Source organism: Physella acuta, unplaced genomic scaffold, assembly GCF_028476545.2.
Source record: "Physella acuta isolate Inbredline_101_S28 unplaced genomic scaffold, ASM2847654v3 ptg000206l, whole genome shotgun sequence".
In the NCBI taxonomy this organism is placed as follows: Eukaryota; Metazoa; Mollusca; class Gastropoda; family Physidae; genus Physella; species Physella acuta.
In genome coordinates this window covers 668,875-813,053 of record NW_026731725.1, presented here as the reverse complement: position 1 = coordinate 813,053, position 144,179 = coordinate 668,875, and the positions used below count along the sequence as shown (strand labels likewise).

Sequence of the window (144,179 nt, the reverse complement as noted above, 5' to 3'; positions counted from 1 at the left end):
ATGCATTTTGTTTAGTGTTTAAATTAGTTTGATATGCAAAAAGCAATAGGCCTACAGGTTGAATAAATGTTGTAATACTAAAATGAAAACTAGTGTTTGGAAGCAAAAGTTTTGAAGCTGATGGTATGGATTCAATTAAAATTAAGGTTAATTTGGCAGATGAAGTTCATAAGCTTCTTGACCTTGGCATATGAAGGGAATGTGTAGTCAGCATTTTACCCAGCCACTTTTACTTTCCCTAACATGAGTTAGGTACACATCAGAGTTGTGTTGACTCAGATGTATGTTCTAGCGATGGATACAACTTGTGTAATTTTTTTTTAGTACAGCATTTTATGGCCGTTCTACGTGGACCCTGCTCTGATTTTACACAGTCACCTGAATAAATATTTTGTAAATACATCTAGAAGAAGGTGATTATATATAATAAAAATTAATTAACTTAAACAAACAGCATAAATGCATATGGAATATAAACTTTAAGCTGAGTTTTGAAATATACCTTGACATTAGATACTTACAATGAAGCTTAAGAAAATGTATACATACACTAACAAATTAGTTTTTTATAATTTGAGAAGTAATTATTAACGGGGAATTATACCACAGCAGATGATACAATATAGTCCCATATATAAATAGTAATTTTTGTTTACAAACGAGTATTCCCAATCCGCCGAAATATGTAGATTTATTTATGCAAAAATAAAATAGCGTTTTTTACATATAACAGTATGAAAAAACGGAATGATAATAATATAGTAGTTGTAATTATGATATCAGTAATGCAAAAATATACGCTCGATTAAGTTAAGTTTATTATGATACTTGTAATACCATCGCCACAGTTTAACGTAAAAACGATAGTTTTTTTTTTCAAAAATAGTAAGAGCTAGGCCATTATTAAGTTGGCCTAGTCCTTTATAAATTCATTTGTATTGCAATTTACAAAAATAATGTCTTTCCCAAAATGCGAAATAACTGCTAAACTTAAGTTGTGAACGATTTTTTAACCCTCACTATCCCCCCTTCCCTAAGACAAAACAAATAGTTACAGATGGAGTTTTTTGTAAGTTTCATTGAAATTTGACAGCATAACGCTTCGATTTCCTATAAATATTTGCATAAAAAATTAATGTCACCAAGATTTAGATCTTAGGTTAAATAGCAAACGTAAGGTATAAAATTTTCGATTGACTGGGTTTGCATTTCCATTCACTATACACTTATCTTTCAAGTAAGGGGTCATCCATAAATGACGTCACGCTTTTTTGACGATATTTACCTCCAACCCCCCCCCTCCCCTCCGTCACACGTCGTCACAAAAAGCCAGAACCCCCTCCCTAAAATGACGTCACACCTCAACCTCTAACCTCCCTCAAAATAGCAGTTGAATTTTTTTTAAACATATTTTTCCAAAATCTTGTCTAAACTATTACAATTTATTAAAACAGTTATCTTAAACGCGAAATAACGTCTAAAATTCATTTTCTAATATTGCTTTTTTATAATGCAAAAATGTGACGTCGCAACAGCTGAACTCCCCGCCTCTCCCCCTCATCACACATCGTCACAAAATTACGGACCTCCCTCCCCCCTACGAGTGTGACGTCATTTATGGATGACCCCTAACTTAAGAATAGCATTAAGTTCGAGGTAATGCAGTTCAAAAAAGAGGCGGTTGGTGTTTATTTCAGTGATTTTTTTAAATAGACGTTTCTTGCTTTTAGTCTAACGCACAATGAAACGTGATACGGAATATGAAATAGACATTTAATTTTAGATACATTGTCTTCCTACAAATCACAGAAACTACTTGCAGCAAAACACTTTTTTATAAGATTTAGAAAATTTTGGACTCATTGTAACATAAATAATAAAATTTATGGAGGCATTAAGTTGATAGATAAATCCAACAACAATATCTATAACAATTAAAAAATTATTAGAAAATATGCTGCTGCTTAATTGAAGATAATATGTGATGACGTTGGTTGGGATTAAAACTAATACTATCACACATAAACATATTATCAGTGTTATTTTTATGTTTTTTACGTCCTTAATTCGTTTGGATTGTGCAGACATGTGCTTAATACTCCCGTGTGAAGCTGTAAGTTTAACGATGATTGAAACTGTGGAGATCAGTATTGCTCCGGTGGGAATAATGACTGCAAACGTCGCGATGATACCAGTGTTGTACATGTTGTACTCGTAACGACGATACTTCAGGAAGTCTCCATAGTCTAGTACTGGAATCGTTCTGTTAAATGTTTCGTCAAACACCCAGACGACGGTATACATAAACGATCTGGGCACATACATTAGACCTGAGAAAATGTACACACCGACAACGATACACTTAATACGAAACGTTGTAAGTAATCTCGAGGCTGAAAAAGGAAACACCACAGCTATCATCCTCTCTACAGCTATTACAGTAGCCATTTGTACACTCATACACACAGCGTATTGGTTCCATCCCAAGAAGTAAGAAAAAAAATATGAGTTCACATAGGTAAATACAATTATATCAATCCTGCGCACTATATCAACTAGTTGATACCATAACTGTGTTATAGAAAAGAGAAGATCTGCAACAGCCAATGCTGTTAAAATAACGTTGGTCGTGTCTTTTATGCCGTTGTAAACAAGAATGATAATTGTAAGGCTGTTTCCCACAATGCCTATCACACAAACAAATGGAATAATTAAACAATTAAATACAAATACAATGTCTTTGAAAAATGCATCAGAAACATCAAAACGTTTTGCTTCAGTATAAGAACTGTTGAGGTTTTGCATTTTTGAAATTTTTATTTCTTAAAAAAATATGTAAGTTGAACAATAAAGTTATTTGGAAATGTGTCTGTTTAAATAGTCAAACGGCATTTGATACGAGACGCTGATATGGCTTTAGGTTTATAAACAGTTAATTATAAAACACATTTAAAATCCTAAATGAATGAGATTTTATCAGTTATTTCTTCTCATATTGAATACCAAATACTGCCGTTATTAGTACGCAATAAGAAATTTGTGACGGTTTATATACCGTTTTGTCATACGTTAAGTTTATAGCGATTATTAATTTAGGGACAAATTGTGTGATTAAACATCAATAAATCTAGTTGTTGAGTGGAAAATAAGATTATTATTAAAAATTACATATTATTAGAATGTTATAAATAATTGCATAATAAGAAATTAAGTCGAGATAATGTCAAGCAAGGAAACACTAAAAGAGTACGGTAATTAAAATGACGGTCCTTTTATTTAATCAAGGGAAACTCTAAAAGATTAAATTCCAAAGATCGAATAAAGACGGAATCTAGCAAAGGTGAAGACTGTTCGTTCGTACCACTATGAAGCCGTCGATGAGCATATAAAGAAATGTCTTTAAATGGAACGCCCTAGACTAAGCAAAATGGAGTTCTCGAAATAGACTGAACGCTATAAGATGGGTAATAAAGAAGACTGGAAAAGAAAAAGCTTAGGACCGACTTGACAGTAAAGATTTTATGTTGTCGTTGGCCTGATAGGAAGCAATGCTTATTATTATAGAGAACGTGGATAATTCATACCTTTTAAAAATATTAAACTGTTATAATGCTGTATATTACTAATAATTGACATGTTTAGTTAGCACAATTTACACAGTGTTGTAAGTCTGGGTAAATACAAAAAAAGTTTAATAAATATGATTTAAAAGCAATGAAGCAATGATAGTAACAGAAATGCTTTAAAAAATGATAATATAGAACATATTATCCATATCTCAATAAAATTGTAGACATTAAGTTAAATATTAAATGTGATATAAAGTTTGTGATCTAATCGACGAAGTCTATACAGTTTTAATTATTTTGTTGGCTCGCTATTCATCCTTTTTTTTGAAGGAGAGAAAAAACAGCTTAGACTTAAATTAACAAACATTCCACATAACAACTAATCACCAATTAAAAAAACGTTCTTATTTGTAATAAACATACATTAAAAAATTAAAAGTGTATTAGTTCTAGTATTATGTCAGTAGCTGATATTAAGTGGGAATTTTTTTTTTTTTTACAGCTCAAGAAAGATTTTCACACTCGGTAAGTTTTTAGCACTCGGCTAGCACAGAGAGTCTAAATAACAGATATTCTATATGTCGGAATCAGTTACCTAGGTGCATGCACAAAATTAGCAAGATGCTAAAATATAAACCGTCATTTCGTAAATATAATCTGTATTGCTTTTGTTTATAGATGTAGATTGATTTATGTTTCTTAAGATAATTTTTATTAATGGAATAAATATAACTAAATGGCTAACTAAACGTATACACTATCATTTTGTATGGTGTAATTTTGAGGGAAATTATAATTATGTATGGCAAAATGATTATCTTTTGCATTTTGAAAAGCAGAAATACGTTAATTAATATCTAAAGATTGTTAGGACAAAATTATGTTAAATTAAAAGGAAAAATTAAAAATATAGAAAACAATCTCGTTTACTAAGAGGAAGTAGATTTTCAGTAAGTTATACGTTTCTATTTACCACCCATTTATGTTTTAACAATGGATTTTGCTAACAGTGAGTCATGTAATCAATAAACACACTATTATTAACAAAATACGTGCAACACTTAATTACTCTGAGGCATCTACAAAGAAAAACGTAGGAACATCGGTAGGTAATTTATAAGTAATACCCAATTCATAATATTACGCGTAGCTTGCAATCTGCTTAGAAAATTACTTCAATTAAATCGGAATCCACTGACACAAGTATTTTGCCATAAACAATAAAGTGATAATTTTAAAAAAAATAATGTTTACCATAATTGTGTAAAAGAATTGTTTTTTTTTTAAATTATAAGTATTAAACCGCATTAAAAACTAGTTCTTTTTTTTGTTGCTAAATATGAAAGCTAATAGTGTATAACCTAAAGTATATATCAATGGCTTATGACACTTATGAAGAGTATTGTATTATGTTGGATGGTAGTTGTATCACAAGCTAGCAAACATTGGAAAAAGTAATGAGAAAACTAGATTCATGGAGTTTAAGTGTGACAAGTAGTCCCAATTGTTCTTAATGCCTTGTACTGTTTTGAAATCATGATCTACATAACTCTAATTTTGATATATGGTGTCATAAAAAATAGCTACTTTTATGATAATATTTCTGAAGACATATATATTGTAATACCTTTAATTTGTTTTTTGTTTCTTGCTTCAATAATTATTTGTGTTTGAAATATTTGGAAATACTGTCACAATTTTTATGTCTTTTTAATAATGGGTTTCAATCATCAACAATTATTGCATTATTTTTTTTCCTATTTTGAATCGTCTGATTTGTTAGTTTTAATGACATAGCATTTGTATCAGCTCCCATATACAAATGTGTTAACTTCAATCTTGAGACCACTGTGTATTCATACTTATTTAGCTTAAATGTGTACACAGAATATGTTTTCAACCCAGTTTTGTATTGATCATTTCATTGTGATAACATTATGATTTCTTTAATACGATTTAACGATGTATGTCTCCAATAGGTATATTACTTAGCTTCACTTAGGTTTGCAAACATATTTGAGAATTTGAATATAATCTATAAAGCTCTGTACGTATGTGACAGAGGACGGCAAAAAAAGACATAAAGTAAAAAAAAAAAAAACTCGACTCGAACGCCATAGCGTAATACACCTGAAGTGTTTATTATCTAAATTAATAAATAATAATGTTTAATAAAATACTTAAAAAAAACTTTTTAAAAAACCACGTTTTTCTTGTGGACTAAAAAGTAGAAAATAAATTTTTCTTTTGTGCTTCCTCGAGCTGTGCAGATTCTTGTGATGACTGACAAAAAACGTGGGTACGTTCACCATCAAATTTCCCGACCCATCTGCCCGACCCACGTTTTTTGTCAGTCATCACAAGAATCTGCACAGCTCGAGGAAGCACAAAAGAAAAATTTATTTTCTACTTTTTAGTCCACAAGAAAAACGTGTTTTTTTTTTTAAGTTTTTTTTAAGTATTTTATTTTCTCCTTTTTAGTCCGTTGCTACACATGAAAAACGTGGTTTTTAAAAAAGTTTTTTATATATATTTTATTTTCTACTTTATCTAATGACTTGATTAAGTATGACTTGACTAAATGTTTATAAATACACGGACTAAAAATCTTGAGCGACCAGGATTCGAACCTGGGTTGTCGCGGCCACAACGCGAAGTACTAACCACTATACGATCACGGCCAACGCGCTCACATCGATTGGGGCCGAAGTAACTGTGTCAATAGGCCTCCAGTCTTGTCGGTATCTTTAGAAATCATGTCCTCAATTTTATGGTCCTTGGGGCGTAATTAAATTAAGCTAATTACGGTCTCTAATTGCTAGGTTTTATGATTGCATCTGAAATTGTTAGGCGAAAGTAGCCTGCATGCCAAATTTCAGATCTATAGAGCAATCAGAAGTGGGCTAATTTTCGATGTCAATTTTAACAACAAACATCCAAACAAACAAACGCGAAGCTGAGTTAAGAAAAACGTGTTAAAAAAGTATTATAAAAGGTTTTATAAAACACATTTCATTTCCCAAAGGAATATATATCATCCTCCATAAAAATTTCAAAAATGTATAAATTACTTTTCTTTGTTCCTTTATTGTCAATTACATCCCTAGATACATCAAAAAAATATTACTTCCCTTAAAACACAATCCATCGGGCGGAAAAAATAATTTTTATAAATTTGCTTTAGCATGCATTTAGAAAGTGCAATATGGTAGGTAAAATACAAATATTCATATACTGTCTAAAAGTTATGTTTGCTAATTATTGTTTTTTTATCAATAACAGTTTAGAACCCTCACCTAAATGTGCTCGAGATTAAACTATATCTGTCGGTTTGCGGACAACCTGTGGGTATAAGAGTCGTTCACTAAATGGAATCATGTCCGCCGGCGCCCGGACATTGTACGATTTTGCGCCCTTGGCTATCCTATGAGTGCATTGGTATAAATTTTGGATAAAAAGGGTTAGTAAAGTCCTTAACTTAATCGAATCTATGCGTTCTCTGGCGCCCTGACAGGGTGCTATTTGGTACACAGGGCCTACCTGTGTGCTCTATGGCGCCGACGATCGTTTCCAGGGCGTCATTTGGCGCCCCCACATGGTGATTTTATGGCAACTACGTTGGTTCTAAACAGTGCGATGGCTATTAATAAGATTGGTTATTTAAGTAGTTTACTAAGTTTAATCATGTGGGTCCGCCGGCGCCCTGGCGGGAAGCGATTCGACGCCACAGGTTATACTTTTAGTACTTATGTTTTTATGTTTGCATTTAAGTTTGTGTTTATGTTCTGCGTTATTGTTTGGCACTTGTGTTTGTGTTTGTGTTTACGTTGTGTTTTTTTTGTTTGCATTCGTGTTTGCGTTTGTGTTAGTTTTATTTTATAATTGCATTAATGTTTGCATTCTTGTTTGTATTCGTGTTTTGTTACGTTTTGTATTTGGAGGTTATGTTTGCGTTTATGTATTAGCTAGCGCTTTTGTTTGCGTTTGCACACAATTTTAAAATAATAAAAAATGTATTATTTATTAGTGATAAATTCCTTATCTTCTATATATTTAATTCCCTTCATGGGGACCATAGAAGACACCACGCACACCCCCACCTGTCAGGTGAGCTGTGGTTCACCCCGCATATTTTCAATAGTAGAGCCGGTTCGGTTCAAATAAGTGACGGGTTGGTGGGGGAGGCAGGACAGTGGAGTAGAGTCAAATTCATAAATTATGAATAGTTGATAAGTAGAAAATAAAACAACTAGATAGCTGCTTATGCTACGTCGCGGGTCAGCTCGAATTGATTATTTACTTAATAGAATATAAGTCAAAATTACAATTTTATAATACAAATTTACATATTTTTAGATGTCGATTACTTACTTTTTCCAGCAACTTACAACTATATTTTAATACTTTTTTAAAACAAAAATAAATTGTAAAAACACATTTCATTACAATATTTTTTATAAAAATATGTGTAGAATAACTATAAGTAAGAGTTTAATGTTTTCAATAACAAATTAATTTACTGTAAACGCTCAGCATTATGTATCTAATTTCTTATATATATATAACTATGATGCAAAAAAATTAAGCTTCATTTCTTTGAAAGAAAGCTTTGATTTTTTGAAATTATAGATGCAACCGTTCTTAATTAAAGCTGTATGTTCAGTGGTACGAACAATGGTTATTAACATAATTACACTGCAGCGACATTTTGCTTTAATAACTTTAAAGATACATTATTCGCAAACTAAATCACACGAATTATTTAAAGATGTTTATACAGCTGAATGTTTACAAAATCGTATATTAAGCTTGATGTAAAGATTTAAAAACAGGGGATACATCAATTTTGTTTTCGAAATGTATATCTTTGTTACCTTAAAATTAGCCTTTTCATTGTAAATAAAGAAAGTGTATAAGTTTACAGCCGTTTTCAACGAGTGTTTTGAGATATATCTACTTAGTAGCATAAAGCTATTGTCAAAATTGATACATTTTGGAATATTATACATAGTGTTATTTACAAAACAAAGAGTTATTCTAAACACTTTTTAAACGTATTCGTAAATATTGAAATGTTTACAGAATGTATTACATTTATAACACAACTAATCTTTAATGTCAATATATTTCTAGAGAGAGAGAGAGAAAGTATGCTCTTTTTTAAATTTTAATCTTACAACTGATTGCTTTTTTACTCACTCAATTATCGTCTTATTCGACTACAGCAGAGCTCAACTTTCTGTAGATGATCCCAGACTTTTTATGCATCTTTCCTTAGGCTTGGATAAAAAGAAAATTGCACTTTTAATTCACTTTAACATTTTAGTCAGGAAGAGACCGCTTATTTTATATCAAGGGCCGCTTTTACATGTCGAATAAAAGGAAATATATCAGTATGATGTGAGTTTTAATTCCTTATACATAATCGTCTGTTTCTTAAATTTTTTCAGTAGCGAGCTTCATGAGAAAGTCACAAATTAAGCAAAGAAAATGAATTTTAAGCCAGAAAACAGAAGCCTTCTATTAAATGAGACTTTGTTTGGAAGGAATGGACAAATAAAACATGCACTGTACACTGTTTCTGACGATGTGGTTTATATCATAGACTTGATCATGATGGTATTTCTTCTTGAAGTTTTTATTTTGCTTGGAATTCTGGGGAACAGCGCCACAATAATAATTTTAGTCTACAACGGCTTTGATTCATCAACAAATGTTGCGCTAACAGCTTTAGCAGCATCCGATTTGTTCTATTCAACAACAAACTTGCTGCTTTTTATATACAGATACGTAGAACTGTTTAGTATTTACTTGGCTCAAACTGTAAATGTTATAAATTACATTTCTTTTTATTATTTAAATCAGAGTTTTATAACAGTCAGCATCCATCTTGTTTCAATTATAGCCTTTGAGCGAATGATTGCTGTGTGGTTTCCTTTCAGTGTAACTCGCATCATTACACCTTTTAGAATGACCTGTATTGTCATCACTGTTTATATTGTTACATTACTTGTTTACTTACCGTTTCAATTCAAGTATAGAATAATATGGATTACAATAGAAGGAACCAATATAACAGTCGCTGATGCATTGATAACTGATTATTACATGCATAATCGCTATATCACTGAACCTTATCGTAAATATTTTTTCTCAACCATAAACGTCATTTTTCCTGCTGCTATAATTGTGTTGAGTTCAGTGTTAATAATATTAAAACTAACCATATCAAAAAGAAATGTTAAAAGCTTGTCCTCTTCAAAAGCATCAGAAAAGAGACAAAATGATATGAGATCTATCAAAATAACTTTAACGGTATGTATCAGTTTAGTCGTCTTGGTGTTAATTCCATCAAATGCTTTTGATCTTTTCTTTTCCTACGCCAATGATTATGTGTTCGATCTAAATATTGGAAGGATAATTCGGTGTATTCTCTTCAATATATATCAGTTGAATGCATCACTTAATTTTATAATATACGTGACACTCAATACCAAATTTTCGAGAACATATAAAAAACTATTTTGTTGCAGAAAGTAGAAAAAATTGAACAAAACGTTGTCAATATAAACCAGTTATGCCGTAACAGTAACACATATTTAAAGAGTGTCAGAGTGTAATTGAATAAATGACACTAAGTTCCACATACATTTTTAACCATAAATATCCACATGACATATTTTTTAGTGTTGTGAAAGAATGATGTTTAGACACATTATTTAAACGTTTTTTTTAAATGTTTTTTTAAATATTTTTTTTCATTAAATATAAAATAAAAATGTAAACATAATGTTAAATAAAATGTTCTTTGTTTAGCTAAACGAAAATCATTTCTGTTCATTTTAAAAAAGTAGGTGTTTATTGTACATGTATCATGATATACAAATAAGTCATTTAAACTAAAATCTTTGTTTTTAATTGTAATGGACCTTACCCTTCATTTTTATTATCTGTCTATATCTAAATCCCCAAATCATCATACAATTAGGCATGTTTACAAGTTCAGTTAATTATTATAAATTTAAAAAGAAATTGAAAAATGCACAGAAATTAATTCAAATGTATTTTTATATGTTTGGATTGGTACTGTGTTGATAAACACATTAATTAACCCACCTTAAAGCATAATTTTAGAAAATTTACATGTGCTGGGAACAAATTGGGCTAAAATCACCCAAAACGTAACTGTAAATAATGTCAAGATAATTTAGCTCTACTTAAGATATTAAAAAGGAAATTATTAAGCCTTAAATTTTTACTTAAAATACACAGTGTTCTTCTTCTTCTTCGTTTTAGTGTTGGAGGGATCCAATACAATTTATCATTCATGTCAACTAACTCTCTCTCTCTCTCTCTCTCTCTACATATATATATATATATATATATATATATATATATATATATATATATATATATATATATATATATATATATATATATGGTTTATATGTTAATAGCAAAAGAAACAATACAAATAAGAAATGGCATGTCTTTCATATTCAAGAAAACATCACTTAAATTGTTAATACAAGTAAAAAAAACAAAAATAATCAAATTTACATTTCACTACGGAATTACTCACCCTGACTACTAATATTAACTCATAAAAAACATATTTAAGTGTGAGTAGCAATTCTATACTTACACAACTCAGAACTCACACAGGTAAATGTCATTTCCTCTAGTCCAAATTTAACTACTTGCAATGCTTATGTAATTTCAGAATCACACGTGTAAATGTTGTTCTTCCTAGTCTTATTTTCATTTGTACTGCTAAGTAATCTCAAAATCAAAAACGTAAAGTTCATCGTCTCTAGTTCACTGCTATATAATCTCAGATTTACACGTGTAAATGTTATCATCACTAAGTCTGATTCCACTAATCAAACACGGTTTAAATCATTCGATGAATACTCATCAGTACTCACAACAGTCTACCTCGACACTCAAGCGGCGGGAAGATTTCCAGCCACTGGAATAAAACATTTGGCCACTGGTACAAACATCGGGTCACACAGATAATGGCCACCGGAACGCAGAACATATCTACACGGTAAGAAGTTTGGCCACTGGTACAACATTGGCCACATGTATACACATCTGGAACGAAGCACATATGTACAGGAACACCACACCACAGAAACAAAACATCGGCTGGGCCTATAAGCCAGCCTTCGCGGTCAGCATTAAGGCTGCCACCATCCGAGGACTAGACCATAGTATGTAGCCCCAGATATGTGTGAGTGAGAGAAGCCTCACCATGGCCACACTTCCTCATATATAGGCTAGCGAATTTCACTAACAGGTGAGGACCTATACTTATTACCTAACAATTTCTTACCTTGCACATAATGGCAACCTATTGAGTACATTTATAACTGAAATCTTAAGTCAATATTCTCATTAGAACTATTTAAAATAAATGTTTCCTTACATTTTATACAAGAACATTTCATTTTGCCCGATAGAGCACTTCCCGATGCCTTAGGCGACTTATATTTGGCAGCTTTCTGAATTCGGATGACAGAACACGGCGACCGGTACCAGTTGACCGTAAAGTCCACAATGAGGGGGTCAAAACTGACCTCGACTGTCCGGCCTCTTATATGAGCTATACATAGAAAAAAATTCCCACATAGGAACCTCTTCATAACTCCTGAGGTCGTAGACTGACTCTCGGGGGTGGCAAAAAAAATGATATATTCGGGGAAATTCCGGAAGGGCTTTAGAAGTGACCGGTCCGAATTTTCCATATATAAACATTGTTAATTTTGTGAAAAACGATGACCATTTTAAAAACAATGTTTAGTAGCTTTGGCTCTGTAGCCTACATCTGGCTCATTTTATCCATTAACCTGGGCAAATAAATCGGCCTTATGGATATACTATCAGCCAGCCTCTGCTCGCAAGGTGAGGGCTAAATGTGACCACGGCTGTTTGTTTAAAAAGTAAATAAAGACTACGCCATTCGTTCTATTTACAAGAGAGATCAGTTTTTTAAATAATTAAAAAGTATGTATCCTAATTAAATTTCGAAATTAATTTTAAAATTCAATGTAATATCAATTATTACTTATACTGTTCATGGAACCTCTGTAGTTCTAACTACCTTTTGAGTAATAAATTGCGAACATCCCATCAATTTCTTTGAAAACGGACTATAAACTACAAGCAACAACAATTTCTCTAAAATTAGCATTACTGTTTCAACGTATGCACTCAAGAGATCAGCCAATCGCTAATTAATTAAGCATTAACATTCTAAAATCTTTGTGTCTAGTACAGTTATTTATATTTTGAATCCTAATATTTCAATACTTACACTTGAGTTTAATTTCATAAAAGGTGTATTTGTACTTATCTGTTCAGCAATGCCTGGCTACATTGAACTTTCATTATCAATATACTGGACACCATTTTTAATCGCAGCTACTCTATTTTACAATTATCACAATCAGCATTGAACTTTCTAAAGTACATATTACCGATTACCGTGAACCTTTCTCTTATTTTGACGATCATTACGTTGCTTTGCATTTTTTGCGCAATTTGTTTAATGCTTAGCTAGATTTACAGACTACTACGCGATCTAAACATGAGACGGAGTGGTCTAGCGGTAGAGAGCTAACCCGTAAGTCTCGAGCTCGAATCCGGGTTCAAGTCAGTAGACCGTCCTTGAGTTCGACCAACTCTGATGGGTACCTAACTCACGTTACGGAGAGTAAAGGCGGCTGGGCATAGTGCTGACCACACTTTCTCTCCATATGCCGAGGTCACAGAAATAAGTGCTCTACTTCACTTTTCCCATAGAACGTCCGGTTTGAAAGGGAAACTTTTATTTTACACGATCTAAACAACACACAACTCTCTGCTGACTGTATGAAGATATCCAGGAAAGCACATGTGAAATTTGTAAACAAAATGGCTGCCAAATGATTTTGTAATTAAGATTCTGATTGGTTGAAATTTAAATAATCTAAATATTTAGTCTACAACAACCAATGAAATCCATTTTACTAACACAATTAGTAGTATTAAAAACGTGTAAGATGGTACAGCTAAATATCATAAAACCTATTTTTTTTAAAAATCGGATAATTAGTAAAGTGGGGGTGGCGGACACTGTTACAATTATTTTCTAAATACATTTCATTTCGTTCGGGGGGAAGGGGAGGGGGGCGGTAGACTTTCTTCCGGGACGTGCGCTCTGCTCCCCCATCCCTCGAAGAAACTCTGTGTATCGTTTATTACGTTCAACAATAAACACATCTGCATCAAATTACAAAATCTTCAAGGCTAAGGCATTGATATGTACATTATCGTAATGACTCGGCACATTCAATACTACTGCGCTGTAATAAATTAGAAAAGAAATAATATAGGCTACCAATAGGTAGAAAACTTTGAAAACTAAAGTATTTTTTTAAAATCAATTTAGCTCTAGTTGCTTACGTAATATATATTTTATATTTTCAAGAACATTATATATATTTATATATTATTTATATAGTTTTAGAACATTATAATTAATTCATAAAAATTTTTTTAAACAATAAGGACTTAATAGTCTTTGCTATGTCTAGTGAAAAAAAAACAACTGGTCTATTTTTTTTTTGTTCTCATCGTTATGTAGGCTACTTATTTAAAGATTGTTTGATTATTATTGTGTAATTTATTTGCAACGTGATTTATTAATCAATGTCGTTTCTACAATTATAGTAAAGTAGCACGTAAAAACTGTTCTTATAAGTGTTGACAAATTTAGAACAACGTAAATGATAAAGTTTATAGACGCGTTAATTTGGTAGATTGTTAAAATGAAATAACTTATTACATAAGCACAGTAAGTGGAGAATAAATTTTGATCATCTAAAATATAACCAAATGTGTTGGTTGGAGTAAGAACAAATACAAACACACAAGTACAGACAGTAAGCGTTATTTTAACAGATTTGACATTCTCTACTCTCTTAGATTGTGAATCGACGGAAGCCATTTTCTTCATGTTTCTGTAAGACAATTTAGTTGTAATCATCAAAGTGCACGTAAATATTACAGCTGCTGAAATAATTATTGCAATGGTAGTAAGAACTCCTTGGTTATAAATTGTGTATCCTTTGCTAGCAAAAAAATGCAGTTGTATCTCCAAATGAAACCCTGCTGTTAGTTACGTTAAAATGGTCCATTTTATTTCATACATAAAAGTTAGTGGTATATAAAGAATACCATCTGCTTAATATATAGCAATTACAATGTTTTTTATCATTTCTGGCGTGAGAACGATGAAGCCTTGAATGGAAATCACACAACTATCATACTCTCTAGGGCTACCATTGTCACCATGTGAATACTTACACAAACAGCGTATTGGTTCAATCCATAAATGTAAACTGCAAAATAGTTGGACATGGATATAATAATATGTACATAGAAGCTATACATAATTTGAGGAATATCATAAACTACTTGCTTATCGAATAAACAGATCAAACACAGCCAGTCCTGTTAAAATAATGTTCGTTGATTAGTTTAATCCATGGTATGTTAAAATTATAATAGTCCAATAATTCCAAAAACAGAAACAATTGGAATAACTATAAAATTTACTATCAGATGTATAGTTACTAATACATAGAAAAATACATCATACATAGGCTGATATCCTGTATTAATTAAACTGGTATTTATTGCTGGTGATGTGCTGATTGTCTCTGCCATGGTTTCCTTTACCTTTTGACGAAAAAGAAGTGTCAGCCATATTTTTAAGGCTTAAATTAAAATTTATAAAATAACAGTAATTGTTTCTTATTTGATATAAATGCTGAAAAACATCTCTTGTCAAGAATACCACCATTAATTATAGCTCATTAGATACCACAGAAGTCCTGAATTGATACTGTCTCAATTACAAAATATATGAAAATGTTCAGCTTCTTTTTTTTATTGGTATTGAACAAAATGGGTACATTTCATAACCAAGAGTAAAACACTCAATTTTAAAATAATAACATATGTATTATTTACTAGTGATAAATTTGTTATATTGACTATATGCTTAATAGAATATAAGTCAAAATTATCAATTTATAAACACGTAGGCCTATACAAGCTTTAGATTGTGATCATTTACTTTTTTCCTAAAAACTTAACGCTATATTTCAAAACATATTAAAACAAGAAAACAGTTGAAAAAGTTTTAAAAAATTCGGTTCAATATGTTTATATAAAAAAATTATTTGTAGAATGATTATAAATAAGATTTAATTGTTTCGAAATAAATATGTTTCATTTACTGTAAACGTTCAGACAGCTTGTAAGTTTTATTTATCTGCAAAAAAAATAAACTTAATTTATTTGAAATTAATCTTTAAATTTTCGAAATTATAGCTGCAACCGCTTTAATTAAAGCTGTATTTTCAGTGGTACTAACAATGGTTATTAGAGAAAGAAATTAACATAATTACATTGCAGCGACATTTTTCTTTAATAACCCTTTAAGATAAATTATTTGCTAACTAAATAACACGAATTATTAGACGATGTTTATACAGCTGAATGTTTACATAATCGTATGTTACGCATGATGTAATTAAAGTGCTAAGATTTTAATAGCAAGGATACAGCTATTAACATTATTATTTGTCTAAATGTATAACTTTGTTAAATTAAAATTAGCCTTTGTATTGTCAATAAAGAAAGTGTATAAGGCCATTTTTGTCGAGTGTTTACATATATATATATATATACTTGGTGGAATAAAGCTATTTTAAAAATTGATACATTTTGAATTATAAAACAGTGTTATTCACAAAAAAGGTATTTTAAAATAAATTCATTACCATTTATTTGTGTGTAGATGTTTTCGCGATTGTTTTGAATTAATTAGAGAATGTTTTATATTTGCCGCATAACTAATTTTCTAATGTTACTATATCTCTTTACTTATATTGTAAGAAGCTTTATTCACATATCCATAAGTTTGTATATTTTTTTGTATATTTAAATATCGGAATACGATAAGATATGTTAAAAACTTGAGCCCGGCGTTAAATGATACATTAAACAATTGAAAACTTTTATAGCACCATTTAACTAGAAAGCGATTTCCGGAATTTTTGGGAAATGACATTCACCAATCCCCCTTACGCTTCTGAATAATTTTTGAGCCCAAAACAGTAATTGAGTAGATAAGATCTGACACACTCAATGCAACAGATAGAAGTAAAACATACAAAACGATGTGTGAATTCAGCACTTTATCTTATGGCCCAGAACTCACTAATAAATAGGACAGGGCCTACTTTATAATCAAAATATTTTTAAAATAAGGCCTGGTAAGGTAATGCACGAGCATATATTATAATTATTTTTCACTATGCCTATATTAATAACATATAGAGCGAAATAAACTTAAACAAGTTTCATAACATTATATTATATATAGACTGCTACAGCGAAAGCCTCGAATACTATTCAGTCTTATGTGGAGGTCAAAGAAAATGAAAATTTCTAATTCTGGTTAGATTTGTTTTATCCCCAATCATATTGCCTGCTGCCTCTAATAAGATGTGTTGGCCCTATTCGTTATATTTGTAACAAAGTATTATCTGCAATTGGAATCATTTATATTTTCAAAGAAATGAAAAAAGCTCGCACGGTTTATTTCCAGTGCCAAAAGCAAGACGCGGCGCTGCGTGCTAACAGAAGAAAGTTACTTCGACGGCATGCTATTAAAACCAAGAGACATAATTTATTGTGCAATAGATGATAGAAATACGATTAGAAAATGAAAAATATATGTTCGTTAAGTTTGTTGATACAGAGGTGTAGCGACGCTTCCCGGCGCCCGGGGACAAACTTTTAAATTTGGTGCCCCCCTCGGGATCATTTTCGATTTGCAACCCCCTCTAGAACTTTAAATTTGCACCCTCCCCCTCAAACATTCGATTTGCACCCCCCCCCTCTCATATTTATATATATATATATATATATATATAAAGCAACAATGCAGCTAAAATGAGATTTTAATTTGTTTTTCCAACCCATTTTGGCGCCCCTTAAGGTCGGCGCCCGGGGACATATGTACCCCCCTGCCCCCCCCCCCCTTTCGCTACGCCTCAGTGTTGATAGTGTGTACCAACATTACGGGCACTTCTAATTGACAGAGACGGTTCGCAGTTGGTACGCTGATCAAGACATGAAGACAATGCAACATGAAATTCAATTTGACTTAATGGGTTGTCTGATTATTTTTTATGAATTAATTAAAATTGGGTCCAAATTAGTAGGCTGTCTCATCAAACTATTCCGCGCTATTAGTCACGCGTCATCACGTTCAGTAGGTGCGCAATGGTTTTTAGTCATACAACTCTAGTGTAAATAAAACATGTAAAGTACTACAAAATAATAACAAGCTTGTATGTAATAATGCACTAAAAAGTAGAAAATAAAGTATGCACTACCATTTAAATTACTATACAGAAAAGCGTTGGTCCCTTCCTAAATATTAGTAAAGGTATCCAATAGATACTAAAGTGACCCACGCTTTTTTTGTAGTTATTTAAATAGTAGTGTATCATTTATTTTCTACTTTTTTGTGCACGATTACATAAAAGCTTGATATAAAATTTTTATGCTTGGGTGAAAAAATGTACTTTAGATTTATTTAAAACATTTTAGTCAGAAAGGTGATATATCAGTATAAAGTGTGTTTTAATTTCTTATACATGATCATTTATTGTTTACTTGCTTTCAGTTTTATTGAGCTTCACGAAAAAGTCACGAAAAAAGAAAATAAAATGAATTTCAAGCCCGAAAACAGCAGCCTTTTATTAAATGAGACTTTGTTTGTAAGGGAAGGACAAATAAAACATTCACTGTACACTGTTCCTTACGATATGGTATATATCATAGACATCATCATGATGGTATTTCTTCTTGAAGTTTTTATTTTGCTTGGAATTCTGGGGAACAGCGCCACAATAATAATTTTAGTCTACAATGGCTTTGATTCATCAACAAATGTTTTGCTAACAGTTTTAGCAGCATCGGATTTGTTCTATTCAACAACAAACTTGCTGCTCTTTATATACAGATACGCAGAACTGTTCAGTATTTACTTGGCTCAAACTGTAAATGTTATAATTTACGTTTCTTTTTATTATTTGAATCAGAGTTCTATAACAATCAGCATACATCTGGTTTCAATTATAGCCCTTGAGCGAATGATTGCTGTGTGGTTTCCCTTCAGTGTAACCCGCATCATTACACCTTTTAGAATGACCTGCATTGTCATCACTGTTTATATTGTCATAACTCTTGTTTACTTACCGTATCTATTAAGGTTTAGTTTAATATGGAGTACAATAGAAGGAACTAATATCACAGTCGCTTATGCATTGACAACTGACTACTACATAAATAATCGCTACATTGTTGTACCCTATCGTAAATATTTTTTTTCAATCATAAACGTCATTTTTCCTGCTGTATTAATTGTGGTGAGTTCTGTAATGATAAAAATAAAACTTACCCTTTCCAGAAGAAATGTTAAAAACATGTCCTCAACAAAAGCATCAGAAAAGAGAAAAAATGATATGAAATCTATCAAAATAACTTTAACGTTATGTGTCACTTTAGTCGTCCTGGTATTAATTCCATCAAATGCTTTTGATCTTTTCTTTTCTTACTGCAACGATTACTTGTTTGATCAAAACATTGCATGGTTAATTCAGTGTATTCTCTATAATATTTATCAGCTTAATGCATCACTTAATTTTATAATATACGTGAGCCTAAATTCCAAATTCTCGAGAACATATAAAAAACTATTTTGTTGCTCGAAGTAGAACAAAAGGAACATACATTGTATACATAAACTAGTTATGTTACAATAGTAATATAGATATTTAGAAGGCGTCACGGTGTAATTGAAATTCTAGAAGAAATGACATTTAGTTCCATATAAATGTTTTAACTATAAAAAAATTAATGTGACATTTTTAGAGTGTTGAGAGAATTATGTTTAGATAAATTTTTTAAAACATCTTTAATTTTTTAATTTAAATGGTATTCTATTTTAATATAATACATATCTTGTTCTTTAGAGATGTTCGCTTTCATTTTTCGACTTCTATTTTAAAGAAAGTGAGATTGATCTCCATTAAACGTTATTGAATATACTTATACTAGCAGTCTCGGCCAGGACTTGCACTGGCCTCAGTAAGAAACAAATTTAAAAAAAAACATAACTTTTCTGTTTAGTAAGCAACATATACCCGGAATTTCCCGGTATTAGGAAATATATTCCTTTCGAATTAATTCTAACCACAACCAACCAAAAAGAAACACAAACACAAAAACAAACATAACCATAATTTAAAAACAAACGCAAATGCAAACACAAACGCAAACACAAAGCAAACACAAAGCAAACACAACAGCAAACAAAAACTCAAACACAAACACAAACATAAAGGCAAACAATAACGCAGACCATAAACACACACTTAAACTCAAAGTGCGCATATGCAAAGATAAACGTTAACATAGAGGACATTTAGGAACGGCTTCTAAAGTGTTATTGACTAAACATAATAATTCGTTAACAGTACATTCAGTGTAAAAAATGAATGAAAGTTTGTATTTAAAATACCACTGTTTTACCTACCACATTGCACTTTATCAATCTATGCAGATTATATATATATATTATTTTTACGACATTAAAACAAACTAATCAATATTTTTATTGGAATGTATGTTCGTTTTATTTTGGTGATCTATCGAGGAAAACATTTGGTATGAAGGGAGGAAGGGAAGTAATTCGTGCATTTTTTACCCAGAAATAGTTAGAATTTTTGTGAAAAGGTGATACATTTTGTATGATGCGCTACTTTCCGCATTACGTCAATTAAAATGATAAGTTAGGAAAATCATCAATTTAGATAATACACACTTTTAAAATATTATTCTATGACGATCAAGTCAACTTTTTAACTATACGCAATTGCTCCACGTTGTCTCTATCCGCCCGCCACATATAGAGACAGTCGATTTGAGCTTTATAAATTTTTACCTTTAAAATGTACATTTAATGTGATATTTACTTTCCGGATCATTATTGTGGTTTGGGTTGTGCTGCGTCTCTTGTAAGCAAGACATTTATAAAATGTGAAGTTGCCGTAAGTACTTTCATATACTACTTTTTAAACTGCCGCAGTACTGATGTCAAAGGAGGCCGCATCTCCTACAACGAAATAAATTTTTCAGTAGGTGTAAGATGTGTTGTGTTCCATGTAGCTACACATCCTTCAAAAACCCTAGAAGTGAACATTGTCGACGCCATAATTGTGGCCAGAATACCCCATTCGGTTTTACGTAGACTCTTCGCTACCTTAACAAATATACCAATGAAAGAAATAGTAAGAGTTTACACGTGAGTAGAGACGTAAAACAATGATTTGTCAAACTTGCGTCCAATGACATCTATCAGATAAAGCAAATATTTGAACACGGTCGTCTTCGGATGGTGTTTTCAGCAATGGGAAGATTCCTTATCTTGATGCTGCAAACAATTCACGTAGACAAATAGGTAAGTAAGAGGTATAATAAAGTAAATCCCTCCTGGCTACCATGCAGAAAAAAAATCAGAAATAAACTCATACATTTAGAAAACCAGACACAGAGCCGTACGTACGCATGGTAGATGACGGAAACGCGGCAATGTTCACTATGACCCCAAAGAGCACAATTGATATCTTCCACACTACATAAAACTAAAAAAAAAAGAGAGGCTATACATCTCATGTCAATACATATTGAAGTCAAAAGGTCAATCTGTCGTAACTGCAACACTGACCGACATATGCCCAAACAGCGTGAGATCCTATACTGTAGAATTATATTTGTAGTGAAGATAAAAGACGGAAAGTTTTTAACAGTAGAAGACTGGTCAGGCGAGGAAAGAAAATATATAAGAATGGAAATGATCGCGAAAGGAATCAGGTTCTTCCAAAAAGGGGATAATTGGTCATTCCGTTGAACTGCGTACACAAATTACGTAAGACAAGAAGAAATGACTGGTGATAGAGCGAACTCAACAAGAAATCAAGGAATGGCGGAAGAGGGAGAAGAGAAGGAGGAGAAAAATGATAGAAGATTCAACAGGAAAAAGAACGCGAGATGAAGCATTATGAAGTAGAAGAGGCTACGCTAAGGAGATAAGAATTTAAATTAATCCTCACGGAGCAATATGCGCTGTCGTAAGATCTATCAGATAATGAGAGTCAACTAGGAGAGGGTGAGTGACATCAGCCTAAACACAGCAACAGTGAACTCCCAAAAAAAAGAGGGCATATATATGCAAGGCTATAGTGAAAGAACACAACCTAACCTAAAAACCCACTCTCACACCCCGCTTAACTCATAGAAAGGCTCAACATACTCTGGCAATGACACTAGCTCAGATACAACACTAACAGATATGTCACAGATAGAAGACTCTGAGGAGGAATACTGTGAATAATAAAACACAACTTAGATATTTAATGATGTTAGTGAAGCATTTATTTATGTCAATAAAATAAGTTACTGCGAATCACATAAATACCAAAGTTAATAGCTTATTTGTACATATTTTGCAGTGATCTAGGCATACAAATGGATAGTCTGTCAAGTTCATAGCATAGCTCTCAAAATTTTCTTTAAAGCGAGTCGATTACCAGTCAGAGCTGGTTTGACTCATTGAATTTCTACAGACTTGAGCCAGATAACACTACTTGAGACTCGAGTTACGAGTTGTGCGTTCTATTATTCTTCCACACCCTCTTTTTGTTTTATAAATGTTATAAATTATTTTTGTAAAATATGGAATACATATAATAAATCTTACTATAATAAATGTTTAATATCTGTATATTTTATTTTTACTTTGTTCTTTTGATTCTATATCAGTGGAAGTAGGTTACACAATATAGAATGATGTACAACTGAAGGATATATTTAAGGAAATATTTTTAACGGAACAACTCTGTCATGTTTATCTGGTTTACTTTTGTTGGGGTCAGATACAAAAAATATATCATTTTGTAAATTTAAAGAATAAAGAATAGTTAACTATTTAATCAGATGACAATCAAAATTATGATTGTTTCGTACATAAGAATATTTTCTTATATGTTTTGGAAAATTTGGTATTAGAAGTGACGTAGATAATAAAGTTAATTGTAGCATTTGTTTGATAAATGAGCTGTGAAACATAATTTACTTATAATTTAATCCTGGTACTAAAGGGAACATAAGAATAATAATTTATATAGATATCAAACGTGTTAGCAGGGACTAAAACCACTATAAAGTAACACAATATTAAAGTGATTTTAATAGATTTTAAATCCTCAAATCTCTTCAATAAAACAGCAGATGAAGACATGCCTTTCACTTTTCTAGGCGACAATTTTATCTTGTAAACTATCAACACTGAACATGATACTATAATGACTGTAGGAATTACCGCAGATATAAAAAGATAAATATAAGTACGATATATTTGAAAATAAAATGCATTATCATTTGCAAACTGTGTAGGCTGGACGTAGAGTATTGTTTCGCTATTCACTATAATTGGGAGAAAACTAAAATACATCGCGTATGGTAATTGTAACAGAAACACAAGTATGTCTACGAAAACTAAAATACAGATTATTCGAGAAGGAGACATAAGTCGTGAAACTGTAAATGGAAACGAAACAGCGATCATTCTTTCTACTGCTATCACCATTACAAAATATGCTTAGAGAATTAGCAAATTGATTCCATGATATGGGGTCGGCGTGGTCGAGTAGGTAAAACTCATGGTTGCTAAACCGAAAAGTCTCGAGTTCGAACCCTCGGGCAGATGAGGCTCGTTAGCTGGGGACAGCCACTCTTCTAGGAGAGACAACTCCAAAAATTAAACAACTGCTGCCTTGTAGTTTGTTCTTGGTTGGACAAAGGCTATGGAAGCGAATCCAAAAAGAAAAGCAGGCTGAAATCGGAGTCAATGGCCTCAATGGCGCATAACCAGTTGACACGTAACGCTTAATTGTGTTGGAGGCGTGGTCGAGTCGGCAAAAAGTTCATGGTTGATAAATTCGAACAAGGTCTCGAGTTCAAACCCACTGGCAGATAAATCTCGATCCCCTTCAACACTAATAATTAAGAACGAAGAAGAAGAAGAAGAAGAATAAATGTAGACAATAATATATGATTTCACATCCTTTGCCAAATTGTAGCTAAAATACTGTATTATATGTGGTGTTTTATAAATCGACTCAGTTATAAAATAAAACAAATCTGACACAGCCAAAGCCACCAGTACAATATTTGTTGATGTTTAAAACCACTGTATACTAAAATGATAATAGTAATAATATTCCCAGAAAAGCCGAATTCACACATCGGTTGTATAAAAATACAGTTAATGCAAATAAATAGCACAGTATACGCATCAACGGAAATGTCATATATGTAACCAACATACATGTTGATTGCAGATGTTGAGCTTTGATTTATATACACCATGCTGTACTAAATGAATTATCTGAAAACAAATTAAGAAACGGTATATAACTGTTTCTTATAAATTATATTAAGCACAGTATGTATCTAATTAATGATCGCTCATGTGTCATTGGCATAGCGGAACATACTTGGTAACAACTGGATATACGACTGCATGGGGCGCAGTTATCCCAGATGTAAGGTGCTTTTTAGAAAGAAAGTAGGAGCCATAGTGCTGATGAGACCGAGATACTGCAGTTTAGGTAGCTGAATCTACGGATGGAGGAGGTCGGCGTCGTAAGACCGGTTAAGCTCATGGTTGCTGAGCCAAAAGTCCGGAATTCAAACCCCAGACAGATGAGGCTCAACACCTGAGGACATCCACTCATCTCGGAGAGAAGATTCCAAAACTAGATATTGTTGCCTTTGTCTGTTATTGGATGGACAAAGGCAATGCAAGTAAATCCAAAGACAGAAGCAGGCCGAAATCGAAAAAAACTTCCTATATTCCGCATAACAAGTTGACACGTAATACTTAAAAGTTTTGGAGGGAATCTCTACCAATAATAAAATTAAGAACGAAGAAGAAGAACCCTTTGGAATCCTAGGTGCCTAACGGTACACTACCGCCATTGTTCCGGGTGATGCATCTGGTTCGATTTTGTTATCGCGTATAGTCAGCCAACGTATCCCTAGATAGGGCACTCTTTAATTCCTATGTAGGTGCATACAGCGCAAGGGGGAGCCAAAGTCTTCGAATTGAATCACTCTACAGATATCACCTCTGGTGCAGTTTTTACCTTTGAACCGATTAACGAATTTGATTTGGAAAATATATTATGTGTTATAAGATCACTCAGCAAGCAAATACAAGTAATTAGAAAATGCAAAGCGTGTTTGATCTTTTGTTAACCTGAATTAGAATCTCGAATGTTTAATTAACTTTCCTACCAAATTGGTAAATTACACTACATAGCACACAACTTAAAGGGATATGCTATGTTTTTTTTCTATTTTTTACAGTTTAAGATCTAAAGCCTTTTGTATACTTTTATCATATTTGGCATATAAAAGTAAGTATTAAACAGCAAATAAAAGGGTCGAAAACAATTTTGGTTGTCATGGAAACCCAAAAAACCTCCGCCATTTTGAATTTTTCGGTACTTTTAAAAATACTAAGGCTTTTTTATTTATGCACCTATAGCTATCAAATGTAAACTGCTTATATTTCAGTATATTTTAAAACTTTTGTCACGACAACTTTTTGAAATAATTACTAGATAGAATTTTACAAGGTCTAAAAAATTGTACCCTTTTTAGTATTCACAAGTTTCAAAATGTGCATATTAATTACCAAATACTTTTTTTCTATGAAAGCAATCACAATTCCCTCGTGACAAAAGTTGTATTTTCGCATCAAGAACATGTACTGAAAATATGGTTGGCATTGTTTAATAAATAAAAAAGTAGTAGGCTTTTTAGTGTTAAAAACCTGCGAACTGAGAAAAACAGCCAAAAGTAACGAAAACTAGGCCAGGAAAGTACCATATCTGTGTAAACTGCAAAGCCGATTGTAAGCTTTGGGTGTTTCCGAGATGTAGGAAATTAAGTTTATTAAATACATGAGAAATCCAGCTTTCCAATGATGTCAAATGCAATACAATGACGGATATAAAACTTTTCATAGAGAGCTTGTAAGATTTGGAAAAATTGATTCTTTTCTAATTAATAGGGTCATAAAAATTGTAATTCAAACACATAAAATATTTTTTTCTCTTTAAAGTTATTATTTTCTTTATACAAAAATGGACAAATTATCCAAAAGTGCAAGAAACACATCATGACGAAAAACAAGAAATTTTGTGATTTTTTTCGCGCATATCCCCTTAAATAGTTAAAAAAATTATGTAGGCGTATACTACGAAAACGTGCATAAATGTGAAGTTAAGTATAGCATTTGGATAAACATACGTTATATGCTTTTTCCAGCATTCATTGGTTGTTCGAGTCATTTTTATTTTAAAATTTTCTAATAAATTGAGAATAAGCTATATATTTACATTGTAGCTAACAGTAGGCTCTTTGTTTTATTTATTTTTTCTTTCTAGAACATTGTTACTATTATACTTCTTACGGTATAAATTTATTAATAAAGGCAAATTATGTAATCGATAGCTAACGTAAAAATGAAATGTCTTAGATAGTAACACCTAAAATTACAAGACCGAAAATTTCGTTATTAGCCGGCACTGGATACAAATTTGTTTTGCTACTACCCGCAATAACTAACAAGTAAAGGTAAATTAAAGGACAAATACAAATGAAAGCAAATATATAAACTCTGGCTAAATACAGTATTCGCTTTGGCGTAATAACAGACCATACTTTTTATATTAATTGATGAGGCGTACGATAAAAATATGATATAGTCTAGAATTATAGTTTAGCGAGTGGTAATTCAGATAAACACCAACTGTTCAATCGTAAAGTGGGCTATCAAATTTCAAAACAAATTTTATTACTAATAATATAACTCATCAACTAAATATATAGAAAGTCGTAATTTAAAAAGAAATATGTCATATTAACAAACTGATTTGTAGCTCTTCGTTGTTATGCAAATAGATACTATTGTGAGTTCTTCTTTCTATAAAGACATACGATAAACTGCTGTTTCATTTCACATCGTTTAATTAAATCCACAAAGAATACTTCATTTCAGTAATAAACATCCACTGTTTGATAGTGCACTTATACTTAAAGTGCGTGAATACAGAAGATAAAATCACAGGAATAATACTGGATACATTTCAAATTCTAACAGTCAAAACATATAGCATCTCATTTATCCCGATTATAGCCCTACATTTACTCTCTTCAGTCATTGAGCAATCTCCTTAAAGCTTGCAAAATAAGTGATTAATCGCTCACGTATTCACTTCCGATGGTCAGGTATTCAGCTATCCCACACATTTCAGTCTAAACACAGTTACAGTATTAGTATAAATAGTATAACACATTTTGCACATTTTTTTCTCTCGTGTTTAACCTTTTAATTATTATTTTGTTCCAGATTTACTAAGTTTCACAAGACTTAAGTTCCAAAATAAAATTAAAAAATGAATTTTAACAGAGAAAATTGTAATATAAGCATTCTTTTAAATGATACTCAATTGTATGGAAGTAACGGACAATCAAAACTAACATTGTACAGTATTTCTGACGATGTGTTTTACATCATAGACATGTTCATGATGAGATTTCTTATTGAAGTTCTTATTGTACTTGGAATCCTGGGGAACTGCGCCACAATAAGAATTTTGGTCTACAACGGTTTCTCATCAACAACAAATATAGCTCTTACAGCTTTAGCAGTATCGGATTTGTTCTATTCAATAACAAACTTGTTGATATTCGTGTACAAATACATACAACTGTTCAACTTTTACACAGCTCAAACTGTTGTTGTTATCATGTATAGTTCTATATATCATTGGAACCAATGTTCAGTATCCATCAGCATCCATCTAATTTCAATTATCGCCCTTGAGCGAATGATTGCTGTGTGGTTTCCCTTTAGTGTAACCCGCATCATTACAACTGTAAGAATGACCTGCATTTGTATCACAGTTTATGTTGCCATGTCACTTGCGTATGTGCCTTATCAACTAATGCTAACATATAAATGGACTACAATTACAATAGATGGAACCAATATTACATTTGCTGAGATAATGTATACTCAATTTCACTTTAATAATGGCGACTTCTACGATTATTATCGTTTGTATTTTGGTGTAACCATTACTGTCATTGCTCCTGCAACAATAATAATCGTGAGTTCTTTGATGATAATTATAAGACTAACCATATCAACAAGAAATGTTAGAAGCATGTCTTCAAAAAAGGCTTCGGGTAAAAGAAAAAATGATATGAGATCTATTAAAATAACATTAACATTATGTGTCACTTTAGTTGTCCTGGTTTTAATTCCTTCAAATACTTTTGATTATTTGTTTTCTTACGGGAACCCTGGTGTGTTCGATGAAAATACTGTTAGGACAATTGAGTGGACTCTCTATAATATTTTCCAGCTGAATGCTTCAATTAATTTTGTAATATACGTAACTATAAATTCAAAATTTTCAAAAACTTATAAAAAACTATTTTGTTGCTCAGCATAATTGAACATAGTTATAAATACTTGACACATAGACCCTAGGGTAGTGCTTATTTCGATGAATGATAGAAAAGATACAAATTTGGCTAGATCCTCTCAAATCCCGTAAAAGGATTATTTATCCTCTTAAGATTGAGAGGAAATAAAAGCAGTGTTTATTTCCTCGACAGGATGTGAGGGCTAATAAACACCTTCTGTATATCCACTAAAGTGTGACGAATTTGTGTAAGGTATATACAATTTAAAAACAAACATTCACTTGCGTTAAAAAATGTACACAAAATGTGTATGCCTAAAATTAGAAGCTAAATATAGCGACCATGTGTGTGAGGATCTGATAACGTTGCTTATTTCCTTTATAGTTGGCGGATATTTATCACTTTCGGCCATGGCGGCAATATAGATATTTATTATTTAAAGAGTGGTAAAATGGTATTATTATTGTAATAATTGTAATAATTGTAATAATATTATTGCAATTATGCTGTTAATTTTTTTTCTGCAGATGTTTTTTTACTTTCTAAATTGTTGTTGTAGTATGTATTTTTTTAAATAGTTAAACTATAAACCTATGAATGTGACAGTTCTTTATTAAAAAACTTAAAAAGTTGCTAGCAGATCTTTAGTAGCATCTTTAGAAAAATTTTTTTTAGCTCTAAACAAATTTTAAAAGAACACTTAACGGGTTAAGACCAAAATCATTACTAATTCTATTCAATATCAATATTAGTTATTCATAATGCATATATTATAATTCATAAATTAGTGTTTTACCTACCACATAAGACTACATAACATTTTAATGGACCAATGCCCCCTCATTTTATATAATATAAATACATTGGTACTTCACTTAATAAAACAGCATAACTTTATAAAGTACTAATTATCCGCAACATTTGGGGAAAAAACATGTGTATAGACCGAACGATCTGAAAATGAAACCCTTTTGCTGTTAGTAAAAAAAAAAAACGAGAATGTATTTACGAGACAACTTTTTGTTTTATTTCACTTAATTATTTGAGAAATGGCCAAAGCTTAGTATGATTACTCAAAAAATCCAAAAGACATTTTCCGACATGTATGTTCATAAGTTTCCTATGTTTATAATGCATTTATACAGAAGCGTTAGCATTAATTTTTAGACTTATCTACGAGCCCATTTGAGGTAGGTTTATCGTCACGTGACTTTAACTGAACGACACAATGCTTAACTATACTCCATCAGAATATAAAGACATTTGTTTTAATTAGTAGGAGCCGACCCTCGGTGAATCATACGCCGCTATTTAGTTGTTTTATTTTATACTTTTCAGTAATTCATAATTTGTGAATTCGACAGTACCACTGCTTTAAAACACTATCAGTAAGTCGTGAAGGACGATAACCCCCTCCACCCTCCTTTCCCCCAACCCCTCCCCCCCCCCCGTGAAAGCAGCCTCCTCTTAGCTACCTCCCCTACGTTTAAAATCGTTTCAAACTAAATTATCTGCCCCTAATAGCCGTCACTAAACCCGGATCTACGATTGTAAACATTTAGCGTGAACCACAGCTCAACAGACTTCTTAGAAAGCATGTTTTCTAGGGTCTCCAAGAAGAGAATTATATATATAGTTTCCTTTTAACACATACATTACACGGAATAAAAATAATACGAGCGTGTAATTTATAACTGACTACGCTATAAACTTGGAGAGCATGATATTAATTTACAAAATCAGATTTTTAGAATCTTATATTTTAAGTTGCTACGAAGTGTCATATGTTTCGACAGATTGCAGATTAGATATTTAGATTGTTACATCCGAAAAATAAACAACTGAAGTAAAATTATAAAGTTTAATGAGGAGAAGTATTATAAATGATTATTTATAAAAAAAAATGTTTATCTGAAGTTATTTGATTTAGTATAATTATGTTAAGTAAAATAAGCATTTATTATAACATTAAATATAAATGTTTATACATATTTTTTTAATGTCATTAACATTGTAACTTTGTGTTAGACGTTAAAATTTCTTAGCACGCTGATATAGGGCTCACCAAAGTATTTTTAGATTTATAAATAAATAATGTACTTTAGCCTATCATCTTTTCAAATAAAGTTTAGAGCATGAAAAATGTAAAAAAAAAGCGCGTGCATTTGTTTTATTTCTAGAGTCAGTTTTCAAAGGTATTCTACATTCATCTTGTTTTATTTGTAACACTTGCGCTAATAAATACATATATTTTTCTTCAGTGTCACTCTCATGGTTACATATTTACAAATACCGCGTAGACATATTATCTTAATGATGTATATTGCAATATCTCATGTGTATGTAAAATATAAAGTCATGACTATATTATATGTGCAATATTGTCGTAATATATTCATAATATACTAATCCTATATGAACATAAATTCCTCACTTACAAAATATTTTGTTTGCGAGGTAATCATATGTATGCCATTTAATAGTAATAGTTATCTTGCTTTTGTGACGTTCGTAAACATTTAATTGAGTTCTGAAATTTATTTGTAAAAATATATCTCTCTACATATAATTATCTTCATGTTGACGATGCAGGACAAGACGTAAACGCACGCCATTACTCCCAAGTTCTACAGGCATATCGCTATCACTCCCAACCCCACGAGTATGGTGAGCTGTTTACAATAATAGAGCCCGGTCGAATTAGTGAAGGCTATTATGGGCAGATAATTTAAATTTAAAACGATTTAAAAATAAGGGGAGGTAATTACAAGCTCTGTTTGGTATTTTTATTGTCGCCTGTAAACTGTCGTCAGGGATGGCTGCTTAAACGGGGTGGGATGGGGGGGGGGGGAAGTTGGAAATTGAGGGTGAAATTAGGTTCACGAAGAATGTTTACAATCGTAGAGACGGGTCAAATTTGTGACGGCTATTAGTGTTAGATAACTTAGTATTTAAATGATTTGGAACGAAGGTGAGGTACGAATTTCTGCTGAATTTCTGCTTAATCTTTTCATTGTCGTCTGTAAACGGCTGCTTTCATTGGGAGTGGGTGGGGATAGTGTCAAATTGAAAAAGTATGATTTGCTAATAAGCAGAAAATAAAACAACTAGTTAGCTGCGTATGCTACGTCGCGGATCACCTCGTATTAAATAAAGATATATTTGAAAAAAAACACCTCGAAATACATGTTTTATGATATTTTAAAAGTGTTTTTATAATGTTAATTCGTGTCCTTTATTGTGATGTTCAACAGGATTTCCGACAACCTAATTTGCTACAACTTTAATTTAAGTAATAAATTTAAAAACAAAACAGTGTCATAAAGAAAGAATATTCGTATATTGGCTTCAATAGATATCACTTGGCTTTGAAAGTAACTTCATCTGATAATGATCTTTGAAACAATTGCAAAATAAATAAAAAATGGTTGATAACATTCAAAAGCAATGCCTGCAGATAAAATTCGTCAAATGTCTGTATTAAACCTAGGGACTTTATGTCTCTGTTTTAATAGAAATATTTTTTTTACATTTTGCAACAGAAAAGTTTTTCATATGATCTCGAAAATTTTGAATAAATTGTCACATATATTATAAAATGATGGAAAATAAAAGAAAATCCACTAAATTATTTTTATTATATTTAAATCGAGTATTTAAGCGTCGCTGTATGCAAACCAAAGATAAAAACAAATTGATGGAATTAAACCCGGAACGACTAAAGTGACTTGACTTACTTGACTAAATCCTCTTTGCTCCTTATGGAACATAGGGCCTCCACCATTTCCTTCCATTTCTTCCGATCCCCAGCTATTAATGTTTGCCATCTCTCAAGACATCCGTGTTGGCTTTAGTTCTTCAAGAAGACTCAGCCTCGAGGTCTGTCTTGGGCGCCCTCTCTTCCGCTTTCCCTGGGGGTTCCACTCAAGCGCTTGGCGTGTAACATTTGTGTGAGCCTTTCGCAGTGTGTGACACAACCAGCGCCACTTCTTCCTTCTTATTTGCACACCCATAGGCTCCTGCCTAGTTTTCCTCCATTTAAGTGACAAATACTGTTTAATACATTTTGATCGAATTTATATCATTTTTCTCTTTTCTGATGCGTTTGTTAAAGACAAATCTATTACACTTCTTGCTGATTTCGTTAGTTTTACTATTATCCTCACAGAACACACGACAATTAGAGCATCTGGTTCAACAACAGTAATAACCAAGTAAAAATCACTTGCTACTTCATTAGCTACAGTAATATTGGTTCCAACTATTGTCTACCATATTATTTTGTACGAGATTATGTACGGTAGGTAAACCAGAATTATGACAATATAAACAGTTATGGCAATGCATGTCATTCTAAAAGGTGTAATGATGCGGGTTACACTAAAGGGAAACCACACAACAATCATTCGCTCAAGGGCTATAATTGAAACCAGTTGAATGCTGATTTTGTTTGTAGGGAATATGCTAAAACATGCACTAAAAATATACACTTTCCAAAGTAATGTAGCTGGGGTTGCATTATTGTACAAAAAGTTAGTACTTTTGTCAATTGCTTTTGATTACTGATTTCACAGATTGTTTGAAAAAACGTCACTAGATACCAGATAAAATATTCAGAATTGTTTTTGAAACAACAAATATTTCATTATACATTTACAAATAGTACATTTCATTAAATAAGAAAAACTGCTTAAAATAATTAATATACAAAAAATCTAAGCAGCATAAAATACATAAAAACTTCATAAAAGTATATCCAATCTAAAGGTCATAGATTTTGGTATTGTCTTTATAACTATCTTACAGAATAAACCATACATTTATAAGGCATGCTACACTATCATTTTTTTTAAATGTCATTATTTTTTCTTGATGAAACAAAGAAACAATTTTTTGTAAGTTTTAGCGAACTTAGGGCTTGTTATCACGTAGATAACAAAATTTATAGATGCGTTGAACTGATAAATTAAATATATAAACACAGCTAAAAGAAAATAGCATGTTTGAGAAATCAGAGATTTATCATTTGCAGTATAATTGATTATGTTAGTTGGGGTAAGCACAAATATTATTACACATAAGCTAATTATTAAAGTGATTTTTATAGATCTGACATCTTTAACTCTTTTTAATCGTGCATCAGATGAAGCCATTTTCTTCATGTTTCTGTAAGATAGTCTTAGTTTTATTATAATCATACTGGTGCTGATTATTATTGTAGCGGTTGGCAGAATAATTGCAATTGCCGCAAGTAAACCCTGGTTATAAATAATGTATGCATAACTCATAAAAAATCCACTACTAACATAACTTTCAACGGCAGTATTAAATGGTTCGTAGAAAAAAGTACCCCATCTAAAAAGAAAACAGCAACAACTGCACATTTAATCCTGTATAGGGTTAGAACTGTTGAAGCTGAAAAAGGAAAACACACAGCTATGGCTCTCTCTATAGCTATTAATGTTACCATGTGAACGCTGATACACACATCATATTGGTTCCATCCTAATAAGTACACAGTAAAGAATGTGTCTACACGTATAGTTGTCAAGTTGCGGCTCTTCGGCTCCATGCACAAATATTAATAATTATTTTATGTTATTTTCAAAACTCATCAAAATATTGTTCTGCGACACTTTGTAATGAATTCAATAATAATAAATTAAAACAATAAACACTGGCTATTCTATTAGAATATTTAGGTACACCCTATTTTCAATGTACTTCCTATTGAATTGTTTATCCCGAATTAAAACATTCAACTATATGGTGGATATCATAGCTAAATGTAAAATTGCAAGGAAAGGGAAAACTCAGCCTATGCCTTGCTTGAGAAGTGGATGTTTCGAAAATAAATTACTTTTTTTTTGTTGAAGACACGGTGAGTGGTAAATTACTTAATTTCGAAAAATCTGGAAAAACCTATCATGAAACCAATGCAACTAATAGCATGAATTGCTTCAGCATTACAACAAACAAAACGAAGGATGGATTCACTGAGATATTTGAGCAATTCATAATAAATTCAGGCACTCTGACGTTCATAGTAGGCTCTTTCAACACAAAAACAAATTAGATAAACTATGAGCTATTTGGAATCGATGCTGGTTTGCTTTAAATGCAATTGCTGGATTTGAAAACGACTCATTTGTGGAGAGGAAAATTCACAGAACTCAAGAGTAAGTAAAAATAGTTGGAGGTTCAGTAAAACATGCACGTTACGCTGCACAACTGGACAGCTGTAAAAAAAATATCGCGAGTTGAGGCACTCATATGTGACGCATGGAATAGTTTTGCATGATGGTACAGTAACGTGGAGAAGTTGACATCGGGAGTTCTGATGATCTTTAGGTCAACATATTCGTGCTAGAAAGAGTTCTCTTACATGAATATTATAAAAAGTTAAGTAAGAAGGCAACTAACTAATACTAATAAAAATCTAGAGGCGTGCTTAAAACTTAAAATAAGAAGTTATGAGCCAGATTTATACAATCTTTCACACGGCATGAAATGTCAATGCTCCCATTGATGTAACTAATGTAAATATTCAATGATTATAGCTATATTAATGGATTACTAATTCTATAATTTTATTTTTTAGCAGAACTACTGAAATACTATAATATGTATTGTATATTTTTTTAAAAAATTTGAATAAATATTATTTCATATTTAAAACTATATATTTAAATTTTATATATATATATATATATATATATATATATATATATATATATATATATATATATATAATATACATATATATATATATATATATATATATATATATATATATATATATATATATATATATATATAATTATATACTTGCATATACACCTGATCCTAAATATTGAAAAAAAATCGTTTGTGGCTCTTTAAGAACTGGTAAATTTTGTTAATTGCATATTTTGGCTCTTCCGTCGGAAAAGGTTGCCGACCCCTGATTTAGACCAATGTTTACTAAAATAATAATAGTAACAAAGTTTCCATACATTCCAAATATACACAAGATTGGAGTCAGAATTACATTGAAAATTAACTTAAATTATTGTCCAAGCAATTCTAATGACACATCACACATTGGCCTCGACATAAGGAAAATCATAGAATTATTGCTTGCAGACATCGTTTGCTTTTTCACTTCCTTCCAGATAAATCAATGTGTTAGACAAAATAATTTTTAGAAATGTAAATAGTTTTATGTTTGTGTGTGTTTCTAACCTATATATATATATATATATATATATATATATATATATATATATATATATATATATATATATATATATATACCGCGGTTGGTGGTAGCATCTTTGGGTGTATAAGGCTATTCACGAAAATTATTCTATGTTATAAATAAAATATTGCTCTTTAAGTAAAAAAATAAACCGGGAGTGATATCCCCTAAACTTTTACGAATATTCTTATATAACACTTCAGGGGACGGCAACTCGAGATGTAGACATGATTTTTAATCCATTTTTAATTAAACTTTTTAAAACAGAATAGAATCTCGTAGAAAAAAGAATTGCGCACAGAGTGAACGCCAAAAGATTTGTGTCTAATAGTGCGGAACATTATTAATACCATATAATATCACCAAATGTTTTTTTGAAAAATCGGAAATAGCGCCAATTACTACTTTCGTTCAACGAAATTTACTCAAAATTAAAAAAAAAAGTCAAAGAATAACATCTTTTTCTTATATATGAAATTTCATTATTCTATCTGAAACAGTACTCTTCTTCTTCTACTTCGTTCTTAATTATTAGTGTTAAAGGGGATCGAGATTTATCTGCCAGTGGGTTTGAACTCGAGACTGTTCGAATTTATCAACCATGAGCTTTTTGCCGACTCGACCACGCCTTCAACACAATTAAGCGTTACGTGTCAACTTGTTATGCGCCATATAGGCCGTGGACTCCGATTTCAGCCTGCTTTTCTTTTTGGATTTGCTTCCATAGCCTTTGTCCAACCAAGAACAAACTACAAGGCAGCAGTTGTTTGATTTTGGAGTTGTCTCTCCTAGAAGAGTGGCTGTCCCCAGCTAAGGAGCCTCATCTGCCCGAGGGTTCGAACTCGAGACTTTTCGGTTTAGCAACCATGAGCTTTACCGACTCGACCACGCCGTCCCCAAACAGTACTCAAGTTATGGGCTTTTGAAAAATTAAAAGTAGAATAATTTCCACTTCCAGTTACCGGAAATCGCTGAAAAAAAATAAAAAAATTCAAATCTTATATTTAATTCGCTGTTTCCGTTTGTCCATAAAAAAATGCTTTTGTAAAATAAAATAAAGCCTACAGTTAAAATTATGAGAATTTTACAACGTTGACATTGTAACTACAAAAACTACAAAAAAAATTATCATAGAGCAGAACATAAAATGAAATACTTCATCAAGTGCAATTGTTTTAAAAATGTAATGATATTGCATATAGGCCATTATTATAGAAAATTTGAAATACTACACACGCCCGTATAATCTATTCTCACTTATTTATATATTTAATTTTAAAAATTAACTTGGAAAGATGGAGGGTTTATTGTAATAAAGTAGTCTTAGTAAATAAAAGACTACACTTATGTATGACTAGGAAATCAATTTAATTACTATAAGTATAGACGATGGAGAATTATAGAGTTGAAACTCTATTGTTTAATATACGTCTTTCTTTGTGAAAAACAACTGTTCATCTATCGTTAGTTCAATATTGTTTATAAGACTGTAACAATAGTGATTATAAAAATAATTTGATGTTTATCTTAAAAAGTAATGCAATTTTTGTTAAGTTTGAAGTTTATCTCTAATTTTGTGCCAGTTTTGGTTTAGTAATTTAAAGTTAAATATATAATGTAATATAAAATAATAAATTGTTAAAAATAGATTTGCATCATTCAAAATACCACAAAGACTAACTGATTTTCTGCACTGATAATTGCATTGATAATTCATAACAATTAGTTGTTTTTTTATATATTTTATTTCTGTTCGTTTATTTAAAAAAATATCAACTGTCCATTCCAATCTGTGATTGACTTTTTAAAACGCATTGCTGAGCAAGGAGGATAGTTCTAACTTTTTGACTAATTTAATCTTACATCTCATGAAGTGATAAACAATGTTCATTTTCTGTTTAGTTTATTTTTTTTAATCTTAATTTTATTTTAACTTAATTGTTATATCCGTCCAATGAGAGAATGTGTTGATGTGAAAATACAGTCGTCTGTTTTGTGGTTTGGGTGCCCGGGATCCACTGCAGCACAATCAAGCTGCAGGTAATGTTTAGCATTTCAAGGGCTGTATGGGTGATTGATTATAGGATTCTTGATTTTTTAGAGACTGCAGGACATATTTTACATCTGTAAAGAAAGGCTATCTATTTGTGGATTCGGGGTGATCTGACATGAGGTTTGCAGCGTGTTCTGAAGCTTTTTTCTCTGCTCTAAACTTGCCTGTGGCTATTGACATTTGTAAACTTTCTCCGTTTGGACATTCAATAAGGACTCCAGCCCAGACCATATTTTTCTGTGATGAGCTTACATATTCAGATTTTACAGGTATTTGTTCGTTTTTATTTTGTACACAAAGAGTTTTTTGTTTAAAGCCTAGTTTCAATACTCTATATTAATTGCAAATATAATATTTTAGGATAAATATTTCACACAATCAAAATGTAATATTTATGTCAAAATATTTTTTTTTCAATCACTAAATGAAATTTTCTTGGGTTTTTTTTTGACGTTTTTCAGTTTGCGTGTTGACAAGGGAAAGGTTATACATCTTTAAGAGAAGCAATACAATATAAATTACTCATCGTCAGGTATGTTTATAAGTTATGGCTGTTTTCAGTTTTAACAATATAAATTATAAAAAATGATGCACTAATTAATATGTTTCTGTTTTGAAAATTATATTGCATTTATTTGGTTTTATTGTTTTAAAGATAGTATTTTGTATATAACTCTCTTTGTTTCATTTTTTTTTGCTTATTTAAAATCACTAATTAAAACACACTTATTAATACTTTTTTTTCAGTTCAATAAAAAAATACGATGGCTATTACAAATCAAAGTACAACATCAGAAAATAACTTTTTCATGTATGATATTTCTGAGGACGTTTACAATGCAGTAATGATTTATCTTAATTGTGTTTTGATGCAAATATTGTGTTTCACTGGAGTTGTGGGCAATATTGTCACGATTATTGTCTTGGTAAAGAACGGTTTCAAATCATCTACAAATATTGTGCTGGCAGCTTTAGCAGTATCCGATTTTTTTTACTCAATAACGGAGTCTCTGTATCAATTACCATATATAATACAGTATTTTGATACATATCTTACATACGCAATGTATGCGTATTATCTGCTGTATATTGATACTTGGAATCTGTATTTGACACAACTAAGTATAGATCTTGTCATGGTGATAGCAATAGAAAGGATGATTGCTGTATGGTTTCCTTTTAAAGTTTCACGACTGATGTCGCCATTTAGAATGATCTGTATTGTTTGTACTGTTATCATCACTTTGGTACCATTGTATCTGCCTTTTGCTCTAAGGAGAAGTTTGATTCCAACTGATATAAATAATACAACCCTTTTGTTTGTAGAGGCATCAACACTTTTTAAAGAAAATCCTACCTTTTATGAAATACACCGTAAATATATATTAATTACCACAAATGCTATTATCCCGTCCGTAACAATCATAATCTGTTCCCTGTTGATAGTACTCAAATTAACCCTCTCAACTAAAAATGTTAAAAAAATGTCTTCGGAAAATATTTCAGAGAAAAGAGTTAAAGATTTAAAGTCAATTAAAATTACTTTACTGTTGTGTTTGTTCGTAGTAGCTTTGGTTTTAGTACCATCAAATACTATTGATTTTTACATTTTATATACTCCTAATTTACCTTACGGTAACAGGATCAAGCTGGTGATTTTGTTTGTATTATATTGCATATATCAAATAAATGCATCAATCAACTTTATTATATATGTAACTTTCAACTCAAAATTTCGTAAAACCTACAAGAAACTCTTTACTTTGAAAAGAAAGAAAATTTGAAAAAGGGAGAGATGGGCAATTTATTGTTAAAGAAGTTAGGTATAGATCAAAAGATATATTGTTCTTAAAGTAAGGTGCTGGGTTAATATTTAAACATAGCTAATTCTTTGTTGAATAAACCAATTCAGTTTAACTTTTAATTTAGTGGCAAAATATTATTATTATAAAATGTTAAAATTTAACCACTGATATTAACCTAAGTATGCCAAAAGTCCCTAATATGTATTATATAGTTGGAACGTTGTGACAATGTTGTGACAATGTTCGATAAGAAAATTGGGGAAGGCGGAGGGTGGAAGAAAGAGGGTTAGGAAAGTATGACATTATAGTGTTTAATAATTTTTTTATTGTTTTAAAGTGAAGTCGAAAGGTTTTTTTTTATTAAATTTTTTTTTTTGCACATATTTATAAAAATTGACCAACTAATGTAATATTTATTCAGATATGCTAACGTTATCTGTGTTATTAGCAATTTTATTACTAAGGGAAGCTACTCTAGTAATAGTTTTGGAAACATTACTCTAGCTTGGTTATTTCCCCTATTGAAAATTTAAGTAAACTAAGTAAGTGGTGTGACAACAACGTACAGATTGTGGCTCACAGCTTCTTTTAACCTCAAGAACAACAATATGTCTTTCTAGTTCTGAAGACACTTTGTCGATGTAGTTTTCACTGATTAACTTTGATTGCTCTCCTCGATTTCTGGAAGTTCATGTTTCGACAAGTGTTATGGTTTTCATTTTTTTTTTATTGTTAAATAGATAAAATGCACACTGTTTCTTCTGTGGGCTAATGATATCAGATTATGTTTCCTAATTATAAATTTTTGACTGTCTTTAGAAATCAATATCACACATATATATATATATATATATATATATATATATATATATATATATATATATATATATATATATATATATATATATATATATATATAATCCGTTAGGGAACCCTTTTCGGATCGTTAAGGGATTACATTTGTCCTTAAAATTCTACGCCAACCATCTCAATTTTCTTTCCAACAATTACTTCTGAGATGGTCAGCCTCGTCCAATACGCAATGTCAGTAATATAATTTATATAATTATATAATTTATATATATATATAATGTATATATATACATATTGTAGTAGTCCGAATTTAAATTAAATCCTACATTTTAAATATGCTTTAGCGTAGAAACTTTATGAATACAATTAATTAATCATCAGAAAGGAATATTATTACACTATCTTTATCTCAGAAGTCTCGAAAAAAAAAATTTTGAGTTTATATTTACACTATATCTTGGACAGCACTGCACCTAGTCAAGCAGCATACTTCTAAGATCTTAGATGAGAGATAATCCTTCAGTAGCAATTGAAGACAAAAATAACAATGCAATCGAAATTGCGTGGTTATATAAATTAATACACGGATAGAAATGGAGTGCTTATAAACATTTTTATTAACTCTGGCAAAAAAAGATCACAATTATTTACATCCACGAAATCAATGTAATAACTTTGGAATTATAGAGATGGTGATCTTTTATTTTCTATCGTTGTCTCTTTGTAATAAGTAACTGATTATTCACCATGTACTTATCATTGTTCGACAACTATGATAATAATAATTTGATGTTTTGCGTAAAATATAGAAATACCGTTGTGTTAAATTCAGCATTTATCTCAAATTTCTGGCCATTTTGTTTTATAATTTCTAGTCTTTAAGAATTATTGGTAGACGTAGCTCCAATCATTTTTCGGCAAATAACACATGTTTTCAAAAATAAGAATTGATTAAGTACATTGTTGAATCGCTTTATTTATGGTTTTTTTAAATACATTTTTTGCTGTTTTCCTCAAATCTCGGTTGGAAGTTTTAATACATAATAAGCAAGGAGGAAAACTAACTTTTAAAATATAATCTTATACCTTATAAAGGGAGAAACAATGTTGATTTTCCGCTTTGATCAAACTCTTAGTTCATTTTTTAGATTAGTCATAACCGTATCCAATCCTTTTTATTTTGTTTAAAAAGTTTACTTCATTATATAGCTATATTGCTAAATTTTATGTCGGCCATAGCTTAAACAATATATATTTTAGCACATATTTTTTTTTGAAAATACATCTAGACAAAAATGTAACGTAGTTTAAAGAAAACAACAAATAGTGTTAAAAGCCTAAATATTATTTTTTTTTCATTTTTAAAAAATGTATAATAACATTATTTTAAAGTATGTATACTCATCTTATTAGTAGAAAAATAATTATAAGTACAATGGATGCAGTGTTTCTTCCAGACTTTTTTCTCCGGGGGGGCACTTGAAATCTTCGGGGGGGCGGTAAACTTCTTCGGGGGGGGGGGGGGCGGACACTGTTAAAAGTATATATTTTCTATATAAATTATATAAATTTCATTTCGTTCGGGGGGGGGCGGTAAAAATTTTTCGGGGGGGCTTTGCCCCCCCCCCCCCGAAGAGATGCCTGGAAGAAACTCTGAATGGATGTTTCAATTAATAAAAATCTCTCAGCAGATACCCCTATGTTTTAATTACACAGCTATTTTAAACTGATTCTATTGTTTATATTGATTTTTTTTTATTTGAATAATTTTAGTATATACTTACAATAATAAAATTATGAAGTTTTCCTTTTCTATATAATTGGTTTTATAAATTAAAATATAAAAATACAAATGGAAGTTATTATTATTTGAACATACGATCGATTACCTATGTTTTAAATTTTTATTAAGCACAAAAAGAAACGTACGACATACGCATGGCCGAACGAAACAACGAATCCTATGCTTTAAACAAAACATTGTACAAAACAATACCAATATGCGACATTTCATATGATGTTCTCCTACAAATTAGTTTCGTGTTAAATTGTGTCGTGATTCCATTTCTCAATCTTTTCGGAATAGTGGGAAATGCTGCAACCATTGTAGTACTAACGTACAACGGAGTAAGCGAATCAATAGCCATTGTTTTGACAGCATTGGCTGTCTCTGATCTTTTTTTGTCACTGACGCAAATGTTGGAACAGATCTCACAAGACACCAAGAACCACGCACCGTGTCAAGCAAAACCCTTCACTAACGGTAAACTAGGCCTCAAGAAAATGTACGCAGTTCTTTGACAATTAATGACAAGGTTAAAAAAGATAAATCATTTATATTAAGATAACGTTTTTATAGTATTGCCATTTAGAAAATCGCTTTCTTTGGAGACCATCCCATGAATAATTCTACGGAATCCAACCGCTGCTGGAAATTAAATTGATTTCTTACTGCCATGTGATTATTTCCTTGGCTGTGGAAAAAATATAAAGCACCTTTTCTATATTCGATTTGATATATTTATTGACTGAAATTCTCGGTTTTAAAGGCCAAGATCATTATTTTGGCTATAACGTACTGAAACATACTATATCTCCCTATTAATCATAAATTCAAGGTTTTTGAGCGTGCATTTTATTTTAATCAGCTATACAAACAACAATGCAAAATTCAAACTACACAATTTCAGAAATAATTCCTACACCAATTATTGATGTTTCTGAGTAATTATATTGTGTGTTAAGATCATACATCATTGCAATACACGAAAATATTTTCTCAAAATTGTGATTTTTCTCTTTATAATTTATGCAAATATGCTGTGATTTTTTTCAGGCTAACTTGTGTGTGTGTGTATGTGTGTGTGTGTGTGTGTGTGGTGTGTGTGTGTGTGTGTGTGTGGTAAGCCAAACGTCAAGTCATAGTTGCACAGTAAGTCAAGGCCATACGGTACGTCATAGCCACACGGTATGTTATAACTCTACTGTAAGTCACAACCACACGGTAAGTCATAGTTACACGGTATGTTATAACTCTAATGTAAGTCATAACCACGCGAAAAGTCATAGTCACAAGTTAGGTCATAGCCACACATTCAGTTATGGCCACAAGGAAAGTCTTAGACACAAAGTAATTTATTATAACAAAATGTGAGTATATTAAATAATATCAGGCATAGCACTTACATGAGTCATAGCCACACTATAGATCATAACAACCATGTGAGTCATTGTAAAAAAGTGAATCAGTGCATCCTGGTAAATCATTGCCGACAGGTAGCACTGGCAACTAAGTGAATCATACATTTAAGATGAATCATGGCAACAAGATACTTAATAGAATAATATGTGATTCATTAGAACCGGGTAAATCATTGCAACTAGGTGAGTCATAACAAAATGTGAGGCCATTTAAAAAGATAAATCAAAACATAAGAATAGGGATTTATTTTATTCTTATAGAGCTATTTATATTAAACACCTAGCGTGACTTGTGGTTGGATATTTCCTTTATCCAAGCCTACATACCGCCATTTCTATTTATCGATACATTTCAAGTTTCTCTATTGTCTACTTGTGTGATACACTTCTCAACTAAGTCGGCGTTTACCATGTCGATGTCGGTCTGGCTAATGGCGGGGGGAGGAGGGGGCTGAACCAATATCGACTGTGTCCCTGAAGCAGCTGAAGTTTCTACCCCACCACTTTTTCTCTCACAGAACGAAGTGTTCGGCGCCTTCTCTATAAACGCTGACACGCTTAGCGTTAGCGACTGCAACAACGCAGTGGTCAAGCTCCTGGTGATTCCCACCCAGACCGTTACGTCACTGACTGCCATGCAGGCCACGACCAGGTTCCAGGACATCAAGTGTTTGATACCCTCCTTGGGCGTTAGGGTGGAACATAATTGACAGACCACCGATTCTTCTACGTGATTTTGTGTTTATTAAAAATTTGTAAAAATTAATTAGTCTAAGCAAACTTTTCAAGTGTATTTATTAGCTGACCTTTGAACTAATTTGTGAAACGAAACGAAACATGAATTTAAGAACAAAATTGAACACATTTATCAATAAACCATGCAGTAAATCACAACCACGGTAAGTTATAACAAATTGTGAGTAGATACAAAAATAGCATTTATTACACTAAGATGAGTCTTAGCTACACGATCGATCATAGCAACCTGGTGAGTTATAGTACCAAGGTGAATCATCGCATCCAGGTGAATCATTGCAGACAGGTAGTGATGGCAATTAAGTGGATCATAAAACCAAGATGAATCATGGCAACAAGATTCATAGTAGATTACTAAGTGATTCATTAAAAACGGGTAAATCATTGCAATCACGTGAGTCATAACAAAAGGTGAGTCCATTTAAAAAGATGAATCAACGAATACAAGTATAAGGATTTATGTTTGTCCTTATCAGAGATATTTATATAAAACACATATCGCGACTTTTATTTTTTGGACTTGTGTATACACATATATGTATATGTGAATCCCCCCATCACATGCGTGTTTCCCTTTAAATGTTGCATATGGCTAGATTTGCAATTGTTTTGTCACCTGTGCTCCTAGGCCACGTTTCATTATTTTTCTTTCAATATATTATTCATTTGTTAATCAAATAAAATAACGAAATAAGAACATTTCTTCTTTTTCTTTTTTGTTTGATAAAATATGAAACATACTTTAACTGTTTTTCAAACTTGAAGAATCGCCTATTTAGTGCTAAGGAAGGTACGTTGGCTACATCTATTGGAAATTTGTAATTTTTAAAATGTGTAACTAAATATGTATGTATATTAAAATGTAAGAAATAATGTAATGCATTTTATTTAATATATTTACAGACACATATCAATTGAAAACAACATATATTTAGTTACTCCCCTTTTTAGAAAAAAAAGGGAGGGATAGTCCCTATAAAAATAAGGAAGTAATTTTCACTTTCAAACCTGACGGTCTACGGGCCAAGTGAAGTAGAGTTCACTTGTTTCTGTGACCTCGGCATATGAAGAGATAGTGTGGTCAGCACTATGCCCAGCCGCTTTTACTTTCCCTAACGTGAGTTAGGAACCATCAGAGTTGGATGGGCTCAACGACGTTTTACTGACTTGAACCGGATTCGAGCTGTCCAGCTATCTACCGCTAGGCCACTCCGTCCCATAGGTCTTCCCTATACTTTCTTTCTCGAATATTGTGATATAACTCTAAGGGGAATGGCAACTTCAGTGTCATCGGGAATGGGCATTCTTTAAAAAAAATAATTAAATACTTGAATATTTTAAAAAATTGAATAGAATCGCGTCGTATTGAATTGAGCACCAAATGAACTGCAAACAAAGTGTGTTTAATACTGCAAACATAATACTTAATTAATTATCTAATGAAGCAATATTTTCTGTAATAATTTCATTGTTTGAAATAAATAGGTCCGGCAGAAGAATTCGATAATTTGCTTGCGTGTTTCCAATCATGATTGACGAAATACAGAAGAAACTGTTAAAAATTAATTCGCATGCGTAAATTATTCAAAATTTGACAGAAAAAAAGAGAAATGGATCTTTATTTATATGTGACATTTCGTCTAAGTTACTAAAACAGTATTCACGTTAAAGGTTTTTGAAAAACGGAATGTAGAATAAGCTCAACATCCGGTTACCAAGTTGTTAAGATACTCAAGTTATGGTATTCACAGCAAGACATGTACACACGCAGACATACAAAATTGCTAAGTACAGTTTTTCCGACACGATGACGCGTAAAACGCTGGAAATTTGATACATTAATCTGTATGTACCCCTAAACTCAGTTTATGATAAAATCAGTGGCGTAGCCAGGATCGTCTCAAGGGGCGGGGGGTTCTAATTTATACCCGGGGACAAACTTTCGATTTGCACCCCCCCTAAAACTTTCAATTTGCACTTGTATATACTTTATATATATATATACCGAGGGGTCTGTGGGGGGGGGGTTATTACCCCCCCCAACCCCTCCCCCTGCCTACGCCACTGGATAAAATACTGAGATGGGAAACGGTGAATACCGTCAAGTTTTCATGTGATTTTTTGTGCATGATTATAACACTTCCTCTATAGTCTGAATATAAGAAAGTAAAAAACATTAGATGTAACCACTATTTTATTTTTCCAAAAATAATGTATTATGCGAGAACCTTTATAGGTATAACAATTTATATATATATATATATATATATATATATATATATATATATATATATATATATATATATATATATATATATATATATATATATATGTGTGTTGTAATGTATAGTTTTAAATTTGTTTTCATTTATTCATACATAAAAACAATTTTCTGCACATTCTTGCAAATTTAGGGCTTATTACAACGTAAATAATAAAGTTAATAGAAGCGTTTACTTGGTAGATTAAGTAAGCAAAAATTTTGATAAACAGGGAGCAGTTTCTGGAAAAAAGAGATTGGATTTCAGAAGTGTAATTGTAAAAATTAGTTGGAAATAATACTAATATTATAATCAGTATGCAAATAGTAAGTGTTATTTTTACAGATCTTATGTCTTTAATTCTTTTAGGCGCTGCGTCTGATGAAGATATTTTCTTTATCTTTGTGTGTGAAATGGTAAGTTTTACTGTTATCATGATGGAACAGGTTATTATAGTAATTGTAGGAAAAATAACAGTTAAAATTGCCATAAAATATTGGTTGAAGATGAAAAAACCTTTGCTTAGATTAAAATCCGTCGGATAATAAAACGCCGCAGTGCTGTTAGTCATGGTCGTAAATGACCACGTCATATAGTACATAAAAGCTCGTGGAATATAAATAATTCCGTCAGACAGAAAAATGGCTATAACACAACACTTTATCCTGTAAGGATTGAGAACCGATGAAGTTACGAATGGAAAACATACAGCAATCATTCTTTCTATAGCGATTAGTGTCACCATATGGACACTAATGCACACAGCATATTGGTTCCATCCCAGAATATAAACTACATAGTAAGCACTAAGGTTAAGTGCAGCCTCTAAACTGAAGTATGAAATAATTGTTGGCACTTGGCTCCATATGTTAGCAAGAGAGTAAAACAAATCAGAAACAGCCAACCCTGTTAAAATAACGTTCGTTGAATCGTTTAAACCTTTGTAAGTTAGAATAGTTATTGTTAAGATGTTTCCGACTACTCCAAAAACAGCCAAACAAGGACTCACTATACAGTTTATTTTCAAATTTTCAACAACAAGGACATCGTATGGCAAAACACATGCTGGAGTAATAATTTCCTCTGACAGACTGTGATTATCAGCCATGCTGAAATGTATATATATATACGTAAAGTCAGTAATATAATTCCCTCTTTGCATTCCCTTTATTCTCCCGCCATATTAATATGCAAATACATACACAAACACAAGCACACACACACGCATATATATATATATATATATATATATCTAATATATAAAGCTCAATTCTGTAACGCATATGTTTGTCGTTGGCATTTCTACGGATTTAAGTGTTAGATCAATTATCGTGCGCATTTGTCTAAATTTATGAGTTAAAAAATTACTATTAAAAGTGTTGGGAAATCATTTTCATTTTTCAAATTATAGTAATAATTGTCGGCATGTTCATTAAACACAAGTTTTAAAAAAAATATCATCTTTTACAAAAATTCTAATTATGTCTTTCTTTAGTCCTATAGCGCTTACTTCCCTTTGATAAATTAGGCAAACACAATTACTTCCCTTTATAAAACCATTGCATTAGTTGAAAAGCATTTACTTTTTAATTACTTTGTTTTGGTGTTGGGAAAAAAAATAATTACATAATTAGCGGGGATTGATCAAGTGCAAATGTTGTAGGTATTTTACGGATAAGCTTGGAGTATTATAATTGTTCATTAAATTGAAACAGGCGCGTTCGTTTAAGTGAGTGCAAAAACTATGAATAAGTTGGGGTACTATAGTCGTTTATTAAGCTAAAACAGGCGATTCTGCCCCGGGCGTTTATGTTCGCGTTAGTGTTTTCTTTGTGTTTAGGTGGGTTTGCGTTAGTGGTTGCGTTTTGATTTGGTTCGTTTTTGTTCTTTCTTTTTTCGTTTTTGTTTGTGTTTTTTTTTTGTTTGGGTTTGTATTTGTGTTTTTGGTTGGTTTTGCGTTTGGATTTGGTTTGTTTTCGTTCTTTCTTTTTTCGTTTTTGTTTGTGTTTTTTTGTTTGGGTTTGTATTTGTGTTTTTGGTTGGTTTTGCGTTTGGATTTGGTTTGTTTTCGTTTGCTTTTTCGTTTGTTTTTTTTTTGTTGGTATTGGTGTTTGTGGTTGGGTTTGTTGCTAGGTTTTTGTTTTCGTTTGCTTTTTTGTTTGTTTTTTCTTTGTGTTTGTATTGGTGTTTGTGGTTGTGGTTGGGTTTGTTGCTAGGTTTTTGTTTTCGTTTGTATTTGTAATTGTGTTAGCGTTATGTTTGCGTTTTGTTGTTTTGGTTTTGGTTGGTCGTGGTTTGGGTGAGCAATGCCGGGTTTATGATGATTACTAAACACACAGGTAATGGTCTTTAACAGAAAGGTTTTTCACAGAAGCCAGAGCAGGGCCTGGCCGGGACGGCTAGTATATATATATATATATATATATATATATATATATATATATATATATATATATATATATATATATTAATAAGAATTTGTATTAGTCCTAAATTTTAAAGATGTTTTAGCGTAGACATTTTATGAATTCAATTAATTAACCATCAGAAAGGAATATTATAAGCTAACGTTGTCAAAGAAATTTCGAAAAATAAAAGCCCTGTTGAGTTTATATATTCGGACTATATCTTGGACAGTAATAGACCTAGTCAGGCAGAATACTTCAAGGATCTTATTTAGACATGTATTCCCTCAATAGCAATTGCAGACAAAAAATAACAATTTAGGTTTAGCAATGCAATCAAAATGGCGTGGTTATATAAATAAATAAACGGATAAAAATGGGGTGCTTATAAACATTTTTATTAACTCTGGCAAAAAAAGATCACAATTATTTACATCCACGAAATCAATGTAATAACTTTGGAATTATACAGATGGTGATCTTTTATTTTCTGTCGTTGTCTTTTTGTCTTTTTGTAAAAAGTAACTGATTATCCACCATGTACTTATTATTAATCGTCAACTATAATTATAATAATTTGATGTTTTTGCGTAAAAGATAGAAATACCGTTGTGTTAAATTCAGCATTTATCACAAAGGCTATTTCGATTTAAAATTTCTAGTATTTAAGAATTATTGGTAGACGTAGTTTTAATCATTTTTCGGCAAATAACAAATGTTTTCTAAAATAAGAATTGATTAAGTACATATGAATCGCTTTATTTGTGGGTTTTTTTTAAATAGTGTTTTCCTGTTTCCCTCCAATCTTGGTTGGACGTTTTAAAACATAATAAGCATAGAGGAAATTTTTAACTTTTAAAATATAATCTTATACCGTATAAAGGGATAAACAATGTTGATTTTCCGCTTTGATCAAACTCTTAGTTCATTTTCTTAGATCGGTTTTTATGCTTTTATTTTCTTTAAAAAGTTTAGTGCATTATATAGCTATATTTCTAAATTTTATGTCGGGATAGCTTCAACAATATGTATTTTATCATTTTTTAAATACATCTAGACAAAAATGTATCATAGTTTAAAGAAAATAACAAAACAGTGTTAAAAACCTTTTTTTTTTCATTTTTAAAATGTATAATAAAAGTATTTTAAAATACGTATATCAGACAACCCAGGTTCGAATCCTGGTCGCTCAAGATTTTTTTAGTCCGTGTATTTATAAACACTTAGTCAATTCATACTTAATCAAGTCATTAGATAAAGTAGAAAATAAACTATATAAAAAACTTTTTTAAAAACCACGTTTTTCATGTGTAGCAACGGACTAAAAAGGAGAAAATAAAATACTTAAAAAAAACTTTTTAAAAAACCACGTTTTTCTTGTGGACTAAAAAGTAGAAAATAACTATTTACATACATTTGATGACAAAAAACGTGGGTCGGGCAGATGGGTCGGGATATTTGATGGTGAACGTACCCACGTTTTTTGTCATCAAATGTATGTAAATAGTTATTTTCTACTTTTTAGTCCACAAGAAAAACGTGTTTTTTTAAAAAGTTTTTTTAAAGTATTTTACACATGCTGGAGTAATAATTTCCTCTGACAGACTGTGATTATCAGCCATGCTGAAATGTATATATATATACGTAAAGTCAGTAATATAATTCCCTCTTTGCATTCCCTTTATTCTCCCGCCATATTAATATGCAAATACATACACAAACACAAGCACACACACACGCATATATATATATATATATATATATATATATATATATATATATATATATATATATATATATATATATTAATAAGAATTTGTATTAGTCCTAAATTTTAAAGATGTTTTAGCGTAGACATTTTATGAATTCAATTAATTAACCATCAGAAAGGAATATTATAAGCTAACGTTGTCAAAGAAATTTCGAAATAAAAGCCCTGTTGAGTTTATATATTCGGACTATATCTTGGACAGTAATAGACCTAGTCAGGCAGAATACTTCAAGGATCTTATTTAGACATGTATTCCCTCAATAGCAATTGCAGACAAAAAATAACAATTTAGGTTTAGCAATGCAATCAAAATGGCGTGGTTATATAAATAAATAAACGGATAAAAATGGGGTGCTTATAAACATTTTTATTAACTCTGGCAAAAAAATATCACAATTATTTACATCCACGAAATCAATGTAATAACTTTGGAATTATACAGATGGTGATCTTTTATTTTCTGTCGTTGTCTTTTTGTCTTTTTTAAAAAGTAACTGATTATCCACCATGTACTTATTATTAATCGTCAACTATAATTATAATAATTTGATGTTTTTGCGTAAAAGATAGAAATACCGTTGTGTTAAATTCAGCATTTATCACAAAGGCTATTTCGATTTATAATTTCTAGTATTTAAGAATTATTGGTAGACGTAGTTTTAATCATTTTTCGGCAAATAACAAATGTTTTCTAAAATAAGAATTGATTAAGTACATATGAATCGCTTTATTTGTGGTTTTTTTTAAATAGTGTTTTCCTGTTTCCCTCCAATCTTGGTTGGACGTTTTAAAACATAATAAGCATAGAGGAAATTTTTAACTTTTAAAATATAATCTTATACCGTATAAAGGGATAAACAATGTTGATTTTCCGCTTTGATCAAACCCTTAGTTCATTTTCTTAGATCGGTTTTTATGCTTTTATTTTCTTTAAAAGGTTTAGTGCATTATATAGCTATATTTCTAAATTTTATGTCGGGATAGCTTCAACAATATGTATTTTATCATTTTTTAAATACATCTAGACAAAAATGTATCATAGTTTAAAGAAAATAACAAAACAGTGTTAAAAACCTTTTTTTTTCATTTTTAAAATGTATAATAAAATTATTTTAAAATACGTATATACTTATCTTATTAGTATAAAAAGAATTGTAAGGACACTAGATGTTTCAATTTACAAATATCTCTCCTCTCTGCAGATACCCCTTTGTTTTTATTACTCAGCCATTTTAAACTGCTTCTATTGTTTATATTCATTTTTAAATGTGAATAATGTTAGTATATACTTACAATAATATAATTATGAAGTTTTCCTTTTTCTATGTATTTGCTTTTATAGATTAAAATATAAAATACAAACGGAAGTCAATATCATTTGAACAATCGAACGATTACATATATTTTAAATTGTTATTAAGCACAAAAGGAAACATTCGACATAAGCATGGCCGAACAAAACAACGAATCCTATGCGTCAAACAAAACATTGTCAAAAACAATACCAATAAGCGACATTTCATATGAGGTTCTCCTACAAATTAGTTTTGTGTTAAATTGTGTTGTGATTCCATTTCTCAGTCTTTTTGGAATAGTGGGAAATGCTGCAACCATTGTAGTACTAACGTACAGCGGAGTAAGCGAATCAATAAACATTGTTTTGACAGCATTGGCTGTCTCTGATCTCTTTTTGTCCCTGACGCAAATGTTGGAACAGATCTCGTCATTAATTTATTATATTGATACGAGCCGGCCCGCGGCATAACATACGCCGCTAATTAGTTGTTGTTTTTTCTACTTTTCAGTAATTCATAATGTATGAATTCGACAATACCAACGCTGCCATTGAAAATATTTCTTTATAAAATACTTAAAAAAAAACTTTTTAAAAAACCACGTTTTTCTTGTGGACTAAAAAGTAGAAAATAACTATTTACATACATTTGATGACAAAAAACGTGGGTACGTTCACCATCAAATTTCCCGACCCATCTGCCCGACCCACGTTTTTTGTCATCAAATGTATGTAAATAGTTATTTTCTACTTTTTAGTCCACAAGAAAAACGTGGTTTTTTAAAAAGTTTTTTTTAAGTATTTTATTTTCTCCTTTTTAGTCCGTTGCTACACATGAAAAACGTGGTTTTTAAAAAAGTTTTTTATATAGTTTATTTTCTACTTTATCTAATGACTTGATTAAGTATGAATTGACTAAGTGTTTATAAATACACGGACTAAAAAAATCTTGAGCGACCAGGATTCGAACCTGGGTTGTCGCGGCCACAACGCGAAGTACTAACCACTATACGATCACGGCCAGCGCGCTCACATCGATTGGGGCCGAAGTAACTGTGTCAATAAGCCTCCAGTCTTGTCGGTATCTTTAGAAATCATGTCCTCAATTTTATGGTCCTTTGGGCGTAATTAAATTAAGCTAATTACGGTCTCTAATTGCTAGTTTTTATGATTGCATCTGAAATTGTTAGGCGAAAGTAGCCTGCATGCCAAATTTCAGAACTATAGAACAATCAGAAGTGGGCTAATTTTCGATGTCAATTTTAACAACAAACACACAAACGCGAAGCTGAGTTAATAAAAACGTGTTAAAAACACTATAAGTAGCGCTCGTTAAGGACCATAACCCCCCCCCCCTCCCCCCCCCCCCACCTACGTTTAAAATCGTTGGCTCTGCTTGTAAACATTTAGAGTGAACACAGCTCACTAAAACCATGTAGGGGTGGGGAGGTAGGGAGCGCGTTTGCAGCTTGTTTTCTAGGGCTCCCAGAAGAGAATTATATATATAGATGATATTAGCTTATAATATGATTAATTATATTCTAGCTTACATTCGTGGATGGAACCAATATGCTGTATGCATTAGTGTTCATATGGTTACATTAATTGCTATTGAAAGAATGATAGCTGTTTGTTTTCCTTTTTATGCTACAGGCTTTTTATCGCCCTTCAAAATAAAATGTTGTGTTCTTGCTATTTTTATTTTAGACGGGATAATGTACATCCCACGAGCTTTAATAGCGTACGTAAAATGGGAGATTTACAGCGGATTAAACATCACTTTAGCTGTTATTTACCCTAGCAATTTTTATTTAAGCAGCGCTTACACTATTTACACGATTGCAGTTCTAGGAGTTATGGCTGTATTTATACCAACAGTAACGATAATAATAAGCACCGCCATGATTTTAGTAAAACTTATAGCGACTTACAAAAAAATATCGAAAATGACTTCGTACGACGCACGGACGAAGAGAGCAAATGATGTTAGAACCATAAAAATTACATTAACTATGTGTGTGTGTGTAATTCTTTGTGTACTTATTCCAACAAATATAATTAATTTAACAAGCAACAATCGTAGTTTGTATTCTGAAAATTGTTATTTCTTAGTAACTAGACTTGTGGTTGTAGTCTATCAAATAAACGCATTCGTTAACTTCGTTATTTACGTTGTATTTAGCCCATAAATTTGCCACTGCATACAAAAGAATATTCTTGTGTGTTTTAGTGTAAACGGTTAGTCTAATCTTAAACCTCAATCATACACTGTTTGAAATTTGCAATTAATATTTAACATTAAAATATGTAAATTATTATCAACATGATTGCTTTTGCTACCCAAATTTCAAATTATAATTTCAAGAAATAAGTGTTACATTTAGTAAGGTATTTCCATTTCGATTAGTTATATTTTTTGTTAATTTTAAAGCTATATTGAAAATAATATTTCATCTATTATTCGTACTAATAGTTCTAACGCTAGTACACGCCGCTCCATTTTAGTCGTAAAGCGTTAACAATCATTCGGTGTTTTACAAACCTCTATATTTTGTTTGGCGTATTACATTTTTAAAATGAGATATTTGTAGATTTGTTTGTAACTTTTTAAAAAAAAAATTTACTTATTAACTTGAAATCATGTATAAATAAATTAAATTTAGTACTTAAAATTATTAAAACTCGTATTATGGTTATTCTTACGACAATAATAGGTAGCCTATAGATTTGTTTATTTACAACATTATTATTTTGTCTCATTCAATCAAAACTTGGATTTTAAATTTCCCAAAAAATATCTATATTTTATTCTATATGGCATTAGAAAAGTCGTCGCCTTTAATAAGAAACCTACTCATATTACCATATCTATTGCAATTTAGTGTTACCATGGGATACTGATGCAAAACAATAGTAGTTCTATCCGTGTTCATTGAATCAATTAAGATTGTATAAATTATAATGATATCAGAAGAAAAATAAACGAAAATATGTGGGAGATTCGCCACTTTTTTAATGAATTTTAAAACATCTAGTTCATTAAATAGTCATGACTATTAAAGCGGAGCTCGAAAATTATCTAGGTCATTCAAAACATTTTTTGTAGCGATCAAAAAGCAAAAAAATAAATAAATAAGTAGTAACGTTAGAAAGGAAAATTTTATAATTTTTAGATGCTGAATGAAACATGATATTATTTTTTTTTTGTTGTATTATGTGTAATTTTTCTAGAATCATTACTGACAATACAATATTCCTTCTAAAGTGAGTTAACGCTGGTTTTCTTATTCTTTAGATTTTTGCATTTCAACAATTACCCATTAATAGTATGGAAGCTTATGATAATCACAGTGTGACAAAAACAATACATACTGCAAGCTGTGACATTTCGTACAATTCACTTTTACTTGTGGATTTTATTTTAAACTGTATTTTAGGGCCTTGTTTTTCTGTTTTTGGAATATTTGGAAACCTCGTCACTATAATTATTTTGTCTTACAACGGATTAAACGAGTCAACAAATATTATTTTAACAGGGTTAGCTGTATCTGACATGTTTTTTTCCATAACAACTATTTGGAGCCAGCTGCCTGCGATGGTCGTTCACTACAATCTTGAACTAGCAATTAACATTGACTCTTATTACAAAGTCTATATGCTTGGATGGAACCAATTTGCAGTATGCATCAGCATCCACATGGTGACGCTAATAGCTGTAGAACGAATGATTTCTGTGTGCTTTCCATTTACCATTTCAACTGTTCTAAAGCCATACAGAGTAAAGTGGATTATTATTGCCATATATTTATCCGATGCTGTTATTTATGTTCCAAGAGCTTTTTGCTACTACATTGTTTGGGGCTATTATAGCATAACAAACAGCACAATAGCATACCCAACTCTAACTGATTTTGTGCTTAGCCAAGGATTTATTATTTACAACTACGTTTTCATTGGAACTTTAGCTGTATTTTTTCCATCAATAACTATACTAAGCTGCACAATCACGATAGCAATAAAACTTACCACATCATACAGAAGCTTTATAAACATGTCTACATCTGAAGTAGCGTCTAAAAGATTCAAAGATATCAGATCTGTAAAAATAACCCTCACAGTTTGTTTTTTAGTTTTAATGTGCGTATTGTTTCCAACTAACTTTTATAATTATGCTTCTGACAATACAGATCTTTTTACGGCAAACTGCTCTTATTTGGTAAGATTTATAGTGTTTCTATTATACCAAATAAACGCTTCCATTAATTTCATTATCTACGTCATAATAAGTCCTAAGTTTGCAAACACTTATAGAAAGTTGTTCCTCTGTGTTGTATTAAAGAAAGGTCGTTAATTATAACAATATGAATGGTTAGAAACCATTTGATTAACAAATAAGACGTTACACATAATGTATTCTAAATGTTTTATATCATTTTTAAAATTCTATTCTATATGAAATACGTACATCATCGAAAGAATACAAATACTGTGAGAAAATAATATTCTTCGTAATTTTTTTAGTATTTTACTATTTGAGTAAAACCATGATATTATATAAACAAGATACAAACCACGATGTTAGCATAAATGTACAGTTTTTAAAAAAATCTTTCAACGATAATTAAACAGCACTTTGAGTAGCATACACAAATATCAAGAGATTTCAACCTCATTCACAGAACAACCATCAAGGTTGTTTTTTTTTTTTTAAAAGAAAATATTATCACAGATAACATTTATATAATTGATAAAATAGTTAACTACTTTTTGGCGTGTTTTTTGCTAAATAGTTCTCTTATTATTAATCAACGTAGTATATTAATGTAATAAAAGCATTATTTACAAAACTAAGCAGATGACATCTAAATATTCTTTCACTTAATTTATTTTATAGATTTAGTAACGCCTTTTTACGTTTCTTTAAAAAGCGTCTTCTTCGTATTAGCAATCGTGAAAATGTATACAACACAAACATAATCAATTTTTACCAACTGCAACATCGCACGTTAACAACTGCCTTGTGTTATGCTAATATTGCCTTTGATTATGCGATTTGTAAACATATTTGGAGATTTTTAATGAACATAACAACATAATAACTCTATGTAATGTTTATCTTCAAATGTTTAGTGAATTTAAATCCATCAAATAACACATTTATAGCAACAACAAATGACATATACTACATACAGACCCTGTTTCACGTATACCCATCCCCAGAACAAACGACTGTTACTAATGTTCCTACAAAAAAAAATGTAAAAAAATAGCATCCTATCAGCCTAGCCTCATGTGTGTTATTTAGTATGTGCAAGACCCTTTTCTAATGGTATCATAAAGTCAAATTAGTTTTATTTAAGTTAAGCCATGCGTTACACACCACTATTATTTATTTAATTTCTTTCATGCTAAAAAATGTGTTGTGTTTTTTAATTTGATTTCTCACTTGTTGCATTTTTAGTTGGTATTAATTTAGCATTTGCAATTATATAACTATATTGTTAATATTCCCAATAAGCTGTTGTTGATTTTTTATATAAAATGAAAACTTTTAAACATATTGTTAGTGTTCATCTTCCGCAACTGTCTAGCTCGAGTAATACAAAAACTATTTTTTTTAAACCAGAAGGTCTATTTAACATATTCGATATCTGATAAAAATAAATCAAATATACTTACAAATATTAAGTACAAATGAAACAATGTTGTGACATGCGTTGTAATGAATAAAAAAAAAACTTACTTAAAAAAATAAATTGTTACATAACACAATTTAACGTCATTATATATCATTAACAATTTCTTCACATAATTTTATTTGATTGCACTTGTGTTATTTTGTTTTACACAAATAACCTTTCTGTGTGTTTTAAGGAGAAATACATTTAATTGACAATCACAAACTGGTGAGAGATTCATAACTTTTTTTATAGAGTTTTAACTTTTATAAGAAATAACTCCTTCTTCTTCTTTCTTAACTTTAATGTTGGAAGGGATCCACCTCCAACACAATTAAGGACACGTGTCAACTGGTTATGCGCCATTGAGGCCATTGAGGCCATCGACTCCTATTTCAGCCTGCTTTTCTTTTTGGATTTGAATCCATAGCCTTTGTCCAACCAAGATTGAACTACAAGGCAGGAGGGTTTTTTTTTTTGTAGTTGTACCTTCTAGAAGAGTGGCTGTCTCCAGCTAACGAGCCTCATCTAACCGAGCAACAACAATTTGGAACAATTTGGAACCAGCTTTTCAAGCCTATTTACAAATGAATAGTTTTATCTGAGTAAACATTGCTTCCGAAAACAACTTACTTATATACTATCAAATAAATTACGGCTTTTGGGCTATCAGGAATGCAGTTCAGTTTCGTCTTCTGACTTCTAGTATTACTCATTTCTTTCACATAACATTATTTTTTTGTAAGATTTTAAAAACTTTGGACTAAGTGTGACATATATAAGAAAATTAATTGAAGCATTTGCTTGGTAAACAATATTCATTAGCATCGTTATAATAGCCGCAATGCCTGACGAAAAAATGCTACGGTTGGTTAAATTTATGAAAAGATTGAAAGTGTTTGTAGGTATCAACACTAAAATGATTACACACATACTGATAGCTAAAGTTATCTTTATAGAAACAATATCCTTTGTTCTTTTTCTGTGTATGACTACTTCTGAAGTAGACATTTTTAAAAAATTATTATGGGAATAAGTAAGCTTTAGAATGATTATAATGGTCGTAGATATAATAGTAATAGTTGGTACAAAAACCGAAAATGTCACCATAACAGTCGAGCTGTATAACTCGAAAATTTCGTAATTATTTAAATAGAGATTTGACTGGACAGGGTATGGTAATTTTGTACTATTTTTTCCATAACTAATCCATCCCATTTCTTGAGTAAGGAATTGTGGAACATACATTATTGCAGAGAATAGGTAGGTATATATGACCATGCACTTGATGCGTACAGTTGTCAGTATTTTCGATGCAGCAAAAGGAAAAACCACAGCTATTAATCTTTCAAAAGCAATGATAGTAGCCATCTGGACACTAATGCAAATAGCATATTGATTCAAATAAAATAGATAAATACTGTAATATGCATACATGCAGATAGCTGTTAACTGGTCAAATCTAACAACAATCGTAACGAGCTGACCACATAACTTTGTTAATGAGAACAGAAGGTCTGATACGGCCAAGGCTGCTAAAATAATATTCGTTGTTTCCTTAAATCCGTTTGAAATAAGCATAAGAATCGTCATGGAGTTGCCCACAATTCCAAACACACATATAAGTGGAATTATAATGAAGTTCACAACAAGACTTATTGTCATCACCAAGTCATAAGACACATCAAAGAGTGAAGTTTTTCCTTGAGAGTTTGTGTTGTTTAATGCTTCCATGGTTTTTTTTTAAATCAATCGTTTGTTTAATTATACAAAATTATTTAAAAATATAAATAAACTAAAAAGGGAAATCAGGTAATTTATTTTTAAATTATCCGTTTTACTCTAGTATATGAAAACAAAGGAGGGTAACTTACATCGATTTAATTACATAGCAAACTGTCGATATTCGATGGCAAACACAGTCCTAGCTGTGTGGAATATAATTACACCATTCCGCTGAAATATTGATAAATTTCTGTGTGTAACGCAAGTGGTTTTAAAAGGCCATCATCGTCTATCTAAGCCGATTGATTTTAGCTGTCATTTTAGACTAAAGTGTTTAATATGTTGCTATAAGTAAATATTTTACTTCTCAAAGCCCTTTTATGTTTTCGGTTCTGTTTTCTTCAGAGTTTTTTTTATGAAAATTGTTTTGCATGCTACGACTACACTAAGTTACATGTTGTTTTGTTAAAAACAATTTAATATTTTAAACAAAATGCACGACCAGTTTTTGTATTTGATCGTCGGTGACGAGTCGAACGGGAGATAAAGTGCGAGGACAAAATCCAATATTAGATCAATAGTGCATTAGGAGAGGTAATAGAAAGAGATAGAGAGAGAGATGGAGAAAGAGAGAAGCGAGATTTTATAACATGTTACTAAGATTGAGACCAAAAGGAGAGAACATTCATATTTTACATCTCTCTTCATAAAGCCCTCTTCGTATTTCTTGTGTATTCTAATCAATCACCTGTCTAGTAACATTACTAATTCTTTCCGATATATCACACTATATTCCTTGTATTTCTTTCTCAAATGGGGACTTGGCTGCATATCCCAGAGAGGTGAATGATGAAATGTTTTTGGACAATGCACTTCCAACGTGTAACTTAAAGAAGTGCTTATTAAGCCATGTTGCTAATGTTTTTGCTGCATATGCTAAAGATTATTAGATTAGATATTCTCTATAATGATTTTGAATTCCAAAACTGGGTTTGATAAGTTTAAAGAATTTCTACCAAGCAGTTTACAACTGTTACCTTTTTATCGGTTTTTTGCAGTATATTGGAAAATATTTGAATATGTATTAAACCTACTTCATAATGCCTGTGAATGAGCTGAAGGAGCGCAGAGTAGAAGATCGTGGGTGAATATCATATGTTTTGTCTAATTTGATACATAAATGAATATAAAAAAATAATTACTACCTTCAATACAAAACGGGAGAATTATAGATAAGTAAAATACAAACGAATGCATGATCAGAGGACCGTCGAGTGACACGTTTGGCTGATTTCGTGCCCTATCGTTAACCACGATCTGAACAGAGGCAGATAACTAAATTTTAGCGATCGCAAGCTACTGTACTAATTTTAGCGCAAGTATTTTAATTTTTGCTTATGTTCTCTTAATTTCAAAAGAATTAATAACAGGTGAAAATATGATTTATTTAAATTTTTTTTTATTAGGAAATGTCTATTATTAAATTCAGAATTCACAAAGAAAAAATATAAATTTAAAAATATATATATTTTTTTAAATTTAGTTTTGAATAACCTAACAAATACTATGTGCAGATAGTTTGAAAATAAAAGCCTGATTGCTCTCATATGGAAAATGTTTCCATTCTGTTTTGTTTATATTCTTACCACCTTGAAGCTTTATTAATGTTAGACCAACGAAATAAGGTCTCTAACTTTAACAAGTAGGCTATACATTAAATACTTTTTATGCTCATATATTGTTGCAAAACTAAGAAATGATCATAGAGCAGAACATAAAATGAAATACTTCATCAACTGCAATCATTTCAAATTTAAAAATGTAATGATATTGCACACACGCCATTATTATACAAAAGTACTATACAGTCGCGAATAAGCTTTTCTCAATTGTTCATATATTTAAAAAAATAACTTGGAAAAAATGTGGTGTTTATTGTAATAATGTAGTCTTAGTAAATAAAAGACTACAATTATTTATTAGGAAATCAATTTAATTACTATAAGAATATAATTATAGTAGGAACTCTTTTGTTTTCTATTTATCTCGTAAACACAACTTGTGATTAATATTATTTGACTACTACTACTACAAATAGTAATAATGATATTATGATGTTTATGTAATAAAGTTGTACAATTTATTTTAATTTAGTGATTAATCTCTAATTATGGGCCAATTATGTTTTTATAATATAAAGTTATAATTGCTAAAATCTTACAAAAGTTACAAAAGTTAAGACCGTTTAAAGGTTTGCATCATACACAATAACACAAAAAATAACACAAATTTGTGAATTACTAATTGATTAATTTATTAAAATGAGTTTGTTTTTTATTCACTTTATTTCTGTTTGTTTTACTTTAAAAATGTCAACTGTCTACTCTAATATGTGATCTACTTTTAAAATCAAATTGTTGAGCAAGGAGGAAAGTTCTAACTTTTTAAACTAATTAAACTTACAAATCGTGAAGTGATAAACTGTTAATTTTCCATTTGGTTTCATCTCATTTTTAATCCTAATTTATTATTTTGTCTTGACTGTTATATTCTTTATATAATATAATATTATATATATATATATATATATATATATATATATATATATATATAAGTGTATACGCCTATGTATATAAAATAGAATTGATGCGATAATGAACGTTACAAGTAACAACTCTATAAGGACAATCAATATACCAGTCTCTGAAATTCCACTGAGCTTGTTTTATCCATCGCAGCAGTTTTTTTTATTCCTCTATCTTCTATAATTGGTGGATTACGTGCGTCGACAAATATTATTTTAACAGTACTTGCTATATCTGATTTTTTCTCGATTGCTTTGTTTTTTTTATATTTAACGTACATCAAATATTTTAACATATATTAAGCAATACAAGTATATGTTTATTAAAATGCTTACCTACTGGGATGGAGTCAATATTATGTTTGGATAAGTAGGCCTATCCACATGGTTACATTAATAGCTATAGAAAGAAGAGCTGTCTGTATTCCTTTTATAGCATCAACCATTTGAACGCCGTGCAGAATGAAGCTTAAAGTAATTATTGTTTTCATTTCTGTTAGAATGCTTTATTTTCCAAAAGCCTGTATGTACTTTTTAGCGGAAATTGTCATTCACTTTTATAATAACGCTGTTTCTGATGCTAATGCAACGGAATTTGTAAACAGCAATGGTTATTTTGTATGCAATCAAAGATTTATTCTGACAATAAATGTCATAATTCCAACGAGTACAATTTGTATATGTACTATCATCACTGTTGTTAAATTAACATTGTCTAACAAACATCTACGAAAAAATGGCAATTTTTAAATGGAAGAGCTAAGTGAGATGAGGATGTCAGATCTGTAAAAAAAAAATAGCAGTAACCATTTACTTATGTGAAATTTTATTTGTATTAACTCCAAAAAGCTTTCATTAGCGCAACTTCTTTACTTAAAGTTTCATCCATCTGCTACTTGTTGTTTACATACTTCGTATTTTTACTCTATCAAATAAATGCTTCTGTCAACTTTATCATTTATGTAATAATAAGTCTTAAGCTCGCAAAAACATCTATATATATATAATTCTCTTCTGGGAGACGCTAGAAAACAAGCTGTAAGCGCGCTTCCCACCACCCCCACCCCTACATGGTCTGGTGAGCTGTGGTTCACGCTTAATGTTTACAAACAGAGCCGGGTTTAGTGACGGCTATTAGGGGCAGATAATTTAGTTTGAAACGATTTTAAACGTAGGGGGGAGGGGGGTAACTAAGTGGAGTTTACTTTAACGGAGGGGCGGGGGAAGAAGGGGGCGGGGGGTTATCGTCCTTAACGAGCTACTTATAGTGTTTTAAAGAAATATTTTCAGTGGCAGCGTTGGTAGGTCACAAATTATGAATTACTGAAAAGTAGAAAAAACAACAACTAAATAGAGGCGTATGATATGCCGCGAGTCGGCTCGTACAGATCTATTTTCCATGTTTCAAAGAAAGTAATAGGCCTTAACTTAAACAACATTTCAAGGAAAATGCCATAAAAATACAAAGGGGATCGGCGTGGTCGAGTCGGTAAAGCTCATGGTTGCTAAACCGAAAAGTCGGCGTGGTCGAGTCGGTAAAGCTCATGGTTGCTAAACCGAAAAGTCTCGAGTTCGAACCCTCGGGCAGATGAGGCTGGTTAGCTGGGGACAGCCACTCTTCTAGGAGAGACAACTCCAAAATTAAACAACTGCTGCCTTGTAGTTTGTTCTTGGTTGGACAAAGGCTATGGAAGCAAATCCAAAAAGAAAAGCAGGCTGAAATCGGAGTCAATGGCCTCAATGGCGCATAACTAGTTGACACGTACCGCTTAATTGTGTTGGAGGCGTGGTCGAGTCGGCAAAAAGCGCATGGTTGATAAATTCGAACAAAGTCTCGAGTTCAAACCCACTGGCAGATAAATCTCGATCCCCTTCAACACTAATAATTAAGAACTAAGAAGAAGAAGAAATTCGCAAAGTCTTTTTGTATAAAAATGCATTTTAAAAGTAATCCATTACATTATAATGTGCGATTAATTTTGATTAAACCATTTCGTTCAATTGATAGTGTGTTTGTGTTCCTCATTTGACCAAAGTTAATGTAATGAATGTTTTACTTAAACATTTTTGCTCCACAGTATACTGAAATAGGTTTACGAACTTAAATACATATGAATATGATCTTTTGATTCCCTAAAATTCTAAATATTCTTTTTTCGGTAAACGAAAGTAGCACTATTTCTGGTTTATCAAAAAACAATAAGAATTTGATTACTATTTTTAAATAGCATAAAATGGGGAAATAGTTCCTTTATAAAGGGATATTTCTAAAGTTTGATAATTGCGATGTTCTTATAAAGCATAATATGTAATTGTATAAACTTATTTTAATATTCTTTATTATAAATTTATTGTAACAATATTTCAAAAAGGATATAATATGTATGGGAGAAAGAGAAAGTTACAATATATATTTAATAACAGTCCATTCCGTGTTGCAAGGTAACAGTAAAGTTTTCATTTACTTTTTAATCTGAAATTCATTTTGTTAACAACTTGTACATTTATCATTCATTGTATTATATATATATATATATATATATATATATATATATATATATATATATATATATATATATATATATATATATATATTTATATATTTATATATATATATATATTTAGATATAGATGTGTATATATATATATATATATATATATATATATATATATATATATATATATATATATATATATAAGTATAATGTGTCTGTTTGTGTATATGTGTGTGTGTGTTTAAATATGCAAATAATATTTTACTGTTATGCATGTTAATATACATTTATTTAAAACTAATTTTACTTAAAGTATGATATTCATCTGTAGGAAAAATATCCACATTCTGTAAAATTAAAATCTATTGCATTTCTAGCCAATTAAATTTGTTTTATTACCACAGTTGAACCTGAACTGGTTAAAAAATAAATGCAAAACTGCCTTTTATAGCGAAAGCCAGCAATATTATGCTTAGTTGATCCCGACCATCTTTGGTTTTGATAGCTTTGTAATTCAATTCTTGTAAACTTAGCGTCTAGGTGAACGGCAACATTGCCACTTTGATCCGATGCACATTTAATTGCAAGTTTAAACCTGCAAACAAAGCGATTTTTTAGATGATGCACAATTTTGTTTATATTATGTTGAACTTAATGGCTTTTTGTGGGTTTTTTTTTGTGGATTGTCGTTTTTTAATTACTACACATTTCATTATATCTTTTTTTTAAAAGGTGATACAAATGATTAAAACGGAGGACGGGACCATTTAATTCAGAAGTAAAGTTTCATCAATGCAATAACACCTATATGATATTTACGGAGAAAGCAAATGAAAGGGTTTAAAAATCAATGTGCAGAAAGATAACCACATTTAAACACATGATACCACTGCAACATCTTAGAAAGTCAGCCAGAGCATATTAGGTAAGTAATGGAAGAACTACTTGAAAGGAAGTTACATAAATAATTAGCGTTATTGCATCACAAGACAATGTACACTACTGTAGGCCTACACCTATTCAAATGATTTTAAAAAAATAAGCATTTGTCGCTTGTTTATGTATTAAATACCTGCATTAGAATTCAAGAAGTGACCCACGCTAATAATTGTATTTATTTAAATAGCAGTCACTTATTCTATAATTAAATAAAATCATTCAATGCCCCTTTTAATACATTATTAGACAAAGACTTGCAATTTAACGTTCATATATATTTTTTCAGTACTTTAAAACAATTTAAATACACTACAGTTGCATTTCTAACCAAATGGGGCATTAAAATAACACGAAAAAGTTGCGTTTGATAGCGCATTAAAGTGTAATTAATTCTTTACATTTAATTATTAAGTCAAATGTGATGACATATTACATTGTCATCGGGCCTTGATATACGTGTCCGGTTTCAAACAATTTAGTAGTTTAGAAGAAGTTGAAATTTTTCTCACCGTGTTTTATTCAGACAGACACAGAGGAAGATAGTCAAATGAAAGCTTTTAAAAGTATATAAATAAGAATTGGTTTAAAACTATTTACACTAGGTAATGTTGTCTGTGTTCTGATTTGAAGATTCTTGATGCTTTTGTCATTTATGGGCTCTTCAAGTGGATTAGTCTTAACATCTACGTCATCTACAAATGAGCTTTTCCACTTTTCGTTTGCTCCATCTGCAAGAGTCCAGCAGTTTAAAAACGTTAAATACATAATTAACATAACTTGAAGTTTCAGGTTTATTGTTGGCACTCGCATCCCTAGAATATAATTAACGAACAATAAAAATTACCATTTCAAGTTTAAACTTATTTTAAAAATATGTTGTTAGAAGTTTTAAAATGTTAACCTACCATTCAGTTTTTTTTTTACTGTGGTTACATTAGCACTACTTCGTTTTAAGGAAGACACTACGTGGTATATACGTGGTAAATGTCGTCGATTGTAATTTTTTTTCAGCGATTATTAGATTAACAGATTTCACCACAGCTGTTAAATTCAGTGTACTTGACTAATAAGCATTTTTTTGTACCAAAGAGCATAAGTCTAATCTCTCGGCGCATGTGTTTTTAAAATGCTTTTTAAACGACTGCCCCAAGCAAAAAAAGCAAGCATGTGTTGACACATAATGAAGTTAATTGAATGTATTGCGTCTTCAATTAAATTGTCAGTAAGTTAAAAAAATGGTCTGATTAAAGTAAGCATGTATACATTATATATATATATATATATATATATATATATATATATATATATATATATATATATATATGTATGTATATATATATATATACATGGACTTGTCGTTAGATATCTTTAACTGTTGAAAAAACCCACTAAATGATTCAAACACGTTGAGCCGCAATCTCTTAACGACAACATAATTATTATTTATCAACATACCCGTCTCAAAAAGCAAGCCTCAATATGAATACTTTTACAAAAAACACACATAAATTTAACGGCGAAAATTTTATTTCATTTTTACTTACACATTTAGGTTGTGTGTATTCTTCTTTCTTGTTCTGCGTTTTTAATTTAGTTCGTAGTTGCGGATTTAAACAACCAGTCCAACATCGTGTATGAACTGGACTGTGGTCTCAATTGGGTGTATAGGGGGCAGTATTTGGATCGTGCATGGCTATATAAGTACAGTCCTGAAGGACGTGCGCTGTATTCTTCTGGGATTTTAATTTTTAATATATGTGCTGTTATAATCTGATGTGGTCTGTTCTGAGTCTGAAGATTATATGTTGTTGTTTGCGTGTCAATTTGTAATAAATGTAACAGACTGTATACTTGGGTATGATTTATTATATTGTATTTAACATGAAGTTGTGTGAATGTAGAGTACCTGGCCAACGGAAGGACTGTTGTGTGAGCGACTAGTCATGTTTTTCCATGCTTTTTGTAAGATCGCTAACTGACGTTAGGGGAGAGAATGTAAGGAATAAAAGGAGAGCGAAAGGTGGACTAAGTATTCCTGTATAGAAGAATGTTATAAGCTATGGATTTGTTTTATTAATGCGAATAAATAGTAAGTTGGAAGAACTGTCGTTCGTATTCATTGAGAACTCACAATAACACCGTATTGTCTCATCCACAAATTACGTTTTGTTACAATATACATATCTGTATAATTGCAATAATTATAATACAGATAGACCCTACGTATTTATGCCGTTTAAAAGAACAAAATAATACAAATTCGTTATTTAATATCATACGTAGCTTACAAAATACAATAAACCGGGAGTGATCTCCCCTAAACTTTCTCGAATATTCTTATATAACTTGGAATATAGACATGATTTTTAATTACTTAAACTTTTAAAAATAGAATAGAATCTCATAGAAAAAAGAATTGCGCACCAAGCGAACGCCAAAACAAAATGTGCATAATAGTGCGCAATATTATTAGTACTTTATTAATTTACATGCGTTTTTTTAAAATCGGAAATAGCGTAAATTAGTACTTCCGGTCAACGGAAATTACTCAAAATTTGATAGAAGGTAGAAAATTTGATCTTTTACTTACATGTGAAATTGTATTTATCTATATGAAATATTACTCAAGTTATAGGCTTTTGAAAAATTCAAAGTAGAAAAAGTACCACTTCCGGTAATCGGAAATCGCTCAAAAGTAGATTAGGATCTACGATTTTGATAAAATACTTATATATGAAATTTCGTCAACCTAGCTGTAACGGTTCTCAAGTTATCGTGTTTACACAGAGACAGACACACAGACACACAGACAGACACACAGACATACGGACAAGATTGCAAAATTATGTTTTTCCATATCTGTGAGGTGTAAAACATCGAGATTTGTAAAAATCTCGATTTTTTTTTTGCACGATTACAAGACTTTCTCTATACTTCGTATATACGAGAAAGTAAAAATGCATTACTTGTTTTCTTACTAGGCAGTTTAGTATTTTGTGCATTGTTTAAAAGTTAAGACAAAAAGCAGTGAATACAAATATTGTTCCTTAACACTTTTATTTGATATTTTGGATGAATATACGTATTAACAAAGGAAACTGTCTTATTCGAATTCACAGTAAAACAAAGCGGGAGTGATCTCAACTAAACTCAAATATTCTTATAAAACACTAAAGGAGATGACTACTCGAGATATAGACATGATTTTATAAGCCTTTATTTAACTTGCTCCCTCTGTCTGTCTATTTGTCGTCATTGAACGAAACGCTCTTGTGAAATTTCGGGCACTTCTAACTGACAGATTCGTTTCGAAGTTGTGTCTGGCAGTAAAAACACATGTAAATTTAGAACTGCTTAATTAGCCGATATATGTTTGTAAGTTTCATATTTGTTTGTGTTTACTGTAAACTAGTGTATACATGCAAATGATTAAGTCTGAATCCCTATGCAGGTCGCTTTATAGACTGATCGCTTGTGCTAAGACGTTGAGCACGACAGATTGCACCTACGTATATTTTTGTGTTTTTTTTTTTTGAAGAAACCTCCCCAGTGTATTATCATCATTTTCCCAAATGTCTATTGAAATCGAATGAAACACACAAAAGACGAGCAAGCAAGCAAGTCCACAAACAGACCACCAATCTACAGATATATTTTGATAAATTATAGATAATGATTTTCCAATTAAAGCTAACGTCCAGCTGATGTTTATGTAATTTCTTCATGACATATGTGTGACGACTACCGTGGCTCATACGTTAAGCTCATTACATTTCCACAAATGTGTGACCATAGCTTTCTAAACACTTAAATTAGTTTCTCGTTGATTTTTAAGAGAATATGTTGTAGTAATCTATTAGTAAAGTAAACAATAAAATACTTAAAAAAAACTTTTTAAAAAACCACGTTTTTCTTGTGGACTAAAAAGTAGAAAATAAATTTTTCTTTTGTGCTTCCTCGAGCTGTGCAGATTCTTGTGATGACTGACAAAAAACGTGGGTACGTTCACCATCAAATTTCCTGACCCATCTGCCCGACCCACGTTTTTTGTCAGTCATCACAAGAATCTGCACAGCTCGAGGAAGCACAAAAGAAAAATTTATTTTCTACTTTTTAGTCCACAAGAAAAACGTGGTTTTTTAAAAAGTTTTTTTTAAGTATTTTATTTTCTCCTTTTTAGTCCGTTGCTACACATGAAAAACGTGGTTTTTAAAAAAGTTTTTTATATAGTTTATTTTCTACTTTATCTAATGACTTGATTAAGTATGACTTGACTAAGTGTTTATAAATACACGGACTAAAAATCTTGAGCGACCAGGATTCGAACCTGGGTTGTCGCGGCCACAACGCGAAGTACTAACCACTATACGATCACGGCCAGCGCGCTCATATCGATTGGGGCCGAAGTAACTGTGTCAATAGGCCTCCAGTCTTGTCGGTATCTTTAGAAATCATGTCCTCAATTTTATGGTCCTTGGGGCGTAATTAAATTAAGCTAATTACGGTCTCTAATTGCTAGTTTTTATGATTGCATCTGAAATAGTTAGGCGAAAGTAGCCTGCATGCCAAATTTCAGATCTATAGAGCAATCAGAATTGGGCTAATTTTCGATGTCAATTTTAACAACAAACATCCAAACAAACAAACAAACGCGAAGCTGAGTTAAGAAAAACGTGTTAAAATATAGTTGGCCTCTTAAAGCTATCAAATTCAATTAGTTTACAATAAAACAGCTGTCCCGGTACGTTAAACAACAAAGCATTTTATATTTTAAGAACACACAACGAAAATCAATACCAACGAGGGGGGGGGGGGGGTTTAATCGATACTACAGAATCAATTGAATGGAACAATGAATTCAGCATGTTTTAGACCGGTATTCAATTATAAGTGTATAAATCCTAGCAGCATATACCCGGCGCTATACGGATTTAAAGAAATATATCAAGGAGGTGCTCAAAAAGGGATCTTGACATTACCCCCCACCACACCCCTACTCGTAAATTACCCTTTCCCCCCCCCCCCCCTCCTGTCATTTTACCGTTCAATTACCCACTGTCAATGACCCCACCTCCCCGCATATGATATTTCACAGACCTAGAAACTGCAGTAGGACATTATTTGCAACCTGGTATAAAACAGATTAGGGATAGAGTGAAGAATAACGATAATCGTATGGATTTGGATAGTATATTAAATGTATTGTATAGTGCAGGGGTTCCCAACCCTGTGCCCGCGGGCGTAATGGCGCTCGCCGAACGAATCGTATGTGCCCGTCTCTCACTTTTGGACAGAGACAGAATGTTTTTCATAAACATTATTGAAAGGTTGAAGGGGATGGAAATTGAAAGTGAGGGGGGGGGGGTGCAAATCGAAAGTTTGATGGGGGGTGCAAATCGAAAGTTTGATGGGGGGTGCAAATCGAAAGTTTGATGGGGGGTACAAATCGAAATCGCTACGCCTCTGGAAGGAGTTTGTCGATTTAAAATAGGTGGTGCCCACCACCCTACCGATATTTTAGACTTTTTGGTCACCAGGGGAGGTAAAGTAAGTAACACAAATAGCTTTTTGTATGATGATTTAACTCAGAGGTAAGGCCTTTTATTTGTCTATTATTTTTTAAAATTACGTGCATATGCTGTGTTAAGAGCGTGTAATTATATCATGTTCTTTAATTCTTCATATCTTAGTTTGCCTACGGTATTGCTTGTACTTGACGCTCTTGTACAGGGTTTTAGCGGTGGGGTGGGGCCGCCCAGACGACAGAAGACAGACCAGGAGTAGTTTAACTGTTCACCAAATGTACAAAAAGCCAAGTCTGCGGACCCAGTTCCTATTGTAGCGGCGGCTGAGAATGCATACTTTACAAAGGGGAATAACTAAATTAATATGTTATTAAAATCCGATTAGCTTTGTTATATCCTTTAAGTTCGAGTTTCAATGTATATAGGAGAAGTTTATGATAGAGTGTCCTCATCAGTAGAGTTTCAGGTATCTCTGCCAACCTTCCCCCCTCTACGGCACCCAAAAAAGTCTACCATCCCCCCTCGGATGAATTGGAATAGATATCGAATTTATGTATATATACTTTTACCTGTGTCCACCCGACCCGGAAAATTTAGTATCCATCCCCCCCCCCCCCCCCCCCCCGGAGAAAAACTTCAGAAAGAAACACGGCCATCAGCTTCCAAAATGAATAATTTAGTAACTTTGAAGTATATATATATATATATATATATATATATATATATATATATATATATATATATATATATATTTATATATATATATATATATATATATATATATATATATATATATATATATATATATATATATATATATATATATATATATATATATACTAGCGTACCCGTGCCCGCGCGTTGCAGCGGGGATTGGAAAGTCATTCCAAATATATAAGAAAGGTTTCATCAAAGTGTTACCAATCCTATATTCTTAGAATTCTGACCTTGTTTTCTAAAACTGAGTTATTTTAATGTAAACAATGTCTGTGCTTGAATCATAAATATCGGGACACGGGTTTACATAGTGTACCTCATGAAAACCTCGAGTGTATGTTAATCACTCACCGAAATAATGAGGTAGAACACACTTAGGTGACCGCCCATGTGTTATGGACGTAAAGGGGCGCTCTCTGGAACCCCCGATTACACTCCCGCTGAGGCGTCGCTTACGGCCCCTGGCTCCTTAAAACTAACAAGGGCGTCATAGAGCTCACAGGATAACCCAGAGCGCCACAAAGTAACAATGATGCAGATTGCGTCATTCGCTAAAGTTACACAAATCAGCAGGATTTTTTTTTAACACGTAGAAAAAAAAATTATTCGACGTGTTGTAGACAACAGTGTGACTGATAAAATTTTTAGCATGTCTAATGGTGTATTATTATAAGCTAAATCTTAACTTCTGATTGGATCGTCTAAAAAATAGATGGCATTTTCATCAATCGAAAAGTGACGAAACTGTGTGGATTTTTTTTACCGTCTAAAGGAAACAACCCAGTTAATAATCTAACCTTGGTTAATTCTTCTAATTATTAAAAAAATGTATTGCAGGGCCCTCAGCGGCCCATGTGAGAGTAGTATATTAGGTCACTTTTGATTATTATTTTTGGCGCAGGTGGATGTGGGAAGGCGCAAAGGTTATATAGTAAAATACTCGGAGGCGCAGGCGCAGCCTGCCGCAGCCAGGCGCAAAGTCATATAGCAAAATACTCTCCCGCCTGGCGCTGGCGGATGTGGAGGGTGGTGGAGGTGGATGCGCTGCAGGCGCAAAGACATATAGTAAAATACTACGCCAACTGGCGTTGGCGGAGGTGGTGGGGAAGTAGGTCACCTTTTGGTGACCTTGTGACGTAATCATTGACCTTGTGACGTAATCAGTCACATTGTGACGTCATCACTGACCTAGTTACGTAATTTTAATGAGTTTTTTAATGAGTTTGAATTTAATTAATTTGATTTTTAATTAATTTTTTATTAACGAGTTACTTAATATGATTATTTGTTTGTATTTTGTTTGTTTATTTTTAATTAATTATTATTTTTTAATTAGTTTGAATTTTTTATTTATTTTAATTTGTATTTGTTTGATTTTAATTTTTTAATTATTTTTATTTTGTTTTTAATTACTTTGTTTGTGTTTTGTTTATTTTTAATAAGTTTAATTAATTTGATTTTTATTTATTACATTTTTAAATTTTAATTTTTTATTAATTAGCACGTAATTTGATTATTTGTTTGTATTTTGTTTGTTTATTTGTTTACTTGTTTAATTATTTTTATTGACGAGTTACGTAATTTGATTTTAATTTTTTAAATTTTTAAATTTTTAAATTTTTAAATTTTTTTAAATTATTATTTTTAAATTTTATATTTGTTTATTTGTTTACTTGTTGATTATTTGTTTGGTTTAATTCATTTTAATTAGTTTCATCTTAATTTTTATATTCTCCAACACAACGACCGTGTACAAAAAACAGGTTAAAGTCTCCACCACAACGCTAAAGTATACAAACATAGCCCGTGAACCTCCCCTGCACGGCCCGTGGTTGCTTAATAGCGGGTTCACTGAAGCGATCACTACAGGTAATTAAGCGAAGCCATTAAGCGCTTGTCAGCGTGCCCAACAGGCGACACCTGTTACATATCGATCCGCGAAACTTTCCTTTGTTGACACGCGCTGCGCGTTTTTTAATGGGAATGTATTGATCGCAGCTCCAGGCCCATCACAGCATGATGTCCCACCTAATTAAATTTTTGTTATGCATCACCGAGTTTCCCCCGCTCGGTTTGAAAGGTCATGGTAATTTACGACGTACATTAAGTGGCTTTCCGCGAAGTACATACGTCATTATGCAACAGCTGTTGTGTGACAGCTGGTGGTGTAATTAGACCGTCCAACCGTATAAATGGCGAACACCGTAGGGGTACCGCGTTTAATCGAAAGAGCTAAGTGGTTAACCGCAAAGCCAGCGTTAAGTGTGGGAACACATGTTACCACATTAATTGATTTCCCCCCCCCCCCCCCGGTTGGGTCCCGTGCTTTTCACTAACAGTTATACGGACAGTATCATAGGTTTTTCATCGAGTAAATAAATAGTATTGATCGACCCATGTCTAGTCTATATACCCATTAACCAACGGTGCAACAACTGTTGCGCGACCACAGCATAGGATCTGGTAATTATCGCGAAGTCATTAGGTAACAGCTGGTGCTGTAATTAGACTGACCAACCAGACTTTTTTCATTACTTTGTTGTAACTATTCGCTTATAGCGACGGTCAGCGAAAACAAAATATTTTAAGGGTTGGAATTTTCTTTCAACCACCGTTAAATCAGGTTTTGAGACGAAACGAAGTCTCGGTAGGTTCGTGTTTTTTAATGGGCGACAGGGCGACTTGGTGCGTTGGTACGTGAGGTATGCGGGTAGACAGGTTTTTTTTTTTTTTTTTCAACTCTGGAAAAGTAATTAAGTTTTTTTATGGCCGTTCCGAGTTTCTTTTGATCTGACCACCATTTGACCACCCTGAGCCAGATAAATTTAACAAATGTTCAATACATAGTCGCTTATAGTAACATGGGTGAGGGGTGTAAGCAGGCGGGTGACGGTGTGAACAGGTGATTGAAGGGTGAGCACTTAGGTGAAGGGGTGAGCAGATCGGTGAAGGGGGACAGGAGTAGGATTAAAGGATATATAGTAAAAGATTCCACCACCTAAGTGAGGTGGATTTTAATTTTAATTTTAATTTTTTATTTTATTTTTTTCATCATCTGTTAACTTTAAGGTTCTATAACTCTATATATTTAAATACATTTTTTGATTCAAACGAGTTTACTCCCCCTAACGTAAGCACATGTAAAGAGGGATTTCCTATAGGTCTGTAATGAATTAGGCCTTTTTGACTATGACTTGTTGCCCAGGTGTTGACATGATACACTTTTTTGAGATACATGTACACACACACACACACACACACACACACACATACGCGCGCGCGCGAAATTCATACTAGGTCGGTAAAGGTGGAGAGAACTTATAGGTATACATTATCATAGCGACAACAAAACCGACCCTTATTTTATTTACATGAAAGCGTGTTTTCAAAAAAGTCTCACCAGGCCGTTGTCATTTTCGCAGCGGGGTTTATTTTAAGTGCACCCCGTGCACGATTGTTTACATTTTAAAAGAAGTGTCGCGTGTCTTCCCCATAGGTCTTCCCTAATAGAGAAACGAGAGGAAAGACAACTGTTCTAAAATTAGAACACCCTTGTCTACAGCGACGAGTTTCGCCCCTTGTGAAAAATATTCGCGTCAGAATCCTTAACTAAACAGTCAATTTCTTTAACAAGTTAAAAAATAATTTACGAAGACAAGGGGTTAACAACATTAGACGCTACCGTTTTTGTTTCCTGTGACGACAAGGCACAATACACTTTTGTATGTTATGTCTCAAGTAGAGGGGTGGGATATTTTTTCTTTGTAAGCGTGTTGTAAACAATGGGTAGAGGAGGGGATTACTAACTAAAAGGGGAGAGAACGTGATTTGCATCGCGATATTTGAAAACATGGTGAGGTTTAACCTCAACCAAAAAAGGCAATGAAACTGGAAGGAAGTCGAATATATATCTTAGTCTTGCAGCAGATTACCTTCCCATGTTCGCTTTAGTATTACAGTTTTCATCAAACTTCTTTTTGACTTGAACTTCTTTAATTTTTAAGAAAGTTTACTTATACATATTACATTACGTCTAATGATAATTTTTTATTTTTACCACTCAATGTATTTTGTTTTTTCTATATCTTACATTGCCATCTTAATTTTTGATCACCTTAGTAAAAATTTGCTTAAGATTATAAACTTCAAGTTTTAAAAAAAAAACAACAACGTTATACTACGTCGTGTCAAATGACACACCGTTTAAAATGTCTACATTTAAAGTTCACCAATATTATGACGTAAAAACTAAATATGATATGACATTAGCATACATATCATTCAATCTAATCACTCTAAAGTACAAATCAATAATTTTTATTGATTAAGGGGCTGACAAGCGCTTAATGGCTTCGCTTAATTACCTGTAGTGATCGCTTCAGTGAACCCGCTATTAAGCAACCACGGGCCGTGCAGGGGAGGTTCACGGGCTATGTTTGTATACTTTAGCGTTGTGGTGGAGACTTTAACCTGTTTTTTGTACACGGTCGTTGTGTTGGAGAATATAAAAATTAAAATGAAACTAATTAAAATGAATTAAACCAAACAAATAATCAACAAGTAAACAAATAAACAAATATAAAATTTAAAAATAATAATTTAAAAAAATTTAAAAATTTAAAAATGTAAAAATTTAAAAAATTAAAATCAAATTACGTAACTCGTCAATAAAAATAATTAAACAAGTAAACAAATAAACAAACAAGATACAAACAAATAATCAAATTACGTGCTAATTAATAAAAATTTAAAATTTAAAAATGTAATAAATAAAAATCAAATTAATTAAACTTATTAAAAATAAACAAAACACAAACAAAGTAATTAAAAACAAAATAAAAATAATTAAAAAATTAAAATCAAACAAATACAAATTAAAATAAATAAAAAATTCAAACTAATTAAAAATTAATAATTAATTAAAAATAAACAAACAAAATACAAACAAATAATCATATTAAGTAACTCGTTATTAAAAAAGTAATTAAAAATCAAATTAATTAAATTCAAACTCATTAAAAAACTCATTAAAATTACGTAACTAGGTCAGTGATGACGTCACAATGTGACTGATTACGTCACAAGGTCAATGATTACGTCACAAGGTCACCAAAAGGTGACCTACTTCCCCACCACCTCCGCCAACGCCAGTTGGCGTAGTATTTTACTATATATCTTTGCGCCTGCAGCGCATCCACCTCCACCACCCTCCACATCCGCCAGCGCCAGGCGGGAGAGTATTTTGCTATATGTCTTTGCGCCTGGCTGCGCCTCCGAGTATTTTACTATATAACCTTTGCGCCTTCCCACATCCACCTGCGCCAAAAATAATAATCAAAAGTGACCTAATATACTACTTGTGAGACCTTGGGGGACGAAATTGACGTTTATTTCTTCGCAGCCAAATTGCACCCTACCAGGCCACCGGCGGATACGCTTGATTCGATTTAGTGAGTGTTTGTAACGCCCCATCTTATCCATTGTCTATCACACTGTTTAGAACGAACGTAGTCGCCATGGATATCATGGAAAAGACCAGAAAGCCAAGTCACATCCTGTCGGTGGCCGCCCGTGTGAAATTAAATCCCCCCCCCCTCCCCCCCCCTTCAGAAATCTTCTCGGGAGTATTTATCAACTCATTAAAGTTTTATGGCACTCTGATAAATGTTGTCGAACCGCATCCTATATTTTTTAATATATCATAAATAGAGAAGAATCGCACCCTCCCAGGTCGCTGCCTTTGCGAAATTAAAACTTATTTTTTGGAAAAACCTCACTGTGCTGTTCTTCTCCAATCTTTGACATACACACATACTTACATTGCTTTATATATATATATATATATATATATATATATATATATATATATATATATATATATATATATATATATATATATATATGAATGATACATGTCATATACTACTTATTCTAGCTCACAATATTATAACACAGATATAAAAAATATCAATAATCACAATTACAATTTGTTGAGAGTATCGGGAATATTGCTAAAGATAAAAATATTACCATTATAATCGATAAAATCTTTGTATAAAGGTGTAACATCTAACATCGTATTGCAGAATTATTTTAAACTTTAATTAATAATTCAATACATGACAGAAATAAAATGCAATTAACTGTATTGTTTAGAACCTCTCATGACATCAGCAAACGTTCTACCTTGAAGTCTTTGAGAAACTCCAGGCTGTCATAACAACTCAATCCGTGTTGCCTGGTTTCAATGAAGTTGTTGTTCACTGTTACCTGAATGTAAAAATCATCAACTGTTTTTAATTTCGTAAAGTAAAATTATTACACTAAACAAAGTTCCAATCTATAGACTGATAATTTAACATCAATTGTGTATACAATTTAGAAATTACCGTGGTTGAATTTGTGTATGTTAAAAATTCCAAACAAAACTGCTCATTAGGTTTGTCAAACTTTTCATACGTAGCTGATTTAACCCATTTTCCAGTTTTAAAATGATCGACAAGTACTGTTTTGGCCTTTGTTCCTGTCTTAAAAAAAGCTACTAGGTGTGTGGCTATATCTCCAGTGTTATTTACCAGTGGGCATCGAATGTTTATTCCAAACCTGTGAATATAAAGTTTATTTTAAGAGACATCAATAGTATTTAAATGAGATACTTAAAAATTACGTATATGAATTTAACCGATAGGCTAGACTATAAAAATGGTATAATAACCCAATATACATTTATAGGTATTTTTTTTCATTAAAGTAGCTTTGTCCAAGTTTTTACTTTTATTTTTTATACCATTTTTTTTTAAAATTTAACTTCCAAATTGAACCAACGTGATTCTTTTGAAAACAAAAATAATGGCTTAAACTCTTTCAAAAATGGCGATTTCAAACTTGTTTTTCTCTAACATAATTCGTTACATGCAACGTTGGAAATGTATTTATAAACGACACAGTGTTACAAACTTCAAGGTCTTTATTAGAAAATGTGCGAAAATTCGATAAGGATAGAAATGAACTAAAAGTCATTTACTTGTTAATACCCGTCAATACCTATATATATGTATATATATATATGTATATATATATATATATGTATATATATATATATATATATATATATATATATATATATATATATATATATATATATATATATATATATATATATATAATAACACTTGAAAACCACCCTTATAACTAACCCTAATAGTATGCTTTACATTACGATTGGAGATACGTAAATAATCACAATTTTGAAAAGCGACCATTAAGTGCACTAGATTATCTCTTTAGTGAATATTATAATTCTATACTTATCTTAACTTTAAATATAATATGATATGTAACTACAATGTTGGTCTTGCATGTTCCAATGATAGAGCTTCTTAATAGGGTCAATATATCGCATTTAACATATAGCATATAGATACATATCTATCGTTATATGCACTAAAATTGTGTTTGTTTTAAATCATTTGCGACAACTATATCGTTTTATGTTTTACATACATCAAATCTTACAGTAAACGTAGCAAATTTATATTGTTGAATGCGATTAGAACAAATATACAAAACGACCGTATTATTAAACATCCATTTTGCAAATTTCGTGTTATAAATAATTATTGTGTAGTCCATTAATGAGAATATATATATATATATATATATATATATATATATATATATATATATATATATATATATATATATATATATATATAGATATATATATATATATATATATATATATATATATAGATATATATAGATATATATAGATATATATAGATATATATAGATATATATAATCATATTAAATATTATTAATGATCGGTAGCGATTAACTATTTAAGAAAGTGTTGTACTGTGTGACATTTGCATTTCGGTATCCGTAGATCACAATTTTTTCACCACTCGGTTGTCTTTCAATCTTTACTGGACTTGTCTAAAATGAAGTATAATTAAAAATAAATTTTAATTGATTGTCTTATTTTGTATATATTTTGAAATTTCTTAACTAGAAAAGTTCAATATATTGAAAAAAGAAAACAATAAGTTCATTTAAATAGCGTAACCTTACTTTTTTTAAAAATCAAACAACACATTTTGAACTTAAGTTTCTAAAAAGCATGTAAAAATTAAAGCATGTGTTAATACTTACCGGGTCGTTAATCTGTGATAAAAATTATTAATTATGTATTTTCAATTTTATTTTGAGTAATAGACTATACTTAAAAAGTCAAATATATAGTGAAAATGTACTTTGAACACAGTAAACTGATTCTTAAAGGTTTGTTAAATTTGTGTGTTATATAAAACTTGCGACGTTCTATAAACATCATTGTAATATGTGTGAAAACCCAATTAAACGTATATTTTAATGTGATCATTTAAAAAAAACTCAATTTGTTCCATTTTATATGTATGATTATACGTTAACGTTTTTCCTATTAAATAACCGTGTAGAGAACGTACTGAGTAGAGAATCCAGTTAACTACAACCTGACCAGAGACATGAATGTATTTGATATTGGCGATGGGCATTTTGTTTGGATAAGTAACAAACACTTCTCCGTTCAACACAATCTGAAAAACATATCATTGATCCTCATTTTATGATGTTGAAACAAACTCTTTGATTGTGCACACTACGATTCGCGTACAAATCTAACTTTGGAATTGAATATGTTTTATATATATATATATATATATATATATATATATATATATATATATATATAGCTCAATTAATTAAACCTTGGATAAGTATGCTTTTAAAAATAAAATAAATAATACATCAAGGTTTATAAGTGTCGATCAATTGATAGTGTCACTGCAATAGATACACAAACTTAAAAAGTAGAGTAATCAACAGAAACATAAACAGTTTAAGTAATTAAAAATGGATTTAAAATATTATCTATATCCAGATGTGCAATCCCCCGTAGTGTTATTTTGGAATATTCTAGAAAGCTTAGTGGAGATCGCTCCCGGTTTATTTATTATTTAAATGGTTATCGTATTGAAACATCCTTAATTACTTTATTTGCAGAAGAGAACACATATATTGTCTAACAAATCTTAAAAAAAATATTTCTATATTTTAAAACATCTATCTTTAATAAACTCGATTTTTCCATTTAAACCCCTTGTTTCATCAAATATTAAATAAGCTTTGTACCTTAAATATTGAGTCGGTAATTATGATGTCTAACTTAAACTCCGTTCCAGATTTGATCGGTAGACTTCCATAATTTTCCTCACTATTTAATGCGCTAGCATTATTGGAAGACCTAATCAATTTATTTTCTTTGAATTCAAATCGCAGCCCTAGGGGCACTTCGCTACCACATGAATCTGTTCGGCAGAGGCGAGCGCTGAAGCTGTAAGAAAATACGTAATAATGTACAAATTCAAATTAGAAGCCAATTAAAACAAACACTGCTTCAAAGCTTAAAGCTCCCATGTATATTTTCAAATATGATTTACTTTGTTAATTAGTAATCTAAAACGTAAGCTGAAATCTAGATACGCTTCGCATATTTCATTACAGTTATACTTTAACTAGATACTTATGTCAAGACAATTTTCATATATTCTGTAATCAAGTACGTGTTTCAAAATTAAAATTAAAAAAAATTTAAAATAAAAACGAAAAATAACGCAATTTGAATTCAATATCAATAAGTAGGCTTATAAATGTTAAATGCGAGAAAATACATAAAAATATAAAGAACCCCCAGAAAAACTGTTACAAAACCATTCTTTTAGGCTTCTTGTAAAAAACATGAAGACCTCACACAAACTTAAATGTTAAGTATGATGAAACTAACTCTGTAGCACTTCCTGACGTATTTCCTTCGATAGATATCACTTTTCCTGAATACATCGGAAAACGAATTTCTCTAACATATGGCAGCTTGTACTGTAATACAAATATGTACATTTCTTTACATTTCTTAGACACAAATGTTTTCAGCGTAATTATGTGATTTGTAAAATATGCATTTAAAAAATAATCAGTCTCAAGCAGTATGTGTAAGTGGTCGACCTTTTGACTACTTAAATCAAAGTGCGATAGTAGTATGCTCTCTTATTTGTGTCGATTTCCGCTATTTTGTAATTTCTTTTAATTATATAGTGCATAGAATATATATATATATATATATATATATATATATATATATATATATACAGAGAGAGAGAGAGAGACAGAGAGAGAGAGAAAGAGAGAGAGAGAGAGAGAGAGAGAGTATTTTGTTTAATTACTATGTCGAACAAAATTTAAAATAGGTAAAATAACTTAAAAATTCAAATTTAAAATAATACAAAAAACCACTACTTACTGCTTCAGAAGATCTGCTTTGAAAATTTGTAATGGTCTTGTCATCCACGCCGTCTAAAAATAGTGTTTCATTTGCTCCATCTACACCCGTCCAGCAATGTAAATTTGTCAAATATAAAACAACCAAAATTTGGAGTTTCATAATGTTTACTTCCTCAAGAATGTCCTAAAAAACAAAAAATAACAAATAAAATAAACAGCATAATTACGTTATTTAAAAAGTATAGCCTAAATTTCTACAATTATATTTCATACATCAACTTTACATTTAACTTACTTTTAAGATGATATATAGTTAAATGACTATTCCAAGTGTATGCTTTTCTTCTGTAAAGATGTTGACTGTTGAAGAAAATGGCTGCTTGACTAATGTGTAAATGGGTCGTCTTTCTAAGATTAAATAGCCTCGGTTATATCTACGTGGCAAGTTACGTGGCATCTAGTGATGATATAATGCTTTGGTTTTACAGATGGTGTCCATTAAACGATCTTAAATCAGTGGCGGATTATATCTTTGTTGGGTTCTCTAACATTACTTATGTGTGGTTCATAGCATTGTTATTGTGGATTCATAATATTTACTTAACAGTTCACTTCTTGATGAACGTATAACTTTATTATGTATACGTATTTACACATCTTTGGGGTTTGAAACATTCAACAATGATCTATATTAGAATAATAATAATCCAAGAACAATCCAAAAACAGAGTGACAGAGTGACGGCTTACATTCTTCTATACAGGCCTACACACTGCCCACCTTATACTACCTTTTTTTACCCTTAATTCTCTCCCCTCAAGTCAGTGAGCGATAGAACAAAAAGCATGGGAAAACATAGTCCCGGGACCCAAACTCGCGACGTTTCAGTTAGTCTTTAACTACTTTCCGACCACGCTGTTATGTTACGATACAACTAGTGTCTTAACATCCAATCGTATTTAGAGCAATGTTGGCTGAAAAAAAAGATGAAAAGACCTAATATTAATCGCATTCCTTTTATTACCAATATCATTTCTAAGACGAAAATGTTGTCAATCAAAACACCAACTACCAGACACGAATATTCCTCATCCTCACGCCTGCCAACTATCGCCCACCGTCCGTATCCCTGCGCTTCGTTTCCCAACCCTGAACTACTTCTGTCTCGCCTTTGCCCAATCCAGCCTGCTAAAGAATCGAGCTATTACCCGTATCGTGTTACATGGAATCCCTCATTTTTTATAACATCTTTTACCTTAATACAGATATCAAATAACATGTTGTTGCAGATTAGTTCAGGATTGTTAATTTGTGATTAAAATAGACGTCATGGGGACTAAAATAGTGACAGAGGATTCAGCTTGAACGGGACCCCGAACTGACATTTGTTTGGAATATATATATATATATATATATATATATATATATATATATATATATATATATATATATATATATATATATATATATATATATATATATATATGAAATTGAAGCTTGTGATTCATACAATGAAACATTTGTTTTTGTAATGAAAACCAACAATTAAGCAGTAAATTTAGAGCCCCCAAAACATCAGGGGTCGCCGGCTGCATCCCTCTCAGCACCCCACCCCCTCCTTAATCATTTACTGATAGACATTGAAGTAAATATATCCTGCTAACTGAATCCAATCAGTTTGAATAATTCCCTCCTCACAATGTAATTAAAGATGTTACCTATTGTAAACGTCCCTGTTACTATGTAAGTGTTATAACTGGGTTGTATATGTATACCACAGTTATGCAGTGAAAGGGTAGAAAAACTTGATTCAATACCCTATTTCCATATCACTACCATTTGGTTATGTTTAGCTATGCTATAGTATATCTTGAGACACGACGACATCACGCTTACTAATGATTTGACAGAATGACATTGGTTACTAATTCCATTTATTGCACAATAAGAAATGGACATCGGACAGCTTGAACAAACGATACTAAGACTGGACAACCTAACCCTAACATACCACGAACAAGACTAACTTCAAGATTCTTCCCTGACAACAACGAACTCACACTAAAACGTCACTTTCTTGCGTACCGCGTCACACACTCACTCGTTCAATATACGGCCGCACCATCAATCATGCGCACCCATTGCCCTAGTCAAACATGCATCATAACATTACCCCCCTCCCCTTCAAGCTAATCACTTTAGCTTTTTTTTTATTACTTCAATAATACAACATTCTGTTTTACCTAACAATAGCAACTATGGTAGCTTTCACACATAGACCTTAAAAGCTAAACAATTTTAACTAATTCTTGAAGTTCCAGTTCAGTTCATGTCACCGCGCGCACAAACATATTTTGACGATTCTGCAAAGCATACGTCTCAGATCACCAGTTGAGTATACAATCACACTTCACGTAAAGGCCAGGATTCCATACAATGTCGATCATATTATAGACCTAAAACATCCCATCAGTTCCACTGAAAAGAAATTATTTCTAGGGGAAAACAACATGTCACTACTAATCGGTTATCATTATCTAACATAGTCTCTCTAATCTAATGTATTAAACTTAATCTAATGTAGTACCTCTTCTGTTAATTACGCTACATTATTTATACAATAAATCACATCTCACGTGTTAATCTAGTGCTAAGTAATTAAGGAACCACATCAAATTTCATAAATCACTTTATCACCTGCATATATTCATCTCCTGTTACAATGACATGTACCAATAATAATTCTTAACATTTTCAGTAACCAAATACGATATCACATAGAGGAATATTTTCCCTAGAACCCTTAAATCCATTACCAGGTAATCGGTACATCCTCGAGCTACCCACAAAAAAAATCTGACTGCATCCTCAGTCTTGAAATCAACTAACTACCGATGAAGCAACCGACCAACGAACTATCCCCCTGCTGGCCGGGTGACGACACCAAATTATCATTAAACAACATTATCCTAATCTACTGGGTTCCTTACGCTAAGAAAACAAACCTCATAGGATAACATATCATCAGATATAATAAATTGAAAATCATATTATTATAATAAATCAAATCCAGATCATAGTGACATCATCTTGTCAACAAAATAACACCGCCCTCAAACCGGCGTGTCTACATTAACTATAACAATATCAATTATCACTAATACTTATGTCTTACTTATTATACTACAACCCTCATCAGCATAACACAGCAATGGGCTCATAATACCTACAGCCCCTGCTTAACCACTACAATTTTTTTTCACTAAGACGTAATAGAAAAAAAAATGTACATGCCTACTACTTAAAAAATATATGAAGAGGTACTACTTATCTAATTTGCAGAACTTGGGCATCATCGTCGGCTTCATCACACAACACACACTTCCCACACAGATCCCCTTGTCCTTCACAACACAGGTTCTCTCAGCACGGTCTTCACGTCAAGGTCCTCACAGCACGGTCATCACATGTTCTCCCCACACGGTTCTTCATGGCATGGGTCCTCCCAACACGGTTTCTCACAGCACGGGTCATAACGGCATAGGTCATCAGAGCACGTGTCTTCTTAGAACTGGTCTTCATACATATGTCTTCAAACACGGGTCTTCTTAGCACGGGTCTTCACACACGAGTCTGCAACATGGGTTTTCACGCTGTGATCTTTACACACGGTTTTCACAATAACAGTCAATACATCACTGAGACATAGTCCGTCCGAAAATTATGTCGATGGAACTTGACTGATTAGACACTGATAGCGTTTTCTGACTAGATTCTAGATGTTATTTCCGCCAACTAGCTTCTAAGTGCTTTTAAGTTACTTGGCCTTGCAATACTACTTCATGCTGTTATACTGCTTGAGTTGTCTTCATTCTGTTATAGCTGTTTCACGTTAATACTGCTCCACCATGTTATAACTGGGTTGTATATTGTTACGAACCCAAGTGATCTTTACCTGGGTTTGGTCCCATCGAGGAGGGCCAGGTAATTAAAATGAAATGCTTAGGCATGTTAATGCACTGGCCAGCATAGGCCGTGAGAACCTTTGGGCCGTGACGGCCACACCGGATTGGTTACCACGCTGTGGGCGGTGCATACCTGGTGTCTTGGGGTCCGAGCTATTAACGTGGCCAAGAACTCGTGATTTACGGCTGGGAAAACCTTCCAGATCGCACAGGGCCGAGATGGACGGTCATGTCCTGACCTGACCTGACCTGACCTGGGGGTCAGGCTCGATTAACAAGGTTCCCACACTAGCGAGGGACGACTTGAGTACTTTAGGAGGGTAGACCGGAGACTAGGGGGACACTCACACGGACACTCACAGACACTCGGGACACACACACGGAGACGGACGGACGTCTCGGATAGCTAGGTTTAGGGGAGACAGACATGGGGTCGTCTCTGTGAGCTAGTGGAAAGCCACGACATGTTTTAGACTTAGGCTAGGCTAGACGGTTAGGGACAAGTAGGGTAGTCGTACTAAGTACTTTAGTTGTAGATAGTTGTGTATTCTTCCTATTGTGTTCCATGTGGTGGCGGGTTAATGTTAGATGTTGTATTTTGTGGCGAATAAATAGAGATTACTGAAGTTGGCTTTTATTTATTTTTATTTTTTCTTCTTCTTGTTTACGATCCCCTGACTAGTTCGAAAGGATTAGAGAAGGGGGTACGTAACAATATGTATACCACAGTTATGCAGTGAGAGGGTAGAACTACTTGATTCAATACCCTATTTCCATATCACTACCATTTGGTTATGTTTAGCTATGCTATAGTATATCTTGAGACACGACGACATCAACGCTTACTAATGATTTGACAGAATGACATTGGTTACTAATTCCATTTATTGCACAATAAGAAATGGACATCGGACAGCTTGAACAAACGATACTAAGACTGGACAACCTAACCCTAACATACCACGAACAAGACTAACTTCAAGCTTCTTCCCTGACAACAACGAACTCACACTAAAACGTCACTTTCTTGCGTACCGCGTCACACACTCACTCGTTCAATATACGGCCGCACCATCAATCATGCGCACCCATTTCCCTCGTCAAACATGCATCATAACAGTAAGCCTAAACGAATATACTATATTTTAGAGGGATAAGATTAAATTATTGTTTTTTTTTCTGAAATTAACTCATACTTTCTCACATGAGTTTAGTATTAGTTACATCAAGTTTCGTTCGGCCACATCGATTCGACCATTATCTTTACCAAGCCAAATCTGTATTAACTGATTTCCTTTTATTGTTTTTCGTTTTAAGCGCTGTATGACTTTGTTACCATATAGGGTTGTTATGTGTCGTTTTGTGAGCGTAATGGTATGTATAAGGGGTAGATGAGACGCAATACTGCTTGTGTTCTTTCCTGTGTATTAATTGGATAAGACTGTTCTTATAAAAAATTGTGTGTTCTTGTTTATTTATACGTCTTATATGTAATTCTCTACGTGGGGACCATTCGAGACACCACCAAGACGTAAGCTCAACAGACCATATCGCTACCACCCGCACCCCCACCTGTCTGGTTAGCTGTTTACAATCTTAGTGACGGCTATTATGGGCAGGTAATTTAGTTATTGAACGATTTGAAATTAAGGGGAGGTAATAACATTCTACTTGCTCTTTTCATTGTCGTCTGTAAACTGTCGTCGCGGACGACTGCTGTCACTGAAGCGGGGGGAGGGGGATTGAGGAGTTGAAAGTGAGAGTGAGGATAATCGTCCTTCCCAAGCTATAGATAGTGTTTTAAAGCATAATCTTTTCAGTCACAGCATTGGAAGTTTCGAATTCACAAATTGTGAATTTCTGAAAGATAGGAATTAAACTTAATAGCGGCGTATGCTACGTCGCGGGTCAGCTCGTATAGTATAAATATCGAAAAAAAAAACAAGCGACGGAATTCTATAGTAGAAAACTATGTTTACATCTGTAAAACTGTGCAATAACACGAGTTTCTGAAAAGAATACGACTCATGTATTAATTAAGAGAGTGTTATTCTCATATGACACGTTGTTCATCGCGCACGACTTAATTAATATAGAATGTTATTTTCGCTATTTAGAATTCGCTGACGTGTTCGACTCTAACAAATTAAAAATATTTCTATAATGATAATAATCTCTTTAATCAAAGAATATAATCGATGTGACGGTAATGTTATTCTACCGCCATCCAGTGCTCCGCCTCTTCCTCCCCTCTCTTTCTCCCGCCCTCCTCCCCCCCCCCCCCCCCGTTAGACTGTTCAGTCGCTAGATCTACATTGTGACTCATCCCATGCCGAAAAGGCTTATGGGACAGGCCCGTCGCTGGTGCGATAATAGGGCCGGTAACCGATTAACTCGGTCTTTCTACCCCGACCACTGCCCTTGCTCAGCACACCTGCACGCTAACCCTCACCCTGGGTATAAGCGTCCAAGAAATCAGCAGTTATCGCTTCTTAACAGAAGGTATTTGATTATTTTAAATATACTAGAAATCTATAATATCGACCTTAAGTGTCATATGTTTTATTGTCTGCATTTGATGTAATTTTACTATTATCTATATTGTTGTAATTTTCCCTCAACTTGAGTTGTATTGAATGAGTACCTCTCATTACTATATCCCACAACATTGTTCTATCCTACACATGTAACTCTAGTTATGTGTTTATGTTAGCAATATTTAGTAGGCCATGCCATCTATTTACAGCGTCCTAGGTCGGGAACCAATCATTCAACTCACAACTGCTATTTCACAGACAAGGCGAGCGCATGTGTATGCGTTGGAAGTCTCAAGCTTTTAAGTTATGTAAACTCTATATGTGTAATGAAAGTTTATACTTAAGACATCACATACGCAAAACAAAATTTGTAATAAATTTATTAATAACCTTCTAGATTATTAGCGTTATTATTTTAATATCAGTAACTGTTGTACTATATTCCCGGTAGAGAAGCGGCACAGACCCTCCTACCGGTTGAATTTACAGGTTTTACTACTATCACGGTACAAATATACAATTTTACCGTTAACAATCGAGACTAACGGGATTAATCAAAGCGGGATAATAAACTAACACCCTGTTTAGTAAGACTTAGCTCGTATGTTAGACATATATGCTTTAGAGATTAGCATGGCTCATATTGATTACGTCAATAAAGCTGCAGTTGAGCTGATGTTGGGGCGGGATAAGAGTAAGTTGGATCAAGTAGGAGTTAGGTACGGATTAAATGGTTCGGTTAGCTAGACTGGAGGAGGTTCAAAAATATGTGATGTTACGTTGTGATGTTGTCGCCAGCAGCGTTTCTTCCAGGCATCTCTTCGGGAGAGGGGCAATAGCCCCCTTCCCGGAAGAAAGTCTACCGCCCCCCACCCCGGGAATTTTTGTCCGTCCCCCACCCCGGGAATTTTTTTCCGCCCCCCTCCCTCCACCCAAAAATTTAAAGTGCCCTCCCCCAAACCTATGGAGAAAAAAGTCTGGAAGAAACACTGGTCACCAGCTAATCAGCCTCGTATATCTGGACTCAAAATTTCGGGTCGATAACCATAAGATTTCATACCCGACTTTGCCGACCATTTAATCGTCAATGTTTTCAAACAATACAGAAATTATTTACTTCTACCTAAAGCATGCACTCGATTAACACAGTTTTAAAATATCTGGTCAATCATATAAAAAACATACCAAAACCAAAAGTCTAATTCAATTGAATATTTTTTCACGTTTTAATTATTAGTTTACATAATTTTAAAATGACGACACCGTTTTATGAAGATCATTATAATAAATCTTAATCGTTTTATTTTATAAACAAGGTAGACAAAATAAATCAACACAAATATTTTGTCAGCACAAATATTTTCAGGGAAAATTCAAAGAATGGTCTTGCAAATAAAAAAAAAATTGCCTATTTTATTGAAATTGTTTTTATTTAAATTAAATGTAAATTACTCTTTTGTTGTGGGCGTGGGCGTGTTGCGTGTGTGTGTGCGAGAGAAAGAGGATGTGTGTATGTGTGTATACAAAATATAACTTTCCCCATTTCCAACAAATGTTTGTAAATTAACTAAAGTTATTTTCCAAGAAAAATCAAACATATAATGCCTCGTATGTTCATTAAGTTTTTAAAAAAAAAATAAATGCTTTTTTTAGCATTATTAATTTAAAAGACCATAATTTAAACAGCAAATGTATCCTAATATATAAAAGACCATGTGCGCACTTCTCTCTCTCTCTGTCCACAAAATATTTTCGCAGGAAATCACATCAGAATCTTCAGCGATATATGGAGAACTTGATACGGACTTTTAATGAAAATAATATGATAGATGTTTTAAATGTATAAACAAAATTTTATTTAAAGAAGAAAAAAATAAAAATAAAGGCATATTCGAATGTAGAAAAAAGTTTTTATTATGCAAATGAAAAAGTGTTTATAATTATGAAAAAGAACGCATGAAACAAAGACGTCACATGCCAATTGTTTACACTAAGGAAAGTGCACAAAACTCATGGCGTCATCATCCGATTTTAGAATATAAAGAAATGAACTATTTCATTAAAATTTGATTTAGACCTACGTACGCTATGAAATGTATACAAACCAATTTTCTCGAACTAAACTTATAAAATTTAATTTATCTATTTGTATTCTAGATCTAGAGATTCTAGATCTAGACTAGATCTACGGAAAAACTAGAATGCGAGTGCATTTAATATGGTATGGTTACCGATGAAAAAATGAACTATTTCACTTAAATCTATAGATCTATACTTAAAAACTAATAAAAATAAATTACTTTATAAACAAGAAGAATACCATTGAATAGCCAAGTTTTTAACGGACTCATTTAAGTCACTTAATCAGTGTGTGCCTGTGTTATGTTAAATGTGTTGGAATTTTAGCTAATTAGTTATTTCTTTGCTTTGTCACTAATATCGTCCAGCGTATAATAAAGCACATTGCGTTTTGACCAATAACTATTTTATAATTTATTTTTCTCAAACAAGTACAACATTTTAAAATATATAGGCCTATAATTCACGTGAAACGGTACCGATGGCTAGTCATATATAAATGGAAAAATACCAATACCATACATTATACAAGAGCTGAACTGCTAACCCGTAAGTCTCGAGTTCAAATCCGGGTTCAAGTCAATAGACCGTCCCTAAGTCCACCGAACTCAGATGAGTACTAACTCACGTTAAGGAAAGTAAAAGCGGCCGGGCATAGTGCTGACCACACTATCTCTTCATATTATTATGCCGAGGTCCCAGAAACAAGTAACTTCTACTTCACTTGCTCCATGGACCGTCAGGTTTGAAATGGAAACTTTATACATTATACAAAATATAATGTGTCTGTAAAAATGAAAATATTATAAGTTACAAGAAAAAAAAATGCACGTCATTTGCATTTGAAAAATCATTTCCTCTCACGACATCAATACCAGTCCATTCCGTGTTCCAACGTCTTTACGAAGGTTTGGTTTATGGAAATCTGTGTTTAAAATAGTATTTCGTCACCATTTTTTGTGTGTGCGTGTCTCAACAACTTAATTAATATTTGATTGTACATTGTGGGGGGAAATTAATGGATGGATCTTCCGCCAGTTGTGAGGGTGGGTTTTTGAAGATGATGAAAATCCAACACACAATTTCAAGTCAACGTATTACGTTCTTTATAAAAAGAATTACATAATTAACTTCATATCTAACTAATCTACGCTGTACTACTACCACTTATATCTATCTGTTCCCTAGCTCTACATGACCGACCGTCTCTACCTAACTACATTTCTCTATCTAACTCTGACTCTTTTTGCTAGCTAATTATCAACTCTCTACATAGCTCTACAAATCTCGACCGTCCCTAACCGATTCCTAACACCAACTCTGGCCTAACTGGAGACCCACGCTTCAGTGGTCAGCTGACCGTACCACGTGACCGGTCAGCTCCTGCATTTTTATTGGTCTCTCTAGATACAGTGTGTTTCTGCTAACATCTATCAACTTGACCTATCCGACGTAACCTTGTGTCATCATATACATACACACACACACATATATATGTATATATATATATATATATATATATATATATATATATATATATATATATATATATATATATATACATATATATATATATATATATATATATATATATATATATATATATATATATATATATATATATATATATATATACATATATACATATATATATATATATATGTATATATATGTATATATATATATATATATATATATATATATATATATATATATATATATATATATATATATATATATATATATATATATATATATATATATAAACTTTTAAATTCTTCTCAGGAAAAAACTCAAGTAAATGACGTTATTTACAATTTTTAAGAAAGATTATTGTATATTATAAGTGTAATAATAAAATTGTCTTAAATCAAACGAAAGTGTCAACATTGTATTAAAAATATGTAGTATGTATAAAGTTTGTTAAAAAATTACCGCTGTTGAGCCCGAACTTTAAAAAAAAATGAATGACAAAAACTGCTTGAAGTCAAACTTGACATGCACACGCTCGCAAACCCACTTTCCATTCTGTAAATTGTGTATAACAACTTACATTACCGCCGTAGTTAATATATATATATATATATATATATATATATATATATATATATATATATATATATATATATATATATATATATATATATATATATATGCATTGAGAGAAAGATAGAACGAGTGAGTGAGAGAGAGAGAGAGAGAGAGAGAGCAGCCGATCAAACACTATTTTCTATGAAAGACTCAATGAAATTATCAATGACAGAGTCAATGATAACTACCGCTCTCCTGTATTTTTCTCTTAAGAAACTCAATGATCAAGCGTTAGTAGTTATAAAGAGAGAGAGAGTTTATCAAAACGGAAATAATTCAACTCGTTTAATTAATAAAGCGTTAAACGTAATTATTAATCCTTAATTTCTCAGCGATTGATACAATTGTTTAGGGACAGTTAAACTATTTTTTTAAAAATATAGATCCTCGATTTTCATTTATAATTTATTAATTAAAATAAGATTTAAAAAAAAAAATTAAAACAGGTCTTTGTACTATATTATTAAAAAAACAACTAATGAATATAATAAATAATTTTGACTATTTCTCATTCTAAACCTATCGAATATCTTTTTTTTTAAATGCAAGGTAATCTTTTATAGAACCTACATGATTAACTTTTCTTCTAATAATTAAAAAAACTCAAAATAAAAGCTATTATTCCTACAAATATTAGAGTAGTCTCCCTTGACAGTTTCTATTCGAATGTATTTTGTGTTAATTTTCGTTATGAAATACAGTTGACTTTTTAAATAAATTATATAAGAAAACAATCTATCTCTGTGTATATTTATTTAAAAAAAATATTATAACAATAATTAGAATAGGTGTTACTGGTTAAATAGCAATTATTCTCATTCTAAATATTTGGCTATCGAGTTTCATGGTTTTTTAAATTTAAGATTATGAACACATTGGCTTGACGAAAATGATTATATACACTTAAATACATACTAAAATTTACTTTTGTTAATAAACCTACACTATTTTATGCACACATACAAAAAAGAATATTTTAGCGGCAGTTACAACGTCAAAAAAAAGGAAACTCCTTTATACTGAATAGTTCTACGTAACAACAAAAATGTAAAAATACATAGTCCTAGAGCACACTAACACATACATATATACATACGAAGATATGTGTGTGTGTAAGTAGGATGTGAGGTGTGTAGACAGGCGGGGTGGAAGGAAAGCAGTTTGGCAGGAATAACGGTAGGTAGGAAAGTAGGTAGGCCGGCAGCAGCGCAGGCAGGTTAGTAGATAGGTAGGTACGTAGGCAGGGAGTTAGGTATGTAGGTAGGTGGGCCTAGGTAGGAAGGCGCCTCACTCGGTATAGTGAGCGATTATAGTAGCCCATCATATTCATAGCGTTTCGCAATTATTAAAACGAACAAAGGTACCGTAGTACTCACGGGAAAACCCGGGGAGCTAAATGGAACCCTGCCAGGGCGCCACCAAATCGAATTTTTTTTCGTAGAAACCACCACAGGGGTATTAGCATTAACTTCTCAAATTTGAATGACAAACGAATGAAATCTTTGATAATGCTTAAACAAACAAACCCACATATTCGTTTTTGGGGCGCGGGTTTGTCCACACTGCCGCCTAGACGCACCAAGGCTCACTGCATTGAGTGTACGTTAATCAACCTCTGTAATAGTGAGGTAGAAAACACATTGGCGACCGCCCGTGTGTTAGAGACGCGTCCCTTGGCGCTCCAGGGAGCCACTGGTTATATTTCCGCAGGGGCGCCCCTAATTCGGTTTAATTATAAAATGTCGTGTGCCACCGTGTCCCTATTGTAGGGTGCTCTTTAAGGAGGCACTCTCTGTAGAGCCCGGGGCGCTCGCTGTCGCCAACTGCCAGGGCGCCGGCGGGCGCTCATTATTCTACTTAGTGAACATTTATAGTAGCCCATCTAAACCGTAGTGTCGCCCGAGTTGGGTCTTGGCTGCTCTGGGCCACTCAACCGCCGGGGAGCTGGCGGATGAACCTGGTGTAGTTTTATCACTGAATCTCAGAGGCGTAGCACCATTCCTGGCGCCTGGGGACAAATTTTCAATTTGGCGCCCCCCCCCCACTCCCGCCGGAGACAAACTTTCAATTTGGTGCCCCATTCCCGTATTTTTTAAATATTTATTATGCAAAACTATAGCTAAAATTAGCTTTTAAATTTTTCCAACCATTTTGGCGCCCCTAGGGTTGGCGCCCGGGGACATATGTACCCCCCGCCCCCCTCGCTGCGCCTCTGCTGAATCTAGTATTACCTATGACCGCAATTGATGAGATAGCCCCTCTGGATTCCCCTCTGGATTCTGAGCTCATAATCGTATAATTAGAAAAAATCGAACCCTCCCAGGGTGCCACACTTAAGAATTTTTTTCTTTCTCGAAACCCTTTTCACCAACTACCCAAAATTTTATGACTCTCGTACGAACAGTGTCAAATTGCATCTGGCTTTTATTTTTATGGAGAAAAATTGCATTGCTTCCTGTCAGAGACCCCAGATCGAATGGGGCGCCAAAAGGGGTAGACAATTTTTTAAAAAATCCTCATTCTTCAGTAAAATTTAAGAAAACAGATTTATACATGGCTGATATCCTCAATTATTTTATATAGGGGAGTGTATGTAGGGATGGGCGCCTTTTTGCCAGCGTTTGAATAGGGTTGGCACATAATTGATAGTTCGCCCCGGCTGCCGGAATAGGTTGCTACGCTTCTGCTTCCTGCTAGGGTGCCGCCCTGGCGAAATCTTTCCGGGGGGGGGGGCGTGCGGACACTGTTAAAAGTATTTTTTTCTATATAAATTCCGTTTCGTTCGGGGGAGGGGGGGGTCGATAGACTTTCTTCGGGGGGTGGGGGGCTCTGCTTCCCCCCCCCCCCTCCGAATAGATTCTTCCTGGAAAAAACTCTGTTCACAAAGTTTTATGGCGATCCGATGAAAAAGATGTAGTAATTCATATAGGACAAACAGATAAACATACTTTCATTTCTATAAATATAAATAGATATATAGGGCCTACTTTAACTAGTGTCAGCATACCCGCACCCGGAAACTTAGTCACAATTTTCTTTGTTACATTTGAACCCTTTAGGTTAATCAATATTAACAAAATTGAACAAGATGCAACAAATACAGTTAACCAAGAAATTGAATAAATAAAATTCACGTTATCTTTTTATTGTTTTTAGATATAGAGTAGTAACAGACTACCTACAGGACCTAACTCGCGACGAGGTACACATTTGTATTAAAACACACATCTAAGACATTTTCTATTTAGGTGGGTTTTGCAGTGCAGTGGTTTCTTAAGTCGTGGACAAGTGATTGCGCTTATCTCTGTTGAGTAGCTATGTATTCTGTCCTATATTAGACACATTGGTAAATATCTGTCACAATATGGGCATAGAGATGATATAACGATAGCTTATCTTTGCGGACGACGCTAAACTTTGGCATCGACACCACGGCCTACAAGTTCAAATTCGGTCCTTCAGAAATGTTTGAAGTCTCTAGATTAAAACTACTTTTCTCTTTTATATACCTACTGACCACATCACATGCATTTGTTCTGAAAGTCTAAAAACAGAGGCACAAATATATCGTCTAGACTTGTGAGGTCTACAGATTAGGTATTTTGGCAGTTATCTAAGCGGTAAACGGAAAAAAGTCACAGGAAAAAAAAACACAGAAAAAAAGTCACAGTTTTTGCTAGGAAAAAAAGTCACAGAAAAAAGTCACAGTGGAAAAATTTTATCGGAAAAAAAGTCACAGAAATAAAGTCACAGAAAAAAAGTCACAAAAATCTTTTTAGAAATATTTTTATTAATTTGTTAAGAATTGTAAATTTTGTATGTTTATTGTTGTGGGTTGTATTTTTTGATAGCATAATTTATTTATAGACGTTAAAAGCATTATGATTTATAACAATTGTAAGTAAAAATACTCTAAGATAATTAACACAACAATCTCAACTTTTGTTAAGTATTTAGTTAAATACGCGGTAGAAAAGTTAATTATAGAAGAAATTTAGGCACATTTTTTTGCCGTAGGCTATTCTCTGGTCGGCCTCTCCTCAGTAGGCATTGTCCGAACATATTTTGTGTTGTTGACGTTATGCGTCAATGACAGCCTTTGAACCTTGTCGGCTTTCTGTTTTGATTCTAAGTTTTGTTATGTAATGAGCGTGATAAATGTGGGCAGTAAAGGTGGTTGAACTAAACATAACTATTGTTGCCATGAGTTGAGGGCAGCAAGTCAGACGAACTTACCATTTCACGGTAATTTAATATTGATATTTAAAAAAAAACACGATGAAAAACGTGACTTTGGAGCATTCTATTAAATGCTACTAATCTTAAGTTTAAAATAATTACAATCTACATACTTCATAATAAATATTTTAAGATGAATTATAAAAATTCCTATACGTATACAGCCTACACACATTACATTACATTTAATTAATCCTAAGTTAATTAGCACTCTCTGAATATTTAATACATAAAAGTATTAACAAATATCATGCAAATATATATTTGTGACTTTTTTTCCTGTGACTTTTTTTCCTGTGACTTTTTTTCTGTGTTTTTTTTTCCTGTGTTTTTTTTTTCCTGTGACTTTTTTTCCTACAATCATCTAAGCCCTTGCCTGTTCTGACTCAAAGCCTTATTCTTTCTCTATCGACGCCTTGCGTAACATGGGATTGGGTTTTTAAGGCGGCATAAAGCTTTATGTTGTTCCTTTTTGAGTACACTAGATTAAAAACTAACGTTTTCAGATGCCTAAAGATGTTTAACCACTAATTAATCAGAATAATGGGTCAAGATTTCAATTCTTGGTTTTGGGACATGTTAGTTGCCGGGGTTGAGCTAATGTCGATAGCATAAGGACTGTACCTTGATGCGGGCGTTTTATTTGTTGCCCATCGTAATAATTGAATGGTTGATGGGGCTTCTTCAAGGGTTTGATTTGCCGTAATGTTAATGATATCATGCATGTGCGGCTTTTCTAAGAAGAAAATGCGTTTAAACACTTTTTAGTTATGCTTTTTTTAAATAGGCCTATATTTTACGACATCATAATCGTAATGAACAATAAAATGAATTTAAACAACTTTAGAATACACCTGTTTCGGCTAACATGAATGTTATTCTTCAAACTAGTAATGTTAAACGTGTCTTTTTCGCATTTTCGACTTATAAGCAATACAGTAAATTCCGATAACGTCCATATGCATACAAGCAATGGCGTAGGCGAGGAGGGGTTTAATAGTGATTTAATAATGATACTTTCTTAACCCTCTACTGGACATCATGTTTGGTACCTTGCCCCCGGCAACTGGGTGGATTTGGATTACACCCAAGTTTTACTTCATAGTAAATGGCTTCAGTTTTAATTATTGGAGTTGGTAGCAACATTGACACAGTTGAAGGTATTCAGAACAAGGTGGCCAGGAGAAATCACATTAATTAGTATATAATTTACCATTACTAACAATAGGCCCTACTTAATTGTTTAATGTTGCTGGATATTAAGCCTGGTAGGTATTTATGTTTATTAATTTGTACAGAAACAAAAAAAGGATTCCCAAACAAAGTTTTATTTTTCAGAAATAAAGAAAATTATACAAATCAATAAAGAACAGTTTTCAAAAGAATTTGTATAAAAGTAATTATTATAAAATAAGAATATAGCATTGCATAGATAAAAATAAAATACTTGACACAAACAATATGAGGAATATTTTGTATCAGAGAAGAGAAAAATATATGATGTAGTTTGGAAATAATAATGTACAGAATGTAGCTTTTGCAGATTAAAATGAAAATTCTCATGCCTATATAATTTATTGAGTAAATGAAGCAAGACCCAAAACAATAGGCTAAATAATATGCATGGGACAGGCATTGAAAACTACAAATTGCATATAGTGAAGGTTACCCTATTTATTGGCTATATCCACAGTAAAGATGTATGGCTTTATTACCTGCTTGTAAAATTGTTAAGGAAAAAGTAAACTATTGTTAACTTTTTATGGCAGACCAACTACGGGCTGTGTTCTGGGAACATGTCATCTGTAAGGGGCATTGTTCTCGGCACATGTTGTCATTTTTTGTGTTCTCGGCACATGTTGCCATTTTGTGTGTTCTGGGAACATGTTGCCATTTTGTGTGTTCTGGGAACATGTTGACATTATGTGGCTGTGTTCTGGGAACATGTTGACATTATGTGGCTGTGTTCTGGGAACATGTTGACATTATGTGGCTGTGTTCTGGGAACATGTTGACATTATGTGGCTGTGTTCTGGGAACATGTTGACATTATGTGGCTGTGTTCTGGGAACATGTTGACATTATGTGGCTGTGTTCTGGGAACATGTTGACATTATGTGGCTGTGTTCTGGGAACATGTTGACATTATGTAGCTGTGTTCTGGGAACATGTTGACATTATGTGGCTGTGTTCTGGGAACATGTTGACATTATGTGGCTGTGTTCTGGGAACATGTTGACATTATGTGGCTGTGTTCTGGGAACATGTTGACATTATGTGGCTGTGTTCTGGGAACATGTTTGTTTCATTTTAAATATTATAATAAAACATTTTTAGAAATTCTATATTAGGAATTGTGTATATATATAAATGTATATATTTAATAAGACAATTGGATGAATTATAATAAACAGCAAAAATGATTCAAATAAGTTTAGAAGTATTTGGCTTGCTGTCCTAACAGTGAACTGTATTGCGAGCTTGTTTCCCTAGTGATAACCCATGTTTTTTGTGCGACCCTTCCAATCAAGTATCCAGCTTTTTCTTGGCCTGTATCAAAATGCTGGTCAGACTAGCTTGACTTGTGTATCACAATATGATTTTGAATGTTTTTCTGTAAATGAAATAAAGGCAAAATATGTTGATACTTTCTTTTGTGGAACCAGCAAAAGAAATAAATTACAAATTTATATTACTATCTCTACTATTTCTTAACTATAACTAATTACTTTGAAAAGATAAAGCACTGAACATGATGAATAACAAGAAACAAACATGATCAGCAAAGATAATTATAGATTTAAAATTTTGCTATTCATATTAAAGATTAATGAAGTAGACTATCAATATTTACCCTCTTGATGGCTGATACTTTGATTTGATGTCTTTACTTTAAGCTTACACATCAGTCTCTGTGTGGTAAAATATGAAATAATATGCTTCAATAAAACTGTTTCAGTATATTAATTATATTAGATAAGTACATAGTTTTGAGCTCTATAACAATATGTGTTTCAATTATCATTCAAATATAATACCCTCTATGTTGTACAACTCACTGATTTATTAGAATTTAAAAAAAGACAATAATTAATAAAATATTTTGGATTAAAATCCATTATATTTATTATAACATACAATGCTATCTCTTGCTATAATAATTACTTTAAAAAATGGGTTATGCCTATAGTACAGTTACCTGAGGATGAAACTAGGCACAGTGTATAGTCCACGGAGACTGATTAATATCCCTTGTAATTGAACATCAGTTGTAGTTATGAAATCTGGATGGCCAAACACACACTCATAGTCCTGAAAAGCAATTTACACATAGATTAGCAAGAATATCTCACAAATTATTGAATTAAAGCTAACCCCTATTTAGTGCAATCCATCAAAGTAGTAGCATTTTTCGTTAAGTTGTAGACACAATACAAAGTAATGTTTGGTCTGTGATTTACATACTTTTATAAAATAGCAATCAAATTATATATATATATATATATATATATATATATATATATATATATATATATATATATATATATATATATATATATATATATATATATATATATTCATTGTAAATTTTAGCTATGTCTTGCTATTAAATTTATTTACTCGACTGATCTAAACTCACTTTATTTAAACATAATATAGTGGATAAGTATAGTGATTTTATTATTCAGCAATAAATAGCAGGCCTAAAAAAAAATTAAATAGTAACGTTTGCGAATGAACACATTAAATGCTATGTATTTCCATTTCTATGTCTTTCCCAACTTGATGCATATTACTAACCAAGCATTAAACTATAGTCCTAAACCTGATTCTAATTACCATTTATTGGACAACCTGAACCTTTGCGATACCATGTTATAATATATTATTTTAAAGAGCTTACCACTAATTACTAAAATCAATTGTTTTTAGTATTAACTGAGCCGCATACTATCTGCTGCTATTGTCATCACCAGAAATCGAGTATGTTGGCAAAGATTAGTCTCTAAGTTCCCTGCAACCTCTTTCCTCTCGAGTGCGGAAAACACTGAAATCATTAATCATTATTTCATTATGCCTAATAGTTTAAAGGTCGTATTAAAGTAGTACTAAATAGTACGAGTCTAAGTTACAATAGGTATAATGATAATTATTATTGTGCATGCTTACATGCTTTAAGTTTTATGCACAATATTGGTATAATATATAGTCTATAGTATATATAGCCTAAGCTATAGAGTATACAGGCCTATGAGCCTAAATATAACAGCAGCTTGAATAATGCTCATTAGCATGCATTCACTATAAACTATAAAGATAATCAAATATTTCAATTTAATTAAATTATAACTAATAGGCCTAATAGTAAATAGGCTTTTTTCTTGTGGCAACAAATTTAAAGTATAGGGCAGTACAGTTATAGTATAGGCCTACTAGATTCTATATTTAGGCCTAAGTATGTGGGCTTTTCATTCCAATGCACCACAATAGATACCAAACATGATCAAGCTGGACCTCTGATCTAAAGATTTAATAATTGGGCCTAACAAACAGTGAAACTACAATAAAAATCATGTAAATTACTAATTTAACCTTCTTACCTCCGCTTCTCTAGATTCCTATTCTATTTCCTTCAAACTTTCTTTTTATGCAGCCGTATGATTAGATTCTAGACTATATTCTAATAAACATGAAATAACTACTAACCAGAACACTAGATCTAAATTTCTATATTCTAAGCAATATGTATTAAACCTATAGGCCTAATATTTATTTTAAATTCCTATGCGATGTGTCGTGAACTGTAGGTTTCATGTTATTTTTTTAATGGCGGAAATCAGTTTAAAATTTCGTTTCCTTCCTTTTGTTATTCTATTTATAGATTCAAACTGCTTAGAGACGGAGCAATTATCATTGAGTTAGTCGTCTGATCCACACAGGAAGTGCGTGTATATCTATTTGTTACTCAGTGATCTGATCATTGACAAAAACAGAGATAGCCATTCGCATGGGGTGGAGAGAGAGAGAGAGAGAGAGAGAGAGAGAGAGAGAGAGAGAGAGAGAGAGATGAAAACTACTGATTTATATGTTTAGAATTATATGTTTGCTATGTTTGTCTGCAAAAATTTGGCATAAATACTTAAGGTAATAATATTTATTATTTTTTAGAACTGTAGGTTAGTTTTTAGACCATCGCAGTTATTTTTTATTAAAATTTTTAATGTTCGAAGGGAGACAACCGCGTTAATTTTTTTTGCAAAACAATCATTGCATGCTTAATTCCTTTTATTGTTTCAAAAATATTACATCGACGGTGTAATAAAAATCATTTTAGCGCATTACATTTTACTTAGGGTTTAAGCCAGTGGTCAGTAGTAAGACTTAGGGTTAGGTGTTGTGGTTAGTTTAAGGTAAAAACAGTGGCGTAGCGAGGTCGGGTGTCACCTGGTGCGGCACCAAATGTTGTCACCCCCCCCCCCCCCGTAAGAAAACAAACTATAGATATATCTCAATATCTCAATATCTCAATATCTCAATATATATATATATATATATATATATATATATATATATATATATATATATATATATATAAATATATATATATATATATATATATATATATATATATATATATATATATATATACATACATACATATATAGATATATATATATATATATATTTATATATATATATATATATATGTATATATATATATATATATATATATATATATATATATATATATATATATATATATATATACATATATATATATATATATATATATATATATATATATATATATATAATATATATATATATATATATATATATATATATATTTATATATATTCCACATACACTTGTAAGTATGTGTATATACATGTATATATGTATTCAAATATGTTTTTTCTTCTGGATGTATTTGATTTTTCACACCCCCCATACATGGATTAACATTGGTTATTACGATTCTCAACCAACCCGTTTCCCGAAGGCGTATATATTGCAACTCCCCCCTCCCCCCGTCACCGCAACGGTGATTGCTTTAAATTGTGCTCAGATAATACTAACGATTTGTATCTATATTCCGTTATAAATTCAGCTGGATGATGCATGATTTCTTTATCATTAGCAGGTTTACGTCATGGTGTCACCCCCCCCCCCCTTCAACTTGTGTCGGAATTTGTCCACTTTGCTCACAAAAGACTATTTAATTCACTCTAATTAATCATTTCATTAAGTGAAATTATCATTTTTCTGTATATATTTTGCTCTTTTTTGCCTAGGTGTCACCCCCCCCCTAAATGTTGTCACCCGGTGCGGTCCGCACACACCGCCCTCCCCTCGCTACGCCCCTAGTTATATATATATATATATATATATATATATATATATATATATATATATATATATATATATATATATATATATATATATATATATATATACGTACATATATAAGGGTGGTCCTTATTTTTGAAATTTTGATTTCCTACGGGTCAACTTCCAATTTGAGTTCCATGCATGAAAAAAAAAAGTTAACATAGTGTTCAGAGCCTGAAGACTAAGCATTATCCTCTAGATTCAGCACACATATAGTTAAATATATTAAACTGCCTATATTTTTAAAACATAGTAAGGATTACATAAATGTTTTTAAAATTACAAACATGACAAGAAAACAATTGTTCCTACAACCTTTATTTTTTAAAAATAAACCAATATTTTGCATCAATATTAATTTAATTTTCTACTTTTCAAATCTTCGAATTCCTTAACACATACCATACAGTGTTTCATTAGTCACTACCTATATATCTTGTTGCCATCTGTGAAACATCAGCTATTGCAAGGTCGTGCTCATTTAGATGACGGGAAGGGATGAATGTGGTTGCCATTTGCCACGATCTTTCTTACCCAACCACGCCGTGTATTACACCATCAACATGTATTTTAAGCTATATTACACAACCCAGATTTGTTTTTATTTCAGTCTAACTTAATGATATTAAAAAAAAATAAACATACAAACACCTAGAAAACAAATAACAAAAGTTTGTAAATTTTGAAAATTACATTTTCTTAAAATTAGGATTGTATTAATAAGTTCTATGAGTGTGTCTGCAAAACTAACAAAATGTGCTGATATCAGAAACAAAGTTTCACTTTAAAACACATATATTGCGATTTCGGTAGGTGTGTATCCGTGTGTATTGTATGTCTGGGAGTGTTTGTATCTATGTGCGTGTACTATGTAGAGAAAATATAAATTTTCCTATTAACGAAACTTTACCATAAAATGCAAGAAATCGTAAGAAACGCAAAATTTAGTTCATCTAATCAGCTTGACTAAACATTACACTATAACTTATCCACAATTAAAAACTACCATGTGTACCAATAAATAATAATACATTAGGCCTAAGCTACTCATAATAAAATCATAATACCATGGGTTACACACAATGAAATGCATATTAGGTTTATGAAAAGATAAACATTAAATATTTAAGGAAAATAAATTGCATGTAATATGCTTTTGTAAAGCCCAATAATCCTCTCATGACATCAATATTTTTTCTACTTTGACTTCCCTATAAAAACCTAGACGGTTGTAACAGTTCATTCCGTGGTACCATGTATTTTTGAAGTAGTCATCTATCAAAATCTGAAATTGAATATTTCATTTCGTCAACATTTAAACATTAAAAATGATGCGTATATATATACTAGAATACACGTTATCATTAGATAACTGTGGGTTTCGGGGGTCACCATAAATGACATCACGTCTGTCACTTATCATAACAAAAAAACCAGACTCCACGTCATTCAAAAAGGCGTCACACCTCAGACGTTTTTGTCTTTTAACAACACTGACTTCGTCTGAGCATGGGTCTGACAACAAAATATTTTCATATGCTGAGGTTACAAAAACAGGTTAACTCTACTTCACCTGCACAGTGTCATCCCAACTCAGACATGTTTTGGTCTGTGAAAACACTGATTTTGGCTGAGCGTGGGTCTGACCACACTATCTCTTCATATGGTGTCGTCACAGGTGAACTTTAAACCTACCCAACACTACTTCACCTGCCCAGTGTTCCGCCAAGTCTCAGACAACATGTTTTATTTAAAAAAAAAAAAAAGATTCCGGCCGAGCATGGCTCTGATCACACTATCAACGTTATATACTGAGGACAAAGAAACAGGTGAACACTACTTCACCTGCCCTGTATCCGGCTAAGTTCCTATAGGAAAAGGCAACATTATTATTCACAAATAAAAACAAAAAAAAAAACAATTTAAAAAAACCAAACAAAAAACACAGACATGTCTGGACCCATGCCACCCGCAGGGTAACCTAATGTGCTAACCTCTTAGCTATCTAGGCTCGTACTCTGGAGAAGTTAATAACTTATATATTTTACTTCTAAGCAGTGTAAGAATCTAGACATATTTCTGTAGATCTATAGAAATGTATTGTATAATAAAATAAAAAGAACTGTTAATAGTTGATAATAGTGTTGGAATGTAATAAAAACAGCAAACGGACGTCTTTTAAAGTCACAGCCGACAGAAAATTAGCTTTAGAACGCGTTAAACTTTTGAATGGGCCACAAAGTCTATGATGGAAACCGCCATTTTATTGTATTAAAAAGTAAACAAATCATGTGACGTCACTATTCAGTCAAAGTAAAGCCATTGTTTTAAAATTTTAAAATTAATGTGGTTAATCTACCTATAAATAAATCAATAAATTAATTAACAAGAAAAATTGTTTTCTACCTAATTACTATTTTACATTTCTACACATAGCGCAGATTTTCTACAATAGTCAATCGGACAAACAAACAAATAAATATTCAAACATGTAAACAAACTTGAGTTTTAGTATATATATATATATATATATATATATATATATAAAGTTGATTTGTTATGTAATTTAAGGTGTGATATGCGTAATGGGTTATTTTTCTATTCCAAAAAAAGTTGTGTGATATGTATGTAAAATCATTGTATATATTTTTCACGAATTTTTGTATTTCTCATAAATATTTTTCAATATATAATAAGTTAAATGAAAACATTTTGTTTTGAACTATTATTTAAAAGTGCATGTTACATAATCACATAACTTTTGAAATGTATTAATGTAAATAAAATATGTTAAAAAAATTAATAGAAGAAAATAAATAATTGAAACCATAAGCAATAAAAAGCGAACAACAGATACATTTAACTGTTTGGCTTGAACATTGACACATTGTGACGCATTTTTTTAGTTGAACGATTTAAAACAATTATTTCAACATTGAATAAGCAAGCTTAAAACATAAATAGAAATATTTAATACCTAAACAAACTAAATCTCAAAAACAGCGCTTAACAAACAACGAAACTCGACCATACACCGACACAAGAACAAAAGGAAAAAGAAAGATAACCAAATGAAGATCGAAAGACCCCTAATGACACCAAAATCCTGTAACACTCAAAAATAGACAGCAAAAAAAAAACAGAAAAATAAAGATAGATACTGTATTTTCAGGAACATACATGGTAAAACTTTAAATCAATAATATTAAAATATTTGAATAAACATACATAAACTCTTGTTGGAAGCTCAAAATCTATTAAAAAGATAAATATATAAAACTAGTCAAAATTACCCAAGTGTAACCTGGGTTTGTTAACAACTGAAGTTTAAACTGATATCCCAGTTTGAAGTTAAATGCGTCGTAAATACTTTCCCTAGCCCAGACTCCGTTTTGAAAATGGTTAAGAACCACTCTTTTTAAAATACCAAAATGGTTGAATCTAATGTTTACGTGGGTGACAATGATAAAATTGTCTTCTTCATCGCAATCAGGCAGGCAATGAACGTTTACACTGAACCTGTAATAAAATCATTAACTGATGATGAAATCGTAAAATACGTGAAACAATTAAAATCTTTAGAAATGTAATAGATACATAATAACTGAGAATGCAGGATTTGATTATTATTGCATGTGCTAAGTCGTTATATCTGTTACAGATAATGTAATATTGTTTTACTCTGTAGTATCGTTGGTTGGGTATCCATAGACGACAATTTTTTCACCGCCAGGTCGTCTTTCAATCTTTACTGGACTTACCTATTTTAAAATACATGGATTAATTGTAAATGTTTTTTTTTATTAAAAAGCTGAAATAATATATGAGTATCATATAAAGCCAATAGATTATATTGTTTTAAATATTAATTCTTCTTATTCTTCTTAACTTTTAATGTTGGAATTGATTTCCTAGAACACTATTAAGTATTACGTGTAACTTCTTTTCTTTTTTGTATTTGCTTCTATTATCTCTGTCCAACCAAGAACAAACGACAATGCAGCAGTTGTTTGGTTTTGCCGTTATCTATCTTAGAAGAATTACTGTCCCCAGCTATCACGCCTCATCTGCCTGGGGGATCAAACTCGAGACTTTTTGATTTACCAACTCGACCAGGTCGACCCCGTTTAACTAATTATGTGTAATTTATTAATTTGTAATTCATAACTAAATAATTTAAATATGTTATCGTTTTAAACAAAATCCATCTATAATTGTTGTTGAAAAATGTTAAGGTTGTTAAAACATTTTTTAAAAACAAACATATAATACCATGTGTAGCAAGTAAATAGTTACACATACTGCTATTGGCGAGAAAGTAATTTGTTGGCATAATAAACATTACTCAGTTAATAACGCGAAAACAGTAAGTAGCCAACCAACGTCGATGGACCAACGTAATACAAAATAAAACGTAAATTTACTGGTAAACATGGGAAATCCGATCAGAATAACAGGAAATGCCAGGTATTCAAGACTCAGTATGTCTTGGTATATAGAGAGCATGAGATTAGGAAGCAGAAATAACGTGGGGACGGAGATATTTGAGGCGATAGATGAAGCATCCGGAAAATCAAACCATGGTAATCTAACGTAGACTGTGATGTCCATAACATAAGACCATTAGAATCGAGGACTAACGAGTTTGAAGTGAGAGCAACAACAGGTTTCGCTTACAGACGCAAATGACGATTGAGCAAATTGTATTATTATGCAAAGATTGAGAAATGAAAAGTGTGCACGGACTAATGGCATTAGACATCAGTTGATTTTAGTGATATTATTGAACAATAGGATTCAATGAAATATTAATACGGAGAATAAATCGAACCGACATTAATTGTGATTATTTGATTTGATAAACTAGTGAAAATATAGTATGCCAAGGCTAGCGTATAAATACCTAGACAAGGGCGAAAAACAAACGACACAAGTCTCACACACTCTGTCACATATGTTAACACTTAGCAAAAAAAACATATCTCACATACTAAACATGTATATACTTACGGGGTTTAAAATCTGTAATAAAGATAGTTATGCAAACAATATTTTAAAGAACCAAAAATACAATTATTATTTTCGACAAACTTTTCTTAAATATATTCTAAATAAGAATGAATGCCTATATACACAAACACACGCACTCACGCATGCACCCACCCATAAACAAACACACACACTCACACACACAGACACACAGTGACAGAGGCGTAGCGACCCTTCTCGGCGCCCGGGGACATACTTTCAATATGGCGCCCCCTTGGGAGCAAATTTTCTATTTGCACCCCCCCCCTCAAACTTTCGATGTGCACCCCCCCCCCTCGAACTTTTCATTTGCACCCCTCCCCTCAAACTTTCAATTTGGCGCCCCCCCCCCTAAGGTCGGCGCCCGGGGACATATGTCCCCCCCCCCCCCGCCCCCCCCCTCGCTACGCTTCTGCACAGTGACACAGACATAAAGACACACCGACACACAGACAGGTGAATATATATATATATATATATATATATATATATATATATATATATATATATATATATATATAATATTAGCATACGCGTCAGTGCTGTTGTACAATGCAATATTTAAGATGATTTTATCAATGTGTTAACACTGGTGTATTTTTGGATAATTGACTTTTGCAACAACAAAAGTCTTATATGTAAAGAACGCTGGCGCTTTATTTCTTGGATCTTAGTTATTATATCGCAGGCTTGTCCAGACACCCCGGGGTGTGTTGTCTGAAGGCAAATCACTTTCTGTAATAGTGAATTAAAAACACAAACCAGCGACCCTTACGGTAGCAGTGGCGGGGATGTGGACATCGCAATCGTTGGAACATATTTTAATTTTTTATATAGCAGTAAAAAAAAGTAAGATGTACCTACAACTTTGAATACATACATAAAATTAAACCAACACTTTGAAATTGTGTTCATATTACAAAGGAATGATTATTTTCGACAAAAAGAACACTATAAAAATTAATATTTTCATGACAAATGAAATTGCTTTGTTATTTTTCTTATAAGATTTACAAAATCAAGTGACAGCCCGCATTAAATCGGACCTTGAACTGTACAGACACATTCAAAAATGGTAGTAGATAAAAATAAACTTGACTTAAATACCATGTTATACATTGTTGTTATCTGATATGCGTAAGTATATCGCCTTGAAAAAATCGTTTGAACACTTACTGAAAAGAGAATCCAATTAATATCAACGTTGCCAAAAACCTGAACATACTTGAAAGCGTCAAAAGTTAAATGGTTTGGGTACGTAGCAAATAATTCTTCGTTTATAACAATCTGAAAATGTAACTGAATTGTCATTCTATTTTAAATCGTAAGAAATATTGTGATGATTATGCACAATATATTATATCAAGTTGCATTGATCAAGCTGCAGCTGGTTTAAGTATTTAGTGCAATAGTCTAACATTAGCTAAAGCAGAATACAATATACATATCCTGTAATTTTCAATTCCTAAGTTGTATTTGAAAACAAGAAACAGGTAATTTGAAGTAACGCAAAATATTTCGAATGTACACAAATGTTAAAATTACATAACTACCTATATATATATATATATATATATATATATATATATATATATATATATATATAGATAGATAGATAGATAGATAGATAGATAGATAGATAGATAGATACCTGAAACTCAGAGTCTGTAATTATGATCTTTAGTACAAATGCGTATCCTTTCATTAAGGTTAGACCGGTGTACTTATCAAATTGTTTCTTTTGGCCATTGAAGTTGGACGAACTAACCAATGTTTTGTCTTGCAAATCAACACACATCTCGAAGGGCAAACGTGAATCACACCAATCTGATTGGCACAGTCTAACAGTGAAGCTGTTAATATATGCAGAAAAAAAGTTTAAAAAAAATATTATTTAGATTAATTCCTCATGTTTGGAATAATATGTAAAAAAGCTAATTATTAAGCATTAAATAAAATTAAAATGTCATACATTCAATTATCCTATAATAGTATATAAGTATTTTTAAGTAATACAATTTATTACGATACAATAGTACTTTTGTCTTTATTTGTGCTTCGCGTTTAAACTTACATTATAATCAAATAATGTAAATTTTTATCCTAACTAACAAAAAAAACACGATATAATAATGATATTTATAATGCTTATAATGCTTTTTATATTTTGTCTTATGCTTAACCATATATTTATTTACTATTTCTATTGGTTTCCAATACTATCGATTGTCAAGTGTGTTATTTTTATCATGTTTAAAATAACATGCTGAACAAGACTGCCTTATTTTTTAAAGTTCTTAAACAAGGCGATTAAAATGTCATGCATGGATAAAATAATAAGGTTTATTTTTTTTTTATTCTGAGGTTTATTAGTTTGCTTTATTGATAGTAACACTATTCAAATATTCTATTAATTGGTAAACGGGGTAAGAATAAGTTAAACTACAAAAAGGTATTTGTCGTGTCCTTGTAGGAGGGGTGAGATTATGTTTTGAAGAGTTAGTGGAATACGGTTGGAGTGAATATACTCAGTCAGCGTATTCTGTGGTGTAGTCAAGTTAGGTGAAGCTCGGTCGTCTAGTAAAAACAAATTTAAAAAACTAAAACACACATTTTACCAAACCAATTTACTAGGCTTTTAGTCAGCAATTTAAAAACTACTTCAGGTTTGGAAGAGTTAGTGGAAAAAGTTTTGATTGAATTCACTAGGTCAACGTATACAGTGTCGTAGGTCAGTTGACAAACAATTTACTTGGTTGAAGCTCAGTCGTCTAGGAAAAACTAAAAGAAAATCTTAAACACAAATTTTACCAAACAGATTTACTAGGCTTCTAGTTAGCAATTTAAAACTACTTTTAAAAATGTAAACGTAACAGTGTTACAATATATTGCAACTTACTCATTTCCTCGAACAAAGCCTTCGATAACTATCTCCTTTCCTGAGTACATCGGAAAAAGAATTTCCCCAACATATGGCAACCGATACTGTAATAAAATGTGCTTCAATTATCTAAAAAAAATATGAATGTTCTTTAATTCATAATTAAAATATAACGTTTTTTTTTAAAGTCGATCTCACGTAATTTGAGTTCACGATCACAACCACACTGCCTGACTGCCAAGTCGCAAACTAATTGTTAGCTTGAAAAACTGAGCCGTAATAAGCATAGTGAATAGTATTCATCTACTTTCATTTTTATATATTTCCGATTATTATAACAAAAGATTATGTGTGAAAAAGCGAAAGTATATATATATATATATATATATATATATATATATATATATATATATATATATATATATATATATATATATATATATATATATATATATATATATATATATATATATATATATATATATATATAGTATTCATCTACTTTCATTTTTATATATTTCCGATTATTATAACAAAAGATTATGTGTGAAAAAGCGAAAGTATATATATATATATATATATATATATATATATATATATATATATATATATATATGTAATACCACACGTTCACAAGAACATGTAGCATAGTACATTTATACAGTAAAGTAAAGTATTTAAAGTATTTTAAATTCGTATGTAAATTGACAAAAAAGCACACATTTCCATAGCTTTTTTACTGTACCTTTAATTTTGCTTGTTTTTTTTTACAAAGGGATATAATTCAGTATAAGAAGAATATCAGGTTTAACGTGGTTATTTACATGGATGGCAAAATAGAAATAATAATCATTAAAAAAGTTTTAAAAAACCCACGTTTTCTGATTGAACTAAAAAGTAGAAAATAAATACTATACATCACAATAATGCAAGCGATCACTCTACTATAAGCGATGAAAAACGTGGGGCGCCGAAGTAAAAGTTATATTACTATTGATTAGATAATACTATTGACTTTTATTAGGGAGCTTGTAGAGAGTCAACAGTATTAGAAACTGTAAGAAAATCACGGCGCCCCACGTTTTTGCTCGCTTATAGTAGAGTGATCGCTTGCATTATTGTGATGTATAGTATTTATTTTCTACTTTTTAGTTCAATCAGAAAACGTGGGTTTTTTAAAACTTTTTTAATGATTATTATTTTCTACTTTTTAGTCTTTGTCTGTTTGTTTGCATTAAAATCTTGCTATCGATTTTATCTTTTCACTTTTTTTTGGGTAAACGAAGACAACTCGTAAAAAGACAACTCGTAAAAAGACAACTCGTAAAAAGACAACTCGTAAAAAGACAACTCGTAAAAAGACAACTCGTAAAAAGACAACTCGTAAAAAGACAACTCGTAAAAAACACGTTGTTTGAATACGTTACTGACTAGAACACATAGATTTGAACCCGTGTCGAGTGGGATAGCAATCGTGTGCCCAACCACTCGACCATATCGTCTCCCCCAAACTGGCCTACCTCCTGTAAGTTTAAACTCGGTTCAAGCTAAATTACCTGCCCCTAAGCCTGTGGCGACATGTGATCGTTCGCTTCACTGCGCGCGAGGTACGCGTCGCTGGTTTTTTTTCTAATGGCTAGCAGAGGAGAATTATATATATAGATTATATAGCGGTCTAAAATGCTCAATAAAATGTTTCCATTGATCAATTTAGTAATAATAACAATTGAATATTCAATGGTCATCCAAAAGAAAGCTTCCCTGAAAATTTCAGCGCGCTAGCTATCTGGGAAGTGCCAGAAATTTCGATCGCAAGATTTGATTGGAAAGACAAACAAACAGAGAAAGCAAGTTAAAGAAAACGTGGGAAAATAGTTAATCGAGTGTGAGTTTTCTGCACTATTTTATGGTTCTGAGAGAATTTTCAATGACTATCCAAACACAATTTCTATCTTCAAGTTGTAATATTTTCACGTGAAAACAAATAAATCATTTTTTTTACAAAATAGCTACCTAGTTGCAAGTGAAACAATTTTTTTGTTTTGCAAGCTGCATTTTTAAATATTAGGATTTTTCCTCCACCAACCCCATATATTGGGGTCTTGCGGCATAGTAGTTCTGTCCCTGATAAACTGTATTTATTAAATATCTAATGGTAAGGAAGGCATTTATCTTCTTTCATGTTTTTCCTACTGCATTGGTTATTATGTTAAGGTATTAATAGATTAACGGTTACGATTATTTAAATTATTTTCTGAATAGTTGGTGAAGAGTGTGACACTAATGTCATTTTAAGGATCAATATGTATGCGATGTTTTCTTTCAAAACCCTGTTTAAATTTCGGAATCAAATTATTTAATATAATAATTGTTAATTATTGCTTACGTAGACAATTATCATTAGGTCAATCATATTAAAGCTACGGTTTTTTAAATTTTATTTCACCATGAAAAACACATCATAAATACAACCGTTTGGATAATACAATGATATAAGCGTCTTTGTTTTTATCAATAACGCTTCTGATGACGAGGTTAAGTTAAGCGAGGTGGGCGTATTAATAATAAACTTGATATGACAATACTTTGTTGCTTACAGTTTCACATCACGTTAAATACGCGAAAACCACGGTGTGGGGCGGATGGGTGTGGTTTGGTTTTCTCCTTGTGCGTGATACATGTGTGTGTGTAGAAGTTATCTTTATGGTGTAAAATGAATGAAGAGGTGGTTTGATGTGGCTAGGAAAATGGGATATTGGGTTGCGGTTGGTTTTTGAGTTCGGTGCGGGGCAGGATGGTTATGGGTTTTGTTCTGATTGTTGTTCATGTGTTGTGAGGGATGTGTGTAAAGTTGTGTGGTTTGAGCTGTAGGTTGGGTTTTTTTTCTTTCGAGTGTAGTGAGATGTGTGTGTGGCGTGGAGTAGGATGTGGTGTATTGGGGATGGTGTAAGATAGGTAATTAGGTGTAGATTATGTGATGAGTGGTTTTAGGTGTTAGTTGTGCTTTGTAAGGTAGTTGGATGTGGGTCGTGGACTGTTAATTTTAAATTATATTGTAGCGTGTAGGGATTTTGTGGGGTGAGGTGTGCAATGGTGTGGTTCAGGTTGTTGAGTGGGTCTCTGAACGTGTGGTGACATGTGAATTTAGTTTTCGTGGGGTTTACTTTTTACTGTCGTGTATAATGTTGTGCTGTGTTAGGGTGTATTTGTTAGTGTTGTGGTTTTTGCGTTCATCTACTCTATGTGTTGTGTTTTTTTTTTGTATGGGGGTTGGCGTATGTTGAATGATGCGTATGACATACGTATAAGTAATTAGGTTTGTATTGTAGGGGGGGTTAGTGGGGTGAGCTTTGTGGTATGGTGGGATATGTCATACTGGTGAGGAGAAGTGGTAAGGGTGTGTGGTTTTATTTGAGGTTCTTTGTGTTGTGAGGGTTTGGGTTGCGATTTATTTAACCCCACTACCTTTATCTTCACCTGTTTTATCATTTGAATATCTGATTAAGTAAAATTCATATTTGATCGAAGAGAAGTTTAGTATCATTAATTTCTATCATCCAATCGATTAATTGCAGATGTTAACACCGTCTGAACCTTACTCCCCTTTTATCATAGACTGACACATAATTTTGAACCCCTTAGTCTAAGAGAGCTGCATTGTTTATAGACGACCCATGTACTATTATATGCGGAGGGGTCTATTTTAAATTAATTGCACAAAAGGCGAACTATTACCCAAAAAGAAAATAAAAACCTAATAGAGGAACAAAAAGTAACATAAAAATTAATGCTATAAGAAAGACAAAACTTTAATAAACAAATTTTAAAATATTAAAAAAATATGAAAGCCACGAGTAATAACCTGTTTCGATATGAGATAAAATTGTGTGTGTTAAAATTATAATAATTAAAGTTCTAAGATGTCTCTCTTATTTGTAAAGCGATGTGTAAGTCAATGTGCGTGTAAAATGTTGTGCTATAAAGGTGATTAAAATAATTTTTTAAAAATGTCAAATGAGATTACATGTTCAAAAGATCTGCTTTGAAGATTAGTGCTGGTCTTTTCATCTATGCCATCATAATGTTGGTTTGTCACATTATTTAATCCATCTGGACGTGGTCTTGTCTTGTCAGCTATCCCTTCAACACGTGTGGTGATATTTGATCCGTCTACGCTCGTCCACCCAATTAAGGTAGTCAGATATAAAACTACCAAACCTTGCATTTTTATGCCCGTAATTTCGGCTAGAATCTCTAGGAAACATTTGATACAATTGGAATTACAATTTGTTTCAATAATATTTAAATTGTATTGTTATTAAATAAAACATATTTTATGAATGACATACCTTATAGCCGAAATACGTTTCCTAATTAGAATTAGAGAATTATTTTATTCTTTGAAACAGATGTTTAGGCCCGACTACAGGACTTGACAGCTCGATCAATGTATAAACGAGGCTTTTACCTTACTTTAAATAGCAACTACGTCGGATAAGGGTCGCATGTGACGTGGCTTATACAGCAAATATTTTTACAAATGTCTCATGGACTATACAAGTGTATTTAATCAGTGGCGTATTGATATAGCAATTCTTTTAAAACATTGGTAGATTTCGGAAAACAAAAGTTCCCTGCGTATTCCATAACAATTTTACCTAATCTTTATATTAGAGTTGGTATCGGAATATCAGACGAATTAAAATAAACCGGGAGTGATCTCCACCAAACGTTCTCGAATATTCTTATATAACTTGGAATATAGACATGATTTTTAATTACTTAAACTTTTAAAAATAGAATAGAATCTTATAGAAAAAAGAATTGCGCACGAAGCGAACGCCAAAACAAAATGTGCATAATAGTGTGCAATATTATTAGTACTTTAATAATTTACATACTTTTTTTGAGAAAACGGAAATAGAGTAAATTAGTACTTCCGGTCAACGGTAATTACTCAACATTTGATAGCAGGTAGAGAATTAGTTCTTTTACTTACATCAGAAATTTCATTTATGTATCTGAAATAGTACTGAAGTTATAGGCTTTTGAAAAATTCAAAGTAGAAAAAGTACCACTTCCGGTTATCGGAAATTGCTCAAAAGTTGATCAGGATCTACGATTTTAATAAAATAATTAAATATGAAATTTCATCAACCTAGCTGTAACGGTACTCAAGTTATCGTGTTTACACACAGACAGACAGACACACACACAGACAGACACACAGACATACGGACAAGATTACAAAATTATGTTTTTCCGTATCAGTGAGGTGTAAAACGTCGAGATTTGTAAAAATCTCGATTTTTTTTTTTTGCACGATTACAAGACTTTCTCTATACTTCGTATATTCGAGAAAGTAAAAAACAGTTGTTTTAAAAAAAATCAATGAACATGCACATTATACCATGACCAATATAAATTAAATGTCAATTTTTAATTGCTGCGAATCTCACAATCTCACAGTTACAATTTTAGTTGGGGCGCTTTCACGTCTCTCATGGCTTCTCAGCGTCCTCAAATGCCCTCCTGATATTTGTTTGTACACACTGGGCGCCCCTAACGTTACGCATTACACTACAGGCGTATGTTACATATATATTTACAGTGAGCACCCAACTTCCTGCTTACATAGTCTCTTTAATTTACACCCCCTCCCCATAAATAAATTAAATCAACTAAATAGCCTACTAATAGACAAAATAAACTATACTTTCATTGGGAAGAGCTCAGTTACGTACTATTCTGTTTTAATATAAACGAGCTGTCCCGCGGGTTATTATGTGCCGCTATTTAGTTACGGGTGAAGACTTCACGAAAGACGCAGTTGTCTAAATAGGGTGGGTGGGTACACACTGTTGCACTTGTCTGTAGAGCGAAGGAGGGGCGGGAGATTGTTGAGACTTCATTGAGAGCTAGTGAACGGTTAGAGAGTCGGCGTGGTGTCCCGCATGGTTGGGCGACGTAGAGAAATATAAATATAGATATACAACTATGACTAACATCTGGTATGATTACACAAATATCTAGATACTAATAATATATATGACATTTAATGACAATCATAGTTTCGGATGAACAAATTTCTATTTTATTAATAAAATGCAGTGATAAGAATTTATGTAAAGTATACAACGCATATACAAATTATATCTTCTTACTCACGTGTATATTGTATTAATTTGTATACAATGAGTTCAACCCGCATTTAATGTGGCATTGCAGTTAGATTCATATGCTTAATAGTACTATTTTTTGGTTACTGATCATAATAACGTCCTATTTGAATATTAAAATACCAGAAAACAAAAGGATTATTGAATACGAGATATTAAAAAAACCAAGTTCTTTAATCAGACCAGCATGGTTAAGCTTGTATGGTAGGCAAATCTGTCTTATAGATCGGTAATGCATACATTGTTTACAAATTAGTTTCGCTGAATTAAGATTATTGAAAGGTCTGATCTCAGAGGCATAGCGACCCTTACCTGCGCTCGGGGGAAAACTTTTAATTTGGCGCCCTCCCACCCTTGGGACAAAGTTTCAACTTTGCCCCCCCCCCCTATATTTTTATATTTAAAATGCAAAATTGCAGCTAAAATGAGCTTTTAATTATTAATTTTTCAACCAATTTAGGCGCCCCCTAATGTCGCCGCCCGGGCACATATTTCCACCCCCCTCGCCCCCCCCCCCACTTGCGACGCATCTAACTGATCTACAATAACTGGGATAACGTTAAAATTAGGTTAATATACAGTAAAGTGCATATTTAGACGCTATCCTTTGAGCAGATAACGTAGAGCGTATGTCTCTTGACCTCGGAATATGAACGAAAAATGTAGTCACCACATAGCTAAGAACCCTTTATTTTCCTTAACAAATGATAAGTACCCATCAGAACTTGGAAGATTCCAGTAATAAAGTAAAAGGTTAAACACAGATCTGAACTCTATACCTATGGGCTATCAGCCAAGTCTCTACCATTCAACCACAACATAAGATTATGTAACGAAACATAACACTATCATCCATTATTTAATTCAACATTTCATGAAAAAAAAAACATAACGCCTAATATGTACAGTAAATATACATATATTTTAAATACAATCTTTTAAAAACAAATTCTACATTTAAATAAGTAGCTAATTAAAAAATAAAATAATACATAACTAATGTGTTATCTTATTCAGTCTATCGTTCTATAGAGCTTAACTTTTTTGAAAATGTGTAGAGAGATTATCAACATATTTTATTATATTAGTCACTAAACGCATTGCCATGTTGCTGTGTTAGTAATGATTTGTTTTAATATATATAATTATATATATATATATATATATATATATATATATATATATATATATATATATATATATATATATATATATATATTTCTAGCAGGTATTTCATTATTATTGATTACTCTAAAACCTTGTTTTTTTTTGTTTTTATGAACTAAAATAACGTTCTTATTATAAAGAAGAGAATACTAGATTTCAATCAGTATCGAATGAGGGAAATAAAACTAAACACATGTTTTATAAAATCTGCAAATGTGAGCCCGCATGTTAGGCAATGTTACCTTAGATATTTGCATCACATGCACTGACATAAAACATGTTGAAGGGATTACTCTAAGGTCTAAACACATGTACCTTGGATTATGCTTGAATAAGACGTGGTTAAACACAATAAGACAAGAGAATCACACACACACACACACACACACACATATATATATATATATATATATATATATATATATATATATATATATATATATATATATATATATATATATATATGATGAATCAACTATAATACTAGTTTAATTCGCACTAAAAAAAGACCAACATAATATTTTCTCAAATGCCAATAACAATAAATCATAAAGGCGTATTACAATGAGACTCAACAAAGTTATGTTCTGAACATTTGTGTTTGTGTAAGGCCCATTTAAAATCAAATAGATTTCTCTATAACTCTAAAGATACCACTTTCAACCTGACTGTGATACAAGTAAATTAAATTTTATCTATTTCAGCGACATCGGCATATAAAGCGATTTTGTGTTCAGCACAATGCCCAGCCGCCTTTACCTTCATAAAATTTCAACCAGGTAACAAAAAGAGCTGAGTTGATTCATGGACGTTATAATGACACAAACCCGGGTTAGCAGTAAAAACTATCATTCCATCACACCACCCCCTTCAAGTGTGTGTGAAAGTGTGCTTACATATGTGTGAGACCGAAAGATAAAGATATAGACAAAATATATTTAAACACCATTGTTCACATTTAAAATTATTGAAGACATTGTAAAATTTAAATTAAAGTTTTGTTTTAATTGCCGCCAGTTCTTGGCAATTCAATTAAAATCAATTTCGTGAAATGACTTGTCCTAAACTTGTTCGGCCCACAAACCCCATTTTAATAAAAATATTATCGAAAATCCCACTTTCATTCTATTTCTAATCTTCTGGTATTTTTCCAATTCTAAGTTAGTTGCTGCTCACTTTGAATAAGATTATTGAGATTATTATAATGTTTACATAAAAATATGCGTAAATCACACACTTTGTAAAGAACAACTTTCTTGCAACAGCCAAGCATTATAGTTATTAGTAACAAAAAAACAAACCCCTAACATAGTCTTTGTTTACTTTTTCACAATTAATCTATATATAAAGGAAAGTTTTTGGGTGCCCGTTAGGGCATTTCCCGGCGCCGCAGGCGCTTCAAATTTGGCTTGGGGCGAAACAACACGGAGCTGGAGTCGGTTGGCCAAAAAGTCCACGATGAAGGTGTCAAAACTGACCCCGACTGACAGGCGCCTTATAAGAACTATATATCGAAAAAAAATTCCCACTGAGGAACCTCTTCATAACTCGTAGACCGACCCTTGGGTTTGGTAAAAAAAACTATGATATGGTCGGGAAACTCCGGAAGATCTTTATAACTGGTCCGAATTTTCCCTATATAAACATTGGTAATTAGGTGAATTTGATGAAAAACGATGACTTTTGAAAAAAAAATCTTTTGGAACTTTGGCTCAGTACATCTAGCTCAATTTTTTGCATAGAGCTGAGAAATTAAATCGGCGTTATAGATATACTATTTGTCAGCCTCTGTTTGCATGGCAAAGGCTAAAAATTGACCACGAGTGAAATTCTCCTTATATGAGCTATATATCGAAAAACATTTTTTTTTATTTTGAGGTCGTTGACCGACCCTGGAGGGTAACACAACAACTTTATTCCTGTCGGAAAAAACAATTAAGGTCGTTAAATGTGTCTAGATGCCGTATTTTGTGATATAACCATAGCAACTATTTGTGAAAAAAAGTAAACAAAGACTACGTCATTCGGTCAATTTACAAGGGATGTAACTTTTAAATTTTTTTTTCAAACTATTTTATACTACTTTAAACAAAAACAGAAAATGGTATAAATGGTCAATCGAGGTCAGTTTTGACTCCATCTGCGTGGACTTTGCGGCCAACCGACACCGGCTCTGGCGTTCTATCTCCCCCAAGGCATCATCCTGCCAAATTTGAAGCGCCTGCAGCAATGGGCACTTGACCACTTTGCTTTATATATATATATATATATATATATATATATATATATATATATATACATATATATATATATATATATATATATACATATATATATACATATATATATTATATTAATATATATATATATATATATATATATATATATATATATATATATATATATATATATATATATATATATATATATATATATATATATATATATATATATATATATATATATATATATATATATATATATATATATACATATATATATCCCTTAAATGCATACCGGTACAAATCTGCAACATACCAGTTACCTTCCCATAAAATATTAGCCTAAACATGTTTTATTCTGTGCATCACGTTGTTTGACTGCTACAATGTTAACCTACAGCTTGCGCATGTCTAAGTGACCTAGATTTGTTTTATCGCCAAGCCGATCTCAAATTTGTGGATGTTCACAAGGTTTTTTTTATCAGCATTTTTGGTTGGCGTTTCAAAGTTCATCAAAGTCAAATAAACTGGTTTTGGAATTTCAAAAAATATGTTTCTGACAACCTAAGGTATATATTACATACTGTATGTGTTGTTTTGAAAATCAATTCATAATTTATTTTAAAATCTTCACAAAACTTAGGTTGCAGTGCTGCAACGTTATGCAAATTGACCTACTTCTGCACTATTTTTTTACTTTATACATCAGCATTGGTGATTATATAGTACCTTGTTTTTCTTCTAGTTTCAGCATAATCATTAAGAAATCAATGTGAATCAAGGTGAAGAACAATATGAAGTAGATGCTCTTGGTGATCCAGAGTATCTTCCTGGATCTCCTTGACCAGTGTGGACCCTAGATATCCTGGACCAGTGTGGACCCTGGATCTCCTGGACCAGTGTGGACCCTAGATATCCTGGACCAGTGTGAACTCTAGATATCCTGGACCAGTGTGGACCCTAGATATCCTGGACCAGTGTGGACCGTATATATCCTGGACCAGTGTGGATTCTAGATATCCTGGACCAGTATGGACCCTAGATATCCTGGACCAGTATGGACCCTAGATATCCTGGACCAGTGTGGACCCTAGATATCCTGGACCAGTGTGGACTCTAGATATCCTGGACCAGTGTGGACCGTATATATCCTGGACAAGTTTGGACCCTAGATCTCCTGGACCAGTATGGACCCTAGATATCTTGGACCAGTGTAAACCCTAGATATCCTGAACCAGTGTGGACCCTAGATACCCTGGACCAGTGTGGACCCTAGATATTCTGGACCAGTGTGGACCCTGGATATCCTGGACCAGTGTGGACCCTAGATATCCTGGACCAGTGTGGACCCTAGATATTCTGGACCAGTGTGGACCGTATATATCCTGGACAAGTTTGGACCCTAGATATTCTGGACCAGTGTGGACCCTGGATCTCATGGACCAGTGTGGACTCTGGATACCCTTGACCAGTGTAGACCCTAGATATCCTGGACCAGTGTGGACCCTAGATATCCTGGACCAGCGTGGACCCTGGACCAGTGTGGACCCTGGATACCCTTGACCAGTGTGGACCCTGGATACCCTTGACCAGTGTGGACCCTGGATTTCATGGACCAGTGTGGACCCTGGATAATTGTGGACCCTTGATCTCTAGGACCAGAATGGACCCTGGATCTCCTGGACCTGAGTGGACACTAAGTCTCTTGGAATAGTGCAATGACAGGTGCAAATTCACATCAAGCTCAAACAGTTTGCCACAAGTGCAACATATATCTTTGTTGTAACAAGATCAACAACTGTCTTAAAAAGTATCACCTTATTACATGATGTTGCAGACATGCAACATTTCGGATTTTAGTTAAAAAACATGTTTAAACTAAAAATATTTTTTTACTTGACTATACTCTTCATATACCCACCAAAACAATATAAACATATTTTTTTCAATCATTATTAAAAAGTCATGCATTTAAGGGATATTATATATATATATATATATATATATATATATATATATATATATATATATATATATATATATATATATATATATATATATATATGTATATATATATATATATATATATATATATATATATATATATATATATATATATATATATATATATATATATATATATATATATATATATATATATATCCAGCTGGTTGCCAAGTAGATTAATCTAATTTAAAAAAAGAAGAAAAATGTTTCACAAAAGAAAAGAAAAAAAATAGTATAGCAATTATACAATGCATCGAATAACATAATACACCTGATGTTACACGGGCATTCTATTTTCAAATACAATATACCACATTATTAAAATAAATCTCGCTAACCCTTTAAGGATTGTATGCATCCAAAACTACATGACAAAACGACACATCCTAAGAACATAATCTATCATTCTGCTCATTAATTTCAGAAACTTTAATCCCAAATAAACCCCAACACATGCGGGTACAGAAAATTGGGATTATCGCATGCCGTTAAAGCAAATGACACTTTTTTAACAAAACATGCATGGCTTAGCCCGTATGTTAGGCAAGTCTGTCTATGACTAGCTCTGGTTATCAGAGTAAGATTAAACGACATGATTAGCCTATGTAGCTAAGGTAAAGAATAATTATAGTTTTAATATGTTGATACACCATTAACAAATACATAACTTACACTAAAAAGACAGCTTTAGCTGTCAGGATCAATGAACACCAGACGATTTTTATATTGACTTAGTCAACTGATATTAAGTAACGCTTTTTTTGAGCATCTCTGTTTGTGTCAAGCCTGCCTCAAATCAAATATGTGTCATAGATGTTGGTCAAGCAGCAGCAATAGAATTGCAGAGTAACGAACTGACCATTCACGTGAAACGGTCAGCTGACCGTTGAAGTGTCAGTTAGGATTTGAGAGATTGATAGCGTTAGTAGTTTGGGAAAGAGTTAAGCAGCAGTTAGTCATTTAAGCGTCTAAATCTAGTCAGCTATATTGTTATAACTGGGAATTATGTATCACGCAGCTATGCAATGTGAGGGACTATACTACCATTATATTATGTCTAGCCATTCACTAGCTCATTACAAAGCACGCGACATCAACGTATACAAAAGATGTGATAGGATGATGTTATTTGACTATATTTTTTATTACAACATACCTATACATATAATGACATGAAGGCATACAAATGATTTTAAGACTTGAATACATATTATTATCCGGCCTCACCCGAAGACTACAAGAACAAGATTACTTTTAACTTCTTCCCCGGTAACAACGATCACACAGTGAAACGTCACTTTCTTGCGTACTGCGTCACACTTTCACTCTTCAATACACTCCCCCACCAGAAGAACAATAATCTAATTAAATAATTCGAGCTACTTATAATACGAGTTTAAAATATTTAGCAGACGACATTCACACAGTTATATATAAATTAAACAATACCATTTCGATGCATGCAGCTTTAAATTGTGATCAACATAATCCAAATTAATCTCAAGAATCACGAGCAATGGAGAAGAACAATTGTTTTACAACAATCAATCTAATAATGAAATAATTAAACAATACAAGCATATTTGATTTTTCATAATCTACAAAGTAAATACCTTTAAGAAATCAAACGGTCTGGAAAAAATATTACCAAATTAAATATTAACAATACGAACATATTTTTATCTCTTGATACCAGTTCTAGTATTGTAATATAAAGAATAAGTCTTTTAAACTAGTTTCTTTGAGGAATTACTGCGCCCCACCCCCCACTACCCGCCAACCCCCCCCCCCCCTCCTTTAGAGAAATAAAATCTATACACAAAATATATGATTTTGTAAGTGTCGGCTCATTGGGAAAAACACCTGAAAGATGCACTATTTTAAACTGTTTCGAAAGATGAACCGTTGGCATTATATATATTTGCAGTCAAGTTCCATCATTTACAAAAAATAAATGCGATTATGTAAAATTAACATAAAACTGATATTATTAAATATTAATCTTAATAAAAATAATAAGAAATGATGTTAGAAAATTTTAAATCTTAATCCAATGAAACTTCTAAGACTTTTTAAGTAATAATTTCAAGGCCCATTTCCAATTAAAAATATATATTTGTCTGTTTATATATGTCTGTGTATATATGCGTACGTTTGTCTTTATTTTAAATAATTTAAATCATAATAATACAAGTAAATGATAAAACATAAAGTAAAACTTTAGTTCTTGTGTAAAACTTCTATGATCCTCTCATGACATCACAAGTTTTTCTACTTTGGCATGTTGGGAAATTTCAAGGTTATCATAACAACTAATTCCATGCTGTCTGGTCTCAATTAATTTGTTGTTTACTGTAATCTGAAAGTAATTGCAGTTAATTATGAACTTGTAATAATAATAATAATAACAATAATAATAATAATAATAATAATAATAATAATAATAATAATAATAATAATAATAATAATAATAATAATATTAATAATACTAATAATAGTAATGATAATAATAATAATAATAATAATAATAATAATAATAATAATAATAATAATAATAATAATAATAATATTTTTATTATTGTTATTACTGTAACAAAAACTACAGAGCTATATTAAACAGAAAATACTTAAAATCTATTGTGTCTTTAGTATATACAATGTTGAAATTACCACAGTTGAATTCGAAGTTGTTGTAAAGTAAAAACAAAATTGCCTATCAGGTACGAGGTCATTATTATAATTCGTAGTTATAATAACCCTTTGTCCGTTTTCAACAGTGCTGACAAAAAATGCGTTCATGACAACGCCATTATGATTTTTATACTTGATGTATTTTACTTGAGTAGCTATATTTTCACTGCTATCGTTACCATTACCCTCAGATGGGCATCGAATGTTGAGTGTTAAACTGTGAACAAATAGTTTTCATGAAAAGAACAAATTAACTATATAGTATATATTTTTAAACCTAGTATTTCGTTTTTAAGCGATATAAGCTTCAATTAAACATATTTATAACTAGCCGTCCCGGCTAGGCTCCACACTGGTCTTTGTGAAAAACCTATCTATAAAGGACCTTAACGTGTGTTTATTCAGCATCATAAAACTGGCGCTTCCCGAATTTTGGGAATTTACTAAATTTCCAAGTAATGTATATATGCAAACATATAACCCTTAACAGAACTCCAAACATGATCCTAACCATAACTAATTTCAACCACAAGCATGAATATAAATATATATAACTATAAACGAACATAGACATAAATATTCTTCCCTCATCTCACTTCTATGTCTAAAGAAAAAAATACGCGCAAATAAAACATAAGCAGAAACTCATACACGTGCATAACATATACCCTAACCCTCACTACAATCTCAAAACATTTACATAAACACACAAAAACACAAACATTAGAATAAGCTTAAACATAAACCAATCCTCAGAACATCCTCAAACACAACCAAAAACATTAACAAAATCACCTACACCTGCACCTACACCTCCTGCACCTACACCTGCACCTACACCTACACCTACACCTACACCTACACCTACACCTACACCTACACCTACACCTACACCTACACCTACACCTACACCTACACCTACACCTACACCTACACCTACACCTACACCTACACCTACACCTACACCTACACCTACACCTACACCTACACCTACACCTACACCTACACCTACACCTACACCTACACCTACACCTACACCTACACCTACACCTACACCTACACCTACACCTACACCTACACCTACACCTACACCTACACCTACACCTACACCTACACCTACACCTACACCTACACCTACACCTACACCTACACCTACACCTACACCTACACCTACACCTACACCTACACCTACACCTACACCTACACCTACACCTACACCTACACCTACACCTACACCTACACCTACACCTACACCTACACCTACACCTACACCTACACCTACACCTACACCTACACCTACACCTACACCTACACCTACACCTACACCTACACCTACACCTACACCTACAACTTCACCTACACCTACACCTACACCTACACCTACGCCTACGCCTACGCCTACGCCTACACCTACACCTACACCTACACCTACACCTACACCTACACCTACACCTACACCTACACCTACACCTACACCTACACCTACACCTACACCTACACCTACACCTACACCTACACCTGCACCTACACCTGCACCTACACCTACACCTACAACTACTACTACTCCTACTCTACACCTACACCTAAACCTACACCTACACCTACATCTACACTTCCAGCTAGCTGTAACATTACGCAAGGTATCGTTTTTAATTTTATAACCTCGTTTATAAATATTTTTTTTCAAAATCGACCATGATAATTTTTTAAGAGATGATAATACTCTTCTTCTGCAATTCTGTGTCCATAAACGATAATTCTTTCACCACCCGGACGTCGTTCTATTTTAACTGGATTTACCTAAAATGAAAGAATCCATGTTTTTCTGTTATTTTAAGATATGATAAATATATCGTAAAAGTATGTTTATAATTATACTGTAGGCCTATATATTTCAATAATATTTTCTATTTATACATTCCTTAATTTAAAAAAAAAATACTTAAAAATTTAAATTCAATCAAGCAATAATCTTTAAGTATTCATTTAAAAAAAAAAAAAATTACAGCATTCATTGTGTACATACTTACAGGGTTGACATACTGTAAAAACAATAATACTATTGAGTTACTTTAAAAAAAAAACAGAATAACTATATAGGCTACATAGTTAAAATACATAGTATACACAACAAACAGTCTATATATATAATGCTCTTCTTAGAGACGTCAGAAAACACCAAGCTGTAAGCACGCCTAGCAGTCCCTCTCTTCCTCTCTAGGCATATCAGAACCACCCCCAACCCCACATGGTCTGGTGAGCTGTAGTTCACGCTAAATGTTTACAATAGTATAGCCGGGTTTAGTGACGCCTATTAGGGGCAGATAATTTAGTCTGAAACTGTTTTAAACTTAGGGGAAGTAACTAAGAGGAGGCTGCTTTCACGGGGGGGGGGGGGGTTGGGGGAAAGAAGGGTTTTAGTACTTTAAAGCAAATATTTTCAGTGACAGCATTGGTACTGTCAAATTCACAAGTTATGAATTACTGAAAAGTAGAAAATAAAACTAAATAGCGGCGTGTGATACGCCGCGGGTCGGCTCGTTACATACAAACAACACATATCTCCTTATATTTAAAGTTTATGACGACATATATCAAAACTATAAATGTATGCGAAAACTACATGAAGCTGACAGTTTAATTTGATGCATTTTTTAAATATATTTATCATTATTTATTATTTTTATATTTATTTCACATTAAAGTAAGTATTTTTTCTTCTGTGACTTTTTTCTCAATTATTCCTTAACGTTATTGAAATCATTACATTTTAACATGGTACGCTAACGTATTTCTTATGACACAACTGTGTAGACAACTTACTGAGAAAAGAATCCACTGCACTACAACTTTCCCAGATATATGAATGTATTTGATGTTTGCAATGGGCATATTGTTTGGGTAAGTAACAAATATATCTCCATCCACATAAATCTGAAAAATAAATGCCGTCGTTTTGTTTTTGAAACAAGCATTCCGTTTTTTCATTTAATGCAAAAATAAAAATGTGTGTCTTTGCAAAATATCAATACCACAAAAATTTAGCTTGTACGACCAAATGAAAAATAAATTAAGGTTTTTTAGCGATCAGCAACCAATAGTGTCATTCTAGTAGAATCCTAAATCTGCGCAGTAAAGTGTTATATCTGGGATCTATTTATCCCGCAACTGTGTAGTAACAGGGTTTGTGCTACCATTCATTTCCTCTTTAACCAATTTAGTATTCATCCTAGAGTTCTTACAAGTACGACGACATCAACTTTGACGAATAACTTGACAAGATGGCATTATCTAACTTCCTTATTTATAGCACCATAATAATACATACGACGACTTGAACAGATGATATGTTAACTTGACTACATACACGACCTCACCATAAGACAACAAGAACAAGACGAATTTAAACTTCTTCCCCCGGCAAAAACGAACCAACATTGAAACGTCACATTCTTGCGTACCGCGTCACATCTTCCATGCGTTCAATAAACGTTCGCACCAAGATTCATTCGTTTCAATTCGCCTGATCAAACATACATCAAAACATACATGAAACATAAAAAAGAGAATACATTATCGCTATCAAATGTTCTATTGCTCTATCTATTACAACCTCACACAACGAGGTAGTCTGTTTGCACTTGTCGACAAAAGTTAGCATCAAATATGAATTTAGTTTTATTATTATAAAATCAACACAATAACCATATTTTTACTGTAGCCATTGTGCAACTCCAAACACATTTTGTATGTTTAAATCATTTATCCCAGCTAAATGATTTATTTCTTAAAAACTCTGGGGGAGTAAATGGATGCAAGTACACATCTCCAGGAACTGTATTTAGTGCGTCGCTCATCAAATCTCATGTAATTTTTGCATTCCTTTGTTCGCTTTCAATAGTCTTTTTCGGGATTTTCTATCCTGCACACTTATCACTGTATCCGGATTACTGTGTACCACATTCTTCACTTTTTCGTTATCCGTTCTCGTCTAACCGTTTCATATGATTCCAATTTTATCCATGTCTATGGACAGCTATATGGGCCGTATATAGCAAAAGATTTTTATCTGCCAATCTTATTTTAATTATGCTTTTTATGCATTTATTTGTGATTTCAAGGATAAATGACAAAATACTTCAGGACAAATATTCTCAAACACATGCAATCTCACAGACAAATGATCTCAATATAAAAGAGACTTATAAAGTTTGATATAATATTTAGGTCATTTTTTCTAAAATTTTAATCTTATGAAAAGTAAACTTGGAAAAATAGTATGTAAATATTTGCATATTATAAACCAAACTAAAATGCTTGAAGTTATAAGATGGAAATAAGAGATAGTTGCATTAAATTTTGTTGAAATTCATGTTAGGACTTTACCTTTTGATAAATATTCCATTTTTTAAATATGTTTTATTCATATTTTAAATACGATATATACCTTAAAGATTGAGTCTGTAATTATTATATCAATCTTAAATTGATTTTCAGATTTGAAGATTAGAACACCGTAATCATCCTCTTTTTTCGACTCGTTATCATAACTGGAAGATCTGATCATTTTATTTTCATTGGGATTAATGTTCAGTTCTAATGCCACTTCGCTACCACAAGAAACTGTTTGGCATAGTTTAACAGTGAATCTGTGAGGATATAGTTAATTCTGTACGATTAAATGCATATGCAAAATAATATAATGAAAATGTCAAAATTTTCCAATACATTTTTATTAAAGATTATGTTAATTTCAAGAGAGCTTTTTATATTTTCTGAACATCTTTCAGAATTTAAAACAAATAAAGTTTTTAATTAATTGCCCATTTGCAGGTTTGATTGATTTTAAATGTGTGCGTATATTAAACTATTTACGTTTTAAAAAACACATTTAAAAAGCGTTTGAAAAACATTTTATTTAAGCTGCTAGTAAACAAATAAAGACCCCATAGAATATCAAAGGATGGGTATGTTTTGCAACTAACCCAAAATCCTCTCTTGAGTTGGGTCCTTCGACAGTGATCTCTTTTCCTGAATACATCGGAAAACGAATTTCTCCAACGTATGGCAAAGGATACTGTAACCAAAACAATAATAGTGTCCTTAATAAATAGCTTGGACAGAAATGTTTTTCGTAATTTAGTGCCTAAAAGGAAAACCAATTTTTCAATAATGATTAGTCTCAAGTAATATCTGTAAACGTTCGCTTCCTGACTTGAGGATACGGTCTCAAAGTGATTGGATGCTGTGAAAACTGTATTGTTAAGTAGTTTATTTTAAACAAAAAATAGAAAGTGAGAGGGGTAGTCGGCTTGAAGTCATAATTGAGGATTTAGAGTTTATATACATATATATATATATATATATATATATATATATATATATATATATATATATATTTATATATATATATGTATATATTTATATGTATATATTTATTTATATATATATATATATATATATATATATATATATATATATGTAGCTTTTTTAAAGTGATCTACCTCCATTTTTGTGTTGATTTAAATACGTTGTGTTCTAAATTTACTAGGCATCATTAATAAAATGTCGTTGCAAAATCTTTCACCTATAGTACATAACAATTTACATTTTCAGATACATTTATTTAAAGATGGAAGGGGATTTAAAACCTTGAAAGTCAAAAGCCATGTTGTAAACATTTTGGAAATGTGGATTTGCGATAACATGTTTTAATTATTTAGCGTAAAATATATATTTTTGTTTTAAGGTTATTTGTTCTAACATATTTTGTTTGAAATAATTTGTCTATAATATATATATATATATATATATATATATATATATATATATATATATATATATATATATATATACATGCTTGTGTGGGATAATAAAAAAATGTTACATTTAACATTAATGTTGGATATGTTTTAACTTATAAGAAATTGTTTTATTTTTTAATAAAATATATAAATAAAAATTAAGACTTACTCTTTCAGGAGATCTTCTTTGTAGATTTATGCTTGTCTTGTCATTTGTTTCACCTTCACGCGTCATACACATGAAAGTTGTCAAATACAAAACTAACAAAATTTGGAGTTTCATAATGGTTATCTCATACACACGCTTTAGATCTAAATAAGTATAAACACATATCGCCTTTTTAGTAAAATATATATTAGATTTCTGAAATAATACAATAAAAATTTAGTTTATAATTGTTTTTTTTTTCTTATTTTAAATTATGATTTAATTAAGACTCAGATTATAATTTTTATTTGCTGTTAGGTTTTTTTTTATTTGTTATAACTGCTCGGTCATTGTCCTTGAAGTCCACTCGAATACTGAACGGATTATAGTAGCAGAGGCGTAGCGAGTGGAATGAGTGCGAACTACACCGGGTAAGCCTATCGACAAAAAAATATGTGGGTGACAGCAACCTAACTTTAAATAGCATATGTACCAGATACATTGCAAGTGACGTGGCTTATACTATGATTTGAAGCTAATATTGTGATAGATGTCGCCTATTTCATGGTCCAAAATCAATAGTGGATATTTTTTTTTGGGGTTCTCTTTGAATATAACAGTAGATTCAGTAAAACATAAATGCCCACATATCATTTTAAAACAAATATTATGCTTTACATTAAAAGTAATTTCTAAATATGCGACTATATGCGGGAATGGCTGAGGAAAATATATGTAAAATAAGCAAAAAAAAATAAAACTAAGATGTTATGACAACCAAAATTACTACCAGTCGTAACGTTTGGCCGCTCAAAGGTCTCTTTTCGTTATTAAAGTATGCTCTAGGGACACACAGAACTTCATTATTTTCGACCGCATGGATCCCTTCCTCCATCTTGGGTTTACTCATTCCTTCCATTCGTCCCCCCCACCCCCACCCCCACTCACGGTGCCATAAGCCTCCTTTTTGTCCAAGCCACCCTGATAAAACTTCTATCTTTGTATATCGTATTACGTTGAGGTCGTTATTTTTTGTTACGACAAAAAATGATTACACGTTATAGCTTTACGCAGATATTCAACGAACATGTTTTTGCAGATTAAGGTAGGCCTGTTTATTTGAGATTAATGTAAAGTAGTGTCGAGTTACATTACAATACACGTTACAAAAAGTGCGTCGTGTTAACTCAATCCATCTAGTTCTACAAATCCTCACACATGAATATGAGGGTGGGATAAAATATCCGCCAGTTGTGAGGGTGGGCTTGTGAAAAAGAAGCCACTGCTCTACCAATGTAATGCAGGATTGTAGAAAAATTGTATTCTCTCTCTCTCTCTCTCTCTCTCTCTATATATATATATATATATATATATATATATATATATATATATATATATATATATATATATATATATATATATATATATATATATATATGTTGACACCAATATACCAATATATCATTTTTTTATTAATTGCAAGAATTAAAAAATACAGACATGGTTCTTATTTAATAACTTAAACATTGATTGTAGTTAGTAAATAAATTAAAACGGGATTAATCTTACCTAAAGTTTTTTTGTAACAATATTTTTATACTTAATAATTTAAAATATAATAGAATCGCACAGAAAACGAATTGCGCCCCGAAAATAAACGCAAACACAAAGTGTATAATAAAGCGGATAATTAGTATTTTTTTAAAGAAAACATGATTTTCATAATTTGTATTAAACATCTAATTTTGTTACAATTATGTCAGATTGAAATGTGATCGATTCTCCAACGACGTGAAAGTTTTGAAATAATTAATTCAGGTAGGTGTGTAAACTACTAATTTCGGTCACCGGAAATAACCGTAAGTTTTTAAATAATCAAATAAAAAGAAAAAATGACCTATGTTTACACAACGTCCACCTAATTGATCAGTATTTAAATTCTCGCAATTGTATATACTACAAAATGAATAAAGTAACACTTTCTGTTTTTAGGAATCACTAAAAAATATTGAAAACAATCTAAGTATAAGATATGATACTTAGATACGAAATTGAGTCACTCTAACTTAAATAGTACATATAATATCCTGTTCACACGAAAATAGAGTAAGGGTGACATTCAATTACTGTAAATAGTTCAAATGTCATTAGAATTCTGCGCATTTGATTTAATACTTATATTTTAATTTTGTTTTAAAGGTTACCTATGTATGTGTTTTTGAGAAACCAGAAATAGATTAAGTACGTCTTCCAGTCAATGGAATTAACTCAAAATAAGATTCTTCTTTATAGTTCATTGAACGTTTTAAAATATAAGGGGAAAATATATACACAATCTTTTATAATTACTAATGGTTTTCAATGAAATAACGTAGAAAAAAATGCTAATGTTAAGACCCTTTTCCAAAAAATAAAAAATAAAATTATATTTGTTGGTATCAGTGTGTAAGCTGTTACTGTGTGAGCAGTTAATTGCTTGTAAGCATATTTTGATACTAGTTTGATTTGGGAACATCCCCCCCCCCCGAAAGGCAAGGTTTGAATGTGTGTGAGTGTGTGTGTGTGTGTATGTGTATGTATGTCTATGTCTGAGACAGAAAATTTAAAGTTTCAAATTTCAAAAAATGTGTTTATCTTAAAATACTTTAAGTCATAACACCATAACACCATAAACGACAAAAACAAAAAAGATTTAAGTTTTTGCACATCTAAAATCCACTCATCAATATTTTGTCTACTTTGACGCCACCGGTAATTTCCAGATGGTCATAACAGTCCATTCCGTGTTTCCTGGTTTCAACCAGTTTCTTGTTTACTGTAATCTAAATTTAAATTAATCAACATTTATCTATTTACAAATCTATAACGTTTGATTTCGTAAAAATCAAATGAACACAATAAATATCTACATTAAAGACCAAATAACTTAAAGCTAATTTATATTTTAAGTGCATAAATATAGTGTCATTACCACAGTTGAAGTTGAACTTGTTACAAATTCAATATAAAACTGCTGCTGAAGTTTGTAGGCAAAATTCATGTACGAAGTTTGATAAATCCAACTACCATTTTTATAATGGTCAACTACAGTTTTAAAGTCCCCATTGCCCAAAAGTTTCAGGTTTAGAAAAGTGGCAATATCTCCATTACCCTCGGGTGGGCATCGAATTTTGATTGCAAAACTGTAATGGAATAGTTTACTATAAAAGATGAAAATAAATATTTGACATCTTATTTTATAATTTTGGATTATGAAAAATATACAATTTTGAGATAGTTATTTTAGTGTACTTTATAAAAGTAGCAAATGAAATATTGCTTTCATTACAAGTTTTACTCTTTTATAAAGCAAGAAGAACACGTAACACAGTAACAATAACATAATAACGCTAAATAGTAGCTAATAAAGCATGCCGACCATACGAAATTGATATCTCGCAAATGCTTTTGTAAATATTGTAAATAGCGCCAAATTTCAATTTCTAAAATACATTTTTAATTGATTTTTTAAATAGTAAGAAAAGGAATAATTAATTATTTATCGATATTCTTATACTCTGAGTTATCTGCAGTTGGGTATCCATCGACGACAATTTTTTCACCGCCTTGATGTCTTTCAATATTCACACGACTAGCCTGAAAATGTAAAAGTTGTGTGTATTTAACTGAAGATTATTATTCGTGTAATAACACGTAAACCATTTGGGTTACAGAGTATAAAAATGAAAAAGAAATAATTTCTAAATAAGAAACGTAATTCGTAAACCTTTAATACAGCTCATCTTTCTAAATAAATATTTTTATATTGTTTTCTTTAAATTCTAAAGTAATAATATTTTTTTTAAATAAATCATCATACTATTAGTTAGTCAAGGTAATATTTATATTTGTTTTATTTTCTACTTGTTGTTAATTCATTTAATATACAACATACACAACTAAATAAATTAAAAACTCAGCGAGGTAGCTTCATTTCGCTAAAAGATAATTATCTGCCCCTTGATATCAAAATTATGTATTAAAGATTTAAAATACATTGATACTTACAGCTTTGTATAACTGTAATGATGATTTTAAAATAATTAAAATTTCAGTTTGTTTTATCAGCATTAATAATATTAAGTAACCAAATGTATTGACTTTTATAATAATTATCGAAAATACTATAAAAATATGAAATAATATTTAATGTTTATGTTGCAATGTATCTAGTGCATAGCTGTATATGACAGCAATGAAAATAATAAATATTAAGAATTTAAATGTTGACTGCATACTCATACACATTTTTAAATCAAATAAACATGTGTAAAACTTACTGAGAAAAGAATCCAGTTTAATGCAATTTGGCCGGAGACATAAACATATTTGACATAGAATATGGGCATTTTGTTTGGGGAAGTGACAAATATGTCACCGTCAACAAGAATCTAATATAATATAAATAAATAAATAAATAAATAAATAAAAAAAAAAAAAAATATAGGCCTATATATATATATATATATATATATATATATATATGTATATATATATATATATATATATATATATATATATATATATATATATATATATATATATATATATATATATATATATATATATATATATATATATAAATATATATCATAATTTTTAAAAATGATTTTTCATTAAAGATTAATTTTTATAATAATGAAAAATTTGATAATATACAAATCTCTAACCTTGTATTACCAAAATAGTAAACAAAAGTAAAAACTTTTAAAATACTAAACTCTTAAATAAACTGAAATTAGAAAAGAAAATCAACTTTTTTGCGTCTTATATAAGCATTTCATTAGCGCCTAAATTATGTATTTATTTATTTTTTATTTATTTATTAATATTAAGAATTGTCTTTTAAATTATTAGTTCTTATTAAAAATTGGCTAAAATTATAAGGTTTAAAACCCAATCAAAAGCTTGCTATCCTTAAAAGTTAAATTTCTTCATATTTGTAGTCAGTTGTTGTTTCACAGTCAAGAAAAAAAATCAAACAACAGTTACTGTTAATTGCTGATATTTAAACAATTCTTTTATTATTCAATGTTGCAATCTATTTTTTTTAATTTTATAAAATAACCTATATTGTAAGTGAATTAAAATTTAAATTTCTCGCGTTGTCGTTGGTGACAAATGTATCTAAAAAGGTATAAAGACGTCGCAGCATTAGGATTGAGTTAACATTGAGATACAAGATTTTGCCACAAACGGTGCGCGGACCTTTGGCCACAGGTGCTTTGACCATAGGGGCTTTGACCATAGGGGCTTTGACCACATGTGTTTTCTCAGCAGAGGGTCTTTGATCACAAGTGGTTTGTCAACGGGTGTTTGAATCACAAGCGATGTGTTCGGCTTTGATCACAGGTGTTTTGTCTATATAGATTATTTGACCACAGATGGTTTGTCCAATGCTGGCATATGATAACAAGCGTTTTGTCCATATATGGTAAATATTAGTTTTAAAAGTTGTTTAATTATATTTTAAATTACTGCAGGATGTAATAGTATTTTAATTCATCTGTCATTTAGTTAACAATACAAGTATTACTTCTTTGACTATTTGTTGGCATGTTTTAATCCTTTTATATCCTTTATATATGCTTTGTATTTTCAAGTACATCAACATTATTTATTTGTGAAACGTGTTATATGTCGCATTATGTGTTTTACGTTTATATTTTTAAAACATCCATGAGGTCTAGCACCAGCCTTTATGTGGAGACTAAAATATCGTTCTTGACTATTTTAGTACATGTTTATTTCTATTAATGGACTTCAGGAAACATGTAAAAAATGGTATAAATTGTATCATAAATTAAAATAGAATTTTATTGTTTATATTTTAAAATCTATAAATTATGCCCCCCTGTGGTAAAAGCCCCGTTGTGGTAAAAGCCCCGCTGTGGTCAAACCCCATATGGTCAAAGCACCTGTGGTCAAAGCACCTAGGACCCCACAAACATACACAAGAACAAATACAACAGCAAAAGAAAAGCAAGCACACTCAAAAGAAGCCACGTTTATCATTGTTTATCAGTTTCGGGTATTAAATCGTCTAATTGTTTAGATACACAAACCTACGCAATAGAGAAATCAAAGAACAAAGTTAATTACACATGTTTTAACTGCAAGAGTTTTAGAACGGCTAGTATTGCAACATCTGTGGGACACATGAAATATCGTTACAACGTGCGGGTATGGGGGGGGGGGAGGGGCTCTCCACACCGGATTACACACTTTGGGTGTTAGATCACTACAAACATTTAAAAAAATTAACCCTGTAAATTTGCCCTGTTTTATCCAGTTGAAATGGAAGAAAGAGAGGGCTGAGACCATTTAAAAAATTTAAAATTATCGGAGGGGCTTATATTTTAAAATATTATTATCTCACACAATCTAGTGATATGGACGGTTTTGTTGAAAATAAATCCCCCCCCCCCCGGTCGAATACATATTTTTAAAAATGAATATTGCATTATTACATTAATTGCTTAAAACATACATTTCTATTATAAAAAGTTTATGGAGAACTGGTTGGTTTTTTGTTAATATGCTTCATATTTCAAGTTTTAAAATATATTTTGTTTTAAGTAGGCGTTCACTAGTTATATCTAGGATGGCAAACACTTAGGAAATCTGGGATTTGATATTAAAATCTATTACACTTTAAAATTATATTTCTTTAAGATATTAAATCACACATAACACACAATACATTTTATTTTTAAACTTATTTTCTTCAGATTTTAAATACGTTATATGTACCTGAAACATTGAGTCTGTAATTTTTATTTGCAGTATAAATGGATTTCCAGGTTCTAGTGCTAGAATACCATAATCTTCTTTCATTTTCATTACACCAGCATAGTAATAGGAAGACCTAATCATTTTTTTATCTTTGAAGTCAATGTGTAATGATAAGGGCAAAATACTATCACAAGAAATTGTTTGGCAAAGTAGAGTGGTGAAGCTGTCAATATATAAAATGTTCATAAACAATTTACATAGTAAGTTGAATGCATATTCATACCAAAGTTATGGAACAAAGTTCTGAATAAAATAGAAATTTCACATTCAAAAACTTTAGATGTTGTTTTTGCATTATTTTTTATTTGAATTTAGATTAAATACATATTTTACGAATTTTAAATTTTAAAATAGCTTTTAAGTATGAATGGCACAACATTAAATTTATATTTTATAACGTTTTCTTTCTAAATCGATTTAAAGCAATTTTATTGATGATTAAAAAGCACGTTAATATATATCTCATATTGAAAAGAAAATATATACAATTTATGCTCAATCATACTATTTCGGATAATCGTAAAAATCAAAGAGCAATTGTACAATTTAAAACATAAAAATAAAATTGCAACTAACTTTGTAGCATTTCCTTGGATAACTCCTTCGATAACGATCTCTTTTCCTGAATACATCGGAAAATACATTTCTCTAACGTAAGGCAATGAATACTGTAACTGAAAGTAAGTTAATTTCGTGTAAAAACATTAATTAGAAATGTTTTTCTGGTAGGTCTAAGCTATCTAGTAGTTTGTTGCCGTGTACAATGGTTATGACAAAACGAAAAAAAAAAATATATATATATATATATATATATATATATATATATATATATATATATATATATATATATATATATATATATATATATATATATATATATATATATATATATATATATATATATATATATATAATATATATTTATATATATATATATATATATATATATATATATATATATATATATATATATATATATATATATATATATATATATATATATATATATATTTACTGATGACAGATTTTAAGATTTATAAAAATTCTTTCAAAAATGTTTACAAAATTACTATTTACTTCTTTAGAAGATCTGCTTTGAATATATGTGCTGGCTTTCCCATCTATAACATCTAAGTGTGGGTTAATCTTTTCATTTAGAACACTCTCATTTGGGCTTATCTTGTCATTTATTCCGTCTACACACGTCAAACATATTAAGGTAGTCAAATAAAAACAAACTACAACTTGTAGGTTCATGATCGAGTGTATCACATGAATCGCCTGAATATAAGAAAAAATGGTATGAAGCTGAATTCAAAAGCGTTTTTTGTTTTTAAAAAAATGCTTATTAAGCTTAGCTCACCTCTCAGTTAAATATTTTGTTTGAATTAGAAGTACAGAGTAAGTTGTATTCTATATTTTGCTCTATAGATTCTGAATTTCGTAGGAGGTGACATATGTGGAGTATGTATGATTTGTTTAGAACATCAACATCGTATATATGTGGGTAGTATCGACGATAATAATTTGTTTTAGAGGCTAATACTGTGACAGATGTTACGACCATTCAGTGGCGTATTGATACAAATGATTTGTATGTTTATTATATGTACATTTAGCAGGTTATAATATTCTTAATTCGTGCACCATTTTATCAGAACTCTCAGTTAATATAAGAAAAACGGTTCGTCTATGTTAACGAAGTCGAACTAAAACTAACTGAAATCTTATTTCGAAGACAATACTTGTGTCACTCTAAATTGCCAACCTAGGTGCCTTATCCTACTGCACCTACACGCCGCCCTATCATCCAACAATGGCGACCTCAGCCAAATTACCGCCCAACCCTGGCTTTTTCACGATTCCTTGTGTGCGCCCTTATTCTCTCTTTCATTTCCCTCGGCACCCCGTCCTCTCTTTTTAAACCTTGGGTGCCCTGAACCTAACTATTGTCCAACCATGACTCCCTCATGTCACATTTCACTTCCTTCTGCATGTCACATGATTTACCACAACTCTACAAACAATCCTGTCCTAAAAGATTTACTAACCTTACATCATGGTTTGTTAAAGTGGTTTGCTTTTGTCCAGTCATACAAAAAAGCATTTGTTTTTGTAGCGACACATACATCCACAATTATTTTTCATAATAGGCTTGTGAATTCGGTATTTATATAGAACATATTGAGCTGTAATTGATATGAGGACTTAATTACGTGTGTTGTGGGGGAGGGAGGTGAGGAATAACTAACAAACTGGAATGTCGATCTCCAGATGCGTTCTGATACCTGTTCCAAGTCATTCGTCAAATCTTTACAAAATGTACCCACTCTTTCCAAGACTAAGATGTCTAAAACTGAATGTCCCTTTACTTATAACACTCTTTAAAATTATCGTATTTCTAAACGAACCCTAATCTTAAACATATCTACTGTACAGAAGTAAATGTTTAGCATCATCTAAGTTCGTAAATGAATTAAAAGAATTAAAGTCCGACAGTCTGTCAACGAGAAAGTAAAAGAGAAAAAAAATGTTATTAAATAATAAAAATAAAATAATTGAAATGGTAAGAGTGATATCTCTTTTAATTTGGGACACCGATAATAGGATTTGAATGATCTATATATTTTTATATCAAAGCCAAAAGTTATGCTGTACGACCTGCCGACTATATACGCAATAGAAATCCTAACGCCTGAATAGAATGGGTTCAAAATTGCCACATTGGTGTACTAAATTAATAGAAGTTTTTGAGTAGGTCTGCATTAACGTTTCAGCGATTTCCGGTAACCGGAAGTTGAACTTTTAGTTTTTTTAAAGGCCCATAATTTGAGTAAAGTTTTAAGATAGATCAACGAAACTTGACATATAAGTAAAAGATCTAATTCTCTGCCTTCCGTCAAATTTTGAATAACTTCCGTACACTTAAATACATACTTTACGCTACTTCCAATTTCTAAATCACATATATCCTAATATATGAAAGCCCATGCGCGCACTATTCTGTCTGTCTGTCTGTCTGTCTGTCTGTCTGTCTGTCTGTCTGTCTGTCTGTCTGTCTGTCTGTCTGTCTGTCTGTCTGTCTGTCTGTCTGTCTGTCTGTCTGTCTGTCTGTCTGTCTGTCTGTCTGTCTGTCTGTCTGTCTGTCTGTCTGTCTGTCTGTCTGTCTGTCTGTCTGTCTGTCTGTCTGTCTGTCTGTCTGTCTGTCTGTCTGTCTGTCTGTCTGTCTGTCTGTCTGTCTGTCTGTCTGTCTGTCTGTCTGTCTGTCTGTCTGTCTGTCTGTCTGTCTGTCTGTCTGTCTGTCTGTCTGTCTGTCTGTCTGTCTGTCTGTCTGTCTGTCTGTCTGTCTGTCTGTCTGTCTGTCTGTCTGTCTGTCTGTCTGTCTGTCTGTCTGTCTGTCTGTCTGTCTGTCTGTCTGTCTGTCTCTCCCTATCCGTATTTTCCAAGCCTCAGACATCAGTATCTAGGCGATATATGGAGCATGAGAAAATATGGACTTTTGTTCAAAGTTATAATATGGATTAGGTTTTAAATGTATTTACTAAATTTTACTTCAAGAAAAAAAAAATTATGTTCGAATGTAGAAACACTTTTTAATTATGAAACCGGAAAAGTGTTTATAGTTGTGACAAGAAAGCAATAAACAATGACGTCACATGCTACATGTCTAAACTACAGAAATAAGATAACACTAATGGCTTCATCATCGAATTTTAGAATATGAAGAAATGAACTATTTCACTCAAATTTGACTTTGATCTAGATTCTATAAATCTATTTATCCAGACGTAGGCCTATGCTATGAAATGCTTACACTTTTCTAGGTCAAACAAATAAAAATTATTTTTAGAAAAAACATATTAGCTATTGAACGGCCAATTGAATACAATCATTGTAGGTGTTTAAATTTAATATATTGTTGTGTCGACAAACAATGAATATAATTTGGTTTTAATTTTTCTAATAAGTATTGGTAGCCTAGGTTATTTTGAATTTGTCGGAATTTTAGATATTTTGTTATTTCTTTGCTTTGTCACTAATATAGTTCAACGTAAAGTAAAGCACATTATGTTTTGACCAATAATTATTTTGTAAAATATTTTTCTGGAACATGTATAACTTTACAAATATATAGGTCTATAATTCACATGTAACGGGTACAGACGGCTAGTGAGTTTATAAAGTACGAGAATTCCGCACTATTATACATACATTGTTTGCTGTTCATTGGTGGGCGATTCTTTTTTCTACGAGTCTCTCTTCTATTTTAAAAAGTGTAAGTTATTAAAAACGGATTAAAAATCATGTCTATATCCCGAGTTGCCATCCCCAGTGGTGTTATATAAGTATGTTCAGGAAAGTTTAGGTACGATCACTCCCGCTTTATTTTATTAGGAGAAAAATCTAAATTCTGACGATTTAGCACCTTGTAACTTTACCTCGAAACACTAACAAAAAATATTTAATTTTATATATTTTAATAAATACACCAAAATGAAATGATTGAAGATAAGATTATTGTATATCACGAAATAAAGCACAGTTACATATAAATAAAATATCAAAATATTAATGCATTTTAAATGTATTATAAAATGGGAAAAAATTAGATTGATGTTGGGTATAATGAACATCGCAAAATAATAATACAAACACACAACCCTTTGAAAAAACAAGCCATTAAATGCACTAAAATCAGAAAATAAAACTAATTTATTTTCTTTAAATAAAAACGGTGATTAATCATGAGATCTCTAACTCTAAATGAAAGCAAATAAAATGTATTTACTTATTTTCGTCATATTAAAAACATTTTTGTTTAAACAATCGGTTGATAAATGTTTTATTTGCAAGTTTTTTTACAGTTTATTCTAATTGAAGTTTTTACCTATAGCGGCTACAACTTAAAATGTTAGCGCTGAAACTCGACCATTAGATTGCGATCTCCAAAGAGAGGTGCCTTTCCACCCTTCGTGGTCAATTCCCGATAACCAACAGTGGCAAAACTTTCATAGTCAACCAGAACTCAGCTGCCTGATCCCCTTTTGTTATTGATTTTGCAATATTTTAATGACTATCAAAATGCATAATTAAATTTAAACATTGATACCCAAGCATTTGTAAAGAAAATGTGTATGAAACATTTGAGCAAAAACGCTGTATTAGCAATGGCTCAAAATTGAGTTACTGAATTTAAAAATCCCAAGAATAAAACAAACAATAGTTGCAATCAAAATAAAGCTAGCAAACAAATTATAAACGTATTCTTCAAATCAAATTTTTTAAATTGAAACATACTTAATTTAAATTATCATTTATTAAATAAATTTTCAAAATACGGCAACAGTAATCTAATCAGTTATTAACTATACACAGACAAAAACAAGACGTAAATTCACTCAGGTAATTTTTTTTTCTAATTTGTTTATTTTTGTTTTTTGAAGTTTAGTTGCAATATTTGGGAAATTGGTCTACTTTACATACATTTACACACAAATAAATAATTTAAAATATTTATAATTTTTGTTGGTTCATTTGTGTAAAATTGTGAGTGCGAAAAAAATGTGTGTCAAAGGGAAGTTTTAAAAACATTATTTATTAGTGTTTGTACTGAACAATAAACGAAACTTTAAGTTTATTTTGAGTAAATATGCATGGCATGTGTGTATTTGTATGCACAGTGTGTTTAATGTATTTGCTTGAATGGATTTGAGTGAGATACATCATTTAATAGACCTACCCCCAATTTTGTGTTGGGTTGCTTAACAATACCCTAAGATTCAAAAACATAAAATACAACTGATGTCCTCTTTGATCCTCTCATGTTATCACGATTTTATCTACGTTTATGTCACCGTAAAATTCCAAATATTCATAACAACCAATGACCTCTAAGTCTGTCCCGCCTAATTCTTCGTTTATTTCAATCTGGATTAAATGTATTTAAAAATAATTATTAACATTACTATTCAAATTTAATCTAGCATAAATTCTATTAACACATACTAAATGTATTGTGTAATCTAAATGTAACAAGGGTGAAATTACCTGAGTAAACCCTGA

The 144,179-nt window shown here is 31.7% G+C and overlaps 4 protein-coding genes and 3 long non-coding RNA genes across 7 annotated transcripts in view; all 7 read right to left on the bottom strand.

Moving 5' to 3' along the window:
• Nucleotides 1-77,687: 77,687 nt before the first annotated feature.
• Nucleotides 77,688-79,470, bottom strand: LOC131937301 (uncharacterized). Its single transcript, XR_009386199.1, has 3 exons — nucleotides 79,390-79,470; nucleotides 77,920-78,133; nucleotides 77,688-77,800 (listed from the first exon to the last, which is right to left on the bottom strand). It is a non-coding gene; the product is annotated as an uncharacterized LOC131937301 (long non-coding RNA).
• A 1,884-nt stretch (nucleotides 79,471-81,354) lies between these two features.
• On the bottom strand, nucleotides 81,355-82,236 carry LOC131937300 (uncharacterized). Its single transcript, XR_009386198.1, has 3 exons — nucleotides 82,147-82,236; nucleotides 81,871-82,035; nucleotides 81,355-81,449 (listed from the first exon to the last, which is right to left on the bottom strand). It is a non-coding gene; the product is annotated as an uncharacterized LOC131937300 (long non-coding RNA).
• Nucleotides 82,237-98,939: 16,703 nt separating this feature from the next.
• LOC131937293 (uncharacterized) lies at nucleotides 98,940-101,678 on the bottom strand. The gene is made up of 5 exons (XR_009386192.1): nucleotides 101,364-101,678; nucleotides 100,667-100,810; nucleotides 99,962-100,074; nucleotides 99,617-99,674; nucleotides 98,940-99,376 (listed from the first exon to the last, which is right to left on the bottom strand). It is a non-coding gene; the product is annotated as an uncharacterized LOC131937293 (long non-coding RNA).
• A 1,791-nt stretch (nucleotides 101,679-103,469) lies between these two features.
• Nucleotides 103,470-109,987, bottom strand: LOC131937303 (uncharacterized). Its single transcript, XM_059294586.1, has 6 exons — nucleotides 109,835-109,987; nucleotides 109,360-109,470; nucleotides 108,166-108,177; nucleotides 106,837-106,916; nucleotides 106,449-106,674; nucleotides 103,470-104,440 (listed from the first exon to the last, which is right to left on the bottom strand). The coding sequence occupies exons 1-6, from the start codon at nucleotides 109,979-109,981 to the stop codon at nucleotides 104,333-104,335; spliced, it is 684 nt and encodes a 227-aa protein (XP_059150569.1). The 5' UTR covers nucleotides 109,982-109,987; the 3' UTR covers nucleotides 103,470-104,332.
• Nucleotides 109,988-122,240: 12,253 nt separating this feature from the next.
• LOC131937288 (uncharacterized) lies at nucleotides 122,241-131,417 on the bottom strand. Its single transcript, XM_059294577.1, has 8 exons — nucleotides 131,304-131,417; nucleotides 130,316-130,407; nucleotides 129,778-129,979; nucleotides 128,154-128,264; nucleotides 127,361-127,372; nucleotides 127,054-127,130; nucleotides 125,478-125,547; nucleotides 122,241-122,336 (listed from the first exon to the last, which is right to left on the bottom strand). The coding sequence occupies exons 1-8, from the start codon at nucleotides 131,415-131,417 to the stop codon at nucleotides 122,241-122,243; spliced, it is 774 nt and encodes a 257-aa protein (XP_059150560.1).
• A 3,399-nt stretch (nucleotides 131,418-134,816) lies between these two features.
• LOC131937287 (uncharacterized) lies at nucleotides 134,817-139,576 on the bottom strand. Its single transcript, XM_059294575.1, has 7 exons — nucleotides 139,480-139,576; nucleotides 139,194-139,397; nucleotides 138,693-138,790; nucleotides 138,075-138,279; nucleotides 135,602-135,712; nucleotides 135,330-135,341; nucleotides 134,817-134,918 (listed from the first exon to the last, which is right to left on the bottom strand). The coding sequence occupies exons 2-7, from the start codon at nucleotides 139,371-139,373 to the stop codon at nucleotides 134,817-134,819; spliced, it is 708 nt and encodes a 235-aa protein (XP_059150558.1). The 5' UTR covers nucleotides 139,374-139,397; nucleotides 139,480-139,576.
• Nucleotides 139,577-143,593: 4,017 nt separating this feature from the next.
• The window catches only part of LOC131937286 (uncharacterized), a 2,532-nt gene continuing 1,946 nt past the window's right edge, over nucleotides 143,594-144,179 (bottom strand). Inside the window, exons 3-4 of the mRNA XM_059294574.1 lie at nucleotides 144,165-144,179; nucleotides 143,594-144,044 (exon numbers count right to left, since the gene is read on the bottom strand). The exon at nucleotides 144,165-144,179 is cut by the window's right edge and continues 190 nt beyond it. Of these exons, the coding sequence (XP_059150557.1) occupies nucleotides 143,937-144,044; nucleotides 144,165-144,179 (123 nt within the window). The 3' untranslated portion in view covers nucleotides 143,594-143,936. The remainder of the gene's footprint in view (nucleotides 144,045-144,164) is intronic.

Excerpts from the sequence above, each read along its gene's own strand:
- LOC131937303 (XM_059294586.1), bottom strand. The coding sequence starts at position 109,981 with ATGTGTGTTGATTTGCAAGACAAAACATTGGTTAGTTCGTCCAACTTC. Across the intron at positions 109,471-109,834 it reads TTACAGACTCTGAGTTTCAG|ATTGTTATAAACGAAGAATT; the intron begins GTATCTATCTAT and ends TTACATTTTCAG. Across the intron at positions 104,441-106,448 it reads CAAACCCAGGTTACACTTGG|ATTTTGATAGATGACTACTT; the intron begins GTAATTTTGACT and ends ATTCAATTTCAG.
- LOC131937288 (XM_059294577.1), bottom strand. The coding sequence starts at position 131,417 with ATGAAACTCCAAATTTTGTTAGTTTTGTATTTGACAACTTTCATGTGT. Across the intron at positions 129,980-130,315 it reads AACTCAAGAGAGGATTTTGG|ATTCACTGTTAAACTATGCC; the intron begins GTTAGTTGCAAA and ends ATATCCTCACAG. Across the intron at positions 128,265-129,777 it reads TTACAGACTCAATCTTTAAG|ATTTATGTGGATGGAGATAT; the intron begins GTATATATCGTA and ends TTTATTTTTCAG.
- LOC131937287 (XM_059294575.1), bottom strand. The coding sequence starts at position 139,373 with ATGAACCTACAAGTTGTAGTTTGTTTTTATTTGACTACCTTAATATGT. Across the intron at positions 138,791-139,193 it reads AAAGCAGATCTTCTAAAGAA|TTACAGTATTCATTGCCTTA; the intron begins GTAAATAGTAAT and ends ACTTACTTTCAG. Across the intron at positions 138,280-138,692 it reads ATCCAAGGAAATGCTACAAA|CTTCACCACTCTACTTTGCC; the intron begins GTTAGTTGCAAT and ends ATATATTGACAG.